Consider the following 121896-nt stretch of genomic DNA (forward strand, 5'->3'; position numbering starts at 1 on the left):
TTGCAGGCAAATGGAAGGCATTAGAGGAAATGATCCTGAGTGAGGTAACCCAGACACAAAAGACAAACATGGCATGTACTCACTCATATATGGATTTTAGATATGGATCAGGGGAGTGTCAGCCTACAATCCCAGTGCCAGTGAGTCTGGGAAACAAGGAGGTTCCCAAAAGAGATGCATGATACCCCAGAGAAGTGGAATGAGGCAAGATCTCCTGAGCAGATTGGGAACATCGGAAGAGGAGAGAGGGAACCAGGAAAAAGAGAGAGGGATAAGAGGAGTGGAGAAGAAGGCATGGGGGAGCAGGAAGGTTGAGTCGAGTAAGAATAGAGGAGAGCAGAATGAGAGATACCACAATAGATGGAGTCATAATAGGCTCGGGGAGAGAGCTGACACTAGTGAGATCTCCAGAGATCTACAAGGATAACACCAACTGGCAAACTAAGCAATAGTGGAGAGACTACACTAATAGGCCCTCCTTGATGATAAGGTTGGTGACTACTCTATATGCCATCCTAGAACCTTCATTTAGTGACTGATGGAAGCAGAGACAGATACCCACAGCTACACACTGAACTGAACTACTGGAACCTAGTGACAGAGATGGAGGAGTGATGAATGAAGGGGTCAAGACCCACAAAGACAGCTGACCAGATAAGGGGGAGCTCTTGAATCCCAGATTGATGGCTGAGAGGCCAACAGGGGACTGATCTAGACTCCATGAATGTAGTCTCAGTGAAGAGGCCACAGAAATCACTGGGGCCTTGGATAGTAGATCAGTGTTCACCATGGTTTATGAATGATCTTTGGGAGCCCATTCCAAATAGAGGGATGCTCTCTCAGCCTGGACACATGGGGAAGGGCTCTGAATGAAATGATAGACTCTGAAGATCCCCCCAAGGAGGGCTTCACCCTCCCTGGGAAATGATGTAGGGATGGGATGGGGGGCTGGGGGACTGGTAGAGGGACAAGGGAGGAGAGGTGGGAGAGGGAGCTGGGATTGACATGTGAAGCATTCATGTTTCTAATTTAAATAGAAACGTATATTGAGGAAAAATTTCCTTGAAGTTTCTTTGTAGACATAAATTCTTTGGCAGCGGAGTCACTTGGATTTTTTTATCTGGATGTATTTTTCAGCTTTTGTTTTTCAGAATTTTTTAAAAGATTTTATTTATTTATCATGTGTATAGTATTCTGCCTGCATGTATGTCTGCAGGCCAGAAGAGGGCACCAGATCTCATTATAGATGGTTGTGACCCACCATGTAGGCGCTGGGAATTGAACTCACGACCTCTGGAAGAGCAGCCAGTGCTCTTAACCTCTGAGCCATCTCTCCAGCTCTTGAATTTTCTTATACCAAGATTTGCTTGTAATTTGGGTTTGGGGGTCTGAAGTGGTTGGTTCCAGGATCTTTGGGTCTGCTGACCAAGGGTCACTACCCTTTTTCTACCCCAATGGGCAAAAGTAACTGGGACTCTTAGTGGCTCTGGAGGTGACAGATTTGAAAGAGCTAAGGATGGAGGGATGGGTGTTCTGGCTTTAATGCAGGTTCTACATGTAATATAACTGTTTAGTTGTATTTTTCTATCAGAACAGTGCTTCTTAAACCCTTGGGATTTCCTGACAGGACATCCTTTGGAACACATCAGGTTATGCTAGTGGAATGACTTTGGGGGTGGGGGTGGTTGCCAGAGGAACCAATCAGGTAATTAGAAGGTTGGAACTTTCAGCAAACGTCTACCTCTGGGGAAGTAGGAAGGACGTGACATTTAGTTAAGTGATCAAAGGCTAATGATTTAATTAAATTTGCCTACATAATGGAACTCCACAAATTCTTCTAAACAACAGAGTTCAGACATTGGTGTTGAAGGTGCTGGGAGGCAGGTGTGTCTAGAGAAGGCCTGGAGCTTTATGACGTTAACCCATCTGGCAGCTCACCCTTTATCACTGCCAATTCACCCTCCTGAGCTACGTGCCTCTAATAAAGCTGTGATCCTAAGCAAAGTGCTGTCCTGTGTTCTGAGAGACAGCTATTGAACTTGAGGAGCAGCTTAGGGAAGCCCCTGCACAGCTAACCAGTTACAAGGACAGGTGGCGCCGATCTGACCATCTGGGATTGGTACCCAAAGTAAAAGATCATCTTGTAGGACTGAGCCCCTAACTTGTCGGAACGTGACACTAAGTCCATGTAGCTGGTATCAGAATGGAACGGAACTGGAGTTCCTCAGTAGCGCCAAGCCTCCCCAGGTCTGCACAGTTAATGTTTCTCCTTTCCTAAGTAATGCGGTTGAAGTAGATGCCACCTATGAAGGGAGGCAGAGGCTCAAGCCAGCTTGCCAGTGAGGTATGAGTGGCAGCCAGGCTGACAAAACAAGGGCTAGTGTTAAGGCTATTGTGTGTCACGCTGACCCGGGCTAGCCACGTGGGCATAGCCAGCAGCAATTCTTCCTTCCTGCAGAAGCCTCATTCCCACCTGAGATGCTCAGAGAGAGGCCATGAGCTCAGGAAAACACCATATTGTTCTGTGATGTCACCTCTGGAATGTTCTGAGTGTTTTGGTGACCAGCTTATGCATAGGACCTATACCTGGCACCTCACATTGGTATGGCTTTTTACTTGATATAGAAATCATAGTGTAAAACTAGGAAGAGTTGTGATGATTTCTGCTTCAAAGACTTGTAAGAGGGCTTTCTATCAGTCAATTCCTGTCTTGGTTTTTGTTCAGTTATCAGTACCGATCAGTTACCAATCACTGAGCAGTAAGACTTCTGGTCAGGTACCACGTACATATGCCTTGAGACTGAGATTTTTTATAAGGTATATAATTGGTAAGAAGGGCATAAATGTGGAGAAAGAAATGTATTTCAGGTGAGCCACTGAGGCCCTGAGGATGGGTTGAGAAGGAGAAATCTAATTTTTTCTTTTTCACAGCACTCGAGGCCAAATTTTACAAGAAAGAGAGATACCAGATCTGAAATCCTAGAAATTCCAATCAATGTGGTTCTACCTCAGGTAGGGACAATCATGGAAGGCTGTAACTTGCTAGAATAACCCTGTTTCTAAGCTTTACAGAACGCACAGAGGAGTCAGCCACTCAGATTCTTGTCATGGTTTTTTCCTGCTTATGTGCCTTGTGGAGGACACATGGATTTGCTGAACCTTGGGATCCTCTGGCCTTGAGTGAGGGGACTGGGTTGGATGGTCAGGTCCTCCAGTGCTAGCCTTTCAAGATCTGTTGATACTATGATAAAAATCTAACCTTCCCAAAGGAGACCCTTCATTGCTTGGTAGTCTGAGAACTAGAGTCAACCTTGTATCCAGACGCATAAGAATGAACACAGGAGCTGAAACCCTAGAATGGAGCCCATCTGCAGTTGTCAAGAGGATTAAGCCCTGCCATAGGCCAAAGATGGTTTCCTGGGGGTGAATGTCCACTTGTTTCTTTTGAGGCCAGTGAATGGTTAAAACCCTTGCAGCTTGTGGTACCCAGGTCTCTCTCACACAGCAATTTTCTCAGAGGGACTCCCTTTCACTTGGAGTGTTCCTTCTGTTGCTATGTCACAAAGGGGTGGCCTTGCTTTCTCCATAGTCACCCAAGAGCTCATTGGAAGACCAGGGTCATGCAACCAGTGGAAGGGAAATGTAGGATGGAGCGACCCAAGGCACAGGTAATTTCCCTAAAGTTTGGTCTAGGGAGGTATGTACAAAAGAGGATGGATCTCTAGCTGGTGTTCTCTGTTGGTGTAATTATAATCAGCTCAGCAAATATGGTCAGGAGGAGACAGAAACACAGGATGAGGAAATCACCTGTGTATTTGTTTTCCTTACAGCATTATGGTGAACAGCCGCGGTTACATCTCAGCTCATGATAGCTAAGCCAGAATATTAGGCAACTATGTCCTGGGCATCCTATAGAAGAACAAGGACCCTTTCTAGGTCTGATCCCTAACACATAGAATACACATCTGTGTGTGAGGGTGGGCGTGGTTCCTTTGGTACCTTACTAGCCCACATATCAGGGGCAGACAGGAGATGCCAGCCTAGATGTGGGATTGGGAATGGGGTTGGGGATAAGATTTGAAAGTAGTTGTATTACTTGCTGTTCACATTGTGGTGACCAAATACCTGGCAGGAAGCAAGTTAAGGGGGAAAGTCTATTTTAGATCTTGGTTCATGGGGTAAATCCATTGTGCACCGGAAGCTACGGTGGTGGGGTCACTGCCTCACATCGCGGCAGATCAGTGTTTTATTCAGTCCAGGATGCTAGCTCATGAGCACTAACCACATTCAGTATGGGCCTCCCCTCTGTTAGTCCTTCCCCATAAAGTCCCCACAGACACATCCAAGGATGTGTGCCTTGCTAATGCCCTAGGTGTTTCTTAAGCTGACACAAAACCTTACTGCCATGTGATAGAAAGATTAGAAAGATCCATCTACCCTTGGCATGACTTTGTCCCTAGCTCCCAGCACAAGCTTAGCAGTCAAGGAGAAAAGGTGGTTGAGAAGTCTTGGGTTTGTTCCTGTGCTGTAGGGCCTGGTGCCACTACTTGGGTCTTGGAAGGCGGAGGGATATGAAAGGAAGGGGTCACTGCTGTCTGGAGATGTGGCCTCGAGTGTGCCCGCCAGGCTTAGTCAGCAGTCATCTATTGGTCACTTAAGCAAGCAACTGGTGTTGGAAAGCAGGAAGAGTCTATTTCTTCAATGTGGCAACACTGGAAGGAGAAAAGAAGTTATCTAGTGATCCTCTGAGTGCATCTGGGACATGAAGTTTGGGTTTAAGTAGAGGTGCAGAGGTTCACATAGCTAAGCAGTCCTGGTCTGGGCGGGGTCCAGCCCAGCATCATTGTGTCATCCCAGTCTCTTCTGTGGGTGTCTGACAAGTTATTATGATGTGCGAAATCTCTGAGAGACAGTCTTCCCTCTGCTGCCACCAGCATTCTCAGCCTTTACATTTTCCAAACGTAAGGCTCCTGGAGAACTTTCTTGGTGTCCATTGTTTCAATAATCTGATAGCTAGAAGGATGGATGTAAGTATCTCTTTAGGATATCTTCATTCCTGCCAGGATGTTACAGGCACAAGCTAGACAACCTGTCTGGACACCCTAGACTGGTCCTCTTGGGTAGGGAAAGGCCTGTACACTCATGTCCCTCCTCAAATGGGATAGTGGGGGGCAGGATTATCACGAGACGCAAGATGAGGAAGGCTATCGTGTTGGCCACAGTACAAGTATAAGGCAGAGATTTCACAGCTGTTGGAATTGGGAGGCTCAGTAACAAGGGGGGAGCTGAGGTTTAACCCAGGTCAGGGTCCAGCCTGTCATGCTGTTCAGTGGGGTCAGGTGATGTCTTAGCTCTAACTCTTGTCTTGCTTCTAGAAGCTGGTGCATCTTCTCCCCTCATCTAGACTGTGGCTGCTAACCCCCAAGCTGCCTGTACGTTTCCTCTCCAGGTAGCTTCATTCTGAGTTGACTTCCTTCTCTTTGGAAGGGAATTGTAACAGCGCCTCTGGCTCCCAGCTCTTTGGGGTGGCTGGAGTTCTCAATTACACTGCAAATGCTATGATTCACTAGTTACGGCCTTTAGGTCTTTTCAGGTCTTATTGATTTCACATTTTTCTTCCTCACATTGAACACATGCTTTTTTTCTTCTAGAACATTAGCTTGCAAGCCATAGTGTTATTTCCTGTCCAAGCAACTGATGTCCTTCTACACACAGACTCACTTTTCCAGGCATTGAAGCTTCCCCAGTGAGCTCTCTGAGTTTCATTTAGACACTGTTAGTGCTAGACTGTCAGTGGAAGATTAGCGCGAGGTCGTCAATGAGAGAACTGCATCTGGGTCAGAATGCGCGCTGACAGTACTTCCCAGAGCCCACTCCATTTCCCTTTGTCTTTTCCTCCTTCCTCTTTGGCTCACGGCAAGGCCAACTGGAATAGCTTCAGAGCAAGATTTTAGGAGAGTCTATCAATTATCTGAGATGACTACATCGGATATCTTTATTCTCTTTGCTGTTAGCATTAAAAATCTATCAAAACCAATCACATTTACTTCGTGAATTATCTTTCCATTTGTTAGCATTTAGTAAAACACACTATATTTAGCTGTTTAGCATAGGTGAGAGGTTTTTTTTTATGACAGTGGGACTCAGCTGTGAAAGTTAGCACTGTGGTGTTTCCTTCTAGTACTCTGGTGACTTTCAGTTTCCCATGCATTAAAAGAACTTCAGCTGGCTGAGCATTCCCTACTGTTAACCCTCAATAGTGTTGGGGAAGCAGGCACTTTAGAAACTTGGTCAGCCGGCTTGGGCTTTCTGGGAGCATGAGGATGTCCCTTCTGGATGGGGAGAAGACTTCAGTGCTGTTTCCTTCGTTTTCTGTTACTACAACAAATGTCCAAGGACAGACAGTTCACAAAGAATGAAGAGCATGGCTCTATACTAGCACCTGGTCATCCGTGTTGTGTCCTACCGTGGTGGAGGGCATCATTTGGTGACATACAGCAAGCCACAGGGAGCTCACTTTATAACAGATGTTCCTGCGACAGCCCGCCATGATCCAGTCCACTTTGCGAAGGTCTCACTTCTCAAACGCCATTAATATGCGACTTTGGGGTTTAAGCTCCCAGCACATGAATTATAGAGGACACATTCAAATCACAACAGTGCATGTCAGCTAAGCCTGAATGCTCACTGTCTAGTCCCGCTCCCAAACTCTTTAGGGGGGAAGGCCACCAATCCCAGTAACTCCATCTGAGAAGATTTCTCCTTGAGAGTTCTAGTCTTTAGAAATCATACAGCACCCGCAGAGACTCTGGCAGTATCCCCCCCCCCCCTTTCTCCATTGCCTTTTGTTCCCTTTGATCAGTTGGCTGCTCTGCTGTGTTTTCCAGGATCCCTGGAAATAATGTGCTGTGGGGGGGGGGGGCAATGACTCACACTAAGAATGCCGGGTAAAGGTAGTAGGATATTTATTCAGACAGAGAGAAGTAACTTACTGGGAAGCTGGGAAGCTCTCTGAAACGTGGCCAGAATCCAAGAGGAGAGCGTGCCAGGCGGCCCTCTCTATTTATTCCCCTCTCCCTCACGTACTGTAGCCACGCCCGTTGGGGTGGGGCGTGGCTAAAGCTGCAGGTATGTCTCTCCCTACAGTGTGCTATTGGTGATTTAAAGCATCTTCATTAGAAATGAAATACCAGGAGGGGTCGGGCAGGGAACTTAATCCCCAAAGTCACATATTAATGGTATTTGAGAAGTGAGACTTTTGCAAGGTGGACTAGATCATGGCGGGCTGTCGCAGGAACATCTATTATAAAGTGAGCTCTCTGTGGCTTGCTGTGCTCAGGAAGGATTCCAGCCCATAGGTAGAGTTTCAGGCACCCGTGAGGGCCATGTATGTATCCAAGGCTCTCTTCCTGGATCCCCAGCACTATGCATTGTTGGGTCACAGCTATGAGTATACTACCCTGGCTCCTGAAGACAGTCTCTTGGTCATTTAACACCGAATGGGGGAGGTGTGACGAGCCTCAGAGTCACATGTGCGCCCCTTCCACAACTTCATTCCCTATTCTGCCACGAAAGAGCCAACTTTGTTCTTTTTCACCCATCTGCTTTCCATCTCTATGTGAGAACATGTCCCAAAGCCCAAGAAGAGACTTCCTTCATGGAACCTCCCAGGATCAGTAGAACCTTCCATGATGTTCCAAATGCAGACAGACCTCTTGCCAGGACCCAGGTCATCAAACAGATTAGATCACCCAATGGGAGAAATCTGGGACTATCATTGACCTGGCCCAAGACCCCTTTGGAGAAGGACAGGGATCTGAATGCCAGTTGAAGGAGACTGGGGTCTTGAATCTACGTGTATTTGCTCAGCCTTGTTACTTACATTTTGGCAGAGCCTTTTGTAAAGCAATGCTTTCAGTATTTCACGGTGGTTTAGAACAGGAATTTGTAAATATTACCAGCAGGATTCTTTGGTCTTTGTGACACTTTGTCTACCACCTGTTCTCTTACAAACCCAAGAAGCAGGCACAGCAGCCACATGCTCATTTTCAGAGGTGATGGAGAAACAAGGACGTCTCAATGGGACTCAGTCTTGGGAGTTTTGAGATTAAGGCTCTTGGGGCTTTGGATTCTAGGTTCAAGATGATGAACATGGTTGCTGTCCTGGCTTCATTTCTGTTGTAGTGATGAACTGTCCCCAGTATGAACTGCTTAGGGGAGCAAGGGTTTATCTTTTTTACAATTACAAGTTACAGCCCATCACTGTAAGGAAGGCAAGACAGGAAGGGGAGACACCTAACCACATCCACATCAAGAGCAGAGGGAGGCTAATTACATGTGCTCTTCTGGTATTTAGCTTACTTTCTCCACTCTTACATAGTCCAGGACCCAAACCCAGGGTATGTCGCTACACATTGTGGGCTGGATCTTCCCATATCAAGTAACCCAATTTAGAAAAAAAAAACAAAATAAAAAGAAAACCCTTCACTGGTGTTCCACAGGACATCCCAATTGAGAATCCCCCCTCCCTTCCAGGTGATTCTAGATTGTGTTGATGATTAAAACCACCCATCATGGATGTCCATCCAGTCAGTATGCTGTGTGCAGGAGGAAGCCTTTACAGGGGTTGCTTTTAGATTTTGAAATATTTGAATATGTAGATGGAGACAGAAGGGAGGGAGGTTTCTCAGGGAATGGAGCCCAAGCACAAACATTAAATACGTATCTACATAGCGTATACAACTCATAATAATTTTATGCACTATTTTAGTGCACCTGTGTCTTTTCATGAAGACAGGTGTAGAATTTCTTACTTGTGGCATCCCGTGGGTGATCACAAAGATTTAGATTTTGGAACTGAGATTCTCCAGGTTAGGGATGTTCAAGCTAAGCTAAAATAATATTTCATTTGCCAGTGTTGTGAGGATTAAGTGAATTATGTAGGTCAAATGCAACCTCGTAACCAGCTGGGCAGCCTGCAGATGTCTGCAACTCCAGCTCTGAGGGACCTTGCCCAAATTCTTATAACTGATACCTGGCAAGGACTGAAGCTGAAGAGAAAAAAAAAAAACACTATTGATTCTGAAATCCATGCCTTTAGTTTCTAGCATATGATTGGATCTTATTATCTTTGGATTTCATTTTTTGAGACAGGGTCATTCTCTATGCAGCCCTGGTTTGTCTGGGACTTGCTATGTCGAGCAGGATGGCTACATCCTGGTTACATTCCTATATGCACTGCCTCCACGTAGCCGGGGTTACAGGCTGTGCAAGGCATAGCTCATCATTCATGGACTTTATAGTTATGGATTTATAGACCTTTGGGTATTCCAGCATCAGAGCTCATAGAATACTTGGGGTCATTCTTGGATCCATAGAGAATCTGCGTGGGAGTATATGGCCAAGCACTGGTCTCCAGGCACCCCAAGTTTGAACTCTCATCCTGGAAAATAGTGTCCTGTTTGCAGTTCATATACCACTGTGTTTCTGAAACTTGTGCTTCCTGTTGGTGGTTTCCTCGCATAAAGTGGCATCTACACACCCTGTTAAAGACTGTTGCTAATTACAGTGTGTCTACGCTGTGCCTCCCAGAGCAAACTTGTTAGATAAGCTCTGCTCAGGCCCGGTGCATACACTGTCGATCTACAGATTCGCGAGGGCGCCTTTATACAGAAGCAATGATCAATGACCAGAGCCTTATCGGAATCTAACCCAGCATCTCCCCTAGGGACCATGATTCAGTGTTCATTAATTCAAGAAGAAAGGTACCCAGAATAACAAAGGCTGACTGGATTTCCTTGGGAGGATCCTGGAGGCCCACTAGTATCCTCAGTCACTTTCTCCTTTAACAGTTTCCTTGCTCTCTCCCACAGAGGGGCACCGCTGAGCCCTTCCTGAGGTTGCACAACCTGTACAGCACTCCTCGCTGCTCCAGGCAGGCTGGGTTGCCCCGGATGAGCCGCAGGGTAGTCAGCCAGCATTCCTACCCACTCAACCGCTTCTCCTCGGTGCCCTTTGACCCCATGGACCGCCCCACCTCCCAGGCTGACCTGGAACTGGACTACAACCCTCCCAGGGTGCAGCTCAGCGATGAGATGTTTGTCTTCCAGGACGGGCGGTGGGTGAACGAGAACTGCCGCCTGCAGTCCCCTTACTTCTCCCCCTCCTCCTCCTTCCACCACAAGCTGCACCACAAGAGGCTGGCCAAGGAGCATCTGCTGCAGGAGGAAAACAAGTCCCTACGGGATGAGAACCGGGCCCTGAGGGATGAGAACAAGGCCCTCCGCAAGGAGAACAAGATACTGCAGGTCTTTTGGGAAGAGCACAAGGTTACCCTGGGCCACGAGGAGAGTTCGTCCTCCTCGCCCCTGCTGCACAAGGAAACGGCCTCCCAGGAAGTGGTGAAGAAGGACAATGGCACCTTGCCTGCCCAGCGGAGCAAGGAGAACACCCTACAGCTCATTCGAGAGGAGAACCGGGCCCTCCAGCAGCTGCTGGAGCAGAGGCAGGCCTACTGGTCCCAGGCAGAAGACAACGCAACTTCTGCCGAGGAGGGCAAGCCGACCCCCTCACCCAAGGAGGAGCCCCATAATCCTGGGCTTCTGCCGGACCAGAGCCCAGGCCTCTCCTCCCCATTTGAGGAGCACAAGGGGCCGCCTGCAACACAGGAGGACTCTAAGACACTGCGCGCCCTGAGGGAGATGGTTAACAACTTATCTGGACCATCTGGGGAAGAGGAGGGCAAAGTAGGCCCCAACCTGGCTGACAGCACTCAGCCTCTGCAGCTGCTGAGAGAGATGAGCCAGGCGCTGCAGGCCCTGAGGGAGGAGAACCGGCTGCTGCAGGAGGAGAACCGGGCTCTGCACGTCCTGCGTGAGGAGCATCGAGTCTTTCAGGAGGAGAACAAGGCCCTGTGGGAGAACAACAAGCTGAAACTCCAGCAACGGCTGGTCATCGACACGGTGACTGAGGTCACAGCCCGGATGGAGATGCTCATTGAAGAGCTGTATGCCTTCATGCCAGCCAAGAACAGTAAAGATCCCAAGAAGCCCAGCAGGGTCTGAGGCCTTGGCAGCTGATGTAGACACAGATCAAGCACAGCGCAGGAGACCAGAGAGAATCCCCAGCCTCCCTTTGTCCTCCTCACCTTTGCAGCCCCCAGCGCATGTCTGTGGAACAGCAGAGAAAGGGCCGTCCTACACCCAGAGACACAATAAAGGCGGAGGAGGCTGGGGCAGCCAACACCAATGTAGAGTTTTGGCTTCTTCTTGTCCTCTGTTGTCATTACTCTTTTAACACCCCACTTCCTCTTCTGCTTCCTGTCCCCCTCTCCCCTCCCCCTCCTCACCCACCTTCTTATTATCCAATCCCCCTTCCTCTTTTCAACCCCTATGCTTTTCCTCCCCTTTTCTAGACTTAGCTGGCTATGGTGGTACATTTCTGCATTCTTAGGTTCAGAAAGCAGGAGGAGTGTGAATTTCAGACCCTACCTAGACTAGTATAGTAAAAGAGGAAGGGGCTGAGGTCGGCACGTGACATGGCATGATAAACAATGACTTTAGTCTTTAAAGCAAAATTGAGCTGAAAGTCAAAGTCCCTATAGACCTCTGCCCATACTCATCAGTGTCCCCTGCTAAGATTTATAAAAACAGACGAATCTACAATGACTCATCCAGAGTACATAGTTTGTTAGGATTCTCCTTAGACCTTGAGCCAGGAACCGTAACTCACCCTTCTCCTGGAGGTCTTGGCATGTTGGGACCCTCGGTATCCTTAGAACCCTGTGTGTGTGTGTGTGTGGTGGGCACTCTCATCTCTAATAGACATGGGAGCCAGAGTTCTAAGACAGTCACCGACTCACAGGTAAGAAAAGCTGTGTGGGGACTCATACTACAGGTCAGGTCAGGCTTCTTCATGACACTGTCAGTTTCCTAGTCCCTAAAAATTAAAGGTGCTTTTGGTGTCTGTTTTCCAGATTTAAGAACTTGACAAGTCTCATCCCCAAAGCTACATCAGAAATCCCAGAGGAGGGGGGACAATATGAGGTTTTCTTCTCACTAGTCAGTTGCATGTTTGCTCTGTACCCAGGGTGGACATTGACAGATGTACAGGAGAAGGCTAGTCATTTATTCTTTCATGTCACCTGAATCTGAAAAATGGGAACTGGTTGTTGATGGGCCTCTGGGCCTTAGAAGTTTTTCCTCCTCTGTTTGTTCAATTAATTCATCATTCAGGGTATCATAAATATCACACCTATTTAAGTCAGGTTACTAACCCCAGGGTGTGTGTGTGTGTGTATGTGTGAGGGGGGTTACTTTTGTCTTTTGATGAAACCAAATCGATTCTGTTATGCTGTACAACGGGAAGACAAAAGACACACTGCTCAGGTTTGTGTTCCCAATATTTAACTTGGATTAATCTACATAACAGCAGTTAAATGTTGTCTCATGAGCTGAGAGTACTCAGGGAACTTAATACTATTTAGCCACGTCAACTTTCTCTGTCGGGAAGAGTCTAAATGGATAAAAAAAAAAAAGCCAGACAAGCCATAAGATGCCATTTTTATGGTGTGGGGGAGATTTATTTCATAACATTGCTTCCTTGTACAGCACAGTGCAATCTGTCAGACTGCCAGCACTCTAGTGGAATCTAATTTACAGTGGAACAGTAAGAAAGTTTACTGTTTTTTTTAAAAATTTTACTTTTTTAATGTGTATTGTTTTTATTGCATGTAGGTCTATGTGAGGGTGTCAGATCTTGGAGTTATAGACAGGGGTATTTCAGATACCCTCAGTGAGCTTTCTTAACTTTCTGGATTAGGAAGTCTTTTTTTTTTAAATCTAGTTCAATGGTCTGGTGAATGGGGAAAGATTTTAATCTTTAGACAGGGTAGATTTCTGTATTAATTCAATCTGAGCCTGAAGCAGGCAGTTGCCCTGAACTCCACTCCTTCCCTTATTTCCTGTGAGTATGAAATCATCCGATCTGGCCAATCCTACCTCCTCTATCTCTTTTGTGTTTGTAAGAGACTGGGTCCCTGTAGACCAGGTTATCCTCAAAATTGCTATGTAGCCGAGGATGTTCTTGAACTCCGTGTCATCCTGCCTTCCCTTTCTTCCTCTTCCTCCTGAGTGCTGGGACCGTTGGAGGGAATGAATACAGATATGTGCCACCATGCCTAGTTGATACAGTTGCTGCAGACAGACACAGCTTCATTCATGCTATGTGTCCTGGTTTTGTCAACTCAACAACCAACTAGAGTCATCTGGGAAGACGAAGCTCAGAGGAAGGAATGCCTCCATCACATGGGCCTATAGGGAAGTCTGTGGGTAGTTTTTGGTTAATGATCCACGTGGGGGGACCCAGCCCACTGAGGCAGTGCTGGGTAGTAGAGGGAGCCCAGGGTAGTAGAGGAGAGCAGGTTGAGCAAGCCCTGGGGAGCGATTCAGTAAGTTGAAGTCCTCCATGGTTTCTGCATCAGTTCCTGCCTTGACTTCCCTTAGTGATACAGTGTTGCCTGGAAGATGAAATAAGCCCTCTCCTCCCCAAGTTGCTGTTGGTCATGGTTTTTATCCCAGCAGTAGAAAGCCCTAACTAAGACTCTAGGCAGGTACTCTACAAACTGAGCCCCCTTCCTTACTCCCTCCTTTTTCCTGAACATGTCGTTTTCTCTCTTTTTCAGATCACTGACCCAGTTATCTTCTCTTGCCTGAATGATAATGGTCAAATCCTAAGTTAATCTATTTTTTTAACCTCGTTTCAGACGAGCAATTTAAAATATAGTCCTGGATATGCCACACCCTTTCTTCGGTGCTTTTAATAGCTCATTATTTCTCTTAGTGCTTTCTTACTAGTACACTGGGTTCAATTACAGCCGTGCAGGCATATTGATTCCTTTAGCTCGGAGACTGTCCACTCTGTGACAGCCTCACTGACTCACTCTCCACCTCACCTCCCATTCCATGTGGGCATCATTTGTTACAGGTGCCATATGTGGGAAAGATATATAGCAGAGCCAAGAAGCTTGGACCACTCCCCTGGCGCCAGGAATATTATCGGCTATGTTGCCCTGTGCAGTACTAACACAGCCCCCTAGGAATCACTGTTTACCCTTGTAGTTCTGTGCATCTAAGCTAGTCTTTGAGTTTGTTTATGTGTTTGGATTCATAATTATCCTCCAAGACTCAATTGGGAATCATTTATTTCAGGAATCCTTCCTAGAAGTTCAAGGTTAGGCTAAGAATGACTCATTTATTTGCTCTTTCTTTTCATCTTTTCTGGGGTTAGAGCTAGGGGTTAGGTGTAAGGTGTGGGGTTAGGCTTATAGGTTAGGGGTTAGAGGTTAATGTTAAGGTTAGGATTAGGAGTTAGGATTAAAGTTAGAGATTAAGGGATATATTTAGGGATAGGTCTTCTGTTCCCTTAGCCCTGAGTGTATTACCAAGAAGCAGTTTCTATGTGTCTGTCTCTCCTTCCAGCCTTAGAGTTCCTTGAAGACAAATTAGCTATCCTCCACCCAGCATCATGCCAAGCACAGGCTAGTACTCAGTAAATTAGGAGCTTGGGAGCATTTGGAGGTTAGGTACGATGCTCACTTGTGTGCTGGTAGAGCTAAAGACTCAAGGCTTGCTCCTAGCATCCTATTTCCATGTCATCAGCATTACTTGCTAAAAATTTAAGTCCCATGCATCAAAATGCTGAAGTGAGTATCATGAAGGATAGGGAGAGTGAAGATTCTCTCATTCTCAGCTGTTTCCGATGTTTTGCACAGCGGCAGATGTGAAGAGGCATGACACACCAGACAGACAGGGCAGTGAGGGTTGCTGCGTTAGCACTGGTACTATATGATGCTGGTATGCTCCTCCACAGCAACAAGGACTTAATACTATTTTAGCTGTTGCAGTCTGTAGACTATTAGTTGGTAGCAAATAACCATTTCCAAGATCATACGTGTACAACTAGACTGACACGGAACCAATATTAGAAAACAACAAAGCCACCAGTTGTAACAACCAATTGTCAGTTTATGAAAAACCTCACGGTTTGTTCTTGGATACCTCACCCCTGCCCATCACTCCCACACATAGGAAGTTAGAGAACAGGGCACTTTTAGAAACGTAATTTGTTGGAGTTCAATGGCTGCAGAAGCTTTTACCCAGGGCGCTGTGCTCAGAGAGCTCTCCAGAGATACCCTACAGTGGTGTCCTAAACCACACAACATGGGTAGATCCAGAGTTGTCTTCACTGATCATCCCTGGTGGGCCCGTTGTGAGGAAGGAAGGTGGGTGCATCTCAGGTATTAGAGTGAAAAGAGGGTGGGAGATCTGGTGGTGATTTTCCGACCAAGTGGTTCCTGGTAGAGGAGAAGGAGCTCCTACATGATGTATGTAACACAGCATGGGGAGGCAAAGTGTCTGTCTACTATCTGCCAGATGGACGCTGAGAATCTGCCATCTACATGCTGGAGAAACAACAAGCTGGCTGTGTGTCTTAGCATTTCTAGTGTTGTGAAGAGACACCATGACCACGGCAGCTCTTATACAGGAAAGCATTTAATGGGGGCTGGCTTACAGTTCAGAGGTTTAGTTCATTATCATCATGGCAGAGAGTGAGCCAGTGCACAGGCAGGCATGGTACTGGAGAAGGAGCTGAGAATTCTACCTCTGGATTAGCAGGCAGCAGGAAGAGAGAGACAGACACTTGGCCTGGTTTGAGCTTCTGAAGCCTCAAAGCTGCCCCCGTCTCCAGGGACAGACTTCCTCCAACAAGGCCATGTGTCCTAATACTTTCAAATAGTGCTACTCTCTGTGAGCCCATGGGGGCCATTTTCATTTAAAACACCACACTGTATAACTACTTTCCATTTGAAGACCTGAGAAGCGGCCAAGAGGTAGAGAGAGACAGGCAAAGATGACGCGTGTCCAAGATCAGACAGAAGACACTCAGCCTCCTCCACCCCCAGGTTCAGCCTCCTCCACCCCCGGGTTCTGCTGTGTCGGGCCTTTGTAGACTGGATGTCACTTGCCTGCACTGATCTTATTTCCTTATGCTAATCTCTTGTAGACACACCAAAAATAATGTTTTACTAGCTACCTGGGTATCCCATGACCCAGTCAATTTCACATATAAAATTAACAGTCACAGCATGTAGTAGAGAATGACAGGATCATTACAGTTTAGCTCGTTTGTCTGATTTCAGGGACTCCAGGGATTTGCTGATATTCCAACTAATTATTCTCCATCATTAATGAATGTTCATACCTGAAATGGATCAAAAACCTGATATATTACAATGAAACAGGAAGGGGAGGAACTGTAAAATAATGTTGGATGAGGCACTGTGATAAAGACAAAAAATTATGTGAAGAATCACTTCAAATCTTACTGCAACTCTAAATATTACCTAATGTATCAAATTTGTTTTTCTCTATGAATGTATGCCTGGAGGAGACTGCGCAGTGATCTTTGCTGACATCTTTAAGTACAGAAATGATTTTGTTGGTGTGTACTTATCTATCTCATCATTCCTTAATATAAAGCTGGAGTACAATTGAACTATCTACCCACCCATTTATATGTACTATTACCTACTCATAGTTTATATACATACAGAGTACATAAATACACACATACCCAAGAAAAATGAAAATATTGTCTTTGAACTATTCAAAAAAGAGAAAACAACCCAGCTTAAGTTACACTTCATGAGAAAGGCATGCAAATGAGACACATAGCAGTGAGTTTGCTTTTATTTAGCTAGTCAGTTTTTTACCATGCATTTACCATGGTCCAGCCTTCATTATGTGCATTGAAGGACAAAGCAGATAAGGAATCTACATTCTAATGGGGCAGACAAGTAACAGACAGGTAGATGCATAAGCAAAGTAATCTCAGGAAAGTCATGGGAAGAGGGGCTGCTGTGAGTGCTGGAGACAATTTCATACAGCATCATCAGGAGAGGAGGCTTCGAGGCTTCTTAATTAACATATGATATGCTGTCATAACCTGTGCAGACTAGGTAGCTTGTAAATAACACAAACTTTTGCTCCAAGTTCTGGAGGCTGGGAAGCCTGCTAGGCACTAGCAGATTCATTATCTGGGGAAACTTAGCTTTCTGCTTTGAAGATAATACCTTCCTATTACATCGTCATGTGCTGGGAGGGACAAGGCAGCTGCTTTCAACCTCTTCTAAAAGGGAACAAATCCCTTAATCATGAGTAATTGCTTTTCTAGAGGCTCAAGTGTATGCATGTGTGTGTGTGTGTGTGTGTGTGTGTGAGAGAGAGAGAGAGAGAGAGAGAGAGAGAGAGAGAGAGAGAGAGAGAGAGAGAGAGGAGAGGAAGAGAGAGAGACAGAGAGAGAGAGAGGAGAGAGAAGAGAGGAATAAAGGGAAGAAAGCCACAACTGAGATCAACTTCTTCTAATCTTGCATCATAAAAATGTGTGCCCACTCTCTTGGACACTGTTAGAACTTGACTCTTGAAGAGTCCCCTATCAGCTCCTGTTTCAAACTTTGTCCCCCAAACGCTGGTTCTATGTGCAAGCTGTAGGACCTTTAGGAGGTTGGGGCCTGCCTGGTGGCAGCCATCACAGGAAGTGGATCATTTGGCCATCTTAGTAGGGAGGTGTGGCAGCAGGCAGGTTTGCTTTCCGGAGCAGGAAGCGGAGTGCTCACATCTTCAAGGGCAAGCGCTAAGCAGAGAGTCAAGGAGAAGTGGGATGAGGCTAAGAGATCTCACAGTTTGCTCCCAGTGATGTACTTCCTCTTGAAAGGCTGCTCTTCCTAAAACCCCTTAAACAGCTCCATCTTGGGACCATCTTGGGACCAAGGGTTTAAAGCATGAGCCCACAGAGGACTTTCCTCATTTAAGTCACCATAATGTGACCAGTTTCCTCATGCGCCTGCCAACATAAATTGAGCTGCTCCCGCTGTCATGCCTTCCCATCCTCCATGCAATGCGCCACCCTGAAGCCAAAAGTCTTTCCTCTCAAATTTGCTGCTTCTAGGTGTTCTGCCACAGGGACAGTTAAGTCGTGACATCACACAGTCTCACCCTTGAGCATTTGTTTGTGGATCTTCCCAGAGCAAGAGTGTGATACCTTTTAGGTACAAACAGGACACAGTCTTCTAGATCATCAGGAAATGCCTAGGAGACAAAGATCACAGGCTTAGTGGATAGTAGAAGCCTTAGGTGACTGAGTCCCACTAGACTACTCCCCCACTGCGTTTCTAATGGACCCAGCGGAAGTTAGGAATAGGTTTCATGTATGCAAAGCCCTCTTTTAGGATTGGGATAAATTTTGACAACCAATTGTCAAAGTCTCAAGTTTTCTGAGATCCAATTGAACAATGCTTACTCTCGAGGGGAAATGGATTTGATCTCTCTATTGGGTTTTAACCACTGAGTACTTTAGAGTGAACCATTTGTGATGAATAAATGACTGACAGGGGGGATAAATAATTCAGATCAGTTTTCTTTTTAAGGACTCCGAGTGTTTGCCTAATGCTCACGGTTAGTAATTATAGCTCTAAGGGATGAGATCTCATTTTAAAAATCCTTTATTTCTATTAATAAAGGGGCCTCTCTCTGCTAATAGAACTGCCTAGAGTGTTTGTCATGTGAGATTTCATGTGGCCTGGTGCACAAGTGCTTTGTATTTTGGGACTAGACAGACCGGGTTCTGGGTCTGGTGATCACATTTATTAGTTAGGAGTTTGGGGGTAATTATTTTATTTCTCTAGCACTCAATTTTCTGGTCTGCAAAAGCCAGGAGAGCAATCGTAGTTATCTTAGAGGTACAGGAAACCCTGGACAAAGTGTGCTTAGAGAATTTGAATTTTCAGCAAGTGTCTGTTGTTAGGATTTTTCTCAGAAGATAATGCTACCCTTCATAGAATTGGCTGGCACTAAATGGATTTGGAAGGATGCACAGAATGAGGTCATTTAGTGTCTTCTGCACCAGTATAGAGCTGCAAAGGTAACAGTTTAACACAGCTTGTTGATGCAGGATCCAGTTTTGCCAACTCAGCTGTACCCTAGGTTATATGCTCCTTCCAGATCCCCAGGTCTGCTTTCCCTGAACCAGAACCATGTGCACAAGGCACTACAGTGAAATTCATTCTCCAGGCTCACCAAACTCCCAGTATGGCATGCCAGTAAACCTGAGTGTTATGGGGGGGCAGTGAAAGGCATTATAAATCCATCTCACAGAAGTGAGGGTGAGCGTGGAGACTACCTATGTGCCTAACCGTTTCCCATGGCAAATTGAGCATCTTTCCTTTGATCCCATATAATGTCAAGAAACTAGCATGAATCTTTGATCCCATGCCAGTATCTAGAGAAATTACGAGGTCTCCGGGATGGGATAATAGAGTGCCATCAAGACTTCTAGCTTTAGGAAATTACTTAATCTCCATTCTCAGTGGCTGCTGCTTTGAGACAGCTGTGACAGAAAGGTCCCAAGTGCTATTGAAAATAGCTCATCAGTTCAGAACAAAGCTGATTATGTAAATTGGGCATTAAGATGCAGCTCCAATTTAATTTTACTCTGTAAATAAATATCCCATTAGCATCCATCTGTTGCCAGTCAGGTAAGGCCTTCTCTAAAAGGATATGGTCAAGACCCCGGTGGCTTCTTTTGAAAATGCTGATGGGGTGTCGGAGGGTGAGGGTTAAGACACCCAAATTCTCTGTATAGAACTTAATTTTGTTCTGTAAATGGCAAGCCAGCTATAAAAATCAATTGGGGGCAAGAAGAAACTGTGATTGGCCCAAAACAACAGGACACCTCATCTATTTCTGGCCCTGCTCGTCAGGGACACATGGAAAGCTTTCTCTGATTGTTGTCATGGAGATCAATAATAATTACAGCTAGCAGATTCCCTCCAAAAATAAAAACATTTCATCTGATGAGGGGTGAGCACTAAATTAGCACCCACTCTTTGGGCTGCAAGACAACTTGTCAGGCAGAGAGTCCCACGTGAGTGTAGTCTTTGCTGAACCTGAGGATATAGCCCCTCCTCCAACAGTGAGTTTTGGTCAAGGCCACTGGCAGACTGCCAGAACCAGGAGGAGGGTGGCAGGGAGACAGAGCCTTTTCTTCAGGGCTGTGCTGTCTAGGTTTCAGGAGGCTGAGTTCTGGAATCTTCTGATATCTCCATAGTAGTCCATCAACACAAGGAGCAGAAGCTTGGCATTATCTGCACAGTTGTGTGTTTGGATGGTGCTGCTGGCGGCGATGAAGGAAGAGGGATCAGCGAGGATCTGGGTACAGACCCAGGAGACTCATTGTGGCCTGTGCACTCTAACACTTGAGGCATTGTCTTCCACACTGTCAATAACCACGGCAGCTGGCTAGACATCCCGGGAGGAATAGGAAGCAGAGCTCTTCAGCCAAGGCCGCTAGACACAATGCTACTGGCATAAACAAGGTTTTTTCAGCATATTAAAAGGAGGAAAAAGTAATTCCTTCCTCCAAACCAATGATGCCTGAACCAAGGCCCGTGGATTTTGAGGAAGATCCACCTCTCCTCATAGTCTTTTCTCCACTGTAGGCTAAGTTTGGGGCCAGAACATCTGCCCCAGTATTCCTGAGGCAGTGAGGGGCCTAAGTTAGCTCCTCCCTCTTCTCTTCTTTTTCCTGTCTTGAAGTTGACTAGGATGGCTGGGTCCTGACATCAGTATCTTAAGAGCATGAGGTGAAGCTCTAAAGGAAGGAGCTGACCCCTGATAGCAATGGTGAATGCTTCATACAGCCACGTTGGAAATCAGTATGGAGATTCCTCAGGAAAATGGGACTCAGTCTACCACAAGACCCAGCAATTCCACTCTTAGGCATATACCCAAGAGATGCCCATTCATACAACAAGGACATCTGTTCCACTATGTTCATAGCAGCATTATTTGTAATAGCTAGAACCTGGAAGCAACCTAGGTGCCCCTCAACTGAAGAGTGGATAGAGAAAATGTGGTACATTTACACAATGGAGTACTACTCAGCAGGAAAAAAAAACAATGGAATCTTGAAATTTGTAGGCATCCTGATAGTGGTAACCCAGTCACAAAAAAACAAACATGGTATGTATTCACTCATATGGATTTTAGACAGGGACCAGGGGAGTGCCAGCCTACAATCCCACTGCCAGAGAGTATGGGAAACAGGAAGGACCCTAAGAGAGACATGCATTCCCAGAGAAGAGGAATGAGACAAGACTTCCTGAGCAGATTGGGAACATGGGGGGGGGAGGGAAGAGGGAGTCAGAAAAAGAGAAGGGGAGAAGAGGAGGGGAGAGGAGGACATGGGGGAGCAGGAAGGTTGAGTCAGGGGAGAATAGAGGAGAGCAGGATGAGAGATACCATAATATATCAAATCATTATAGGCTTAAGGAGAGATCTGGCACTAGTGAGAACTCCAGAGATATACAAGGATGACACCAACTGGCAAAATAAACAATAGTAGAGAGAGTACATTAATAGCCCCTCCTTGATGGTAAGGTTGATGACTACCTTATATGCCATCCTAGAACCTTCATCCAGTGACTGATGGAAGCAGAGGCAGACACCCAGAGCTAAACGCTGAACTGAACTCCTGGAACCCAGTGACAGAGAGGGAGGAGTCATGAGCAAAGGGGTCAAGACTGGGCTGGTGTAACCCACAGAAACAGCTGACCTGAACAAGGGGGAACTCTTGGACCCAGACTGATGACCAGGAGTCCAACATGGGACTGATCCACAGCCCCTGAATGTGGGTGTCAATGAGGAGGCCTAGGCAATCTATTGGGCCTTGGGTAGTAGATCAGTATTTCTCCCTGGCATACAAATGGACTTTGGGTGCCCATCCCACAATGAGGTATGCTTTCTCAGCCTGAACTCCTGGGGGAGGGCCTAGGCCCTGCTCTGAATGAAATGACAGACTCTGGAGATCCCCCATGGAGGGCCTCACCCTCCCTGGGGAACGGAGTGGGGATTGGGTGGGGGACTGGGGGAACCTGAGGGGAGCCAGGGGAGGAGGGGAGGGAGAGGGAGCTGGGACTGACATGAGAAGCAAGCTTGTTTCTAATTTAAATAAAAAAAATAGTGATTGCTGCACTAGCCTTGGACTGGCTGCCTCAAAACCACTATGTGAGAAAGGTAAATACCAATGTTAAACAACTGTCAAGAGTTCTAATACTTTGAACCACAGTAACCCCAATCAAGACAGACAATGTGTAACAGCACAGCTGTGATAGTGTTGGGTAGAGGGTCCGGCGTGTTTACCTTCAGGGGCAGAGGCATGTGCATGCCCCTCACTGTGCTTCCTGGCCCCTCTCTCAGCCTTCGCTCTGCTCTGCGTCCTTTCCCAAGTTCCCCTAAGTCCTTTGTTCCAAGGATGGCTTCTTCTGTACTATTATCCTGAGTCCTGAGTGAATCTAAGATGTAGACTGGATGAGGCATCACGGGGAGGTCAGTCCTAAAGCGAAGTACCAGAAATGGTTCCGTGTGCTGAACTGAGGTAAAGCATGTCAGTCTGCACATGAGATGCACAGCCCTCCCAGAGCCTGCTGGCTCCAACATGCCGGCTGCACGCTCACGAGACATAGGTAGGAGTGCTTCTGGAGGAGACGGAACATTTTAGGTTTGGGTCTCTCTCGATATAAAGACTGAAGTGTGTGTGTGTGTGTGTGTGTGTGTGTGTGTGTGTGTGTGTGGTGTGGCATGTGTGTGGTGTGTGTGCATATGTGGTGTATGTGTGTGGTGTGTATGTGTGTGTGTGTGGTGTGGTATATGTGTGTGTGGTGTGGTATATGTGTGTTTGTGTGTGTGTGTGTGTGTGTGTGTGTGTGTGTGTGCTGTGTCCTGGAACCACTATAAGAAAAATCATGATATAGTTGAGATCTATTCCTTTGAGCTCCCCTTTTTGCTAAGCATCTCGTACTGCTTCCGTCTGACTGGCTCCTGGCCATTTAAGAGAGACTGAGGAGTGAACTAACTCAGAGACTGAGACGAATGTGCTTTGCCTCTAGCTTGTGCTGTATGTCCTGTGAGGGTAGCTGGGGCGCGGTGATCTGTGCCATTACCTCCACCCAGCATTCACCTCTGACACATTTCTAAAGCATGTAGCAGAGGAGACAGACCTTCTAGGGTAGTTGTGTGCAGCAGAAATATAATGTGAGCCACAAACTCAAATCACAGACCCAAGTGCACACTTTCTAGTCACTTTAGAAAGGCAAAATGAGCTGGGCAGTGCTGGCACAGGCCTTTAATACCAGCGCTCTAGGAGACAGAGGTATGCAGCTCTCTGAGTTCCAGGCCAGCCTGATTTACAGAGAAACCCTGTCTTGAAAATGAAACAAGCAAACAAAAAAAGAAGGAAAGAATTAAGATGGAAATGATGAGACCAAGTTTAATAGGGTATTTTACTTTACCTAATATAATTTTAACATACTATTAATTCTTAACCAATAATGAGTTATATTTATTCACAAGTACTAAACCTTCATAATTCAGTGTATTTTTACATTTAAAAGAATCTCAATTTGGATTATCCACATATCAAGCTCTCCCAGTCACATGTGGCTAATGGGTGCTGTTGTAAGCAGTATGAGAGAGAAAGACGCCATGAAACATTGATTTCAAGCAAAAGGGTTTTTATTAGGGGAAAAGGTTCATAAAAAGGGGGAAGGTGATGGGAGAGACAGGCCTCTTGGGAGAGGAGTAGCAAGGGGTGGAGAGAGAGAGAGAGAGAGAGAGAGAGAGAGAGAGAGAGAGAGAGAGAGAGAGAGAGAGAGAGAGAGAGAGAGAGAGAGAGAGAGAGAGAGAGGACCCAGATAGACAGAGAGCGGAGGGAGAGAAAGAAAGAGAGAAGGATGGGAAGTAGACAGGGCCCTTTTAAAAGGGAACACAGTGAATGTGCACAGGTGGTGCTCTTAGAGGCTGCAGCTGAGGGCGTGTCCCGTCAGAACCCCAGGGACAGGCCAGGACAGATGCCTGAATACCAACAGGTTCTTCATCTCTGCAGTGCTCTATCCAAATATACGCTCAGCCTGCAAGTAGCATCCACATTCCTCTGCTCTGTGACTTATTGAATAGAACATTTTTGAGTGTTCGTCCAACTACAAGGAACCATGAGGTGTGCTTCTCCCTTCCATGTTTAACACAAGTTGTGAAGAGCTGGAGAGACGCAAGCATGACCAGCATGCTTTCCTTGCTCAACCCATCCTTTACTGGGGCATCCCACCAGGCAATCCCTTCTTGGACCTGGAAGTCTTCCAGGCCAGTAACCTATTTTGCTTGATTCTGTCCTTGCTGGGTCAGGAATATTCTGTATCTCATTATCCAGAAGGGGCCAGTGCCTGGTCTAAAAACAAATCTGGCGTATGAGGTAAATGCTAACAAATGGAAGTGACTGCGTAGGTGAAGGAAACAGGAGGCAAGGGGAGAAGTTGTGGAGAGGAAGGCATTTCAACCCATCCTTTAGGCTTGCTAATGTGGTAGTGTTAATGTAATTGACCCCCATAATCTCATAGGGAGTGGTGCTATCAGAGTGTGGGTGTCAATGTGTGGGTGGGCTTTGAAGTTTCCTGTGCTCAGGATACTGCCCACTGTCTCAGTCAGCTTCCTGTTCCCTGGGAAATGTAGGGCTCTCAACTACTGCTACCTTGTCTGCGCGTATTGTCACCATGTTCCCTGACATTGTGATGATAATGGACTAAATAAACCTCTGAAACTGTAAGCAAGCCACCCCAAGGAAACATTTTCCTTATGTGGTCATGGTATTTTTTCACAGCGATAGTAACCCTAAGACAGCTAATGTCGTTTGCTTTCTCTCTGGCTGTGCACTGCTGGAGTCCTCTGATCTCCCTTCCCCCACCACTCGTGACCCCATAACCACTCAGTGACTACTGTTTCACTTCAGGAACCACTGTCTCTCGGTACTAGACGATCTTGGTGGTCTCAGCTATGATTTAGTGTCCAGTAGCCATGAATCTGGTCCATACCAGACACATAGTAAAGATCAGCATGGATTCATTAATATTAACTTTCACAAAAATGGTGCCATGATTGAAAGCCAGAATTGGCCCATCTGCTAGCCGCATGGCTATTACCAAAGTCCATCGAGACAGTCACTAAAGCCACCCAAGGAGTTGTTTGGACTTGTGCTCTATAAAATGTTTATAACACATACATGTCCAGTTTGAAACTGTGCGTGTGGCAAAGTCAATAGGTAGAAGAAGATGGCTACCGCTGAAAAAGTCGTTGCCAATGGACCCCAAGAGGAGGGCCCATGCCATGCTGTGCACAGCCTCCTGGGGAGGGACAGGGTCAGTCAGGACACAGAGAGTGTGAGACGAGAGCATGGGCTTGGGTCTTGACTGTGTTTTCCACAAAGCAGGCAAGGCAAGGCATGGTAAGTGAGCTTAGACTAGCTAACTTCACTGATTTCAGGGCCTATCTCCTGTTATCTGATATTTGGTCTAAAATATAGAGGGGTGCCATGTGCTGACTCATGGTATGAACCTCTGCTGGGACCCAGGCATTGCAGAGTCTCCAGACAATGCAAGAATCAGAAAATCCCCATATACGGGAGCATCAGAACTACAAAAAATAAACGGCAGGGCTGATCTATGAGGATATGATTCTGCTGTGGTGAAAAGGGGGCATCTTGGCCTGTTGGGATTCATAGAGAACTGAGGCTTCCATGGCCCTGTAAGTGTTTGAAGTGGTGTTATCACATGTCTGGAGAGCAGGTGGAAGTTGAGAATGCAGCCTGAGTTGTATTTGGAACCCTCAGCAGTTTTCGTGACTTCTTCTTGAAGACCCCATAAGGAGTTTCTGAATCATTAGATGCAAATGACACAGCCTTGGTGGTACATAACTATGTAGTCTGCCAAAAGATTACGGAACTACGTTTCTACAAAGGATACGTGTTATCCTATGTGCATTTGACTTCAAAAAATAAGTAACACAGACCTGTCAGCAGGGACGAAATGGGGGCAATTTCTTTTCTTCTGCTTTCACTGTCACCTGTAAAGTAGCTCACATCGGAGCAAATCTGGGGGAGCTGGGTGAGATGAGGATGTGGGATGATGGCCTGCCATATGTCCCCATGCAGACTGGACTGTGGTGCTGGCATGCTAAGTGCTGTGAAATGGTTCCTAGCACGTTGGAGGGGAGCTGGTGGGTCATTGGCCAAGCTTGGTGCTCTTGAAGTGGGTATCGAGCACACCAGGCTTGGTTGTAGTAGATGCATTGGTGACTTATCTGCTAAAAGCCAGTTCAGAGAGACCTCGTGCTGCCTGAGAGATGTGGGGGCATCAGCTGGTTGTCCCCTGAGCTTTTCTAGAACTATTTATCCCAGGGGTCACTTAAAGAAACTGAGGACTGAGCTTAATCAAAAGGCAAAAATAAAGCCTGTCTCAATATGTCCCACAGAACTGAGGATCTGTAAGACACAAGATCTAAAATGCTGGTGTCCAAAAGGTCTTTGCATGCATTTTTCTAAATTTATGTTTTTTGTTTGTTTTTTTTATTCCTGAGAATTTCATATAGACATACTACTAAATATTATATAGGTCTCCCATTCCACCTCTCCACCTTCCTCCTTCCATATTTCCCTGAACACGTCTCCCTCCCAACTTCATGTCTTTTTTTTTTTTTAATAACCCACTAGGTCCAGTTAGTGACGTTAATATGTGTGTGGTTATGTGGCCATACACCAACTCAAATTTATTAAACTATAAATCTTCAAAAGATTCCAATGAGCCCTAGATTGAATAATCACAATAAAACCATGCAAAATCAGTCACTATATTGTTTAGGAATAGGTACATACATGGTGATGATGATGATGATGACAATAATAATATAATAAAAGCAAAGGCAATATTTATGAGAGTTCGGGAGAATGGCTGTTTCTTGGAAGCACAAGAAACTTTCAAGTGTGTTAGCAAATTCCTTGACTCACCTGACCTGACGGTCACATACGTGTTAAAGGTAGCCCTCTGGTCTTGCCCTGTCTGCGTACCACTGATGGAAGCACCGCGCTTTACAGGCAAGATTACCAAGCCACCTGAACATCTAACTTTGGGACTGATAAAATAATATTCAGAATCTATTTTTGCTTCACAATGTTTTGGTTGTAAAACTGCTTTATACACGTACTCAGACTTACCAGTCTTATAAGGTTGTTTATTCAACGACAGAAATAAGTATAAGGTAATACTGTTGAGGCCGAACCTAGGCTTTCTCAGAGTCGCCGGTGAAAGGACAAAGGGAACCCAGTTGTTTCTTACCCAGGAGCAGACTTGGAGGGTTCAGTCTGGAGCATGGGCTGTGGCCTCAAAGGAGTTAAGGTTTCAGTTCCTGGGAACTTGACTTTTCCTGGTTCAGAGACTTGGAGTTAAGACGCTCCATGGCTGCTTTGTGCTCAGTCTTTATACCCTAGAGAAATCCTGTGTTCCCCTTGTGCAACATTGTTTGATTCACTTTCTACTGACGTCCTCTCATTGTATGATAGTTTTCTGCTGATTCTGTTCCATTCCCCACCCCCAAACAGAACATAAGATGCTGCACTTCTTAATAAGGTTGCTTGACATAGACGTAGTTTATCCAAAACCTTCTGACACCAGATTTCTATCTTCTTTATCTTCTTGTCTCCTAGCCTAGGACGCTGTTGCTGAAGGCTGATCTGGTCCAGATCAACCAACAATAAGTTAACTTGAATAATTGCCATTTAGATGATGCTCAATGTGAGGGTTTCAGAAAACAGTCAATGTACTAATCATTATGAAAAAAAAAAAAACAGTTCTTGTGGCTTGAGGAGGCATCCGGTGACAGGGAACAAGTGGAGAAACCAGGCCTGAACCCTGACTGTGGTTTCCAGGAGCAGCTGAGGAGAGCAAGGCAGCCCCCAGCCCAGGGGTCTTAGAAAGCCAACAAGGACCGGTGCCAGCCAGCCTTCATAGCATCTGACTTACATGCATTAAATTAGGAGGCACTCAACGTAGCCGATTGTTTTCCTGATGTCTTTGACTCCTCCGTCCATTTTTTTTTTCTCTGCATCTCTCCTCTCCTCCCCCGTCTACTGAGGTTCCGGGACTGTTAACAGTGAGGCTGTTACGTTGGCAGGAGACCGGTCACAGGAAAGCATTTATTTCCTGTGATTTAAAAGGTTGAATGAATCCATGACGACAAAGGAAGAGGAGAAAAGATGTGTCTGCAAACATTTGTGTACATCCGCCGATGATGTTTTTGTAAAAGGGGGCTACCTGGGGGCTCCTTTCCCACCTCTCTGCCATAGTGTTTAACCTTTGTCTGTACAGTTTCTGGTGTGTGGGGGATGGAGCTCTTCACCAGGGACTTTCTGTCAAATGTGATTCTAAAGTGACCAAGACTAGCAGCAGAGATAAAGAGAGCTGCCACTTCTCCTCAGTGTGACTGATTGTGGGGAGACGCCTGTGATGACTAATGCTATCAACTTGATGGCATTTAGGATAAACCTCTGGACATGTCTCTGGGAGAGTTGCCAGACCCCTTCTCATTATGATTAGCACCATCCTATGGGCCAAGATCCACGACAGACCATGCAGCCTCAAGCTTGTCCACCATGATGGGCTGTACTCAGGGACTGTGTGCCAAGACAAACCTTTCTTCCTTAAGTTGTTTTGTTGGATATTTTGTCACAGCAGTGAGGAAAGTAGCTAATACAATGCCGAGCTGAAAATGCGGTTGATCTCGGTATGCTTTCTACAAGGAAGAAGAGGGGAGGAGCTGATTTTAGAGCCACAGATATGGGGTCAAATCCTACGATGCTGAACGGATGCGTTTCTCCTTCATGAACTTATGGTCAGCAAGTGCTCAGGAAGTTGGTCCCTTTAAGCATACATGAAATAAAGCAGAGGCCTCCACAGCCTTGTCTGTCATTCTGCTGTGTTAAGAATAATAGTAAGGCATAGTAACTCTGTTTGGGACACATTGCGTACATGACAACCTCCCTCCCTTCAAGGAACCATAATTAACATTTCAACATATGGCATGAATTTAGAGCTCAATAAATAGACCAGAATAAAGGACTGTTAATAAAAAATAGGTCACAGTAGCCCACAGTGGGTGTCATTGTTGTAACAACTGGATCATATAAACTACAACTCACTGGTGGGGAAGTGGCTCAGTGGGTTACTGTAATTGGCAAGGCCTGGCAACCTGAGGTTGGTCCCTGGGACCTCCATAATAGGAGTGAAGCCAATACTGAGGGATGTCCTGTGACCTAAACACACCTACTGTGGCACTTATACAGCCCCCCACATAGATAAATGGTGTGATTTTTTTAAAAAAGACTTTTAAAAACTATGACATACATAGGCATTAAAAACAGGAAGGGCAGAGAGTCCAACCCAAGTAAAAACTTTCATCCCATTGTTGTTGAAGAAAAACACACACACACAGACACATACACACAGACACAGATACAGACATACACACACACACAGACACACTCACACAGAGACACATACACACATACACACACACAGAAACATATACACACAGACACACACACACACAGACATACACACACAGACATACACACACGCGCTGTGAATACACTCACTGCATTTTCTAGAAAAAGGATTTAAGTCATTTCTTGTTTGATATGTATTAGAATGAAAGGTGTAACAATGATATTCAATTGAAGCAGATACACACACTCTCAGCACACCAGCAAATTGCCAAGTGAAGGCCACTTGAGCTCTGTTGGCCCTACAAAGAGCAAAATTCAGTGTCCTGGTTGTCCTTCTCTTTATAGCTGTAGATGGGCAACCCTCCCCTGGAGGCTTGCTTTCCATGGAGAACAAAGTCTTCCCTATGGAGATTCTGTCTGTTTGTCTGTCTGTCTATCTATCATCTATCTGCTATCTATCATCTTTCTATCTATTATCTTTCTATCATCTATCATCTCCTATCTATCTATCCATCCATCCATCCATCCATCCATCCATCCATCCATCCATCTATCTATCTATCTATCTATCTATCTATCTATCTATCTATCCATCCATGGTCATGGTAGTGATTGCTCAGATGGCTAGATCTGCCTAGGATTTCCTGACTGAAAAATCACCAGGTGAATCTAAGTCCCTAGAGATGTCACCAGGAAGCTAAATTTTTACAAATTTCAAAAGATGTTTGGAAACCAACAACTTAGTGTTTGAAATAGTTTCTGAAGGCCATTGCTGTCAGAGAATAGCCTCACACCCTGGAGGGCTTATGAATCAGGGGTGGGTTCATAGGACTTCTGGAAACCTAACTAGGTGCCTAATCCCCTCTGTTTTCTACTCAATTTCCCAATACACCTCTCAAACAAGGACACTTGCGGAAGAATCTCCTACTTCTCTTTTTCTAGCTTCTATGTACTTTTTTGTTTTGTTTTGTTTTGTTTTTCATGACAGGGTTTCTCTGTAGCTTTGGAGCCTGTCCTGGAACTCGCTCTGTGGACCAGACTGGCCTTGAACTCACAGAGATCTGCCTGCCTCTGCCTCCCGAGTGCTGGGATTAAAGGCGTGCACCACCAACGCCTGGCGCTTCCTTGTACCTTCTGTGGGTTAACTTTAAGAGCTCACAGGCTGATACTTTTCCTCTAACTAATGGTAACTCTTGACTGTGTCTGTCCTTCCTTGTGTTCAGCTATCAGAGGCTCGAGTGTGTGTTACTCCACTGGCTCCCACAGACCCTTGGAGGAGATAACCTTGGTCAGAGTCTCTGGATCATGCTTTGCAGGTCTACTGCCAAAGGGGAGGGGTCCTATGTCTCAAACTGAGAGATGTCCTTTTACTTAACTTCATTTGCTAAAGGTTTCCCATCTTTGGACTTAACATGTCTCACTAGAACTCCTTGTCTTCCCACATCTCTTCCAGAGCATTCCAAACCTTTGCGGTACCCCTTAATGCCTTTCCTCTCAAATACTACATATCTAATCCACACGTTCTCACAACCTATCTTTGAGGCCTGTCTTGAGGCTGGCCACATTTCCGAATCTGTGTGACTGGTTCCCTGTCCTGGTCACTATTTTCTCTGCCCTGCCCCTCTGTGATGGCCTTGTAATTGGTCTCCTTCATTCTCCCCTCCCACCACTCTAGTATGTTCCAATTAGGCAGATAAGGTAGTTTTGAGACTCTGTTAGATTCTGTAGTGACTTAGCAATAACTTCATCTCCCCCTCATTTTCCCAGAAGCAACATAAACCCTGGGCCCATGTATGCACGTTTTTTCCATCTGTCCTGAAACACTGGTGTCTCTGTTATCCATCCATAAAGCCAGGGACCTGTCCCAGGATGCAGCTGTGCTAAGTCTGACACACATCTTTCCTTCAATGGTTCTCTGGAAAACTCCTTTCCTTTACTTCTTCATTTATCCATTAACGTTTATTTCAAAACTTTACCATCGCACTGGTGTTTGCAATCTTCTTGCCAGCCCAATTTTCCCACAGTCTTTCTATGTTTTGCTATTGAATATCACTTACTTTTTTTTTTTTGCTGATAGGCAGAATCAAATTGTCTTGTTTTGTTCACTTTTTCTTCCCTAGTGCCCATATAGCTTGTGACCCTTGGGCTGCATGTATCCCAGAATAGCTATGAATGTGTCCCAACATATTTATGTATGACAATGTCACATCACAAAGTCCAAAGTTGAGACACCTGTGATTCAAATAAATCCTGGAGAGAAGGGAAAGGAAGGGAGGGTGGAGGGGAGTGGGGTAGAGAGGAGAGGGAGGGGTGTTGTAAGTCTTAAATATTAAAATAAATGATATTGGAGCTGGAGGCAGCATGTGTGATAGGAACTGAACTCTGTGCTGTTAACAGGTCTAGGGATTCCAATACCATCTTCTAGCTTCTCCCACACCAGTCATGCATGTAGAGTACATACATACATGCAGACAAAGTATCCATACATAAAAATAAATACAAAATAACTGAAAAGTCGAAGTTTCTAGACTTAAATCAGCACAAAGCCACACTGAGAAGAGGGGAAAAGAGCAAATGTTTGAAAACCAGTATGAGAGGTGTCTCAGTACACGGCTGGCAACAGTCAGCTCATGAGTGGTTTGCAGAGCCTGCTTACGTTGACTGGTGGTTCCTGGCCTAATCAATCCCTCATCAGTTCCTATCTGTGTTCTCACCTGTAGGACATATTGAATGGTGAATAGCTTCCTTGCTGCTGTGAGGCTCTCAGAGTTAGGGGGCTTTAGCCACAGAATTCTGGAAAGGGTACAGGGAGACAGTCACCTAAATGTAGGTCACACAGCACCTGGAAGATGCTGGACACGGAAAGCCAAGTGTTCCCAGTATAAAGGGGTGCTCTGGAAACCAAAGTCGTTTTATGAGTACTGAGGTTTATACTGAGCCTGATATGGAGACTGGAATTCATTCATTCCAATCTAGGAGCAGTTACTGCCTATAGTATGGAGTTAGGTACAAGAGCTATATAGGTAAGAGCTGGCAGTGTAGCCTAGTGGTAGAGCGTGCACTTAGCATGCATAGAGGCCTGAGTTCAAACCCCATTATTGCAAAAAACCTAAAAGAAAAAAGATGCATATCTGCAGATTAGTTAAAACAAGTTTCTGATTATTATCAACAGGCCTGCATGAGCATCCCACAGTGGGCTGAGTGTTACTGGTGTTGAGGTTGACTGTACTCAGTCCTCCTGCTGGGTGTATAGAGATGGACTCCTTTGTTGATAACTTCCAGTCTCCCAGACAGACCCATAGTACACTGTTTAGTGCCCTCATTACCTTGGGCTGAGTTGTGAAAAGATTTCTGTTTGGTTTCAAGATCCCAGGGTTACAAATGAGCATGACTCTTGGGTGACACATGTGACAACCTTAACACAAAGTTGCAAGTCCTTTGTCACATGCTTACCTATCAGAAGTTAGCCTTTATGGCTTGCTGTGAATCTGAGTGTGATTTGGGATTAATATAGTGATTCTTCCTGACTTCCCACTCCCACTTCCTTCGTGTGAAGACTCACTCTTGGACCCCTGAGTCATTGTACATTCTGTCTTTGACAGACCTAGTGGAACAAATTCATTCTTAAGTCTTCCCAACCCGAGCACCAGACTGAGCGGAAACTCCTTTGGAGGCATCTCCTCCAGCCTCAGCTGTCAACAAATCCACCCCTGCCCAAGTGCTCTTCCCACCTTTGAATCACCCCTGCAGAGACCCCAGGTATCATGAACAAAGTGCAGCCTCCACTCTGGCCTTTGAAAAATTTCTTACCTAAGAACCTGTGGACATAAATCTTTGTTTTATGTTTCCAAGTTTCTTGTCAATAGTTTTAGAACATTGTAAGGTGACAAAGATAAATATCAGTTTTCTAAAACAAAAAAAAAACTACATAAGGTTTAACAAAATGGTGTGGCCTTGGCATGGCAACAGATGACAGACAGTATCAAGTCTACCACACATGTCCAGAAGCATCCTCTTCTTATTTCCTATTGAACTCTGACTTTCCGTGTACGCTCCCTGGAATTTCCAGGCTTGCAAGCACATTGCTCATGACTCCTGGGTTTCGAGACCTGTATTCCCCAGCTCAAGTGTCGTTCTGAGTAAAGAGAAAGCAGTGCATCCTTGGTGTTTTGGGTTGAGCCTCAGAAAGTGGCTCTGTGCATACCACAGACATCTCCTTTTGTCACTTGTAATTTTTTTCCCAAACTAGGAACCCATTAAGAAAAAAAAAATCCCTTTTATAAAGCCTTAGACAGGTTTCACAACTAGCACTCTGCCATGCCTGTGAAAAAATAACCATCTTTGCCTACTTGTGGGCTGATTTTCTTAGTTACACATGTGTTATGTATATGTTAGCTATGTGCTAACTATGTGTGTCTCCCCCGTTGCTAGTTATTTGGACAGTTTTGCAGGGGAGAGAATCGTCAGTTTGAAATGACTGCAGGCTCACGTCTCATTAAAGTTTCATTAATGCCTTTCCTGGGTGTATTAAATGTGGTGCTTTCAAAGCATCATTCTACTGCATTTCTACCAATGATGTCCACTATTTTGATTGCCTGGGTTTGTTTTATTATCTCGTAAGTTAAGGCAGGAGAAAGTATGGAAAGACTGAACTAAGAGAAAACCTGATGTGCCCTACCCATCCCACACATCACCTGCTCTGCAGAAATCGCACAAAGCAGGAGAGGCTCACGGGAGGTTCTGGGGTACCAATTAGGCAATCGATAGATTCGGGGTTAGCAGTCTTTGGGTTCCAATGTTGTCACTGATTGGTAATGGGCACCTAGGACTAGGGGTGTGTGAAATGGCTTTTCCTTCTTTAGTGGAGTCCTATGGGTGGCTGGTCTTGTAAACAGGCTGACTGGCCAACTGATCTCTGGGCCCGGTGGCCTGTTTGAACATCAGGGAGGCAATACCTGTGGTAATGACATAGTCAGGCTCCAATTGTGAATTCTGCATAGAGGAACTTCAAGTCCTACTTCTCCTGTGGACTCTACAAGGCCTCTCCTGCCACACACGGCTATAGCATCCTGAGACCCTGCAAACGTCAGGTAAGAAGTAGCACAGGACCCAGGAGCAAAGGCACATGGTCTCATCTATGCTCATACTGCCTCCTCCTACTGCTGTAGCTTAAACCTACAGTGGGCAAATAAATCGGGTGACTTTTTGTTCCCAAAGAGAGTCATTTAAACTTTTAAAGCCTCCATTCCAGCTCACGGGAGTACAAAAGATTTCTGGACAAGTGACCTTCCTCAATGAAGACATTGCTGCTTTGATATAATAAAAATTTTGGTGACATCAAGGCTATGCAGTAGGCCCCATTGTCCCTCCTTTCAAGTCACACAAGCATATTTCGTAAAGGAATAGAGGAACGAGGGAATAATGTGCTTCATTATTCAAGTTCTTACGGAATCGGCAATGTTTACTTATGTAGTTTTCCAATTAGTGGAAAATAAATGGCAATTGGCTACCCTACGGTCTCCAGGGATGCAGGAAAATTTACATGCAACTTAGAGAGATAGAAGGAGTTATTGGTACTGAGGCCCTAGCTAATCTTCCCCTTGTCAAAGAGAGCTGTGGTAGAGAGCTGTGGATCTGGGTGTTAATCAAAGGAACCCTGGAACTCATATATCACACCTTCTAAGTTATATCCGTCGCTCCTTCTGTCCCATCATGGAGTAGGCACTGGACCATCTCACATGAATCAGGGCTATCGGGGACTTCTGGAACCTCCCACAGTGCTGTGCTTTTAGAACAAGAGCATTTCCTTTGCTCCTGGGCTCCTCTGCCCTCCCCTGGGCTCCAGCACACCAGGAAGCTTCATGTCAGTCACATGATATTAATATATATTAATATATCCTACATGATATTGAGAGGAGTGTCATATAACTTCAGCAGCCTGATCAGATTAAGAAAGAAAAAAGATTCCAACATTTTCTAAGCTGTCACTATGTGAAGTAAGTACGTTTCACTCCCACATATTTATTTAGTTTTAAGAAGTCTTTCCTCCTGGAACATAAAATTATTGATAGGGATCCTATTCACCATAGCCAAGGTTGTTTCTCCCACCCTTTGGGAACAAGGTTTGTCATGTGTAAGACAGTCAATGCTATTTGCAGACCAACCTCGTCAGGCTTCTCCTTTCAATTCATCAAACAACCATCGATTTTCCGTTGTGGGCCCATCGCTGTGTTTGGTTCTGGACACAGCACAGTGGGCAGACACAGATCTGGGATGAGAGACCCCCAAACAAGTTACCATAGGAGTTTTCTGCATGGTGGGCACATCAGGTCCTGTGAAGATGATGGACACAGAGAGGGTCCTGGGTTGCCCTCACACCCTGCTCCGCGCACCTTGCGTTTGATGGTTGCTGAGCTCTCCACAAAAGAAACTCATGCTGAGCTTATTATTGGTGTCACTGTTTTAATTATATTTAACTAGGACTTTTTTTTTTCCAGCCATTGATTTCTTTCCAGGGACTGATTTCTTTCCAAATAAATTACCTTGTTTTGTATTACACATGAAAAGTTTATGTATGCTTAAGATCAAGACTACTAAGATGATTTTTAAAGTTGCTGGAGGACTGGGGAAGATACTTTAGTCTATAAAATGCTTGATGTGCAAGAATAAGGACCCAAGTTCAATCGCCAGAACCCAAGCACAAAGCCGAGTGTGGTAGGACCTGCTTGTTCCCCCAGGTCTGAGGAGGAGAGGGCAGGCAGATTCCTGGGTCTCACTGGCCAGCCCATCTAGCCTAATCCCTGGTAGGCAAGCTCCAGGTCTCTGTGAGAGGCTTTGTCTTAAAAAATGAAGTGCGGGGGGGAATGAAGTTCGTGGCTGTCCTAAGGAACACCATCTGAGACAGACCTCACTCTCGCTTCCACATGCAAATGTGCACGTATATACCTCCTTGCACACACATGAACACGCACACATACACACAGATGTTGAAGACAGAGGAAATAACTAGGGAATTTTCACTGACCTCACTGGATTTTTTCATGGCAATTAAAGTGATTATACAAAAACTATCTGTAAATATATTTTTATGTTTTTTTATTCCATTTTATTTGGATGTCAACTAAAGGCAATTTAAATTTTATCGGTGCTTTGGAATTCAATGCAGTAGTAATTTATATTGAAAACGCAGTGCTAAATATAAGGTAAACTTTCTGTTGTAAACAAAATGAAGGGAAGTTACTAAAATCAAATGTGGCGGTTTGAATGAGAATGCCCGCTGTCCCACAGGTTCACGTGTTTGTATGCCTCGTTCCAAACCCGTGAACTGTTAGGAAAAGACTAGGAGATGTGGCCTTGTTGGAGGAGGTGCATCCCTGGGAGTGGACTCTGAAACTTCAAAAGCCCATGCCAGACTGTGGTGGCTTGAAAGAAAATGGCCCCCAAAGGGAGCGGCACTATTAGGAGGTGTGACTTCGTTGGAGTGTATGTGGCCTTGTTGGAGGAAGTGTGTCACATCAGGGATGAACTTTGATGTCTCATATATGCTCAAGTCACACCCAGTGTCTCAGTTCACTTCCTGTTGCCTTTGGATCAAGATGTAGAATTCTCCAGCACCATGTCTGCCTGCAGGCCGCCATGCTCCCTGCCATGATGATAATGGACTAACCCTCTGACACCTCAATGAAATGTTTCCTTTTATAGGAGTTGCCATGGTCATGGTGCCTGCTCACAGCAATGGAAACTCTAAGACACAGACCTGGTGTATCTCTCTATTTACTGTCTGTGGATCAGGACGTACAGCTCTCAGCTACTGCTCCAGCTCTATGCCTGCTTCCCACCATTATGACCATGGACTAACCCTCTGAAATTGTGAGCAAGCCTCTATAATTAAATGCTTTCTTTTATAAAATTTGCCTTGGTTATAGTGTCTCTTCATTGCAATAGAACGGTAATTAAGACATCAAGTCACATAATACAACTGACAAGGACATGTTCAACATGGTTTATAAGAATGGGACACAGAATAGAACTATGAATAAGAACTGATTAGGCCTTCTGTGCTGTGGATGGATTGGAATGTTATAGGTCCAGAGGCTAATTACCTTATCTTGGACTATTGTTAAGCTCAGACAACCATTCCTTGCCCACCCCTGTGTCAGAACTAACATCTTGTAACTATTAGGTAAAAAACAAGCAAACAAACAAAACAGCAACAACAATAACAAAAAAACAGCTTTGGAGTCATTAGCTTAGCAGACCCACCAGCTTCCACCAACCCAAACGCTAAGAAGAATGTCATCAGATAACACCTGGGGTCTGTAGAAAAGCCTTCCTCCTCTCGCTGTACCTGCCTCTCTGGTATATCCATCGATGTACTTTAGCCTTGCCTTGATTTACGACTTTCTTCATTCTGTAAAACTGTGAAAACTTCATGACACTACCACAATGACAGGATGGAGTTCAGAGTAACCTAAATCTGCAGTCCTGGGCCATGGTCACTCAAAATGATTCTAGGACAAACAGTTTCTTATTCCCTTTCAGATGAGAGCCAAGTTTTGTGTTGACAGAACTCATTTGTACGTTCATCATAGTAAGAAATTCACAAGCTGCACCCTAGAGCTTGAAGTTACATTTACTCATTTTTAAAATAGTGGCTTTTACTCTGTGCTACCACAACACAGAAAGGAAACAAGTTTAGGGCCAGAGAGACAGTTAAGCTGGTAAAGTATTTACTGATCAAACACAAGGACCTGAGTTTGAGCCCCAGGATCCACATTTTGAAAAGCCAAATAATGTGAAGGGTGCCTGTACTCCCAGCTATGAAGAGGTGGAGACAGGAGGATCCCTGCAACTTGCTGTCCAGTCAGTGTACCTGAATTGACAAACTCCAGGCTTATTGAGAGACTGTGTCAGATAAATAAGGTGGAGAGAAATCAAGGAAGACAGCAGACCTCAGCCTCTGACTTCCACGCATACAAGCATACATGTGCACACACACAGCAAATAAGTAAACAAACAAAGAGCTTTTAAAAGATTTGTGTTCTGATACTTGCAGGCTCCCAGCAGTGCAGTGCAGGAACCCTGGCACGGGTCTCTATAGTGGGGGAAGAAAAGGAACAGATGCAGCCAGTCCAGAAGAGGTTAACCAAATGGGATGGACTTGATTCATACCAACTAGTACTGAGGGAACTAACTCATTCAGAGAGCCCAGCGATACTCCCTTCCTAGGATGGTGACAGTGACCTACCAGGCCCCACTTCTTAAAGGTTCAAATCACAGCATCAGATAAACCTCCAATGATGTCCTAGTGTATTTAAGCAGGCCAAAAATAAATACCAAGACTCAAGCTGTCATGAGTATGACCAGTGCTATAGAATGACAGGACACTGATATCTCAGAAGAGGGACTAAATATGAACCTTAACCTCAGAAGCGTCAAGGAAGGCCTCCCTGAGGGGTGAAGGAGTGGGAGTGATCCAGATAGAAGTATGGAGATGGTCAAAAGGAATAGAGTTGCAGGCAGAAGAAGCAGCATAGGAAGTGGCACTATTAAGAGGTGTGGCCTTGTTGGAGCAGGCGTGGCCTTGTTGAAGCAAGTGCATCACTGTGGGAATGGACTTTGAGGTTTTCTATGCTCAAGCTGCACCTAGGCCTTGTTCAGTTCACTTCCTGTTGCCTGCAGATCAAAGACGTAGAATTCTCAGCTCCTTTTCCAGCACTATGTCTGCTTGTGTAATGCCATATTGCCCCATGATGATAAAGGACTAAACCTTTGAAACTGTAAGCCACCCCAATGAAATGTTTTCATTTATAAGAGTTGCCATTGTCATGATGTCTCTTGACAGCTATAGAAACCCTAACTAAGACACAGCTGGAGAGCAGCAGGAACTCCAAGTGCTACACACCACCTGCAACACTGAGAGCTGAATTATTGGACAATAAGAAACCATTGAAGACTTTGTAGGAAGGCAGTGTGTGAAGACACAGGTAGGGACATAGTGTGTGTGTGTGTGTATGCACACACTTGTTCTTGCACCTATGTCTGTGTGTGAAGACATAAGACATAGAGTTGAGATAGATGCATTTGACATGAATTCCACATACAAAGTTCATTGATTAAAAAAGCAAAACAACAACAAACTCTGAAGGAGAGTTGACAGCAGTGACACGACTTTGTGACCAGGATGCCTTATTGTTCTGCAGTGACTGCTCTGGGAACTTCTTGACAGGCCAAGAGAAAGATAATTTGCTGAGAAGGCAGATTGTACAACTTAACTCTGCTAGAGCAAGGATGTGGATGACTAGGCTAGGTTCTGCCAACAAGTGGTAGAGACAAAATTGTCTGGTCACTATGTAGCCCTAGATGGCCTAAAAGGGCTAAGTAGACCAGGCTGGCCTTGAACTTCCGGAACTCTGCCTTCCTCTGCACCCTGATTACTGTGACTAAAGGCATGCACTACCATGTTGGTATCTAGTCATTATTCTTGACACATAGACTACTTCACACACTTTAACTGTCTCCTTGTGACCTTAAGAAAAGGCCCCAGATTTCTCCCTAAAGAGGCTTAGTGTGGTTTCTACTGGAATCTGTGATCTGTGCATTTACAATTCTAAGATCTCAAATAAAAAGCTTTATAAAAAAATCACATCCTCTCAATTTCTTTCAATAACTTAAAAAAATGTGTTTCTTAAGAAACATAAAAGGCACTTATCCTAGCTAGGGTCCCTGGTGCTTTGTCATTGTCTCTTGAATCAAGGCATTAGTTGACCTTACAGGAAGCTGGGAAGTTTCTTAGAGAAGTAAATGCAGTAGAGTCTTCATCCAGTGGCTGATGGAATCAGAGGCAGACGCCCAGAGCTAAACACTGAACTGGACTCCTGGAACCCAGTTGCAGAGAGGGAGGAGTAATGAGCAAAGGGGTCAAGACTGGGAGGGTGAAACCCACAGAAACAGCTGACCCAAACAAGGGGGGAGCTCATGGAACCCAGACTGATAGCTGAGAGGCCAGCATGGGCTTGATCCAGACCCCCTTAACATGGTGTCCTTGAGGAGGCCTCAGCAATCTTTGGGGCCTTGGGTACTAGATCAGTATTTATCCCTGGCATCCAAATGAACTTTGGGAGTCAATTCCACGTGGGGGGATGCTCTCTCAGCCTGAACACATGGGGGAGGTCCTAGGCCCTGCCCCGGATGATATGACAGACTTTGGAGATCCCCCATGGAGGGCCTCACCCTCCCTGGAGAGTCGAATGGGCATTGGTTGGGGGGGGTTGAGGGGGCTGATGGGGGGGAGGGGAGTGAGAGGGAGCTGGGATTGACACGTGAAGCAAGCTTGTTTCTAATTTCAATTTAAAAAAATAAAAGGAAAAAAATGCAGCTGCATACTCCAGGAGCCAGATCAGAGAGCCTGTAGTGGCCGGAGACTTCTCTCAGGCCCAGTCTTTGGGGAGGCCATGGGCAAATCCCAGGTTGTCACCCTTCCCCTGAGTATGGGCAAAGGAATGTGGGTTTTATTTTTAAAGTCCCCTAAGTAGCATCAGGATATAACCCCTCCAGGCTTGAGCTGGGAGATCAGAATGTAGACCTTCCCGGTTGTTGTCAGAACTCCCTGCAAGGCGGCACAGCTGGCTGCTGGCTCAGCCTGCTGCGGGGAAAAATTCAGCTGATGCCACTTGACCTGCCCAACCTGCTGTGCTTATTGGTGTCCCTCTCTCCCACGCACCCACTTGTTCAGGACAACTGAATCAAGCTGACACTTTGATAATAAACTCCAGGCTGAGCCGAGTTTTCAAATTTGGTCTCTCTTTCTGTAATGCTATTTTCATTGATTCTAGAGTCCCTGGAACACCGGTGGCTCTTTTACAAGCCCTGGGCAAGAATGCAGACTCCACCTGGGTGTGTGTGTCTGTGAAAGACCACATTGACTCTGTGCAGAGAAGGCTCGGCTGGCCCCTGTTTTCTCTTCTTTGTCCACCCAGGGAGCTGAAAGAGGGCTGCAGGATGGGGCTGTGTCAAATGGAAATGTTTGCTAATTTCAAAGCTACCAAACCAAAACCTATTTTCTGTGACCACATAGTCCTCGGTGTAATATTTCCTCTTTTTTCCTTAGCTTGCGTCTGCAGCCTTTTACATTACTTCCACACTAGCAGAAAATAGGATTTCTCACCCACAGATGGAGAAGAGAAAAGAGGCCCGCCTAAACATTAGGTAGAAATTGCTTGTCAAGTTTGATCAATTCAGAGAAAATCCAAAGCCCCTTTGAAGAGACACAGTTGATGCTGGGAGATTAGATGGGCTGTCCTTACGCAGTCATTGTGTGGCTAAATTGTCTGCATATGCAACCTGTTTGCTAAATGTCCAATACATTTGCATCTAAATGGCCCATAAATAATTTGATTCTGCCTCTGAACGTGCAACCCAGAAGCCCCCTCCTCCTCTTGGGCGTGGAGATGTGTCAGTTGGCCTCTTCTCTGTTATTGCTTCTATGGTGCTATTATCTGACAAGACACCGGGGAAAGAGTACAGGAATCTATTAGTGAGAACCCATCTCCATTATGAGCTGAGATTTGAGTGAGCAGGCAGAGAAATCTTTCATTATGTACAGTGCTTGGCCTCCAGGTCTCAGGGCCAAACTGATAAAAGTAATAAGAAAAAAGTTGAAGCCGGTACAGGGAACCCATCCCCCACTCCACACAGCCACCACTGTCTCAGCAGTTTTGCTTTGCAGTGTGAGGTGTCAATCGCCATGTCCTAGCTGCCTTCTGTGAGGACACCAACCCCCCCTCCAACACTAGGATGGGTAGTTACAGTGCACACATTCCTGCTGGGGTGATGGGACACCCCCCAAAGGGCTTTTAGCTGCTCATTGGGCATGGTCAGGTGTTAGGATCACACGGTTCACTTCCTTTATTTCTGTTTTAGATGTTTGGAAGTAAGTTTCTAGCAAAAAAGACACTTCTGCATTAAATACTCTGCAAGACCGACTGATTTAACACTTCAGCGAGGGGCTGGAGAAACAGCTTAGTGGTTAAGAGAGCACCTGTGGTGCATGTATGCATGTGTGTGTGTGTGCGCGCGTGTGTGTGCATGCACACACATGCACTCATGCACACACATTCACTCACTCACATTCACTCATTCACATACACATTCAATCACTCACACACACACACACACACACACACACAAATAAAATCAGTGTAAAAACGAAAAACAGCTTTACTGATAGCAGAAAGCTAGTATGTTATAGGCTGGGAGCAAAAATAATCCTGAGATCTTTAGCCCTCAAACAGCCATTATGGGTGCACTTCTGTGCGTGACCTGATATCCTGGAGACTAGTAGGTGAAACTTGTGTAAACAGGTCACTAGCTGCCTCTGACCCAAGGTGCAGTGATGGCGTTGCCCATGCTTCCCTGTTATCTGCACAGTTCTTGTATCCCTTACTGCAAAGCTGGGACTTTTTTTATGGTTTCCTTTCATGAAATTTGTGATGTTCCATTCTTTTAAAAGGTTCCAGGGGAATGGCATGTCTTGATTTAAGGAAGTTCAATATATTAAATCCAGTTTCACACAGGAGAAATATGGGAGGGTGGTTATTCACTTTGCGAAAGGATTCACAGCGGGATGCAGAGGGTGATAAATATTATATGTGGTACTTAATGTGTGATTTAGTTCACTGTTTCAGGAATCTGTCTGTGGGCAAAATGCTGTGTTCCTACTTAAAGGGTCTTGGTGCTTTTGTCCTTGGATTACTCAGTCTTTGCTCCCCAACTCATGGGTGTTTATCTCCGTGGCAGTTGCTTCTAATCTGGTTTTTCCCCCCTAGAACTCTGGAGTCTCATTCCTTACTGTAGCTCCCTATTGGTTGCTTTACTTGTCATTGCAAACAACACACCCAACGGAAGCATTTAAGGGAGGAAAGCCTGATTTGGGCTCATGGGCTCACGGTCAGAGGATGTAGTTACCATGGTGTGAAGGTATGGCCTCTGGAAAGTTTGCATCCATAGGAGAGAGAGGGTGAGGAGGGGCCTCCTCACATCTGGCACATCAGGAAGCAGAGAGCACAGGTAGCAGTTGAAGTGGACAAAACTGACCTCCAATGACCCACTTGTGCTAACTAGGACACATATCTTAAAGGTTCTGTAACTTCCCATAACAGTATACCAGCTAGAGACAGCGGTGTCACATTGTTTTCATTCAGCCGTGCATATGCTTCTGGTGACCCTCAAGATGTACCTCAAAGTGCAGCTGAGAAACTTGTCTTTTTCTGGTCTCTTTCTTTTTGATAAGTGAGACTGTAGGGTGGCCACAGAGGTGCCTTGGGTGAAGGTGTCTGATCAACGCTGGGGCCACTGCACCTGGGCAAGGGATGTAGGGCATGTTTTTTACTATAAATGAGGTTTCTGGTGTGTGCGATTCCTGGAAAATTGAGGGTTTACAGTTGGGAAGGGAGAAAGGGCTTAACCAAATGTTCTCATTTGGAAATATATTCATGCAAAAGGGATGTTGCCTCTGTGTAGGCAGTTGCTAAAATTGGTACAGCAAACACGAACTGTTTTACCCTAGTTCTTGCCTCTCAGCAGGTGAAAGACTTCAACTATAATCCAGTTTTGTTTTTCTCCTCTTATATCCCCATAATTTTACCGTCTTTCTTTCTATCCTGCCTTACCAACCATCATGATATCTAGCAGAGAAAGCAACAGCCATGGTATTTCTGTTATACGAGTTATATGCTGTAGCTGGGTGGGATTTTGTTTTTAAATGTTTTAAATCTGCGTAGTCCCTGGCAGTAACTTTCTAGTCCTGTAGATATTCTCTGTGCTGACTCCTTCTTCTCTTCCTCCTCCTCTTTCTTCTGCTTTGAGACAGGGTCTTTGTAGACAGAGGTTTCGGTCCCACCTGGTCCCGCAGTCATTTAGTCCCAAATAAACACACAGAGGCTTATATTAACTTTAAACCATTTGGCCTATGGATCAGGCTTCTTATTGGTGAACTCTCTCTTAATTATTAACCCACTTCTATTAATCGGTGTATCTCCACATGGTCTTCGCTTACTGGTGATGCCGGAGACTCTTGCTTTCTCGGAAGTCTCTCTCATGACTCATTCTCTGTCTTCCTCTTCCCAGAATTCTCCTAGTCTGGTAGCCCCACCTATACTTCCTGCCTAGCTACATCCTGCCAATCCATTGACTGAAACAGCTTTATTCATCAACCAATAAGTGAAACATGTATTCACAGCATACAAAAGGACATCCCCCATCAGGCCTTCCTATGTAGCCCAGGCTGGCCTTGAACTATCTTGAAATCTTAACCCCTCAGTCTCTTTTGTGCTAGAATTGCAGGCACCTGGCCTTAATGTTATGTTTTGATTCAACTAGCTGAAATGGGTTTTGTTGTTTGTAACCAGGATCCTTAACTAGCACACCTTTTTTTCTCTTGCCTGGTCTTAGACACACCCTCAGTATGACAGTCTTCTTATGGATCTCTATGTTTATGATATGCTGCCACCCCTCTCTAAGCTCTCCCTACTATCTCTAAGCTGTTCCCTACTGTCCTGGTTTGGGCCTCACCACAGTTGACTAGCCAAGTGTGAAGGGAGAATTTTCCACAAAGATCACAATTCCTTCTGCCCTTAGGACCTTTCTATAAGAGATGAAAGCTTTTAGATTATAGTTTCATTTGTCCAGCAAATTGAGATTTTACAGGGAAAGGGTTGGTTTAGTTATGTTTTATCCTTTTCTATATATTTTGATATGTTGACACCTGGGTCTTACAGGCTTAGGGGATGTACTGTCCTTCCAGGATTAGCTAATGACTACCCAGAGCCCATCTCTGCCCTAAATCATCCCAAACCCTATAGCCCAGGATTGACTTCCCTCCCACTCTATTCAAGCCAGACAACGGCATGCTCACTCAGACACCTCCTCTACCTCCCCCATTCCTCCAGTGAAAGCAACATGAAGGCTCTGCCCAGGTTTCCTTCCATTCTTCTGTCTCCTGATTGACTCTGGTCTCTGTGTGCCTTGGGAGGGAAGGTCCTCCCCCAATCTGAAGTAATACACTTTTCCCAGAAAAGCCATTGGTTGTCTCTGTCTGGTTATCTTATAATTCCCACTGAAGACAAACCCTGGGTACATCTTACAACACAGAAGCAAAGTTGTTTGAGCATGCAGTACCATTTTCCAAAGACCCTATCTCTTGCTGTAAGCTGGGTTTCCCATCACAGAGCCTGCCAATCTTCTGCCTCGGGGGGATTCACTCACAGGACTTCTCATCCCCGGATACCCCTCACTATTGTGACAAAGACTTGCAGTGTTAGGGATACAGGTTACCAGTTAATAGATCCAAGGTTCCCTTAATCAACTTTGAGCTCTTTCTTAGTGATGGAACGTTCAACTATCAAGTTCCTCTTCAAGCCTTACCAGTTTAATGGGCCGTCTACTCTTCATCATTGGGTAAAGCTGTGTGATAGTGTTGGGTGGGAATTGTCCACAAATCTTTCATATTTCTATGTGTTTCAGTATGAATGGCTAATTGTTCCAGAACTACCTTTACTTTTTTGAAAGGAGGTTGTTTATTTATTGTTATATATGTGCTGTATGTAAGTGTGTGCTACATTCATGTGTGTGCACATGTATGTGCAGATGTGTGCACCCTTATGTGCAACATGTGGAAGCCTGAAGTAGACATGGTGTATCTTTCTCTGTTACTCTTGACCTTATGTTTCTGAGGTGGGGTTTTTCACTGGAGCTCGGATTTTAACTGGTTTTCCTGGCTAGCAAGCACCCAGGATTCACCTGTCTCTGTACCAGAGCACTGAGGTCATAGGTACATATTGCCATGACTGGCCTTTATGTGAATACTGGGGACTCAAACTTAGGTCCTTGTATTTTACCTAGCCCCTCTGGAACTACATTTCAGTAATGTGTATTTAAGCCAGTGACAATGACTCTGGACCAAATTAAGTTACAAAGGCAGTTGGCTCCTCGGAGGGATTTGCTTACTTTCCAGGATACTAACATTTCTTCTCTCTCTTCCTCCAGAAGAGAGGATGGGCATGTTTGCTTGTAGCCAATATAGAAATAAGAGTTCTAATCTCTGGGTGCTTTTTCATTAATGCACATGCTTTATGTGTGCACAAAGCAACATTCAGACCCTGATGCATTGTCCTACGGAACTGGGAGCTCAGGGACCCTGTACCAAAATGTTCACGTGGCTGTAAATTGTTGGGGAAGTCCTGTTATTTGCCTGTGCATTTGTCAATAAAGTACTGTCTGGCCAATAGAAAACCTAGATAGGAGGGACTAGGAGTCGAGGAGGATTCTGGGAAGGGGAAACACAAGAGAGTCGACATGTGACGCCATAGGGGTAGGAAGCCGGGAACTATTCTCCGGTAAGAGACATACTTAGATTAACAATTATGGGGTAATTACTTAAGGCAGAGCTAGCCAGTAAGAGACAAGCAAGGCCAACAGCTTCATAATTAATATAGCCTCCTGTGTGTTTATTTGGGACTAATGCGGCTCTAGAACCAGGCTGGCGCGGCAGAGCCCAGGCGACTGGCGGGGGATAAACCAAAGCGGCTAGCAAGGAAAAAGCTTCTCTTAACAGTAAATAATAAATCATTACATGTGGGTGCATTTTCAGCTTGTTTGTCAGTCTACAGAGGCATGCCAAACAGTCCTGCTGTGGCAATTGTGAATTGGGAGCTGCTGACGGCTTGTGTATGTACTGTGTGCTATGATCAACCTTGATGGTTGCTTGATTAGAGAAGGGCATTTGGTTGCCTCAAGTACACTGAGAAATTCCTGAAGGCAGGGACCACATCTTCTCTTCCAGTTTGGTCCTCCTCTTTGCTACAATAGACTCTCAGCAATGTTTTGTTGCTCAAGCATTCCTCCTGCCCCCAAATACTCTTCTTAATGGATCAGGAACATTGGGGATCACTTTCTACATTGCTATCTTCCCTCTGCTTGAATGTTTCTGTGTCCACATCCACAAACACGTACATTCACATATCTTACATGCTCGTGCATTCATGCACAAGTGTGAACGCGCGCACACGCAAACAAACAGATAAAGATGCATATTAAGATACGGAGACAAGCAGCACCCAATAGTATTTAACTCTCTAATTGGAATATGTCTGTGACCTTGCAGTCTTCTTGCCAGAGAAAAGGAGTCACACCCTGGGGACCCCAGATAAAAGTGGAGTTAGCAAGAAGGCTACAGCTAGAAATCTACCCTCCTAACAAAATGACTTGTCCTTTCAGCATTGAGAGACAGACCCAGGGCCTTGCTGAGCATGCTAGGTGAGTGCTCTACCCATTAACTATCCCGAGCCTTAAAAAAGGGCTCTCATTAGACTTTTTTTTGCCAGATTCAAGATATAAAAAAACATAAGGCCGGGTGGTGGTGGTGCATGCCTTTCATCCCAGCACTCAGGAGGCAGAGGCAGGCAGATCTCTGTGAGTTCGAGGCCGGGCTGGTCCGACATCTTCCAAAACAATACAAAGAAACCCTGTCTCGTAAAACCAAAAAAAGCAAGCAAACAAACAAACAAAAAAAACCATAAGACACTCAGTTAAAGTAGAATTTCAGGTAAACACTGAAGTGGAACTACATCTTAAATATTGCATGAATTACACTAAATTTGTTGTTATTTTTCTGAAATTCAGATTTAGATGGTTTCCTATATGTTGTTGAGCAATCAAAGTCCCTGCCTTCTCCTAAAGCCCTTTCCCCAACTCAGCAACACCCTCAGGCCTTCTTACCCTCCAGTGGGTGATGCTTTGTTTATTCTTTTCTGTTGAGCCCCTTTTCTGCGTTCGGGAAGTTACATGCTGCTCAGGGAATATGGACAACCTCCCCATGACCTTTCTTGTATTTTCACTTAGATTTTGTCACTGTTCAAAGGTGATGAATTGGGTTGTGGCTTTGCCTATGGCTGAGAAGCATTTTGAGGTCTTTGGTTTCTGATTTGATTGTGTATCATTTTTAAAATCTGTTATTCTTAAAATTATTTGGTGTGAAAGAGGATGAAATTACTGAGGCAAAATCTTCCTAAAGTGGGCTTGGAAGAGCACAGGAGCACAGCACTTATGGCTGCTTCCTCGGAATGAGGCAGCATAGAAAGACAATGACAATTGTGAGCCTGTGGCTCACCCCTACATACTCCCTGCCAGCCCCTCTCCCCAAACTCCACCCACTCAGAGAGTCTCTAAACAAAGGAAAGCCACCCAAAAGCCCAGTTCTGCATTCTTGGTGGTTGCTGCAGCCTCCTCCCCTGAAGTTGCCAGCAGCCCAAGTCCCCACCTAAAGCGCGCTCAGTTTATGACTATTTGTGGCCACAAACCCAGCTTGTGGTAGACATGTCATCACCTCTTGCCTACAGTCTATAAAACTTTCCTGCCCTGACTTGGGAAGAACTTCTCTGGTCTTGATCTCTGGGACCAGAGAACCTGCCTGGGAGTTACTTTGCTCAATATACCTGTTGTTACACTTTTTCAATTTGGTTTGATCTGACTTACTGTGTCCATGGAGAAACTTAACATTGGGGGCAGAAAACCTATTCATGGGGACTTGAAAAGAGAAAGGAGTCTCTAGCCCTTGAGTCTGCTTGAAGTCTCTGGAGAATCAAGAATCCTAGGAAAATTAACAACATTTGTTGTATGGTTGCCTACATAGTGGCAATGCTCTTTTTATGTAAATATATTTTCTGGACTGGAGAGATGGCTCAGCTCTTAAAGGCTAGGCTCACAACCAAAAATATAAGAGTTCGGTTCCCAGCACCCACAACTGTCTGTCTCTCCAGTCACACACACACACAAAAAGATATTTTCACATAATGTTAAGATAGCAGTAGGCTTCAGAGTTTATGATCTTCAACAGGGTTTTTCACAGTGATTGGAGGGCAAGGAATGCCACAAAGTGACACCATGCAACAGACCTCATGCGAGAGATGTATTGGGCATGAGGGGCTACAAAAGGCTGCCTTTGTGTGAGCATGGAAAGGCCATTAAGGCACAGGCTGTGTGAAGGAGATAGTGCATGAACCCTGGGAAAACATGACGCGTGGTGACACTGGAAATGTGTAGCATGTGGTGGCTGCTGCTGCTGCTGCTGCGGCTGTTGGCGCTGAGTCACTCCAGGCAGGTGGGGGAAGGGGGGAGTGCCTGGTTCTGGAATGTGTGTGGTTCTCGGTTTTCCAACACTTACTCCTAGTGAGAGCAAGAAAAAGACACCAGCCAGTTTAGGTGCAGAGAGACGCGAAAACCAGCAGATCTGCGTCTTGTCTGTGACAACAACTTCTATCATGTCTAGAAACTGGAAACGTCTTTGGTTCTATCGGCAGCGCTGTCCAGAGTAAAGCCCAGAAATGCAAAGTGTCAAAGGGTGCTGGTTTTTGTCTTTCTTCCTTTTTCAAACAGCGATTTTAATGAGCACAGACACCGAAAAGCTGTGGGAGACCAGATACGCTGGAACCTGAGTCCAAAACTCCAGTCCAGGTAACCCTTGTGGGCGGGACAACTAGACGGATCAATAGGGTTTTATTAACTCAGAATCAGCTCCTCAGCTGCAGCCCCTTCTAGGAGCCCTCCTGGTCTAAAGACACACTGTTTGTGTCCTTTCTCTTGAGCTCTCACCTGTAACAAGATTCCTTTCTGAAACTCACCCTTTCTTTGTTCACAAATTCATTCTGTGTCTTCAAGACAAAGGATCCAAAAGTCTCTAGCCTGGTGTGGCTTTGGTGGCCGTTGTACTCAAGGACCTCTGCTCACTCTCCTCCCATCCCTCCTTTCCAGATGTCAACCTGGTATTCTTCGGGAAATCTTACAGACAAAGCTATGAACTTTCATTACACCAAGAGTACCCCACCTTCCCTTCCAAGTCTGGTCGTCTAGGATTTTACCTTGTCTGCTGTGAGCCTCTCCCATGCACCTGGTGGCCCTTCTATGTTTACATTTAACCTTCTTGACAACCCCTTAAAGATAATAACTTCCAACCCCACTAGCATCCTTTATATGGCTATTAGAAAGCCATTACACACACACACACACACACACACACACACACACACACACTTGAGTATGTCTTAGACTCTCACGGAATGCCTCTCTTTCCATTGATTCCCATGCTTGAGTCTACGTTAAAATTTCTTTTAATAAAGTCCAACTCTGGTGACTGGGGAGATGCTCAGTAAATAACTTTCCATCAAACACGACAAGTCAAGTTTGGGTCTGTAGCACCTATGTTGAAAGCTCACTAGTAAATGTCTATAATCCCAGCATTGGGCAGGAAGGGAGACAGCAGTAGGGGTGGAGACAAGAGGATCCTTGAGTTCCTGAAGTTCCTTTAAGCAGTGAAGGGTTTGCCTTCATGGGTGGGAAATTCTGAGGACACCTTAAGTTACTGCCAATGAGTCATGATCTATATGTGTTAGTCTTGAGAAATCCACAATTTTGAGCCAAATTTGAAGCAAGTTTTAATTAAACACTGGCCAGGAACATGGACTCTAGTCAGGTCCATTCTGAGTTCCCAGGAAATGGCTGCAAATCACTTCTTGCAAAGGCTTAAAATGGCAAAACTACCAGGCCACTGTATTTCCCAACAGGTCCAATCAGGGGCCAGCATACATTCTGGCATATTTCCTGCCTACATACCTCTGACCAACATCCAATCAGGGGCCAGCATACACTCTGACGTATTTCCTACCCATGTACCTCCCACCTGCATCAGACCAAGCACTTCCAGTGCATTTGGATCAGCTTATTTAGGGGAGTGCAAACTCAAATAAATAGCCCCCAGCATTTAACTTTGCTTCTCCCATATGCTACTATGTATGGCCTTCTATGGCTGATTAAAAACTACAAAGAGCCTGGCGTTGGTGGTGCTCGCCTTTAATCCCAGCACTCGGGAGGCAGAGGCAGGCGGATCTCTGAGTTCAAGGTTAGCTTGGTCTACAAAGAAGTTCCAGGACAGCCTCCAAAACAATACAGAGAAACCCTGTCTCAAAAAACAAAACAAAAAAAAACCTACAAAGAAAGAATTAGATGAAATAGTGAAATCCATCCTCAAGGATGGGCCTTCCATGCCTCTCATCAAATGTACTCACTGACTAACCAGTCAGAATGGGTTTGTGCTGTGGGATGTCTGTCCAGTCAGTCAGTTGCCTCCCAAAACAGCTTTGGTGGGAGCCTATCAAAATGAGATATCCTCATCATCCAGCTGATTTTCTGGAACATTCTCTGTGGCACCCTGATGCTGTAAAGTAGATTTACAATCCCTATTCTTCCAACTGAGTGCCATTTCCTTTGACCTCAGTGTCAGATCTAAAAATGGGGACATGTCCACCTCCTGTGTGTTAATGGAAGCTGAACTAGTATCTGAGAAGAGGCAGAGAGAATGGAAGAGTCAATTTCCTTCTAAGTGGGTGGTGGTCAAAGCCCCCAACTTAGAAACTTAAAGGATGCTTTTGCCACCGGCCCCCTTGCTGAGCAAATGCCAGTATCCCTTCTACCTCTAGGCTAATGGGAAGTGGCATGGTGATTTCCTTCTCTGCTGCCTCTAGGCAAAGCTTATGTGGGGTTTAGTTCTGAGCTGTTGGAGGAAGGAGGCTGATAATTCATACCACCCAGGGTAGGCCCCGAATGGCAGTCCTGCTCATGCAGCCTGGGATTTTCAGGGCAAATAACTGCATCCCTGGGGATTTGCTGGGAAACTTCTGGTCTGGGGATGGGACAGAGATTTAAACATGAATTTCTATCTCTGCCTCCCCCGGGCAGGGATTTAAAGGATAAACCCCTTCAGCTCCGAGGAAGATTTACACAGTTGCAGTCACTTCACTGGGGACTGTTTCTGTGTGACACTTGGCACTGGGGACTGCTCTGCACCGGTTCCTCCATCCATCCTGACTGGTAAGCTACGGCAGCCCCATCAGTCTGTGCAGACTTTTCCACTCCTCCGTCTGTTCCACCCTCTGCTGTCGCCCTCCCCCAGTGTCGCCAGCAGAGACCTGTACAACACTGGATGACAGACCCCTTAGGACAGGTTGGAGCCCTGGTTATGTCGTGCTTCACTGTCCAGATGCAGCCTGAGCCATCTCCCGTCACCTCTTCCCAGCCTTCCGTCTTTTAGAGTCACCAGCTGCTCTCTCCAGGGCACTTTACCTACTTTCTGTGTTCCCTGAGCTCCATTGTTCTCACTGAACCCTGGCTTTGGATTTCAGAACTTGTAGGGGAAAGCATTAACGGTGCGTTCTGGGCTGCTCTCTGGCCCCCTTGAAACAGAACTGCAGGCTCTGGGGTTTGGAAATTGAGGTCTTCAGGTAATTAACAGCTCAGTAACCCCTGGATCCCAGGGCGCAGTGGAGATGGGTCTCCCTTGTGTGGCTGATTTGGGGAATGCTCCCTTTCCACCCTCATTTAGGGGACACTCTCTGACCAGTATTGAACGACTTTAGTGTATGTTTTTGAGAGCATGTCATTGACAAAACAAGGTGCAAAGTCATCAATTACATGACCTGAAAGGTGTCCCAGCTCATGAATATTCATGTCAGTCTTCTGGCCACTTTTGATCATTGAAATCAATTCAAGGCTCTTTGTCTCTGTCTGTCTGTCTGTCTGTCTGTCTGTCTGTCTGTCTGTCTGTCTATCTGTCTATCTGTCTCTCTCTCAGCTTTTGTGAGAGCCGGAAACAGGTTCTGGGAATAAGGAGGTAGGAAGATTGAGGTTAAAATGAATTGACAGGCAATAGGATTAGAACCATGCTCAATTCTGATCTTGGGAGTAACTAACAGTGGCCTGGAATTAAAGAATTAAACCATGAAGGCTTCTTTGACAAGTGATCTGATAGACCCAGAAGTAAATTTCAGGGACGGTGTTGTCAGGCAGAGGCAGGGGACAGCTGAGATAATCAGTTCTTGGAGGTCAGGGCCAGGGGCTGAAACCCTTTTCTTTCTTTAGAATGCAGGGAGAGAGGCAGTGGTCCCGTTTCTCAGGGCAGCTTGCGGGGCTGCAATAGTACCGGTGACATGGGAGTTATCACAGTTTCAATTTGCCACTGGTAGCATTTTCTTCCTTCCGTTCAATTATGACTTTAAATGGAGGCACACATAAAAAGGGAGGGAGATAATACGGCAAGCATGACAGCCAGTGAATCTCTGTGTATTGCACTCTGCCTGGTAGCTTTACACTGTTATCCCTCATGTTGCAGAGAACAAACTACCAATAAGAATGATCAGATTCCAAAGGGCTCAAAGGAATGATACTGAATGCAGTTTAGTGACTTTTCCATGGAGGAAGGGGTGGCGAGGAAGTAACTGTGCAGTTCGCTACTGCTTCTTGTCTGTGGTGTCGTAAGAAAATCTAGAAAATTCTATACATGCCAATTGGAGTGAAATGTCTTTGGATGTCCATCCTCTTCCTTATTTCCATTCTCCAAACAAGTTTTTAAAAGGGCAGGGGATGTTGCTGTTAAAATGAATTATTTTCACATAATGTTGGAAAGAAGAACTACAGCTTATGCAGGTAACTGCTGTGTTCTGCTAATCATATGTACAACACATCTTCTGGATCTGTTTTCAATGGCTTTTTTTTTTCTTCAGTTGGCTATTGAAGGAACTCTTCAAAACAAATAATTGGAAATTTGATAATCTGACTTGGAAGCATCACTGTTGATTAGAGTCTGATTTAAATGAAAGCCACATTTTATGTTCAGCCTGTGACATGCCCCCCCTTCTTATTATGTCCAATTTGCAGCCTTGGAAAGCCTCATTTCTTTCATATCCCTTACAAGGAAACCAATGGACTCAGAGACACTAGTTCGTGTGTGTGTGTGTGTGTGTGTGTGTGTGTGTGTTTGTACATGTTTGTGTGTATGCATGTGTATGGTGGAAGTGGGGGTGTACATGTGTGTGACTGTGTGTAGGGGACAAAGGTTGATGGCAGGTAAGTGTCTCTGCTCTAAGTTTTGATTCAAGGTCTCTCACTGAACTTGGATCTCACTGATTGGGGTAGACTATGTGGCCAGCAAGCCCCGGGGATCCTCCCCTTCCTGTCTCCCCATTGCCAGGGTTATAGACACACACTGCATCACCTGCTTTTATGTGAGTACTGGGGACCCGGAATCTAGTCTTCACACATGTTTAGCAAGCACCTTACTGACCGAGTCTTCTCCCCAGCCCCCTGATCCACTCTTCACCTCAGAGAATCTGTTTCTAGGCAAAGACTTCCAAGGTCTTGTGACTTTTGTGACGGTGGGAGCCATGCCCTCCCTGGCAGTCTCCTTGTTGGGTTGCATCAAGTAAAGTAGTCAGAGCAGGAAGGAAGGTGCTGGGCTCTGTTTTTCCCAGGACATCCTCTCACCTGTTGCCTTCTTTGCCCCTTGATGTCCTACCTAACACTTCAGGGTTTCACTTTCCTCCCTTGGCAACACATTTTATGTGATGTTTGGAACCACTACTTCTTATGCCCTTTTCAAATGTTGCCTGTTTCTTTAGAGAACATTTGGCCTACAGGTAAGGAAGAAGGAGGGAGAGAGGGAAACCTGTGAGAGAAATGATGGAGGGGACTCCAGTTCTATAGAACTTGGATTTGCTTTTAGGCTGGGATTGCCAATAAGCTGCTTTTCATGGCTATCCATGAAAGCCATCAGACAGAATTTTGCACAGCAGTATAGGTCAGGGTAGGTTGGAGGGCAGTTTTGAAGGGTACTATGGGCAAGAAATACTCTTGGAAGCTACTCGGAAGTCTCGGGGTGTCTTCCCCAGTAGAGTTGCATTTCCTGAGCAACTTGCTATCTGGCAGCCATCTGTTTACTCACCACGAACTCCTCCTTGTAAAGTCCTTCACCCCCCCCCCCGTGTGCTTCAGCAACATTTACACTGATATGATGGGAAAGCTGAAGAGTCAACTCTCTGGGCCTACGTTGGCTTGTAGTATTCTCCAGTGGCGGCAGCGTCAATCCTTCCATCCTAGCTAATTGCAAATATCCCGGTAGAGCCGCCCACGCTGAGTTGGGAGGCAGGCAGTGGTGCATCATTGTAAGCATGCTCCTTGAAGATGTGGGACAAACGGCATCAGGAGCACAGAAAATAAAAGGTGGTGAAAGAATCAGGAAGCAATGAAGCCTGAGTATTGTCCTTGTTTTAAATAGAATTTATTTCATTGCAAGATTATATATAAGTTAATTTTCAGCAATGGTTGTAATAACTGACCTACAAAATTCTAAAAATGTAACAATGTGAATACAAGTCAGCTATTGGGCTGGAAGAAAAAGAGACAAAAAGAAGAGAAAGGGTACATTTAGTTCTGAAACACTAAAGCAGGGTTTCCATGCCCTTCAGACTTTATGACTGGGTCCTTCTGAGACTCCGGAACAGAGGTTCGTAGAAATGACAGGGATGGAGTTGGTTAGAAGCCTGGCTGTAGAGACAGCTTTACTATTTTCTAACTGAAGTTTCTCATCTATCACGACACATAGTAGCAGCTTCATGTGTTTGCTTTGAGGATTACATGGGATAATATGTTCCAAGTATTTATCCCCCCTGGGTCATATAGAAACTTTTAGTCTGTGGCAGCCACAGGGTCTACTGTGACAATTGTCCTCATCCATTTCTAAATGTCCCCGCACTGCGGGAATGTTAGATCTATGCCAGGTACAGGTTCATAAGCACACTCACTGTTAGGGACAATCTACATTGTATTGCTACACCTCCACCAATCATTCATTTAGGCTCAGACTCGAGGAGAGGCCGGCATGTCTCTAAACACCTTCTGAACAAGCTGCTCACAGCTGCCAACTCAAATGAAGACAACCGTGTTTTTCTTAAGTGCTACTGTCTGTCTACGCCCTCTATTAAAACACAAACATTCCTCAGAGGCTATCACTAAGTGTCTTGGCATGCGTGAGGCAACCGGGTTCCAGAATCTATGAACAAGAGGCCTGAGGGAGGGCAAAGGAGGCAAAAGGACTCGGGGCCACGGTGACCTCCATGTGCCTCTCCCTTTCTGCCTCCCTGGGACCAGCTTGCTTCCACAATGCTGAGGTCACTAAAAGCAGATTTCCCTCCAGTCTTTCCCTCTGGATTCTCCTCATCCTTCCAGGGTGAAGACCCATTCAGTTTTCAATTCTCCAATCCACTGCTGAAGCAAGACCCTGCTGAACATTGGGGGTGGGGCATCTTCCTATTCAGAACACTAACCTTGAACTGGTAGGGCTGAGTTTCACTTGTGGTCTGACGTGCGACCTTGGAAAGTCATGGCATGTCTCTGAAACTGTTGATTGGCAGAGTGATGATTTACTCAAGACTAGAGTAGAGAGCCTTTCGGTAGCAGTAACACTCAAACCCTGTTTATCATTCCTCTCCTCTGTCATCAGTTCACCAGGGTTGGCTTGTTCCTCTGTCTTCTGTTCTTCACATGTTAGTGTGGAGAGAAAAGCCATCTTGGGAGCACCATAGTTGGAGGAAAAGAACACATTTCCTAACCTTTATTCTGAAGATTTCTAGGAACCACCATCCAAGTCTATGCCCACTATCACTTACTCATAATGGCCTGCAGTTGTTCCTAGTTTGGCTCAGTAACAAGACAAAGGCAACACGGCAGGAGCCCCAAGGCCTGTAAGCGCTAAGTGTATTCTTCTTGAGGTGTTGTGTGTTTGTTTAGTTGGGGCACCTATGATGTTACCAGTGACCATCAGAAGCCAGGAGAGGAACTGTGGCTTCTGCCTTTAGACAGCTAGGGAGGTCCTGGGCAGCAGGAGAGGGACCATACCATCGGTCTCTCCCAGGGTTGACACACCAGCTTTGGGTCTGGGCCCTCCATGGTTGGAGGCTGATGGACCACAGTCACAAGCTGCCTGACACCTCACAGCGTCGTCTCCATGCTCCTCAGAGTCCCAGCCACTTCAGAGTCCCAGCCATGACTGGGTGGCTGGAAAGAACTATTTTCATAGTTCTATAAACGTATGCTTTGAGTGTGGGCTACAACCAAAGTGACTGGAAAACCAATCAGTTTGGGGGACGCGTAGTACATTTCGAGATGAATTACTTTTGGTGGAGTAAAGATTGCGGATAGGCAGCCAGGACAGTCTGCCCGAAACTGTTCACTGGGAGGCAAGCCAGGCCCAGCTGCTGTGCCTGAGGTAAGGGGATGAGCCGGAGAAAGGCCCACACAGCCCTCTGGAGAGCTGTGCTGGTTTTGGGTGCCATGTTTTCTCCTAGCACCTGACAGTGACAGAAAAAGGGCATTGCGGACGTGTGGCCCCACTGGGAAGGCTTTAAACAGAAAGAGAGCAGAGCGAAGACCCTCCCCCCCTCTCCCAGTGCAGGAAGGCCATTCCCCAAAGGCTGACGCACTGTTCTGACAAGACAAGAGAGAGCAGCCTCTGTGGAGTGGGGCTTGAGGGGGAGGGGAGGGTAGGGGTGGGTGAGGGAAGAGACTGGAGGTGGGTAGGGGTGGGCTGGTGGGGTGGGGGGGGTAGGGAGGGAGTGTAGGGTGAGATGAGGCGGGTTCCTGAGGGCTCCTTCTGCACACGCTGAGCTTCTAAGCAGCCATGTTTATGTGCTCTAACAGAGCGTGTTTGAGAGCAAGGAGAGGGAAGGGGAGGCCCAAAGTGTGCCAGCCTCAGCTCATCAGGCTGGAGGTCCTAGTAGCTTTTCTCTGGGGCCCCCACGTTTGATGGCAGGTCTTATGTATAAACCATCAAGGACAGAGTAGCTCTCTGTCTGATACAAAAATGTGTTACTTTAGTGGGGGGGTGATGGATTTATAATTTATGCATTTAAAACGTCTTGCGGAGGCAGGCGCGCCCTCCCAGAGGTTGGAGGTTAATTTGGTATTTTCTTTTTTCTTCCAGCTCTTTCCCTGCATCACGCCTATCGCGCTTCTCACCAGAGGCAAAAGCGATTTTCAGAAAAGCACCAAGAACATCTGGGCTTAGATTGCAAAGCAAAAGGGTTGCAAAGCATGGCCAGGAGAACCTGGAAAATACAGGGGTTTTGTATCTGACGGCTGTCCCAGGCCTGGATCAGGTGGCTGCTTCTGTTTGTGGAGGAGACTGCTGTCTCTCGTGCCCATGCAGTTTAGCTTTGACCCCAGGGCTCCTGGAAGGTGTCAGCCATGGCTGCCTGGGTCGTCTTCCCAGACTGGCTGCCTCCACCGTGACAAGTTAGGCTCTACCTGAAACAACCTGAAAAGACAAGGAAGGGCCTTTTGGAAGCCAACCCCTCTTTTAACTCCCGTGCTCTGTGTCTTGGTATTTTTTCTCCCTGTGGGAGCAGTAGAGAAAGAGACTAGTGGCAGCAGGAAGTAACTATTCCGGTAAGAATCTTCCAAATGTTCTACAAAACTTTACCAACAACACAGGACAGATTTCACAAAAAGATCTTGAATCACAGATGTTTACAGAACATAATGCCCATGGCAGATGAATGCTAACACCACAAATTACCTGAGACGAAAAAGAAAGAAAAGAAGGAAGGGAGAGGAATAAAAAGGTCCAGACACCCGGGGCTCCAAGGTACACAGGCAGCGTGAATACCCAGGGCTCCTGGTCTCACATCTCCGCATCCCTGGCGCCCACCTCCGTAGCAGTGATGGCGATGCCAATGGCGAGGCTCCCGTTGTCAGAGAAGAGCTGGGCCAGTGAGGTGTTGAGAACCAGGCAGTCCCCATCAGTGATGACTGAGTCCACACACTCCAGGACGGATCTCGGGGTGGCCTCCCATTTGAGACGCCTGTGGTTTCTGTTGAGCTCCAGGCGATAGGTGAAGCAGTCGGCCTGGGTGGGGGTCCCGATGAGCATCATGGTAGCAAAGAATTGAGGGTGCCCTTCGTGTCGTTCCTGTTTCCTGAGCACCAGCAGAAAGTGGTGGCCCAGGCAGGAGTGCATGATGATCCAGTCGGCTGGTGCTGGGAGGTGCATGTCCGTGGCCAGGAAGACTATCTCTGCCCCTTGCAGGATGTCGATCCTGTGGGTCTGTCGCAGGTGAGGCACCACTACTTCCAGGTGGCCTTCCCACTGGCAGGAGAAGAGTGGGCACAGGCAGGGTGTCACCTGAGCGCTGTGCAGCCCTGCCTCCTGGTGGTGGAGGTGGCCGGGACGGGCATGGTGGCACCGGTGACTGTGGTGGCAGTGGTGGCGATGGTGGTGGGGAAGATGGTGCGGGTGGAAGCTGCCTTGCTCTGTGGCGCTCTGAGTGATGGCCCGTCTACTGGACACATACTGGAAGGAAAGAGTAGAGTTTTAGTGGGGCGTGAGACTTGTCTCTGGCGCCAAATACGGCTCTCCCGATATTAGAAGCGTTAAAGGCAGACTGTACAGTGGAGGCATGGAAAATCTCTCTCTCTCTCTCTCTCTCTCTCTCTCTCTCTCTCTCTCTCTCTCTCTCTCTCTCTCTCTCTCTCTCTCTCTCTCTCTCTCTCTCTCTCTATCTCTCTCCTCTCTCTCTCTCTCTAATAGCATGCACCAGGTCACGATTCATACCCTTTTTGCTTTCTCGATGTTTGTCGATTTTTATGTAGACAATGGAGATGTGTAAATGCTTTTCCTTTTGAATCATGGTTACTGTTTATAGAAAAAGAACCTTTTCTGTCACAGCCATTTGTCTTTCCACTGTCCCCAGGGGTCACTCTGTTTCAGTCACTCTTCTGAGTCCTAAGTCAACATGTGGGAGGCAAAGGTGACTGTGTGTACTCACAGTCCCCAGGAAACGAACCCCAGCTGGGGCCTCTAACTGCCCTGCCAGACACCTTTATACCCTGGTCCTAGCTCCTGCACGCAGCTTCCGCCAAATCAGTCTCCTACTTTCTCTTCTTCATGTGCCTGTAAATACTCTCAGCCCCAGACCCATGGTGGCGTGCCCTGATCCGACATCCATAAACATTTATTAAGCACTGATATAGGCAGACACTATAGGCATCAGGTATGTAACTGTGAGTAAAAAGGATGTGGTATCCCTGTGTGTGTGATACAGACATGGACTCGGTTCTAATTAACTATAGTTTTACAAGGATCCCACATGTGACATAGGGACTGCGATTCTTATTTTTCATTGGAAGAAATGGGCCTTGCTAGTAACATGCCTGAGGGTACAGAACTGTTAAACCTAGGGTTCAGTTTTACATCTCCTGAGTCTGCACACAAGAGTACATACTCTGCCCAGTTGTATTCCTTTTCTCCTCTGTGCTCAAGTTCTTGTATTGACTAGTTTGTAGGATCTGACACATGATGATACTCCATAGTGAACCAGGCCTAGGGCCTTCACTGGGATCAGTCTCCTAGGTTATCCTCAAGTGAGAGAAGTCCCTTTGTGACCTGTTCCCTCAGCTTGCTCCACTTCACTCAGGACAGAGGACAGGGTGAGTCTGTCCTCACACTTGCCATTGTACAGTCAGAGGAACTCTCGTCCAGCTCACTGTGGCTAACTACAGTCTTCCAGGCTTCCCTTTCTTTAGGGCATACATGAATATATACATACAGATGGGCACACATGGGCGTACATGTACATGTCTATGCAAGTACTTATAGGTGATGCACACGCCGCACATATATGAACACACATACACAATACACTGAGAAAGCCTCTTGGCAGTGGCCATCACCAACAGGGATGTATGTGTCAGAAGTGCTCTGCTTTCAACTTCTAAATTCCAGCAGCTGGTGTCTGTACTCTGTGTGGGATTGTGAGCTCTAAGGGTACTGCCTATAGTTCTTGCATGGTAAACTATTGATGGTCTACTGTACTGTGGAATAATCCTTTTGTACACTGTAAAGACTTGTCACTCAAATTTGTTTAACAAAATGCTGATTGGCTGATAGCTAGACCTCCCTCCAAAATATAGGCATGGTGATCAAACTGAGGATTCTAGGAAGAAGAAGAGCAGTGTCAGAGGAGTCACCAACCAGATGCAGAGGGAGCAGAGTGAGATGAACATGCCATGCTAATAAAGGTACCACCATGTGGCAAAGTGTAAATAAGTATTACAAGTTAACTGAAATTGTAAGAGCTAGTTAGTAATAAGCCTGAGCTATTGGCCAGACGCTTGTAATTAGTATAAGTCCCAGTGTGTTTATTTGAGAGCAGCTGCAGGACAGGAAAACTCTGCCTACACTACTGTTATGTGGTGTATGTACCACTCCAAGGGGAAAAGTTGTCTTCAGCAGTGAAGCAACAGATGGGGTTCCAGAATCCTGCTAGTGATGGGTCTGATTTACTCCTCAGTGTTCATATGGGGAGGGGAATAATTAACTAATATTCAGCCTCTAAAATGTGTTAGGCACTATGAGAAGTAAGTATGGTTTTAAATGATTATTTCATCTATTTTTCCACAATAGAAAACAATTTCCTTCATGGATGCATGCAGATCTGGCAGGTAACTCAGCTCTTCTTCTGCACTCTGGGGCTTTGGGTTTTCATGGAAAACCCTAGAAGCTGTTCTGTCTCTGAGAAGTCAATTCTCCTACCTGGTTTTTACAACCACCATAACAGGAACACAGTGGCCATATATATGGAGAAATTGAGTCACTTGCCCAAGACCACAGAGCTCATAGGGCTGAGGTTGGGAATGGGGATGAAGAAACTGGGAACATGCTTGAACCATTACAGGCTGAGTATTCAGACTCTTGTTGGCTTTTGGATATATTGGTCCAATAGCATTGATTAAATCAATTTTCTTTCTGAGAAAATATTTGCCTCAAAGGATTGTCAGGAGACCACATGATGATGGCATTTAAAAGTGTAATAAGTATAAAATGGCATTAAAAACTAAGTTAAAGAGTGTGTGGGGGAGGGTGGTGATTCATGCTTGTAATCCCAGCACTTGGGAGGTGGAGGCATAAATCAGGAGTTCAAAGTTATCCTCAACTAGATAATGAGTTCCAGGCCAGCTTGGGCTATATGAGACCTTATCTCAAAACAAAAGCAAAACCAATAAACCAACCAACCAAACAAACAACAAGAAAAATCAGCCAACCAACTAAATAAATACACACCATGCTCCCCTGTCTGCCCAAGAAAAACTGTACGTTGTTATATCTCTAGTTAGATATGGTTTAGAGTGAAGACTTTGGCAACCTTGAACCTTGGCCCTCACTTACTACTTTATCTTGCTAGACTGGCTTTCACACTGGGCAGCAACTTGACAGAACACAGTCCACCATGAAATCCTGTAGTTCTCAGTCTTGCTGTTGGCCTAGGCCTCCTGTCCCAGTGCCGACTCAGGACAGTAGAGTGACCAAGTATACCATCCCTGAGCATATTCTCATCTGTATGTCTCCCCCCAGTCAATGTCCTATCAATTCCTTTCTGAACTGTGCAGCTAGTGTCAGGTACAAATGTATAGTCTTTGTGTTCTATTAGCGACTGTAATGTAGAGATGGTTCTCAACCTTCCTAATGCTGCGAGCCTTTAATACAGTTCCTCATGTCATGGTGACCATAACACTGCTTTCATTTTGCCACTTCATAACTATAATTTTTCTACTGTTTGAGTCCTAATGTAAATAACACTGTTCTCTGATGGTCTTAGGTAACCCCTATAAAGGAGTCTAGATCCACAGGTTGAGAACCACTGCTTTAAAATATTTGGGAGGAGGTTCCTGGGTTATATGAAAATACTAGGCTCTTTTATATAAGGAATTCGAGCATCCAAGGATTTTAGTATGTGGAGGGGGAGGGAGTTTTGGAACCAAGCCCTGTGGGTACTGACAGACAGCCATATGCAATGGGGCTCTGGAAGTTCTCACTGGAGGGGTAATTATTCTAGCTGGTGTGGGATGATGTTACACCAACTGAAGATAAAGATGACTTCTCTAGGTACAACAAAAGATTTCCCAGCAAGGTCAGAAAAAAAACAGAAAGAGCAAAGGGTACATTAGGAGTGTTGAGAACTTTCCTAGAAGCCAACCACTCTGGTGCAGATGGAGAGGAGTGGGGTCATATTGCCAACGTCTTATAGGTCAAGCTATGCCTGAAATGACCTCCATGCCCATCAGGGAGTAGCAGGAGGCTCAAGATACTCGGTTGCTAGCTTCAAGAGACCCCTGTGGGTAACCTGGCGTTCGGAATGCGGCCCGCAGATGGTCCCCACCCTGTCCCACCTATTGGACCCTTCCACCTAGATGGTCGCCACCCTGTCCCACCTATTGGACCCTTCCACCTAGATGGTCCCCACCCTGTCCCACCTATTGGACCCTTCCACCTAGATGGTCCCTACCCTGTCCCACCTATTGGACCCCTCCACCTAGATGGTCCCCACCCTGTCCCACCTATTGGACCCCTCCACCTAGATGGTCCCCACCCTGTCCCACCTATTGGACCCCTCCACCTAGGCTTTCTGGTTGCTTCCTTTTGGTTTTATCTTCCACCAACACTAGCCGGTTTTGTGTTTTAATTGCTGTGGCACTACATGATAGATAGGGGCATAATCAGAGGAGACTGAAGCAAATGACTATGCAAATGGAGTCTGGCATTATGAACTCATGAAGACCCATGCATGCACTCTCTGCACTCTGAGAAAGGACTAAAAATAAATGCAGCCTTAATTCTTCATTTCTCCCAGTTCCGTCTTTTGATGCAAAATATGTTTCGTTTAAATGATCCTGGGTGAGGGAGGTCATGGGGCTTCTGGCAAGGAGAAGGGATTTGTTTAATTGGCAAAATGCTAATCATTTTTGGAAAAATGAATTCTAATCTTCCCATCTAATACAGTAGATGTGTGAGTAATTACTTTCCTTCACTAAACTGTTAATGCAACATTAGTGATTACACTAATTAAAACTAATGAACTCTTACCACTGATAAACCCTCAGTCAGGAAATGGATGGTGTTCCTCCATTGGCTGTGTTTAACTTCCCATTTGGAAGAGAGGTTTTGAATTAACCTTTAGAGCAACGCACAAAATTGGGTTTAGAAATGTTAGGCTTTATAGACTGGGTATAATTCTATCCCTAACCATTAGTGAGACTATTTCCACCGAGGGTATAATTGAATTTTAAAACACATTTCTTAATTTGATCAGCCACACTCCTCTGCTTAGTAATGGCTGTCCTTCTGAATCCTGGCTTCAGGAGGGGAAAATTGTCCTTGGATTACCTGGGACCCTTCCTTCAGCTTCTGCTCCCTCTGGGTGGAAGGCTTACCCAGAGGGTTGCTTTTCCTTTCCACTCGCCCTGAGGAATTGGACCTTGCTACTTGAGCAGAAAGAGGTTTCTGAGGCCCTCTTTAAATGATGCTTGCTTGTTCGTGCTAGTTACCTGAGGATTAAATGAGGGACAGATTCGATGTTGCCAAGGCCTTTTATCTAGAGAGTGAAAGAACAAACAGGCTGAGTGGTGGAACATTTGGGCCCAAGATTAGAATATGGGGCTGAAGTCAAGACCTGAGTCCAAGTAAACAGTCAGGTTGGACCAGCAATGAGGATAAATATGACTTAGAGCTTTTCTGCTTCTGGGAAAGATAGTCAGAGGGAAAAACTACATGTTGTTAATTTGGTTTTCCAGACTTTCCACATCTTTCCCTCAAAGCATGCAGTGACTATGACATCACAAGCCTGGGAAAACACTGGAACGCTCCACCAATGGTTAAGAAGTGAGGTAAGGCCAGGCGTGGTGGTGCATGCCTTTAATTCCAGAACTTGCGAAGCAGAGGCAGGCAGATCTGTGAGTTTGAGACCAGCCTGGTCTACAGGTGAGTTCCAGGATAGGCAGGACTGTTACAAAGAGAAACCGTGTCTCAAAAGACAAAACGAAACAAAAACCAATCCTCAGGGGTTAGGGTTAGGGTAAGGGTAAGGGTTAGAGTTAAGAAGCCACAGTGAAGCTTCAGCACCGAGACAGGGTACCCTTCCTAATGTCACAGTGCTCCCCCCACCCCCTCCGCATCCTCGGATTCAGTTCTCAGCTGACATCCGGGGCATGGCTGGGTGATGTATTCCTGTGGGCCTTGTGGTCATGCCTGCATTCTTCTTTAGAATACTTTCACATGGCGAATGGGATCTAAATGCATACATTTTAACACCACATTCCGGTGGGGCTGCCAATGCCTGCTTCGGGAACTCACACCTCAGCATGATCACCTAACGTTTTATTGGAAAAGGCCATACACCAGAGATAATGAGCACAATTGCCTCAATTGGTATCTGTATTTCTGATTCACACCAGATGCTGCTAATTAACACTTATGCGTGGGCTCTCATTGGGGAAATTAGTGGCTTGTCAGTCATTGCAGCAGATGCTCAGAATGGACTCTCTGTGATGCATGAGAGTCAGTTATGAGAAGTCAGACAAATTCCTCATTTGGCGAATGGGTCCTGAATGTTTCTTCTCTAAATACTTGGTACTCAGTCTCTGATATGGAACAAAAGTTCGCTGGATACCCTCCCTTAAGAGTTCCCGTTTTACTTCATTGAATTCTGTAATTCTGGAATTTGGGATGCTGAGGCAGGAGGGTTGCCATGAGTTTGAGGTCAGCCTGGGCTGTTTTAAAATGAATTGCCAAGCTGCTTTGCAAACACATATATTAGTGTGTGTTCAGAGGGGCTCCTTAGAGCAGGGCGGGGCAGCTAATGTAGAGACTCATAGCCACTCAGAGTGCAAGGGGAAAGGATGTGGAGTGCTTGGCCCTAAATGGTGCATCTGTATTTGTCCCTCTGAGGCTCAGAGAACATTGCTGAGGATAGGGTAGAAAGAATGTAAGCATCAGAGGCCGGGGATATGCGCAGAAATGCATCCTTTGGACATGGCATGACCACTGCACTCATGAACTCACCAAAGCCGTGGCTGCTTGTACAAGACCTCTACAAGAATGGTCCAGCCAACATTTCATCATGGGGGGGCATGAGGCCCTACCCCTAATGGTGTGTCTGTGGGAGTACTGGAAGTTAATGGTTGCTTCAGGAGAAGGTGTCATTTTCCTCAATGGTGTAGCCACTGAGCAGACTCCCCTGTGACCCAAAAACAAAAGCAAGACCCCACCCATGCTCGTGGAAGAAGCTCTGAGGGGGTGGATCACATACAAAAAGAAGAAGACCTGGGGATGGAAGGGAGCTTGTAGGGAAGAGAAGGTTCCAGAAGAAGATGAATGAGGAAGGCCAATGAAAATGGCCCAAATTCATTATACACATGTATGAAACTGTCAGAGAGAGAGAGAGAGCCTGCCCCCTGCCCCCTGCCCCCGATAAACAAAAAGGACTATTTTTGTATGCAGTTTCATTCCTGGTGACTAAAACCCCTGAAGCTGGATGTGGGTGTTTTTGAGTCAGGATTTATCTATGCCATCAACTCACTCAGTAAGAGGGAAACAGGATGCTACTGCAAATAAGAAGAAAACAACCTTGGTGGATGAATACTATTTTAAGTCAAAACCCCCAAGTGACAAATAGCATAAGGAATCCATCGAGGTGGCCACATTGACACTAGTCTGTCATCTCAAAGCCTCCCAAGAGGCTGGTCCTCTTTTAAATGTGATCCCTGGTTATGTGAGGGGTAGGCAAGAAAAGGGGGTGACGCTGTGAGAACAACAGCAACCTTCACCCTTGAGTCGCTAGGCTTGAGATCATGGGGCCCTTAGCTTCTGGTCCACTCCCTTGCCTGAGCAGGACCAGTTGGCTTATCCACGTTATTTTCTCACTAGACTCATTGCTGATGTGGGTACAGTGCCCGGCATACACAGATGCTTGGCACACATATGCAGCTCAGATGTGTTGGTAATAGCCTCCTCCAGGACACACTGGTTCAAGCCTAATCTGGATACTGCCTTGCCTCCTGACCAGCGATGTGGTCAGAAAGCACCAGACAGCTCACTTCTTTATTGGACCTGCACTGAAAGTCACTAATTGGTGACCTTCTCTCCTTGGTTAGGATGGAGTCATTGATGGCAGGGGTCATATTAATTTATCCAGTGCTGCGTCCTGGGGTGGGCAAGCCCAGCACTCAGAAGCGCCAGGTGGCTAACAGATTCTCAGTGAGTACACACTATTGGAATGAAAGAATGAGCACATGGCTCATCAACTGAATCCCCTTCTTGTCCATGGCGCTGGCGACTCTCTCCCCCACCCCCGCTCCACTCCGCTCCTCAGCTGCTGGAGAAACATATCTATGTGTATATGTGGTTCCATGAGCTCACAGCTGGAGGCGTTTCAACCTAACCTGACAGGAACGGGACACAGAGGCTACTAAATTCAAGTTTGACAAGGAGGCAGCCTCTGACCCATTTCTAGCTGTCAGGATGGGGGAAATGCCACATGCCAGAGAGGCATTTATTTTGTTTTTACTTTTTAGGATTTATTGGAAAGCATCAATCATTTGCTTCTCCATTGTAAGGGGCGAACAGATTCGGAAGTGCAGTCTGCTGGATTAACAGAGGAAATCTGTCCATCTCCTGGATAGATCTAGATTGATTTTCTCTCAGGACCTCAGCAGGATCACTGACCTAACAAATGACTGAGGAACCCATGCTCACCTGTTAACCACACAAAGGTAGCTTCAGCCCTGGCAAAGATTATTGCTGCTCTCTAGGTCTGTCTTCCCATAAAATGAGTAGCTGTGGTGGCTTGAACAGAATGGCCCCATAGGCTCATATTTGAAAGCTTAGTTACCAGAGAGTGGCACTATTTGAAAGGATCAAGAGGTGTGGCCTTGTGGAGGAAGAGCGTCACTAGGGGTGGATCTTGAAGTTTCCAAAGCCCATGCCAAGCCCAGAGTCTCTCTCTGCCTGCAGATCAGAGGAATCTCGATCTCTCTCTCTGCATGCATCACAGGATGTAGCTCTCAATACTCCTCTAGCTATGCTTCCTGCTATGATGATAATGGTTAAACCCCTGAAACTGTAAACGATCCCCCAAATAAATGCTTTCTCATATAAGTTGCCTTGGCCATGGTGTCTCTTCACAGCAAATAGAATAGTGACAAAGACAGTAGCTAACAGGTTGTGTCTGCCCAGAGCCCTATGATCTACCACATTACATCTGTATTTCTATATTCCACCAATTACTAGGATCCTGGAATTCCCTCCTAATGGCTGAGACAGTTCCCTATGTCTATGCTATTCAGGGATCCATCAACCAGGAGGCAAATCCTTGGGCTCAAAGAGTAGCCAATAAATGGGTATCTGGGAGAAGGTGAGAAGAATTTGGATGTTTGAGCTGTAGTGTCCACCTGGTTTTATGGGAGGCTCCTAACAGTGTGGAATGAACCAGATTTGGAAGAAAGGAACACAGACTGTTGTCTGAGGCTCTGTACATGGTTTATTGTAAAGGTACTAGTTATTAAGTTAGAAAAATGAAATGTATTTGTAGAGTCTCATACCCGAAGTTTTTACTTAGAGAAAGTGTGTGTGTGTGTGTGTGTGTGTGTGTGTGTGTGTGTGTGTGTCCCTCTCTGGATCTCTCTCTCTCTCTCTCTCTCTGAGTGTCTCTTTCTCTGTGTGTGTCTCTGTGTCTGTGTGTGTCTTTCTGTGTGTGTGTGTGTCTGTGTCTGTGTGTATGTATATATGTATGTGTGTGTGTCTGTATGTGTGTGTGTGTCTCTGTCTCTGTCTCTGTGTGTGTGTGTGTGTGTGTGTGTGTGTGTGTGTGTGTGTGTGTGTGTGTGTGTGCCGTGAGCCCTGCAGGCATTCAGGGCAGACCTGCAGTCAGCACACATGACTGGAGGGAAGTTGCTTTCTTTCCATTTATGTCTGGCTCTGATATTTTTATCTGTGAAACTTGGAGCATGCTAATGAGTCTTGTAGATAAAAAGATTTTTCTTAGAAGTCACTTTTTGCCGAGTTCAACTTTTATATTGCAGCTGTAAGTAGAACCGGGGCCTACGTGAGCAGTTTAAAGGTTAAAATTTAATTACCTGGAACCCCATTAATTGGAAGCACCCATGTATGATGGCATCCGGACCACAGCAGGATGACTGAGAGGTGCTGGGCCTCACTGGAAGAGCACGCTCAGCTGAACTGGACAACCCAGACTGTGGACGGTAGTGTTGATCAACAGAGGCCCCTACAGTGACTGAGTGCCCTAACCTTAGGGAGAAGGCAGGCTTCTAGAATCTGCATGTCTAAACGTGGAAAGCGAGTAGGCTTACAAATTTTGAGTGGGCAGAAGTATGTCCTGGGTGGCATGAGACAATCTAATGGCCTGATTGTCCCAGATATGCTTGTGTCTCAGTTCTTCAAAGACATCATGACTGAGAGCTCTATGGATTCAACTTGTCCCATCAAGTCCCCAGATTTTCCCATCCTTTGCACCCTTGGATCAGCTACATTGTATCCACCTGCTAGGGCCCCTTCCTCTAGCAAGGCCTAGTTTGTCTGTTGCATGTTCCTTCTGACACGCACAGCACATTTATCCAGAGTCTTTCTTGTCAGTGACCTGAGCTCCAGAAAGTGAGCCATGTGTCTACTTGAAAGTGGTAGCTGCCAGATAAATATATGTAAAGGAGAAAGACTCCTCTTGTGACCCCCCCCCCCCCACGATCCAATCACAGTTTACTCTCTGAGATTATCTGTGTTAACTCTCAGGACTACTACAGTAGCTTCCTTACTAGATAGAATGTGCTGGAAGGAGACCCTTAAAATTGCATGCCTACATGCTAACACCCTGGAACATGTTACTGTGCTGTCTCCATTTGGGAAAACTGGTCTTTGAAGGTATGGCTTAATTGAGTCTTGGGATATAATTGTTCTGGTTATCCAAAAGATTCCCAAATCCAATGGCAATTCCTCTTAGAAGAGACAAGAGCAGGAGACAAGGATGATGGTGGGGTCTCTGCAGGTAACACATCCTTCAGGGAAATGAACCACGGAAAAACTAAACCTCAAAACTCAGTACAGCTAGACTTGGTCTGTTGGGGTGAGGCTCCAAATGACGCTGTAATGATAAGTGACACACTTACTGAAAGTAAAACTAAGTATTTATTGTAGAAATTACTCACAAGATACCAAACAAGTAACCCAGATGAGCCGAGTAGTTTTCCGTTGCCGAACCGGAAGCCAAACTCCGGGAAAAGAGACCAAGACTTCCTATGTGCTGTCTTTTATGCCTTCCCCCGTAACGCCCCCCTAGCCATGCCCAAAAGTGGGCCTGGCTAGTGATGCAGTTCGCCGCCTACGTACGTATACATCTTTAGTCATGCCTAAAGTAGGTGTGGTTAGTGGTGTGGTAAACCGCCCTTTTATTACCTCATCTGTTTGCGCCTCTAGTAAGTCACATGGTTAATGGCGGCATACAGGCTTTCTCCTACAATGGGGTAAGTCCTTCTGTGTATATGCTTGTCTTATTGGTTGATAAATAAAGCACTGTTGGCCAATAGGGAAGAAAGATAGGTGGGACTTGGAGAGGTGGAGGATTCTGGGAAACAGAGGCACAGTGAGTCACCATGTAGGACGTGAGAGGAGTAAGAGGTCCGGACCCTTTCTCTGGTAAGAGAAGACCATGAGGAAATACTCAGATTAGCAGTTATGGGTTAATAATTAAGTCAGAGCTAGCCAATAAGAAATCATAGCAAATGGCCAACAGCTTCATAATTAATATAGCATCCTGCGTGTTCATTTGGGACTGATAAAGCTCTGGGATCAGGCTGGTAGGAAGAATGTTTGTTACATTGGTCAGTCAGACTGAAGAAAAGCTTCTAGAGAGTCTGAGCCTGTGGTTTAATTTTCTTACACATTTAAACATTCAACTCAACTTTGGGGGTAATGTCTTCACAGGACGATTTTTCACAAAACACTTCCATGATGGCTACATAGAAATTCCCTTGCAAAATATGACCCTTATAGTAAGAAAGAGAAGGCTAGGATTTGTAATAAGCATAATGATGGGTTCTATTGACAGAAAATTAAGGATGGAAGATGGAGGATGGAGGATGGTGCCTCTTTCATAAGGATGAATTCTATTTCCTGAGAGACAAAGCCCAAGATTAGGGCCTAAACAATTCTCAGGATTTGGGGAAATTTAGGTTGAGGCTGGCTTCTAATATGATAGCAAAGGAAAGAACATTTCTCATTAAACAGTCCCATCATTTACAGTGAAACCTAAACTTCCTCTCACAGTCATGAGGAACTGACATACTGTGGCCCCCTGTGAGCTTTCTAGTACCATATTCTTTTCTGCTACGCCTCACATGTTCTGCTCTGTACACTGGCCTGTGCTGTCTGTTGACCGTGCTGACCATACTCCTGCACAGGGTCTTTCACTGTCTATGTCTTTTCACACGGCTTTGGATTCTCCATGGTTCCTTTGAAAATCGACCCCAGCTGCAAAGATCACATTGCAGCAGTGACTGATGCTGAGATTATGGTATCTGCTTCAGGAAGCCTTTCTCCAGGAACAACCACTTCAGGCAACTTGTACTATTTTGGAAGATTCCACTCCAGGCAAAGCAATTTTTGGCAGACTTTAGAAGACCGTACACTTGCTACAGCTATTCTCACTCTGGCTGAGAGAGGGGGGACTCGTGAGCCATTCAGCAAGAAGCCTGGAGACTGGTGTAATGTGAGGTTTGTGATTGGTTTGTAAGTGAGGTAAGAAATCAGAATTATGAGCAGAGATCCCAGGCAGGCAGGAGAAGGAACCCTCGTTTTCCCCTTAGTCTTGCTGTTGGAGCCTAGAAGGCTTTGGCAAATATGCGTTTGGAAGCATGAGTTCATTCAGGGTGGGAGATTTGGAGACAAAGCAGGAGTCAGGATGGGTCAGGCCTAATATACTTGAGTGAACTATCTGTCACCTGAAGTGCAGGACCAGCTTTGAAATCTGTGTGAAACTGCTGCAGCCTCACTTTACTCTGGTCCTACAAACCAGCAGTCTGAAGACAAGAGCAAGAACACATGTGACTAAATAAATAAATGCACCGGGCTTCAGTGCCCCCCAGAATGTGACATACTCAAAACCCCAGGATTTCTGTGGCCATCTCATGGGAGGAAGCCACTGGATCAGAGGTGGACAGAGCTTTGTTTTTGTCTTTACAGGGAAGAGATGAGGACAGCAAGTTCAAGCTATTATGAACAATCGCTGTGGGTCCTTTTGCTCAGCCAAGAAAGAATTCAGAGATAGTCAGAGGGAAAGCAGCCCCAGTGCTGACAGCCCCGAGTTCCAGGAATTCTCAAGCTGAAGCTCCATGTCCAAAGGCCTATAGCTTTAAGTCTTAAGAATCAGAAGCTGTGACTCCAAGTTTTCTAAGTTCTAGGTGCTCATGGCAGAGATTTGCTGCTCTGGGCCCAGAGAACCAATACCCACTGATTAGAGTTACAGTCCCCAAGATTTGGACATTGGGACCCTTAGCCCTTTAATATCTGGGGCCTGTGGCTCCTCTGCCTCCTCACAGCCACTCATCTTTGGTGGCTTCAATGTCTCTGCCATGTCTTGCTTTCTCAATACTCATGTTGCCCTTCCTAGTTGTAGCCCCTCTACAGGGGCTGTAGAATACACTTCTGTTCTCCGGTGCTTTTAAAACTCCCCAGTCTCTTTCTAGTGTTAAGACTCTGAGCTTTGGTTTTCTTGACTCTGGCCCCAATAAGTGAAACTGGAGATGATGTCACACAGGCATGAATGTAGCTAATAGGGCTCTTCCGAGGATACATGTCACTCCACACCCCACATGTATCTGGATCAAAGGGCCATGTTATTACACACACACACCATGTTCCCCAATGCAGGCTTAAGTTCAAATAACCCCTCTTGGAAAATTGGGCTTTCGTAAGAGTCTATCCTTAAAGTGGAATATATATCATTTTTATCAAGAGTAGATGGGAAATCAGGGGTGCAGAAAGAAAGAAAATTGATTTTGAAGTCACACTAACATGGGTATGAATCCTGGACTCTTTAATTAACCTCTTCATGCTTCAGTTTCCCAATTTATACAGCGGGCTTATAGGATCTCCCAGAGTGTAGGTAAGGACTGAATGAGATACATACAGAGAATGTTTATAATAGTAGAGCCCAAAGTAAGAAAGATATAGGTGGTAGATGTAACCATCATCAACAAACAGCTTAAGACCCACACTGTACATAATATTTAGAATTATACCTAAAGTAGGTGAGATTATAAATCCTGAATGCCCTTCCAAATATTGCAAGGGTTTTGCAAGGAAAGAGTATCTTGGAGATTGGAGCCAAGAGATATCACAAAAATCGCACCAGGCAGCAGACCTCATACAAGAGATTTATAGAGGGGGAGCATGGAGCATAGAATGACTACCTCTGAGCAGGGAATGGAATTGGTGAACCAGGTTGGGTTAGTGGGCTATATAGGAGCATGCGCATAGTCAAAATATGCACAGTGTAAACATGTCATGATCCTGGAATGTGGGTGGTTCTAGTTAACTAACAAATAACCTCTTTTTTTTTTTTTTTGGTTTTATGAGACAGGGTTTCTCTGTATTGTTTTAGAGGCTGTCGGTCCAGCCTGGCCTCGAACTCACAGAGATCCGCCTGCCTTTGCCTCCGAGTGCTGGGATTAAAGGCGTGCGCCACCACCACCCAGCAACAAATAACCTCTTAAGACTCCTGACAATTTCAGTTGGGATTAATATTTTCGTCAGTTAAACTTGTTCACTGAGTATTTCCACCTGGTCACTAGACAATGAATACTGGTTACAATGCATAGAGTAAGCCTAGCCGAGTGCATGGAATGTAATTTGTAATCCACAAATGATTGCTACAGCCACCACCACCATTATCATCATCATCATCACCATAATAATCCTCACCACCACCACCATTATCATCATCATCACCATAATAATAATCCTCACCACCACCACCATTATCATCATCATCACCATAATAATAATCCTCACCACCACCACCATTATCATCATCATCACCATAATAATAATCCTCACCACCACCACCATTATCATCATCATCATCATCATCATAATAGTCCTCACCACCACCACCATTGTTATCATCATTATCGTCAAGCATTTGGTTAAGGTAATCATCCTTGTGAGTTTAGATAACCCTATGAACACATCGAGTTGTATCCCACAATCCTTATCAATGACTTCTCTTCCTTGAGTGTCTTTCCTTCAGGGCTCTTGAACAGAAGGAAAGGGGAGAGTGGAAGGGATGTGTATGTCTTGTCTCTAGATCACTGATAAAGAGACTGTCTCACAGGATTAGGAATTTAGGAGGTCCTGCCTTGCACCTTTCTATCTGTTGGAGTTTGTATCTGTTGCCTGTGATGCTAATAGCTAGCTGGGGGATGGGAAGAAGGGCCAAGAGAGTCACACTTAGATCAGAAGGATGGAGCTTTGTGGGTGAGTTCTAGAGAGCCACAGGGCCTGGGAAACCAAGACTGGCACTGAAGAAGTTCATAGCTCTGCCTGCAGGAGTACAGAACTCGTCCTGTGGTCCTAGAGCCAGAAAGCTTCTTTATGAGACCAGACCAAAGGTTCGGCTCTGAAACAAGGAAGGGTCTCATTGTTTATGTGGCTCCCCTCACCCCAACCTGAGGACGGTGCAGCCTCAAACAGCTACTGATAGCACTGAGTACCCTCCTAAGTGAGGTGGGGTAGCTGTTTTATTAAGTCTAGATCCTTGACACATGCTAGGTGCATATTTAATAAAAACCAGGCTTGGGGGAGGTATGAAGGAAGAAGGGAAAATTGCTGCCCTCTGGGCTCAGGAGCTTAGCTCTCCATCCAGTCCCAAATAATTCATTCATCTACTGTTCATCCTTGAGTTATTAAAGCCTCCGAATGTCTCTAAGGAACAAGTTTATTAGTGTTCCACGATAATTAGTTGGTGCTACTTCAAGGCAATTCACATTGCCCCCATGTAGGTATTTCTTCCCAGAATTCACCATGGCCCCATTTCTACCTTGGTTTCTTTGTTCACATTTCTCCCTACTGAAGAGGCACTCACCTTCTATGAAGCTTCTAGACTCTCCAGAAGGCCTGGTCTCTCAATGAGAGATTAAGTCCCCAGGCTCCAGCTCAGCCTTCCGTGGACTAAAGCTCTTTATCTTGTGTCACACTTGCAGCTGGGCTCCCTGTGGCCACCCCATTCCTTGGGGATCAGTGGAGGGGAGGACGCATGTGGAGTTCGCCCTGTCCCAAACCCCACACGTGTATAAATCACATATACATTCCTAGCAGTTCCATAAACACCAGAGCCAACCTTCTTTTACTACTCTGCCTAGTAGACTAGACCTTACCAGTCCTCAACCCTGCATAGTGAGCACATAAATCACCTCTGCAACTTGTTAAAACACAAGCTTGGCTGCATGACTCTGGACCAGTTCCCAGGGAAGCTGGAGCTTCAGTCATTGTACCTTGAATCGTGGGAGGTTCACTTCCTCTCCCTTGACTACTTGCATCAGACCTGGGATTTCCTCCCCACAGCCACAAAAGCACCTGGAATCCCAGTGGAAATCAAGGAGAAGTTTCTAAATGACCTTAGCCGTCACCCTCTGTGTCTTTGCTCTCAGTACCACTGGGCTCCATTGTCACCTTCACAATGGAGGTAATGGGGCTGGACCCTGATCTGCGTAGATGCCTGAGTTAGTCAAGCAGATCCCTGGGGACAGCTGGCAAAGGGGAGCCTCATATGGGAACTGGGGAGGCAGAGCCTTGAGGGAATTCTTACCTGCAGAATGGAAGTTCCTTAATCTTCTTTCTTTTCATGGTATTTAAATTCGTACTTTAGCAAAGAACTTAGCTTTAATTAATAAATTATCCATTTTTATAGCTGCCCATAATTTTCTACTGTTTAGCTTAATGGGGTTTTCATGTGCAGAGTTCCAAAGCAGCTTTTCTCTCTCTGTCTCTTAGTAATAGGACATAAACAAATGTGCTTTTCTCTAAGACCTTCTGATTTCCATACCCCTCTATGTAATAAATCCATCCATCTACCCATCCACCCATCTATCCATCAATCCACCCATCCATCCATCCATCCATCCATCCATCCATCCATCCATCTATCCACCCACCCACCCATCCATCCATCTATCCATCCATCCACCCACCCACCCATCCATCCATCCATCCATCCCTATGTATTTTATGTTACAATTTTTGGGGTGCTGGGGATAAGACAGTGAACAAAACAAGTGTGACCCCTCTCCTTTGAGAGGTCACTTTTCTCAAGGGGAGGGAAACTATTTCACCTGTAGGAGAAAGGTCAGAGGGTATCTTGATCGGGTTCTGGTGGAGGTTGCTTGAATACTTTAGTAGAAGGATGCGGTAGTTGGTTCTAAGGTCAACTTGCCATAGATTAGAATGAGTAGGAAGCCTCAGCTGAAAACTTGTCCTGCCTGCCTTAATCATTGCAGGAGGATCCAAATATGGGTGGCTCCTTCTGGTAGCAGCTAAGATACAAAAGGGCCTGGCTGCAGGAAGATTGTCTGGCTTTGTCTGGCTCTGCTCTCTCCCTTGTTGTTGAGCGTTGAGTTGATTTACCCTGTTGCTGTTGCTTCATTCACTGAAGTTAGAGCCAGTGCTTCCAGACTTCTACTGTCGACTGAGACTGCAGAAACCCTCCAGGGTTTTGGCACCAGGTTGGGACTGCTGAGGTGCACCCAGCCTTGTGGTCTGGGCAACTGCAGGGTTGTTGGGCTCTCCAGGGAGAGAGTGATTATCAGACTGCCTCCACTGCTGAGGCACCAGCCTCAAGGACAGAGCACCTGCTGGGTTCTCAGACTCTCAGGTATGAGATAGCTGTTGTTTCTGTTTCAGCATAAGTCGATTTAATAACTTACTAAAATATGTATTTATTCTATTAGTTCTGTTCTACAGAACGCTGACTAATACAAAGGACTGTTAGTCAAAGTGGTTCTAACACATTGGATTCCTGTACTATCAAATAAAATTCAAGTTCAGTCAATCTTCAGGCAGTCAACTGGACCTTGGTTACATTGTCTCGACCTCTTTACCTAGAATGTCCAAACAAGGCCATTTCTCATATTTTAAACAATCAAATAATTTATTGTCTCCATATCCATTTTACAATTTCCCAGCAACTGCTTCTACCCACTTTGATTTGGAGATTCCTTTTTTTTTTTTTACTATCTACTCAAAACAACCCTTTCAAAGTTTTAATACTTCAAAGAATATGTTTTAACCTATCTTGAGTGCAAATTGTCCCAACCATTCTCTTCTCTTAATTCTCAACCAGTGGGGGAAGAAACTCAGAAGGAGAGAAGACAGAACCTTGCTCAATGGATAAGAAAGGGTCTGGGATTCCTTTAAGGAGTCCTGAAAAACAATTCATACACACATAAATTATATCCCAAATTATATCCTTTCTCAGATCCCTGCCCCCACTCCATGGCTACCTCCTAAATACTTCCATGATGCTAATACTGAGATTATTTCTGACAAAAGACAAGCTGATAATGATACACAAGTCTTTGAGGCCAGCTCTGTCACTGTCCGGGCCTTTTGGCAAATGTTCAGAATGAACCCAAGCCTCCTCAGTTCTCGCCATTGCTAGAACTCTTCTTGTCTATGGCACTTGATCTCCACCGCCCACTGCACATTAATCCCCACCAAAATGTCACAAGTCCTTATGGGTGTGTCCCAGAATTAAGCTTATATTTCCCTGTGTGGGATAAGAAATGGAAATACGGTAGCACAAGCAGACTCAGTGATGACTGATGAGGTAGACAGAGCCTCTGTGAGACAGACAAGAGGAGACACATAGACCCAGTTTCTTCTCTGCTTGGATGGGCAAGGGGAAACCCCCCTTTTTCTTTCAAACCTCAGTTTCTATGACTACCAAGTGGATGTGATACTTACCTCTCTCCTGGACAGTATGAGAAATGATGTTTTAAAGACAAAATCCACTTGTGAGGGAAGTCTTAGGTGAATGGAGACATGGAAGGCTGTGTCTGAATCACGCACTGTCTGTCCTAAGAACATCATGTGGATTGTCTCAACCTTACATCTAGGAGGCGGAGACCATTTCTACCAGTGGCCAATGTACAGGAACAGAGAATGGAGAATGTAGGATATATCTGCATGGGGGCATTTCCCATCCCTCCCTGTCAGTCTGCCACACTCAATCATCCTCATGTAGATAGTATACAGCTCACATACTTCATTTCACTCCAAGCTGAGCTTTCCTTCCTAACCTGCTTAGCTCTTTAGTTGGCAGAGGAGCCAGGGACCTGGATCTAATCCCGATGTTAAATAAAGAGCAAATGTAACGAGGGAGATAAATCTTCTGCAGAGAAATGATGTGTATAACATCCTGAAGTCAAGCCCGGGTGAGTCCCTTCTCCTCTAGATGGGTCAAATCAACAGTCTCCTTTTCTACTTCAGATAATGGTGGGCTGGTAGGGAATTGGTTTCAAGCTTGCTTTTTTCTGATTAGGAGATTATGTATTCCCATCTCAAAAATTTTAGAAAATCATGCATTGTACAAAGACAAGAATAGCACACCCTCACAATGCCACCATTCTAACAGGAGTATTGGTAATGTTTTGGTGGGTACTCCTCCTGCCATGTTCTTTAATATAAATGCCTAAATATTTTTCCAATATGATCATTGTGAAATAATATGAGTCAAAAATATAAATGAAAAGTGTCATTTTAGGGGCATCCTTGGCCTTGGAGAACCCAAGGAGAACTCACAAGAGTATAATGTATATAGTTTTATTTGGACCTTGCTGAAAGAGATTGCTCCATTTAGTCCATCATTTATTTGTTCATTTGTTTGGCAACCCCAGCCGCATATTTAGGATAAAAATGAAGCTAGGATTTCATTCAGGTCCTCAAAGAGGACAAGGTCTCGTCCCAGAGTCACTGTGTGAATCTCTGTTTGGCTCATTCACACTGACCTCTCTAGCTCCAGCCTCCCTTGTCCACATGGTCTCCAAAGTGGCTTTGTTGTCGGAAGCAGCCAGGCTTTACATGTTGACCCTCCCCCACCTTCAATCCTGTCTCATTTGCCTCTGGGTTTAACAGTGGCATAAAGCTAATTTATAGCTCTTGCCAGTAAGAACACAAATTTTCATCTTAGCCTGTCGGGCAGAAGGAAGCTGTAATTCAAATGAGTGATCGTTGACCCATGCTACTTGTTAGCGATTGTACTGGGGTCACCCCGTTTGTTGTTTTAACACAAGAAATTAAAGGTCCTGGTGAGGGCTTCCATTGGAACTGAGTTGGTAATGAGACGGAACATCTTTGTCTTTGTGGGTGACCTCTCCTGGTGCTGTGTTCACAGCAGACAGTGGGTGAAGCCTTACTTCCACAACCATCCCATGGGAAAGGCAGATGCCAGGGTCTACTTCTGATCTTTAGGTTCCCACAAGACCCGAGGGGAATAATGACTATTACCCTAAAGGCAGGCATAATTCCTCTATACCTGTGGAGTACCGAGAATATACTGGAAGTACTGAGGAGGATATGGTCATAGATGTTGCTGTTTTAGCCTTCAGAAGCCCACCAGCACCTAGCATACATGCAGCCATGCACTGCTATACTGTCAGATGCATGGTGTGAAGCAAGGTACGTTCCCTTCAGAATCAAATGGCTTGATGTTCAGGGAAGGATTGTGTAAGAGGTGACAATAAAGACAGCCAGGAATAACAGGTGAGTCTGGGTTGAGGATAGGGAGCAACCTCCAAAGGACAGTGTCTTAGTTAGGGTTTCTATTGCTGTGAAGAGACATAATGACCATGGCAGCCTTATAAAGGAAGACATATAAGTAGGGCTGGCTTACAGGTTCATCAATTTAGTCCACTGTTATCATGGCAGAAAGCATGGTGACATGCAGGCAGACATGGTGTTGAAGAAGGATCTGAGAGCTCTGCATCTGGATCAGCAGGCAGCAGGAGGGGAGAGGGAAAGAGAGACAGAGAGAGAGACAGAGAGACAGAGAGAGACAGACAGAGAGAGAGACACAGAGAGAGACAGAGAGACAGAGACAGAGACGCGTGCGCACGCGCGCACACACACACACACACACACACACACACACACAGAGAGAGAGAGCATTTTAAACCTCAAAGGCCTCCCCCAGTGACACACTTCCTCCATCAAGGCCACACCTAATCCAACAAGGCCATACCTCCCAACCCTTTCTAATAATGCCACTCCCCATGAGCCTATATGGGGGGTCATTTTAATTCAAACTACCACAGATTGGGAACATCTTGGGAACACTCTGGGAGGACTTGGTCTTTTCAGGGACTGATTCTAGCAGAACAAGGAGAAACAAGGTTGTGTTGAAAGGTGTAAGCAGATTTAAAGATGCTCCGCAATTTACCATGTAATCACATCCAAGAGTCCTATCACTAGGCAGAACTTGCCTGAATCTGAAGGGCATCATCATGATACAGCTCACCTACTGAGCATTCTAGCCTAAGCCTTCATCTGAAGTGAGGTGTCATTTCCCTGCATAGTCAGGGCTGACTGGGAGCTACAGTTTGCTGCTGCCACCCAAGAGTATCTGTCATACCATGTAGCTAACCCCAAAAGACCAAGTTACAAACTCAAAGCAAGAGTTCTACCTGAGGTGTTACTCTTGACGCAATAGTGAAGTTGAAAGAACCATCTGTACAGAGCATTTTGAAAGTCAGAGGAGAGTGGGGAGGATGGAGGGTAGGAAGAGGTCTCTTCACACTTTTAGTTGGTTCAAATGATGGATAAATGAGTGGATGTACACCTTTCTCCTCCTCCTCCTCCTCCTCTTCCTCTTCTTTCTAAGATTCTTATATTTTATGTGTGTGGGTATTTTGCCTGCATGCATAAATATGTACACCATGTACATGCCTGCTGTCATGCATCCCCTGGAACTGGAGCTACAGACACAGCTGTGAGCTGCCATGTGGGTGCTGGGAATTGAACCCAGGTCTTCTAGAAGAACAGCTAGTGCTCTTACCCACTGAGCCATTTCTTCAACCCCAACATGTGCCTGTCTAATGTTGGTAACTAAAAACTACAATGAAAATATATGTATACAGCCTTTCACAGAGCTGTGTACATCTCTCTAATAAAGAACTATTACCTTGAGACACCATTTCTGCATTATAAAGTGTTTTTATACTTGGTACCTCCTGTAATCTCTCAGACAAGGTCAAGGGCATTGGTTTCTATGGCTTCATGTCAAGTCGACAGGCTTTAAAGTCACTGTGGAAACACATCTCTGGATGATTTTATTCCCCGAAAGGATGAACCAAAGCGGGAAAACCTACTCTGAAAATGAGTGGCATCATCCCTGGACTAGGGTCTCTGAACGAAAAGGAGAAAGCAAGTAGAATATGCCACATGCATCTCTTTCTGTTTCCTCGGTGCGGATAAAATGTGGGCAGCTGCTGCCTTCCTGTTGCCATGACTTCCTCATCACGATGCACTGTGAACTCTCAAACTGTGAAGCACAATAAACCCTTCCTTGCTTCTTGATGCCGCTCTTGTCGGTGTTTTGTGACAGCAACAAGAAAAGTTCCTAACACAGTTGCTCAGGTGACAGCCATGGCTAACTGATAGGCTTGTGCCCCAGACACTGGTCTAGGCCAGTGGTGAGTGAGGTGAGTTTTTTGTGGAGATGCGGTCTGCTCATGCTGCTTCATGATACAGGCAGTAGGAGAAGAAACCCTTTTTCCTAGGAATGTGACATTTCTCAGGAGAATTATTACAATGTAATACTGTATTCTGAACCACAGGTCAGAAGCCCTGGTGTGGTTTACAAGAGTCTCCAGCATATGCAGTATGCAATAGGAACTTCAAGACAGCAGAGCAAGAGCCTGTATTGAAGCAGCCATGGACAAAGAGGCCCACTTGGCTATTGGTTGCTCTCCACAAACTGATGTGAGTCCCTATTGATGAAGAGAACACATATATAATTCACAGAACATGGAGAAGTTGAACTGGTACCTACCTAGAGCTTTTACCCCTATGGTCTAATGTCCACAGTACTGGAAGGTACTCTGCACACTGCCAAGGAGAAAGGTAAACACCAACCCAGCTACAAACCTTTAATCTAAAGATGACCTGCCTGCCTGATGTGCTAGTGCAATAACAACACAAAGCCTTTGGGAGTAGCCAACCAAAATCTGATGGATTTAAGGCCCATTCCATGAGGTGGGACCCATATCTGACACCGCTTGTGTCACCAACAAGCTGAGACAAGATAGGTCAGGGACCCAGGGGAAAAGCACACACTGTGGATCCGCTAAAGGAACACAGCCATGAAATGCCTTCTAGTGGCATTGTGCTGTACTCATAGATCATCAGAGAAGCTTCCTCCTGCAGCAGATGGGAGCAAATGCAAGCCCACAGCTGGACAGTGTGCATACAGGGAGAGACTCTGAAACACTCAGTCCTAAATGGGATGTCTCCATCAAATCCCCCCACTCAGGACGCAGCAAACTCTGGGGATAGATGGGAGAATGATAGTAAGAGCCGGAGAAAGTGGAGGAAACAAGGCCTTCTAAACACAACAGTACGATAGCACATATGAACTCACAGAGACTGCAGCACACTCAGGATCTGCACAGATCTGTGCCAGATGGGGCCCCAGTGCTGAGAGAAGAAGTGGACACAGAAGCCATCTCCAGCTGATGAGCACTCACAAATGAAAAATTAGTTTTCTCTAACGGACGTTCATTGGGTATACAAACCACGCTTAAGGGCAGGCCCCATGGCCAGCAGTGGATGACCAACACAAACCAAACTCATTGGCATCGAGGTTCTTTGTCTCATAATGTCTTTTTAACTTTATAGTTCTTTTGCATATATATATTATGATTTTGCATTTCGTGTTTTTATGGGATTCCTATGTGTGCAAACACATGTGTATCTGTGTCTATATGTGTTTTTCATGATTTTTCTTTGGGTCTTTCTCTTCTGTTTGTTTGTTTTGTCCTGTTCCAGTTTGTTTTTACTTTTATCTTATCATTCTTCTTTAGAAGCCTATTTGTTTTCTAGCAACAGAAAGGAGTGTGGATTCAGGTGAGGGGGGAGGAAATGGGAAAACTCCGGGAGGATATGGGGGAGGGGAAGCTATAACTAAAATATATTGTGTGAAAATATCTATTTTCAGTAAAAGAAGAGATAAATACATTTATTTTCAAAGAAACAAAAAAGAAAAGGAGAAAGAAAGGGTGTGGTGTTGGGTGGGTGCAGAGTAGAGACTATCTGGGAGAAGCTGGGGGAAGGGAAATTGTGATTAGAATATATTAAAAGAAAAAATACTTTAATAAAAAGAAAAAGTTGCAGTATTTTACACTTGGGAGAATGTGTACAACTGATTTCTTGTGTTTTTTAGCAGCTGTAAAATTTTTTTTATAATTCTTTTTGCAAAAAGTTAATTTAGCATTGTGTGAAGAACAAATACTTTTTATAACCTTAAAAAAAGACACCGTCTTGTTAGGTTTTAGATAGGACTGACTTAATCTCCTAGTTTGAAAGAAGGCCTCTATTTTGAGTATTCTGTCTCTCTCCAGTCACTGGTGGATACGCAGCAAGTAGTTGAGCATATCTCGCTATGCCTGAGGCCAGAATGAATGGATTTACTTTCATTTATAAATTCATTTATTCAGTTAGCCATCAGGCTTCATTGATCAACTTCCATGTGTCAGAAATGGTGATGGAACTCGGTGATAGAATGATTAATAAGACCCAGTGTCTATTCCCTAAAGACAGCATATTATAATGGCTGAAATGACACACATGATCAGGGTTATGATGGACATAAGCCCTCCCTGGTTTAGTGTTCCAGAGGAGAGACAGTGAGAATTAGACCCAAGGAAGCCTCTTAGGGGAGCGGAGCAAAGCCCTGGAGGATGGATGGGGACTGTCTGCACAGCACAGATTTGGAACAGGAGGCATGGTCATTCAGGTAGACAAAAAAGCCAGGGCGTCTCCAGCTCAGCACATTATGGTTAACTCAGCCATTCTGGGAGGTGAGAGTGCTTGAAGTCAAGGTTGGCAATGAAGAGGTCCAGATAATGAGTTGAGAGCTTGTGTTGTAAGGAGGATAGAAAGGAGCATGTCATAAACAAGTTTCTCTTGAAAACATTGCCAGATGGGTGGGGTAGGATGAGAAGGATGTAAGGTAATGGTGACAAGATGCATGTGTTTATCCAGTTATTAATATGTGTAGTCCTTTACAGAGACGTGTGTAGTTGTACCCAAAGATACATTGATTCATAAGAAGCAAACTGTGCTTAGCATTTTGGCAAATTGAATGTTTTCTTTATTATATTTTAAAAATAGAATCACTTTATATTTTATGTGAGTTCATTATTATTTGTAAGTTAATATTTATATGTCAATATCATCATCACCATTATTGCCCACTATAACATGGCTAAACTTTGGAACCTTCATGTTGCACGGAAGAAGCCAGTTACAAAGGCCTACATATTGCATGATCCCTATTTGGATAAATGAGAAGAACAGAAGAGGATGTCTATCAGATCCATCCACATTTGTCTAACAATGCATCAGCCTATGTGCACTGATTATTAACATTTCAGGAGTTTTGTGAGCTGATCATTAGGCATAGCCATTATTAAAATTAAACTATATAAACTTATAATTTCCCCAAGTGTATTAAAAACACAGTGACAAAGTACATCAAACATGTCTTACAAATGTGTGTCACATCTGTATCTTGTGGAAGCAATACTACATAAAGTTAAGCATGCCCCCTAACTTCATGCCCCACGATGTGACATTGGCAGTTTGAGATTAGCCATGGTAGGAATACTTGAATAGGAATCTGGGATTAGCTGTGGCAGGAATACTTGCTGCATGTTCAGATGAAACTTTGTGTTGAATAGCCCCGACAATGGAGGAGATGTTCTTTCCATGACTAGATTGGTCGCCTGATTTAGCTCAGAAGTTCTTGTCATTTGGGAGTGAGTGATCTTAGCTGCTTCACTTTTATCTCGTTAACATACAGGAAAATGTCAGTCAACATTCACCGTAAGTTACACACAGTGACATGGTGACTTCCTTCCTGTACTGGAGAATCTTTACAGTCTGAGTCTGTCACATGACGATTGGATCATAGCTGCACATTGGTTATGAACTCAGAATCTGATAAAAAAAAAAACCAATGAAGGTACTGGTGTGGTTTTACAGAAGTTCAGGAAGTAAGATGCTTGCAATGCAAGCATGGGGACCTGGGTTCCAATCCCCAGGACCCACATAAAAAGTCTGGTACAATAGGATATGCCTATAATTGCATCTCTGGGGAGGGGATTCGGTAGGCTCCTTGGGGATGAATGTGACAGCAGTTTAGCCAAACCGGTGAGTTCTAGGTTCAGTGCGTACCCTCTCTCAAAACTAAGGTGGAGAGTGGTTAAAGAAGACATGAATTATCAACCTCTGACCTCCACATGCATGTACACACACACACACACACACACACACACACACACCACACACATAAAAGTAAAGTAAAATAAAAATTATGCGTTTCATTATTATTTACAGACTATATCTTTATAGCCTCAAATTTTATAATAAATGTGTACATGCATACACAGAGATACATACAAGTACAGAGATTTACATTCTCATGCAAAGACAGACACACTCACAGATCCATACAAATACACAGATTCACATTCTCATGTAAAGATGGACAGACAGACAGACAGACAAACACACACACATTTTCTTTCAGAAGAGTCAATTATTTTTTTTTTTTAACGAGACAGGGTTTCTCTGTATTGTTTCGGAGGCTATCGGTCCAGCCTGGCCTCGAACTCACAGAGATCCGCCTGCCTCTGCCTCCCGAGTGCTGGGATTAAAGGCGTGCGCCACCACCGCCCGGCCAGAAGAGCCAATTATTAAACCTGCCAAAGTGTCACTTCACAGGTCTAAAACTTGGTCCGTGTTCTGAGCCAAGTCATGTGATCCCCAACTTGGTTAAGCAAATGAAACTCAGCTACACAGGAAAGAATGTACCCTTTACTGCAGAGCTCCAATTCTGAGAGTTTGCTCCCATTTTGCATCTGAAGGCTGAGCTGAGCAAGCACACTTCGAGGCTGAAACCACTGGTGGTGTGTCCCACTGGGGAGGGAATGTACTTCCAACCCTGTTGTAACAATATTGACGATTCCTGCCTGTTCCTGACTCATAAAAGAAGCTGATGTGGGTCAATGCATCCTGAGGTAGACATAAATCCCAAGGCGGTCCCATCTGACCTCTGACCTTTCAGCAGCTGCTGCCTTCAGGTAATTGGCCGAGCTGCTGAAGGGAGATGGGGCCGTTGGGGGCTCCACAGAACCGAGACCTTTAAAAATAGACTGCGTAATTTTTGTTTCACACTGCAGGGTACACTGGGAATTGGTAGGTTGGGAGTTGGAAATCATTACAATCATGTTTTGTTATGTCACCAGACCCACGGACTCAGATCTCTGGATATTGTAACAGAGGCCTCAGATAAATCATACGTGCCCACTAGAGGTTGTATGCCATGGGGAAATTGTCAGGCATGCCCCTGCTCATGCCCAGAGTCCTTTTTTTTTTTTTTTTTTTTTTTTTTGCTTCTTGGAATAAGAGGATCAATGGTTTAGGTCATCTACCTCTAGACTGGACAGGACTTAAGGAACAGGGAGCTGACTGGATTAGCCCTGACCCATGGTCCGGCATCCTGCGGCAGCAAGCTGAAGGAACAGACCATCAAGGTGAGTGGAGCTCAGAGGACAGACAGACACTGCTAGCATTTTAGATCTACCCTCGCACAAGAGACACTGGGATCCCCTGATGCTCAACCACCTCCAGCTGCCAAAGGAAATGAGAGATGCTGTGTTGGCGCCATCCCTCATTCGCTGACTCTGGCTGGTGGGTGAAGGGATTGATGGACTGTTAGCTAGCACGGGTACCTGAGTGAGGAACTGCACACACCAGGTGCTTACATATATCATCCGTGGCTCTCGTGTGTGTTAGGGACTGATATAGCACCGCTGCAAACCACTCTGGACGCTTAAAACTTGAGAGGTGTTTTTCAAACTCTGCCACCGGCAGCTGGTGTTTAGCAGCCCAGACAGGGGCTAGTGGCATAGTCTGGAATAAAAGCAAATTGTCCTCTGGGAATAGACAAATTCTGTTACAGGGGCAAGCAAGAACTAAAAATTTAGGCCAGTACATTTGCCTCAAACTGTCTGGTTTCTCTATGCTGGGGTAGAGTTGAGAGCAGAGCCTAAGAGAAACAACATATCGCTGCATGGGTGGGCTTCCAGTAATCTAACAAATGATAAATTTGACTGCTAAAGATTGTCTCTATATTGTTGCTGCTAATTGGTTAGACATCCCTGGAGCTGAGCAAATTTCCCTTAGTTGATGGTCACCACGAACCTTTTAGTTACAGAGAAAATTGGCATGCACACTGCCTTCAAGGGCCTCAGATGAATGTTCTGGAAATCAAGCACAGAGTCCAAGCAAACCCAAGCACGCGCAGCTTGAACACTACTCATATCTAGTAGTTGGTTTCTGAGGGCATATGGCAGAAGGGTTGTTCTGATGTGCCCAAGAGAGGCAAAACAAGTTAGAAGCTTAGAGAATGGGCTTGGAAACCCCGAGTCCCAAGTGCAGTCATTCATGTGCTGTGTGGTCCAGGGATACTTATTTAACCTCTCTGAGTTTTATCTGTGAAGTATGAACAAAAACCAGAACTTCTGTCGCAGGTTAATTCAGTAACTGAAAGAATTCCATGTAAAAATATAAGCACACTTCCAGGGACATAGTGGAAGTTGGGGCTGTTGCTGGTGATAATGGTGATGATGGTGATGGTGGTGATGGTGATGGTGATGATGGTGGTGGTGATGGTGATGATGGTGGTGGTGGTGGTGATGGCCATTGTCACTATTCCTCTGAGAACTCAGAGAGGCAGCCCGAATGGGAAGAGAAGAGATGAGATGCAGTGACAGTGTTCTGGCCATGGTGGGAGCACAGTGAACATTTCTCAAGGGAAATGGATGCTTTCAGGCAGACTAGATTTTAACCACTCTAGAAGTGGGCTTTGTTGGTAAAGAATGTGATGGCCTGCACTTTCAATGACCCCTGCATGAAACTCATTGGGTGGCACTTTGCAACCCAAGAAGCCGTTTTTTGATACCAGTGCTCTGAGGTGGCAGTATAGGAAGGTGTGACTTCTTACCTCGTCACTGTCTAGTTCTTTCCCTGAATGTCCTGGCTAGTCTGCTGGAGTCTATTGCTCTGGGCTTTTGCTTATTCTCTTGAGCATTCCCCTCTGCTGACCTAGGGATCCAAGGTCATTTGGGGCTGGGTTCTTGGGGGGAAGGAAGCCCCATCTTTAGTCAGCCAGAGAATCTGTGCTCTGGCCTCATGATCAGAGGGTTCAAGTCTGAGAATGTGAATCAGACTCAGGGAGTAACTGAGTAAACAGTCAGTGAACCCCAAGCTGTGTGAACCAGGATGACCTGAGGATAAACAGGGCAGGACCAGGCTTGGTACTATGTCCCTGGCTTTGCAGTCTTCATGGGACATTCACTCACAGCCTCTTATTTCACCCTTCCCAAACCCCTTGAGCTGGTTTGACAGATGAGAAATTACATGACTGGCTTAAGGTCCCTTAACTAGGACATCATACGCAATGGACAGATGTGACCCAGTGCATTTTTAAACATTTTCAAAAGAAATTAAAAATAATGCTTACTTAAGAGCTTTCTCCAAAGGACTTGAAGCACTATTAAAGACCTCTTGTTAACCTTCACATGTATATAGGAGCAGCATATGACTAATATTAAAGGTTGTAATGATCACTGCCATCACCCAGTCACTAAGCCTGGGTTGCAGCTTCCATAATGCCACATTTTCCTGTGATACATGGATGCATGTATACCCACGAGGAGGCCCCTGTGTGTGTATGTGTAGTGCAGATATGTGTGTGCATAGTGCAGATGTGTGTGTAGTGCAGATGTGTGTGTACAGATGTGTGTGTAGTGCAGATGTATATGTAGTGTAGATGTGTGTAGTGCAAATGTGCATGTATACAGATGTGTGTATGTAGTGCAGATGTGTGTGTATACAGATGTATGTAGTACAGATGTGTGTGTGCAGATATGTGTGTAGTGCAGATGTGTGTGTATACAGATGTGTGTAGTGCGGATGTGTGTGTAGTGCGGATGTGTGTGTGTGTGTGTGTGTGTGTGTGTTAGACACTCTTGTTTCAAGATACCTTTAACAAGCATAAGGTATGATCTGCCACCCCAGTATAGAAGTTCTCTTAAGATTTTTCCGGTACCCCAGTGATGTGAAAGTCTGTGCAGGGGTGGGGGCAGGAGGTAGCACTTCCAGAGAAAGTTTGGGGTGTCTTCACAGCTCACACGCAGGCAGCACATCTGCCTGTGGAAATGGGAGGCCACATCTCTTCCCAGAAATGGGAAGGAAGCTGGTGGTACTGAAGTCTACTAGACCGTCTGGGTTCCCAGCAGGACGGAGGGCAGGAAGGGGGTACCTTCTCAAGCTACCCACACACAGAAGGAGACAGTGGCAAGAGCAGAGGAGCATGTGACCCCACCTCAGGACTGAGTCCCAGCGGCTGCTGTCCGCATCTCCCTCACTGTGATTCCTGCCTGGTAGCTTCAGTGGTGCAGAAAGAAAGAGGAGAGAAACCTATGGTTGGGTGCCAAGCGACCTAGGGAATGTTATTTCTAGGGTCATAAGTGTTGTTCCCAGTCCAGTTGCTCAGGTTACCTGTGACCACAGCCTTCCCACCTGGTCACATACTACTATTCATTCTTTCCTTTATCCTCTGTCTCAGCTAATCCAGGCTACTCCAACAGAGCATCACAGTCTAGACGGCTTACATCACAGCCAGTGATCCTGCTCTGTTCTGGTGGCCAGAGTGCAAGATCAAGACATGGACAAACGGGCGTCCAGGGACAACCCACTTCCTGGTCTGCAGCTGGTTCGTTCCCACTCTTCTCCCCGAGAGAAGAGAAATGGGGAAGGCTGGGGGTGAGAAGAGAGATATAGAAGGGGACAGGAAGCTGTCTGCACTTTTTCTCTACTTATAGGGAAATACGATCAGGAGGACTCCATCTTCATATCCTCACCAAAATCTAATTATTTCTGCCTGCAAAGTCCCATATCAGCACAGGCTAGCATTTCGGTAGACGACTTCGAAAGACTACAGCTCCATAACACTCATGCAACTGCTCAAGGATGTTTTACACATATTCCACAAAAAATACTACCATTCACTGTACTGTCCAGTAAGCAGACAGTTACGTAGAAGTGTATGAGATAGGCTGGGGGTCAGGGGTGTTCAGCAGGAGAAACAGCACCTCCCTAGGGTATCAAGACGGTAACTGGGAGGATGAGTAAGGCCCACGGGGATAAAGATGAACAAGGGAGGCAGCTTGCAGAACTGGATGCAGAACAAAGGGTAGCTTCCCTTGTAGGCTTGGTTCTCACTATCCCTGATTCCTATCATTTTCTCATAGCACAACACTGCTCAGATCTTTCTACTTGGGAAGTCGTAAGTTTACAGCCTTCAGAGATCCAGTATAAACAAACAAAATCATGGAGTGTTCGTGTGGTGAGGACTGTTTTGTATTTCCAGGAAAAGTAATGAGTAGTAATTTTTATGTGTCTGCTTAGTGAGGTCACAGTAGCAGATGTTTTGGTAAAACACAAGTCTGATTGGTTCTGTGGATGTAGTGCTTAGGTGAGGTGTCCACCTGAGCCGGTGAACTTAGAGGAAGGGGACAGAGGTGGCCTTCTTCCAATCAGCTGAGGGCTTCAAAAGGAAACAGGCTGAGATGCTGCAAAGAGGAGGAAATTTTGCCTTCACATTATCTCTTGACTCAAACTCTGACCTCATGTGTAGCTGCCCACCCTGAGTATTTGAGCTTGCCAGTCCTCACAAGCGCATGGCCTAATGCTTTAAGTCAATCTCTCTCTACTTGTGTGTGTCTGTAGTGTATGTGTATGCAACCATGTGACTTAGTCCATTCCAGCCGCTACAACAAAATACCTCCAACTACTTTATAAACAGCAGGCACCCTTTCTCACAGTTCTGCAGCTGGCAAGCCCAAGACCAAGTCTTAAGCAGAGCATGGCAAGGTAGCATCCTTTGTTGTTTTATTTATTCTTTGAAATTTTTATATATCCGCGCAATGCATTTTGATCATATCCATCTACCACAGCCCCCTCTGGCACCCCTAGAGACTCCCCATCTCCTCAATTTCAAGTTTTTGGTTAACAACCTCTTGACTCAATTGATACTGCTCATATATGCATGGGTATAGAGCCATCCACTGGGGTGTCTACTTCATAACATTACCATGGTGTGGAGTTGGTCTCAATCTATGAATCAGGAGATGACATCAACTTTATGTGTATGTGACTACACTATATCCATATGTCATACAGCAGCTCTGCATCTTCAAATTTAACTGCCTACAAGTGGAGCTTGTATGTAGGCCTGTGGTGGTGGGTCTGGCATGAACATGATTGTGGGGTTTCCTACCATTATTCAATACAAAAGTAGCAACCATTTAAAAGACTTTAACATTGTTAACATTGCTTGCTACAAATAATTCAGAGATCACAAATATTGAGGAGAATGTGAGATATATATATATATCATATTCTTTTATTCTTTTTTTTCTTGGTTTTTCGAGACAGGGTTTCTCTGTATTGTTTTGGAGGTTGGCCTGGAACTAGCTCTGTAGACAAGGCTGGCCTTGAACTCACAGAGATCCGCCTGCCTCTGCCTCCCAAGTGCTGGGATTAAAGGCGTGCACCACCAATGCCCGGCTATATCATATTCTTGTATGACAGACTTGAGGACCTGTAGACTTGGCACAGTGTCTGGACTTAATGCCCTGTACTGAGGGATGTCTGTCTGTCTATGCTTTCTCACTGTCTGTTTCCAGGGGAACCCTTACTGTCCCTGTGTCAGTCCAAGCACTTCAGGCTTTTAACATTTGGAATTGTTACATCTTAACCCCAAGGAAAAACTAGGCTCCTTGGCATTTCCTGAAGATTCCAGGTGTCCACAGCATGATCTGAATTCATGGTAGGACAGCCCTGAATCCTAATCTTGGCCCCAACCTGCCTAGACAAGTTGATGAACTTCCCGAGATTGTCGTCTTTATATGTGACACAGTTGACAAAGGCTAGGGTGACATGGCAGTAGGCGGGATCATACAGTAGGATGATAACAGTTACGACTTGTGTTTTCCAGGATCCAAGCCCCACATGAAACACATTGCATGTATCTGTTCATTTGTTCTCACAGCAGAGGCAGGAATTAGGAATCACCTTCAATGCCATTAAAGAGACAAGGAAACTGAGGTCCAGAGAGACTCAGCTGCCTAGCCTGGGTTCCCAGAGGCAGCTAGATAGAAGACTGAGCCTCCTGGTCCAGCTGGACCCCTCTGCTCCACAGATCTGCTGGACCTAGACGAACAACAGAAGGAACTCACATCTCTGTCTAATTGATGTTTCTGTTCTGTGCCACCATGTCACCCAGCCTCAAGGGACATCCATCTATTCCCACAGAGTACAGTACTCTTGCCTTGAGCAACTGGGAGGTCTTGTTTCTGCCAGGCTTTCCACCTTAGATGCCAATGCCTGGACCACAAGTCAAGACATCGATGCGAGATTACCCAGCTAAGAAGAACAGGTGTGGCAGCCACTTATTCCCACTAAGAGCTGCACGGGGAAATGATGTGCATCTATTTTATATTCATAAATCAAGGCAGCTGTGTCATAAAAGGCTGAGGAAGGGCGTTCACACGAATGTAAATGTCAGCATGACCCTGGCAACAACAGCCGTCAGGAATCCTGTAATTAGGCATCCTCCAGCCTCTGCCTCGCTCTGCTCACTTTGACCTGCTTCCCCTGCTGGCTGGGGAATGCGCACTGAAGCTGCTCAGGCGCTTGTGGAGCTTGTAACTGCTTCTCAGTTATTCTGGGACAGCCAGACCAGAGCGATGCTCAGAGCTTGACAATCACCAGGAGGTAGAATGCTTAACAAACATTGCCTACAAGTAGCAGCAATTAGCAGTGACAATGACAATTCACAGTGATGTTGGAGTCCCTCTTAGCATCCAGGTAATTATTTCATTGAAAAGAGGCAGAACTCCACCGCAAACTGGAATTTGCACTAAGCTACCAGATCTGCCAGCACCTTGGTTTCTGAATGCTAGCTTCCAGGACTATAAGACAATAAAGCTTTGCTGTTCAAGTGACCTGAGTTACAGTCACTTTGAAGTTTAATGCAATGACATTCCAGCCACCCTCCCCCCATGTATTCAACAGTGGTCTTGCAAGACTGTGGTAGATCTGGAAAGTCCCTCTTGCCTAGTGCCACAGTAACTGTGGTGAGACCATAGTACACTGTATTACTCACATGCTTGTGGCAATGTTGCTGTGAATACATCTACTATGCCACTAGTTGTACAAAAATATAGCACATGAAAATTGTGGGCAGCATGCAATGCTTGGCAATAATAATAAATGACTATAGAACTGTTTTTACTAATTTTTTCACTATTTTGTGTAGAAGCAGATTTTTTTTGTAAATAACATTGGGTTCCATTGACAATGGCCTCATATACATTATTACTTGCAGAGTCTCTTGAATACATCAGGAGGCCACATTACACGCCTTTCCTAGTCTGCCTACATCTGAGCAAGTGCATGCTATGATGTGCAAGGGAAGGGGCGGAATGCCGAAGGATGCATCTATCAGAACATATCTCTGTTGCTAAGCACACTTGGCTGTCCCAGTATCCCACTCTCAGTATGTGGTTGATACCTTGCATGGTGGTTTGAATGAGACTGGCCCCTGTAGGCTCATATATGTGGACTCTTTGGTCCCTAGTTAGTGGATCTGCTTGGGAAGGAGTAGGAGGTGTGGCCTTGTTGGAGGAGGTGTATTCCTGAAGGTGAGCTTTGAGGTTTCAAAAGCCCATGCCAGGCCCAGTGTCCCTCTGTTTACAACAGATCAGGTGTGAGCACTCAGCTGTGGCTTCAGTACCATGCTTTTCTACTTCCTTAAAAGCTTTCTTCAATAAGTTGCCTTCAACAAGTTGTTTCCTCACAGCAATGAACAGAACCTTTCCACTACAGCATCAGCTCTTAAGGGTTTGGACCATATTGCTTTCAGACCCAGTGCAGTGCCTGTCACGTGGTATGCCATCAATAAATGCTGATGCCATAGGAAGACCCGTCTTCACAGTGAACAACCTGGGCTAGGGAGATTGCTCAGTCAGTACAGTGTTTGTCTTACAAGCACCAGGAACCGACTTAGATCCCTTGGATCCATGTGAAAAGCTGCACTGATGTGCTGGTACCTACTTATAATCCCAGAACTGGGGAGGCAGAGACAGGCGGATCTCTGTGGCTCGCTGGACAGCTAGCCTAGCTGACTTGGCCATGTCCAGGCTGCTGAGAAGAAACCCTTTCTCAAAAAAAGGATGGGGGGAGATGTGATTGAGGAAAGACAGCAGGGCCTCTGCACACACACATACATCTCTACCACAGAGAATCACAACCATTGTCCTAATTAACTGCAACACAGATTCTAATTATAAGAGAGTGTTATGCAAATGACTCTGTGGTCCTCTTAATTATAGCATCAGTGAGATGTGCCCTACCCCCAGGAAATAACTGTTCTCAGTCATTGGGTTGCTGATCAATGAGGCTGGGATAGAACAGCGCTCATGAGCTTCCGTGCTGAGCGGTAGGGCAGGGAGGGAATTTGGGCCATCTGACCATTTTCTCCAGGTGCTAAGCTGATTTCTGGAGACTGGTCTTTCAGCACCACACTTCATGGACCAGGGATGAGGGACTGGGTGTCATGAGTGACTTGACAGGGCCAGCTGCGGCTGTCACAAGGATAGCCACACCTGTGTGCTCCTAGCTTACATTACCTGCTAATGCTCTTATGGCATGTGTCCCTGCTGTCGGTGACAAATGTAGCCCTTGGTGTTTCAGAGGGATATGGCCCATATGCCCCAGGACCTGCTCAGAGAGGCCTTGGCTCAGGCCTGTTCAGTATCCCGCTGCCTTAACTCAGAGAGGGGGACTATCCCAGAGTGATCTGGGGACGTGTTCCTCAGTTCCAGTATAGATTTCCCAGGCATCTCTCCCTCGATCAGTCAGCAGTTTCGTCTCCTGCTGCATGCGGCGTGCTGCTGTTTGAGAAGAGACTAAGATAAGAAGACCTGATTTGTAGCTAAACAAACTGCATTTGAATTTGAGAGCTTTCGTATGAATCATGACTTGAGAGTCCTCAAACCATGGAAATGTGAACTGAACTTTACTGAATACAATAGGGGAAGATTAGGGAGAAAAGCAACAATAACAAAAATGGTATTAATCACGATCGCCTCTGGGAAACAGGATTGTGGGTGGCTTTGATTTTTTTTATATTTTATTTCCCAATTTTTAAAAATAAACACACATGTATATTCATATGAATATGTAATTTATGTAAATATATATTTAATCAGGAAAAATGTCTCTCAAGATGTATTCCTTTAGCGTGGCGACAGGTGTTTGAAGCTGCCATCTTCTTGTACCCTATGAGCTAGGACACTCTCCCCCCTCCTGGCTTTATACATCACTTCTGTAAGGGTCTCTTGGTTTCTTTTACTAAGGAGCAAGTGAAGTTCAGAGGCTGTGAAAATGTCCACTGAGGTCTATTATAATGGTTCACCCTAGAGCAGTAATTCTCAGCCTTCCTAATGCTGCAACTCTTTAATACAGTTCCTTGTGTTATGGTGACCCCAAGCATAAAATCATTTTCATTGCTACTTCATAACTGTAATTTTGCTACTGTTATGAATCGTAATGTAAATATCTGATATATCTGATAGTCGATATTTAACCCCTGTGGGGTCTCGACCCACAAGTTGAGAATCACTGCCCCAGCTAGAGTCAAACAGATTGTTTAACCTTCCTTCAACACGAATCTCTTCCTTCAATTAAGCCCATCCCTGCAGTGATAGATTAAAGCTGCTAGGTGTTATGTGAGCCTCAGGGGTACAGAAGGGGGTATCCTATTCTATAGCGGTCTGGACTTGCTTGAATGATGAAATAATTACAATTCATATTTGTACAATGCTTGAGCGTAGTGGAGCCTCAGCTCCAACTGTACAGATGTCCGAGGGCTTGTAGCAAAGCTGTTGCCTGGTCCGTGCCACCAGATTGGCTCCATTAGTCTGGGCTGGGGATCCTGCCTCAGCGGTTTCCCAAGGCAGCCAGTACAGAGAACTGACTTGTCCACTGGCTCAGCTAATCCCCAGACTTGGAACAGGGAAGGCGCGTCTGCCCTATTTTCCCAGCCAGGCAGGTCTTTTTATAGCGACTACTTTAAAACCTTAAACCTCATTCTGCCTCTGGAGTTTCTCCAATTTTCCTTTTCTTTCATGAAATCTACAATTGATAGACCTTTCGGCTTGAAAACTCTAAATAGAAACTCTCAGACCTTGAGAGCCCGATCTACTCTCCTTCCCTGAGCGTTTGGAACATTTTGGTCTCAGCATTTTTCTTTTTCAAAGACACCAGAAGAGCCTCCTTGCCTCTCTGGTACTGGTGTTACCTTGTCCTCTTTTTAATGCAGCAGGGGTTGGGAAAATATTTTTCTGGTGGTTTAGTCCAGTAGGCGGTACGGCGTGGGGGAGTGGCACTGCGGCGTGGGGGCGTGGCACTGCTGCAGCCTGGCCTGGGGACTGTGACCTTGGGCCGCTGGCCCAGCAGCCCTGGCCTCTCCAGCAGCACTGGGGATGTATCTTTAATAGTCTCCACAGTGGGCCTTACAAAGCTCAAGAATACACTTCCTTCCCGAGTTCTCGTAAGTTCACGAGACTGTACCTTAGGGCCAATTTTTATATCTCATTACACATACTAGGCAATTCCGACTTCTAGTCAATAAATGTCAGCGTGGGCTTTAAACTCACGGAGTGGAAATGGACACAACTTGCTTTTGAAGTTAATTCCGCTTACTTCCTTTATTTCTGTAAGCCTTCTGCTTGGTCAGTGTACCAGGTCCAGGTCTCGAAAGGTGCCCTGTGTCACAAAGTTGGTGGCTGGATGGAGTGTGTTGAGGCCGGGCACTCAGCTACCTGCTGTTGCTGTCCAGAAATCATTGCCACTAATAAAAGGAGGCACAGAGAGTGACCAGCATGGCGTGGGACAAGCTCCCCTCACCTGGCACCAGTCTCCCCTTGCTCCCCCATTCTCTAGAAGCTTGATGGCTCTGGAACCAGACGCACATGGTAGAAGCAGGGGTGGGGCCCCAGATTCAGAGCTTCACGTCTGCTTGTAGCTTCCGACATGAAGGTAACATTCCGGCAGGTTGAAAACCACTGTTGGAAAGAGCACCCTGCACTAGATGTCTTCGGATCCCCAGACACACGCCACCGGGCGTACAAAGCCCTGGAGTATACTTAGAAAACAGTACACCAGAATTGCAAAAACCTAGCTTGAAATCCAACTCTACATTTAGCAGAGAAAGGAACCTATTCTCTTTGGACCTTAGGTTCTTCAGCTAGCAAAACATAAAGTAAATAACAAGCAGTCCATCCTCTACTCTCTCCAGGGCTGTGCTGAGAAGCCAGAGAGCTATGTGATATGCTAATGCACTCACGCTAAAGAATGCTGACACTATGCCGGGGGATGGCGGCATGACAGCATTATGGGGCTTAATACATATTTATTGATCCTCACGAGGTCTTACCTACCCATCTTTTCTTCACCCTTAAATATGAAACCAGGGGAAATAAATAAGAAATATAATTGTACCTCACACCTCAGGACTCCCCAGGCAGCTCACATTAATAGGCCTCTTCAGCTTTTCTCTAAGTGCTAATAATTCCTGGGTGTGGTGATGGTACCACTTTCTCCCCGAGATGAATTGGCCCCGGCTAAGAGCCGGGCTCCTTCCCAAATCTCATTACAATCAGCCTTGATGGCAGCCAGGCTTCGGAATGTAACACAATTAGAGCTTTTAAATCATTATCTCAACTCTGGGAGCATGAGGCTAATGAAAGGGAATGTGAATGATGGAGGCAGGGATGGCTGTGTGGCCCTGACGCCAGTGCCGTGCCCCACAGGCCTCACGACAGAGGGAGGATATTGATTGACCTCACACCACAAGAGCAGAGCTCTGGCCCAGCCTGGCAGCACGCTCGGTGTTACCGTGCAGGGTACAGTATCGAGCTGTATTTCTTTTGACGGTCATCCTCCGGAACCGCCCTCCCCCAGTCCCCTCTCTGCTAAAGGAGTAGAACATTGGTGTCTTTACCCGGCATCTTCGTGAGCAAGGAGTTATGTGGGGACAGCGTGTCCTGTTCTGCAGTCCTTTCCTCTCTTGCTGTCCCCTTAGTGTCTGGAAGGGCTTCTCATCCATTTATCCACTGAGCAGCATTTGGGCACACATGTAATAGGTAAGGCATCAGGAGAACAGGTCTAAAGATGGCAGCCTTGTTACACTCCTACTTCCTGCTTAGCTACGGCACTAGTAGTGTTTTCCATCTTTTTTTATGGCCCAGGTCCTTGCCATATACCTTCTGGGTATTGTGGGAGTCTACAGCTACTTTACCTCCAGACCCTCCTAACACAGTGTTCTGCCATTGGAGCTCCCAAGGTACAGATCAGGGTCCCTTCTCAAAGACGTTGGTGTCTTTGCTCACCCAACGGCTCTCCCTACTGCTCACAAGCCAGTTGGCTGTGCCATCTTGCTTTCCTTCAAACGCAGGTCCTACAACCCTTGGAAAATCCTCTCTTCTTCCTTCTGGTGCCCATCTCTCTGGTTCCTTCTTGGCAGAAGGCCCAGCCCTAGGCACTATATGGCTAGTTCCAGGAATATTCTTTTAATTCCAACATGAGCTCACATAATTTTTTCTTATCTTTTCCATATGTAGGAAAATGCACACGTGTGTGTGTGTGTGTGTGTGTGTGTGTGTGCTTCACAAGTGACAGTCACACTTCCTTGGTGGCTCTTTCACTACTTTTTCTTTGAGGCAGGGTTTCTCAGTCAAACCCTGGACTTGTGACTCAGCTACTGTTATGTCTTTTCTAAAGATAACTTTCCTGGGATGATCCAGTCTGTAGAAGTTTGCCTTAATTCTTTGTAAAGCACTTACCCAATAGACTTGTCTGTTAACTTGTTTTTTTTTAATTTCTTTCTGAATTGGACTGTAAACACACTACATGAGTTTGTTTATCTCACCCACTACCATACCCCCAAAGCTTAGGAGAGAGCTGGGCACATAGTGAGTGCCTGGGCTCATAGAGGGTGGCAAACAATTATTTGGATGGGTGAATGAATGGATAGATGGATGGGTGGGTAGGTGGATGGGTAAGTGATGAATGGACTGAACAGATGGATAAGTGGGTGGATATATAGATCAGCGGATAATGGGGGCTGGGATCCAAACTCATGCTTGCAGAGTAAGCATTCTTACACTCGAAACCATCACCTCTGCAACCCCACACAGTTTTGCAAGAAAATAATTCTTTTGTTTGGTTAAGAGACTATTTCCTGTCTTGTTCTTTACAAATGGCCTTATTCTTAAGTGACATAGGACTATACAGACATGTCCAATCTAGACCCCGAGGTTGTCGAGAAGTTCACAGTTCTCGGAGAGTTCTGGACAGAAGGGATGGACCTAGCCACCTTCAGTCTGAGTGGCTGGCTTCAGGGCAGACTCATGAGCCTCATAGGCTTTCAGAGACCCTTAAGCTCATGCCTACATATTGTTCTGATTTTTAAGAAGCCATCAGGGAGGCGTTGTGTCGGACTTCTCCCATCAGTACAGCTTTTTGCTTTACCAGTATTCCCGGCCAGTGTTGGTTCTTTATGCTTCCGCAATTGTTCATAGCTCCTGTGCACTGGGCAGGCCCTGTGGACGTCCAACTGGTGCCATTCCCAAGGCACTTGGCTTACAACCATCCTCCCCTGACTTATGTGTTGTTGTCACTTTGTGAGAGTCTTCACTTTAACCAAGAAGCCCCTGCTTTGCCTCTCTCTGAGCTGCATCCCACCGATGACACAGACAATCCAGTTTCCACTCAGAGACACTGGGCCATGTCTTAGCTTGAAGCCCGGCGTCCTCACACATAAAACGAGAAGGATACTTTGCTGGGTTGCTGGGAGAACCAGATGAGGTGCCATAAGCATGGCCTGGCATAGACTCTAAACTACTTTTTCCTCCCTTGCTCCCTGCCAAACTCACACAGTGGTTAGGGGAGGCACATGTCCATCTCTGTGGCCGAAGTTGGTGATCCAAAGCCTCTTCTAGAGAAATGCCACCCAAACTCTTGGAGAACTGAGGCTATCCCCTTTTCTCCCAGTGATGCCTGAGATGAACCCTTATCCTTAGACAGCATGAGACAGGGGTTCTGTGAGGTTAGAAATGCTATTCTGAATGCTTCTAGGAGTCTGCACAAAAGCCAACCTCTCCTTTTGAAGTTGCACCTAAGGAACAGCTGAATTTTACAACAGTGTAATAAAGAATCCATAGTCAGGACTTTGTGAGACTCAAGAGTCAATGCCATCCCAGCTGGCCTAATAGAACAACCAAAGTCTCCTTTCTTCTAAGAGGAACTAGAATCCAGACATCGATGTAAGGGATCAAACGCCAGCATCAGCACCAAGCTCCTTCCAGGGGCCCAGGGTGAGGCCCAAGACAAGAGCAGGAAAAGCCTGTTCCAATCAGCCTACCTTAGCAGCCCTTGCTGCAGCTTCCTTGGGGCTGACGTCACGCTGAGATGCTGATGGTGACCAGGCAAAAAGGCAGCATCTAGACCTAGTGGCTTAAGCTGAATTGCTCAGAGAGAAGACGGTGGCATTGGCTAACAGAATTGTGGACAGAAAGAACTACTTTATTTTTCATTTAGAAAAGCTGTGCCTTAAAGAAAAAAGAACAACCTGCCTGTGTCCACAGGGCCCACGCACCAAATTCAAAGGCAGCAAACGTGAAGCTGCCACCACTCAAGCACCAACTCCTGTCACCTCTGCAGTGCCACGAGGGAGATGAGCTGGCCTAACCCACTTCCTAATCAAGTAAATGGAGGTTTCTGAGGATCTGCCGCTTGCTCAAGGGCAGCTTGCTGGCAAGCCCAAGCTGAGTGACTCCAAAAACAGCCTGTGCATGAAGTGCATGAATTTCAAGTGTGTAGCTCAGAGAACTGCATCATCTGCATGTGCCAGAAGCTGCTACTCAGATCCTGAGGTTCAACACTGGCTATGCTCTAGAAGCTTCTGTCATGTTGCATCTTACTTAATTAGACCAGCCCCCCCCCATGCATTTCTCCATCCCCAGCAATTAGTTTCAGGTAACTTTGGCTTCCTTGTTGCTCTGTTTGCACAATTGTCACTCATGGAAGACCAACAGGGGCTTCCTCTGGAGCTGGCTAACAACTCTCAGATGAAATGAGGACATGAGAGCTACACCCAGGAGTGGACCTAGGCTGTGACTCTGTACCTTTGGCTACCTCTAACATCTGCAAGACCCACGCAACATTAACCTAAATGCTTTGGTGCTAGCAAACTAGCCCAGCAGACCGTTAAAGTAAACCTTATGGATGATGGGTGGTGGAAGAGAGTGGACTGGGAGACTTGTCAAGACAATGGAGAAGCTCACTGGTTCGTGTGTGTTTGTATTTATGGCATGTATTTACGGAGGGCCTGCCTTGGGAAGGGGTTCTATCATGGAGAGATGAAACAGACTTGATGGCATTTATGTCTCACAGCAGACTCACTGTTTAAATACAGTCACACACCACATTGGAAGATAACCATCAATAATACATATTTAAGGCACTGATCCTGCTAGACTATAATGGAAATGAAAGATGCCTATGGCCTAGTATTCTTACTGTACCTTTTCTGGGTATAGATGGCTCTAAATATGCAAGCACTTACCAGTGTGGTATAGGCCAAGAACATTCAATACAACAGCATGCTCTATAGATTTGTACCCTAAGAGCAATATGCTGTACCAGATGTGTAAACCTAGGCTATCCTATGTAAGTTTGTTGAACATACTCTGTGATATCTGCTTGACTGGGGGTTGCCTATTCGTGCACTTCTCAGACTGTATCCCCATCATTAAGTGATGCATACATCACTAAAATGCATCTTACAAAGAAAGGTCCTCGGTAGATTACAGCCTAGGAGCCTGACCTAGATTGGTGTCTTGCAAAGGCTGCTTTTGGAGGGTTAAAGAGAATTTCCAGGCCCATAGTGGGAGAAAGCAAGGAGAATTAACCATCCCAAGTGACCGGAGGGTAAAGGGCAGTGAGCTGTTGACTGAAGTCCCACAAACAAGGGTCCTGCCATGCCCAGTTTTGCTCAGAGAGCATGTTTTTGTTGTTTCTTTTCTTTTATCATTCATTCTTCATGCTCTCCCCCAACCCCTGTGTGTGTGATGTGCTTTCCATGTGTGTGGGCACACGTGTATTCGTGTGTGTCTGTGTACTGTGTGCAAATACATGGGGAAGCCAGAGGTTGATGGAAGGAATTAGTTGGGGTAGGGTCCCTTAAACCTGGAGCTTGCCACTATGACTAGTCTTGCTAGCCAGCTTGCTCTGAGGGTTCTCTGCCACCACGCCCTTCTGGTACTCACATAGGTTCTGGGGATCTGAACTCCCTTCCTCACATTTGTATGGCAAGCACATCAATCTCTGAGTTGTCTCTCAGGTCATTCCATGTGGTCATCTCTGAAGTAGAGTGCATGTCTTCATTGTGGTAAATCTATCTGACATAACACCACCTTGTCTGCTTTTGAGCATATAATTCAGTGGGATTAAGCATGTACACAAAGTGCAGTCATCATCACTGTTCCCAAAGGATGCTCATTACCCTAGACAGGAGCTGTGGCCACCCAGCAGTAACACCTACTTCTTCCTCCCTTCACCCTGGTTACTTATTACCTGCCTTATATCTCTATGGATTGGATTATTTTATATAATCATACAATTGGAAATAGGTGTTGTTTGTTATTTTGTTTCTAGCTTATTTCACAAAGCATAGGTTTTTAATCTTTCAGGTGTAGGGTACATCAAAATTCCATTTTATGGCTAAGTAATGTTTCACTGTATATATTATTACATTTTATTGATAGGCATATATGTTGTTCCCCCCTCTTAGCCATTGTGGGTAATGCTGTGCTTAATATTAATGCATAAGTATCTGTTTCAGTTTCTATTTTTAATTCTTTGAGGTATATAGCTGGAAGCAAAATTCTGGGTCATATGGTAATTCTGTGTTAATTTTTTGGGAAGGAAACTCCATCTGACTTTTTATAGCATCTGGGCCATTTTACATTCCTTCCAGCAATACACCACTGTTCCAAGTTCTCCAGCTTATTGGCTGCACTTGTTATTTTCTGTATCCTGAGAGCTCTATGTCCTCTCAGAACCTCTGGCACCCAAGTGTGCAGTCTCTGAAAGTCCTCCGTGTCCTCTGGTCCGTGGGAAGAATTAAAGGGACTCCTTGTGAAGTCCAATCACTAGTGATGGAAAGAAAAATAAGAAACAGGAGGGCACTGGATAGAAAACTCAGCTTCTGTCATTGTGACAAAAATATCTGAGTTCAAGGACAAGCAACTTATTTTGGCTCACGGGTCCGGCGGCTTCAGCCTGTGTTACTCGTAGGCTATGGTAAGGCATGAGGTCACATGGGACCACAGAGTGATGGAGAGCCATTTATCTCATGGTGGACAAGGAAAAGGGAGAAGGGCCAAGGACAAAAGAGATTCCTCAAGATCCTGCCTGCCGTGACCTACTTTCTCAACTGGGCCCCATTTCCCAAGAGATTAATTCAGTGACAAAGCCAGAATCCCACTCAATGACCCCACATTTGAACTTCGCTGCCCTGAGGACCAAGCATTCAAATATTGGTCTTTCAAGAACATTTCCTATCCAAAGTGCTGTAGAACTGGAAGATTGGTAAAGAACTTGGGATCTCTCCCATTAGATGACTGTTACAGGGACCATCTTCCAAGGACTCAATCTTCTCATTATAGCTCTATTCCTCGTAAAAGAATAAATAAAAATATGTTCAAGGCAACAATGGGATGTAGAACAAATAAGCTGCTCCATCGTCTTCTCTCCACCTCTCCTCCATCATTTGTCATCTGTGGTACTTTTAGGTCTCCAAAGCCTGGCAAGACAGAACCTAATCTCGGTCCTCCCCGGCTCCCTTACAGCAGGTCAAGTCCCTCCCAGGCTCTCAGTATATGGTCCAGCTGGACCTAGCAAACTATCCCAGGTCTGCCGCTGTCTGTCTGTCTGTCTGTGTGCATGAACGTGTGTGTGCACGTGCGTGCATGTGTGTTCATGTGTGTGTGTGTGCACGTGTGTGTGTGTGTGTGTGTGTGTGTGTGTGTGCGCGCGCTGATGCCAAGTCTCTTCACCTTATTTTTTGAGACAGTCTCTTCACTGAACTGTGCTCAGTACTTTGCTAGACTAACTGGCCAGCAAGCTCTGCACCCGCTACCCCTGCCCTGGGATTCTCCGAGCTCCTGCCTCCCCTCCCAGTGCTGGAATTACAGGTACATGTTGCTGTCCTCAGTTCCTCATGGAAGCCCACCAAGCCATCTCCCCAGCCCCTATTGCAGGTCTGTTTGATTTCGAATCTCTGTTCGATATTCTAATCATTCTGCATGGTGCTCAGAGTTCTGGAAGGAGTTACAACAACACACGCAGGCGGGTTGGAGTCCTGTTTGGAGCGAAGCAGGGCAAACACATGAAAGGACCGGAAAGGGGTGATGCATTTATATCACCCTCCTCACACGGCTAGTGATCTGAAGATTGCTGAGCCGTGTGCCAGCCAGGCATGAGCCGTGTGCCAGGCGTGAGCCGTGTGCCAGGCGTGTTCTCATGTCCTACCCACAACCCACCACCGGGGTTGGCAAAGTGAGTGCTGCCATCCAGCTGGATTTTGCAGGATGGGGAGGGGACTGCTGAAGGTCAGTGCTTAGGAGAGCACGGAGGGTCTGACCCCAGGCCCTGAGTGGGCTCCTGTCCCAGCAAGTAGATGACTCATTTTGGCCTTGTTGGCCTGAAGCTTCCAGTAAGGAGTCAGCCAGGCTTTCAACAATCAATCAAGACTTTTCCTGAGGCAGCATGAGCTGTTCACTAGTCTTCTCAGGCTGTTCTTTCAAAAAGCAAAAGCAAAAAAAAAAAAAAAAGCTTTCTCATTTTTTTTTTGACCAATCAATGCTGAGGTCAACCACGCCCCCCACCTCCCCCAAAACCTTCCCATTCAGCCTGGCAAAGCCCATTTCCCTCCTGATATTCAAATTGGAAACCTCTTTCTGTTCTCATTAGTTTGGGCTGCAGCAGTCATTACAGCCTAAACAATTAATCCCCGAATGCCAATTTCTTACTAGAATTATCCTGGACCCAACAGCTTATTTTCTTAGCAGTGAGACTGAACAATCATTCCAGGCTTTTGTAAGCACACCTGCTGTGCTTGGCACTTTGCATGTGTTCATCGTTACTGGGCCCTCGTCTCTGCGCTGTGCGACTGGGCATCGCCGAGCGGAAGCTGCCTCACTGCTCATCTGCCCCCGGCCTCGAAACCCACTATTTCCTAACTCCATGTTCCCACTTCATAGCATACTCCAGGAGACAAACTCGCCTTGAGCAGCTGTCGCGATTGCCTGGATAGTGTGAATTTTTTTTTACCCTGAATAATGTGAATTTTTAACCCCTTCTTTCTTTTCTTTTTTTTGGGGGGGAGGGAGAAGGGGTTTACAGTGGTGGATGGGTCAGCTGAGGATGATCTTGAGCTTGGGATCCCTGTCTCCACCTCCAAAGCACTGGGATTACAGGTCTATACCAGGCTATACCCTGCTTTATATATGGGGCTATACCTCACTTTATATATGGGGCTATACCTCGCTTTATGTGGTGCCAGGAACTGAACCCAGAAATTTGCACATAGTAGGCCAGCACTCTACCAGCTGAGCCACGTCCCTAGCCCCTCTGTAATCTGCTCATGTCTGCCATGCCTCGCCTTCTTCTTGAAGTTCTTGGCTTGTTTATGAATTAGACCTCTGTTTGAACTACTCATTTTATTTACACTACAGCCTTGGGCTATGGCCCTTGGGGAATTCATCATCCCGTAACGATGCAGCCACAGGAATGAAAGCAGAGTGAAGTTTGAACACTGTGCTTCGAAGCTCTCCAGGGACCTGAGATGCAGACCCAGGATTCTCCCTGGGGAAGGGATATCCAGGAGAGCCTTTGCTGAAGAGGCAGCATGTTCTGGGTCTTAGAAAGTCCGGTCTTAGTGGCTAATCTTTGGCTACGGTCCTCTTTTCTGCCACAGGGTGTCCCCAGTTGCTTGGGATACTTGCCAATGCCCACCCTGCAGACACCATACTCTGTCTATTTGGATGCACCTGCAAGACCTCCGGCGGTGAGGTGCCACGCCTGCCATTTTGAGTCTGGGATAGTTTAGTGGTAACTATGCAGACACCTGCTATCTGCTCCAGATGTGGGGGAGAGCATGTTCTAGATCCGCCGGGGTGTGCTGACTTGCTTGGGCTCGGCTACTCATATGCACCCTACTCTAGGACACCTTGCCTAGAGAAAGATGCCACCTATCGTGGGCTGGGTCTTCTCACATCAGTTATTATAATTCAGACAATGCCCACAGCATGCCCATAGGCCAAATCAATGTAGACAATTCCTCACTGAGACTCTCTTCCCGGGTGTTCTAGATTGCATCCAGTTGATAGTTTAGGCTGACTGTCACCGTATTTGATCTTTCCAATACAGATGTGGATTTGTATTTTCCTACTAAATCCCTACCATCTCCAATAAAATGGGTTAAGCTATATAACCATGCCCTTTCCATTTATTCTCATTTCATTTATCTTACCACTCTACCATCTGGTGTACATCACCTCAAACTTCAAACTTTGGGGTTGGGTTTTTGAGACAGGCTCTCCTGTGGCCCTCAGGCTGGTTGCCAACTCACTGTGTAAGTTCCTGGCACTGAGTTCCTGATCTTCCTGTCTCTGCCCCATGAGTGGGACTAAAGGTGTGTGCCACCACATCTAGCTTTCAAGGTCTTTTAAACAGAGTCAGTATCTAAAGTCAGTCCAACTGCAAATCCCTAGCTCTGTACATCAAGGTTACCTTGGAGGGAGGCAATGAGCAAGGGGTCATCCCTGTCATTTGGCAGATGGAGACATCAAGGTTGATTGCTCAGACCCCTCTGAGAAGCAAGGAGGAGGGCCAGAGAAGCTGCATGCCTGTGCTCTAAGCTGACCCCCTTTGCTAGGTATGCTCAGGAGCTGAGGGTAAGGCCTGCGCACCAACCAGTCTGTTCCTCGTTTCTCCTGGATTATTGGAAAGCAGCATGCTGCTGGCTTGTGTGTCAGTGAGAATGCGGAGCAGGGTCCAAGCGGCATTTATTTCATTGTCAGAAGCAGGTGGATCACTTTGGCTTCAATAAGGCAACCCTTTGATGCGCTCATCAGCCCTCCTGGTTACCAGGAGACCTGGGCATGGTATGGGGCAGGGGAGGGCAGTCTGGTGTTTACCAGGTCAGTGCCAAGCTGCTTGCCTCCACATTCCCACCCTGAGGGGTGCTGTGACAAGCAGGCATCCTGGGGAGTGCAAGTATCTGGCCCAGGATGGTGTGTGCTGTGTGCCTTCTGCAGCTGCTGGAAACTTCTGCCGTGCCCTGCCTTCCTGGAGTGACTTCCCTAACTTTGTTGCCTGAAGCTTGCCCTTCTCTGGGGTGAGGGTCCTTGAGGACAGTGGCCTCCAGGCTCATTTTGTGTCTCCCCCAGGCTCCCTTCACATTAGTGACCTTTCTATCCAAACCTCCCCACAACTGCCTTGTAAAGGAATAAACCAAAGGAGCATAGGGCCTTAGGGGAGGGGGTTTGCCCTACTGACGCCTAGGAGGAAGCTGAGCTGAATTAGGTAGGAGGTGGTCATTAGAACTTCCTTCCTCTTTGATTTCAGGGAAATAGATAACTTGTGGTGCAGACACTAATGAGAAAGATGTTTCAAAGGCCCATTGTTCTCAGGGAACAGGTGCTGCATGAGAGCTAGTTCTCTCAAGGGGCCTTTTCCTTTTGTGTAAAAAGACTTTTTTTCTTCTCTATCTCTCTCTGTCTCTCTTTCTGTCTACACACCCCCACACACACACAATACAAACACTCTAGAGGAAAATCAGCCTAGAGAAAATTTGCATTCCTCTTCTGAGGTGGCTCCCACTGTCAAGGCAAGGCCAGCTGGACACTGAGCAGACAGCCGCATCAGTCTCAGACTGGGGTCCGTCCACGTTTCAAATGTTTTGTCTGACAGGTAAACCATTTAAACACAAGTCTGATACACAAACTCCTTTTCTATGAGACAATTGTTTGTTGGGCATTTTAGTGAAGCTGTGTCAACAGCTTCTCTCAAGTATTTTATGGAAGTTGGGCATTTTTATACAGCTCGAGTTGAGGGAGCTGTACTCTTTATAGAAGCTTCCAAACAATCTATTCTAAATGCAGAGAAGAGAAAGACATCTTAAAACAAGATTAAAAGTATGAACCAGCAAGGTGATAGTGATCAATGGCTTTAATCTCACCACTCGGGAGGCAGAGGCAGGTGGAGCTCTGTGAGTTCGAGACCAGCCTGGTCTACAGCGATAGTTCTAGGACAGCTAGAGTTGTTACACAGAGAAACCCTGTCTCAAAAAAAATCCCCAAAACAAACAAATAAAAACAAGCAAAAAAAAAAAAAAGTATGAACCATACCCTTTGCTTTGACAAGTTGTCGTGTCTCTGACTTCTCCTGTATAGATGAGGTATGATGTCTAGTTTTTGGTTTTATGTCAGCACAAACTAGAGTTATGAAAAGGAAAACTTAATTGAGAAAATGCCCTTATTAGATTGGTCTGTGGGCAAGGCTGTGGGGCATTTTCCTCATTAATGATTGAGGCGGGAGGGCTCAGTCCATGTTTGTGGTGCTACCCATGGGCCGGCGGTTCTGGGTTGGTATAAGAAAGCAGGGTGATTAAGTCAGTAGGCGGCATCCCTCCTCGACCTCTGCATCACTTCCTGCCTCCAGGCTCCTGTGTTGGGAATAAAGCATTAGGACCACAAGTGGGCAGGTCCCCGGTCCTGCGGTCCTGCAGTGCAGTGGGTGATGGATGCAGGCAGATGGGACCTGAAGACATGAGTCATATTGGAAGCTTTATGGGGGAGAGGGGGAAGAAAACAAGGGAAGGAAAGAGAAAAGAGGTAAAGAGACACAGAGACAAAGGGGGACAGAGGGCAGATGAGAAAGGGAGAGAGAGAGCCAGGAAAAGTCCTGTCTGCCCCAGGGAACAGCAGGAAAGAGAGAGGGAAGAGATCAGAAGTGGGTGGAGCCTTTCTTTTAAAGAGCCAGGGTATATACACCAGCGTTCCACTACAAGTTGCACAATGAAATAAAACGTTTTCTCCCCAAGTTGCTTTTGGTCATGGTGTTTTATCATGGCAATAGAAACCTTACCTAAGACATGAGGTATAGAGTTGAGGCTTTATTATAGGAATGATTTTTTTCTATATGAAACTATTTCATAGCAAATTTGAATTGTTCCACTGATCCTTTCACCTAAAAGCATTTCATCCTTAGACACCGTGCTTTAGACAGTCGCAACAGTTGTACCTGAAATGCTTTAATAAGGTAACTAAATAGTCAATAAACACTAAACCAAATGCATAACACCACATTATACACCAAACATCGTGAAGTGTACCGAATGACAGTTAATAAGAATTTTTCACCTAGAAAAACATTTTAAAATTTATTATTATTATTATTATCATCATTTGTGTGTGTGTGTGTGTGTGTGTGTGTGTGTGTGTGTGTGTGTGTGTAGGCATGTGCATGCCACAGCCCAAGTGTGCATCAGATGACAACTCTTCAAGAGCCAGCTCTCTTCCTTTATTCTGTCGAGGCAGGGTCCCTCTCCTTGTAGCTACCTTTCTGTTCTCCAGGCTAGCTGGAAGGTGAGCTTCTGGATTATTCTCCTGTCTCTGCCTCCCATATGACCACAGGCGTGCTGGGACTACAGATGCTCACCACTGCATTTGGCTTTTTGAGGGTTCTCAGGATCGAACTCAGGTGGTCAATCTTGTGTAGCAAATGCCTTTACCTGCTGATCCATCTCACCAGCCTGATAACATGCAATTTAACCAGTGAATCAGAATCTGGAAGGCTACATCCTCACTTGTATATGATCATCCTAATGCCTGCAAGAAACAGATTGGTGGCAGTTTTGAAGCAATAGCATGGGTTATCTTCCTCTCCTAAGATGCCCATTCAAGTGACAGTCCTTCCCTTGATGTTGTCCGCTTTCCAATGTCAGCTTATGCTAAGTAGCCTATACATTAACAGCTTTACAGCTTCTGGACCTTCAAATAAAAAGCTTTATCAGATAATGGGTTCCTTTGAGAAAACCGTATTACTCGTTATTCACATTAATGAAAGATCTCTGTTATAAGAAACAATGGAGGCTGTGGTTGGTAGCAGTTCTGTACTGGATCCTCTGACATGTGTGTTTTACATGTGTGTACATGAAACCTTCATGTGTCTTCCAGTCAATTAATTATAAACTGGGAACCATAAAGGGAACTTTTCTGTAGGCACATAAGAGAGTTCCCTCGTATAAGCAAAATATTGCTTATAATTCTGCAAATAAACATGCTTCATGATAGGCCTATGTGATACAGATTTTTCAAACATATCAATAGTCGCCATAAGTTATTTTCTGTGTCTTAAAGGTAAAATTCATTGATTTTTGCCATTAAAAAAAAACTTTGGGTGAGAAAGTCATTATTTCTGTTTGACTAGAGCTAACTCTGACATGGCTGTGTAAACACTGCCAACAGTAAGCATTTATTTCCTCTCATATACCCTCTCATTACTTAAGCAGAATGGAAAGGTACTCCCTATCTCCCTCTCCTCTCAATACAAAGACCTCTGTTATGTGACAGGCTGGGAACCAGGCAAAGAGGCATACTAACGTAGACTTCCAAAGGAAGGGGTAGTCAGGACAGCCAGCACTACTCTCTTCTATCATTCTCGGGTGTTACTTTCTTTGGAAGACGCTATTGCAGAGCTCTCTGTAAAACAGTATTTCTACCACAGCCCTAAGGATCATCCAGGAATCCAAATGCAGTATTATGGCCCCCGCCTCCCATACAGTGCCTCAAATGTTGGTAGCAGGAGGAGTCACCAGCATTTTGAAACGATCCACAAGTGACTGTCACCCTAAGGCTCATGCTCCATCAACAACAGCACTGATTCTGGGTCCTGAATCCATTCAGGAGTCTGCAATGTCAAAACTTCTTTTATAATTACACATGCCATGCATTTCTTTTTCAGTCACTCATGAGTGTGTAATGGTGTTTTAGTTACCTTTCTATTGCTATGCAAAGATACTATGGCTTATAGAAGAAAGGAACAGTTTGTTGTGGGTCTACAGTTTCAGAGGGTGAGTTCATGCCCATTATGGCTGAAAGCACAGCAGTAGGCAGGCATGGTTCCGGAGCAAGTAGGTGAGAGCTTACATTATGATTTGTAAACATGAGAGAGAGAGAGAGAGAGAGAGAGAGAGAGAGAGAGAGAGAGAGAGAGAGAGAGAGAGAGAGAGAGAGAGAGCTTGAAATGGCATGGACTTTTTGAAACCTCAAAGCTCACCCTTCAATAACACACCTCCTCCAAGACCATACTTCCTACTTTTTCCCAAATAGTTCCACCAACTGGGAACTACGTGTGCAAACACATAAGCCTGTGGGAGTCACTCTCATTCAAACTACAAGTAGTCTCTTCTAAAGGCTGCATGATGTGTGATATTAACAAATTGATTGTTAATGTGTGTTATTTCCACATTAACATTATAAGTAAATCTGCTTCTTTGTATATTTCTACGAGGAATTCAGAAATGGTTTGCTTGTACTGAGCATCATTTCTCCATTTTTATGTAGTTCAAGAACCCCTGCCTAGGGAATGGTGTTGCCCACAACTGACTTGATCTACCAACACCAAAGAATTTAAGACAGTCCCCCATAGATATGCTAACCAAATATAGACATTTCCTAGTGGAGGCTCATCTCAGGTCATGCTAGGTTGAGTCAAATTGACAATTAAAGCTCATTATCACAGATAAAACAAAGGCCTTTGATCTTCAAAGCTATTCCCAAATCCAAAGTGCTCCCCATTTTCACTCTGTATGGCGATTAGGTTCAAATATTAATGTGACAACAGTATCTAAGATGATGCGTAAAAATAGAGAAATTGTGCTCAGCACAAGTAAACAAGTGAGTAGCCGAGAGGATTGTAGACACTAATTCTCTCTCTATTCTTAGATGAGATGTGACAAGTTCCTGCTTTAACTTCCCTACAATGATGGGCTATAACCTGGAATCATAAGCCAGACTCTTTCAACCTTAAGTCGCTCTTTGTCAAGGTTTTATCACAGCAACATGAATGAAGTTAAAACCATTCCCCAATTATAAAAGAATACCATTGATGCTTTTGACCTTTCTTAATGAATTGGTATTTGAAAACTGATACAACTAATATTTTATACAAATATATATTATTTGACAGCAATTTTGCAACAACTAACGCCAAGAACACTTTTCCTAATTTAAAACATAGTAGGACTCTAATATAACTCTTTAAGATGTCATATGCAAATCCACTATCTGGTTGTTTTTCTTATGCTTTTATTTGTCTCCTGAGCTAGGATCTTGCTCTGTAGGCCAGTGTCTTAGTTAGGGTTTCTATTGCTGTGAAGAGACGCCATGACCATGGCAACTCTTACAAAGGAAAACATTTAACTGAGAGACTTGCTTACAGTCCATTAGCATCATGGCAGGGAGCGTGGAAGCATGCAGGCAGACCAGGTGCTGGCTACATCTTGGCTTGCAGGCAACCGGAAGTTGACTGAGACATTGGGCGGTACGCTGAGTATAGGAAACCTCAAAGCCTGCCCCCACAGTGACACACTTCCTCCAGCAAGGCCATCCCCACTCCAACAAAGACACACCTCCAAATAGTGCCATTGCCTATGAAATTATGGGGGGGGCACTTATTTTCAAACTACCACAGTCAGGCTGGCCTGAAAACTTACTATGTAGTTCACTTTGTCTTCAAACTTGTGGTAATTCTCCTATTTCAACTTCCTAAATGTTGGCATTACAGGCATGAGCCATCATGCCTAGCAACTAACTGGTATTTGAGAAAATATGTATTTTTCTCTAAGTGGTCTTTTGGAAGAGGTGCACCAAATGTCGCTTCTAGCCATAGTTATGTTCAGAACATGTGATTATTTTTAAATTGTCTTGTAAGGGGGCTTAAATCGCACTCAAGCCAAAAGCCCAATCATTGGCTGCTTCTTTTTCAACTTGTGCATGTTCATTCCTATCATTTCTCTACAAAATTTCCACGGTGTCTCTCAAAAATCAATACCATGTAAGCTTTCTGAAAGGCCCTGCAATTTACTTGAGTCTTCCGATTACAGAGTGATTACAGCACTCTGCAGAACTGCACCTGTCAGAGTGAGGGCCTCGCCTAGCAGCCTGGGGAAAGGAGCTGTTGTCAGGGGAAGCAGAGGACATCTGAGACCCTCGCTGTTTTTCAATGAAGTCCTCCATACGGTTCACCCTATGAGAGGTGTTATTTCTGGACAAGCCTTTTCCCATTGGCTAACCAGACCTGTGTGTTAGTGAGAGGTTCCAAGTGTGCAATAGAGATGGTTCGGTTTTCCTTTTAACCTCAATATTCGTTTGTTATAGAAACAGCTTGTGGTGTGAACCCATGGGGAGAAGAGCTGGAATACAGGTAACTTAGACATGCATGCTAATTTTAACACTCACTTTCATGTATCAAACATTTGGTGGAATCTTCCCTTTTTAACTGAGTTCAGAAACTGCAGACCTGCATCACCTACAATCATCATTGTGAATCTACGTTTCTGTAATTTTACACATACATCTACTTGTTCTTTCTGTTTGGTGGGAGGACAAGAATTTGATACCAGTTTTTGAGTTTTCTTTAAAAAGCTGTCAACAAAATATTCACAACTCCTTTGACTGATGTCTTTAGGGGTTTATAAGGCCCCAACTCTTCTTTTCAAAGCAATTCAAGGAAACTAAGGTGCTTGGTACTTAGTATGTGCTCAGTAAATGTAAGGTGATTAAACAAACAAAACCACAAACTAAAAACTATGTGCATAGTCTTCACTTGAGTTCACCCCACAACAGAACCCAAGATAATGACTCTGAGGCAATAGTTGACTTGGGAATTGTCCCAGCAAGCAGAGGAAGGGATCAAAGTCAATACAAGCTGCAGCTGTCCAGCTCTACCAGCAGCCTTGAGAAATACAGAGAAAGCCTCCTAGGATTACTCAGCAGGGGCTGGGGCACCATACAGGTGTTTATATACAGGAGGATGAATGAAACATGCAAGCTCTTAGCTCAATATTCTACAGTGACATAGAGTACATTTAATATTAGTCCTCAGCAAGTTGCCTGAGTTGTGCTTTGTGAAGACTAAGTGTGAAGGGACACCATCTCAAGAAATGCCAAAAGTTACAGGATTTTAAGTTTCATCCGGGGCAGGGTTTAGGCCCTCCACCATGTGTCCAGGCTGAGAGAGCATCTCTCCATGGGAAATGGGCTCCTCAAGTCCATTCGTACACCAGGGAAAAATACTGATCTACTACCCCGGGTTCCATAGATTGCCCAGGCCTCCTCACTGACACTTAGTTACTTTTCTTTGCTGTGATAGAACACCATGACCAAGGAAGTGTAGCAGGGAGGGTTTATTTGGGTCTTACTGTTCTAGAATCCATAATGGTGGAATCAGAAGTGGCAGGTGACAGGTGGTAAGAGCAGAAGCTGAGAGCTCACAGCTGGAGCCACAAACAGGAGACCCCAGGGAGCACTCAAAATGGCTCAAGTCTTTAGAAACCTCATAGCCTACCCCAGTGACACACCTCTTCCAGCAAGGTCCTAATCCTCTCCAAACAGCCAACAACTGAGGACTAAGTGTTCAAAGGCCTGAGAATTATGGAGGAACATGTCATCCAAACCACATCTTTGTAACATCTAGTGTGAGGAGTTCGTTCACCCATTCAAGTTAGACACAAGAACTGGGTCATATTTACAATATGCCAAAGGTTTCAGAATGTGTACCCCAGCCAGCCTAGGATAAACCATGGTGTACCCTTAATCTGTGGGAAAGGTATTTCTGATGAACTCATAGCAATGCCAACAGGCTTGATTACCACAGACCAGGTGCTGGGCCAAAGCGGTGGTGTTGTTCCCCACACCCCTTTTTATAAATGAAAAGAAATGAAGTTCACGAAGGTCAAAGACATCACTTAGTTCCGAAGTTTCCTAAAACCAAAATAATCAATGCTGGAGGAGATGGAAATGATAATTACCACAATTTGTTCATGGCACATTGTATGACACGTTGAATTATCATCCTGGACCCCAGGAATGTGTAGGAACATTGCATTTCCATAAGAACTAGGAAGAGACATGCTCCAGGAAAGCAGGATTGAACTCCATCCCACTCTGGCCCCAAATCCCATAAACGGCACTTCCTTCTCAGCTCTACCATGGATGGCACACGGCACGCCCCCTTCTGTGGTCTTCACACTCCCCTGGCTGCATACAAGCTCTAACTTCCCTGCTTTGACAAGCCCTCCATCATTCCTGGAGCTGCAAAAGCCATGCAGAGGTGAGTCTCCCATTCTCCAGAGAGACCTCTTGTCCATGACGTTACACTTCACTGCTGGGGGAAAGATGACTTCTTAAGTATAAAACACCGTCTCAGACAGTTGCTCCCTGCCCTGCCTCTGTTGCAAACTGCCAGAAAAAATAGTCTGTCTAAACTGGGGGCCGTGGGGGCGGGGGGGCTGTCTGGATATCTGTGGCCTCTCTGTGGGTTTCAGGGAAGTTAGGCTAGCTGTTCCCTCATTTCCCCGGACAGTCCTTGTCGGTAGACAGAGGCTGCCGGGTAAGTGCAGAGCAGAGGTAATCAGTTCACCTCCTCCCAGCTCCCAGCTCCAGCCTGATCTGCAACTCAATCACTAGCACACAGCTAACCAAATCACCGCCTGGAGCTCGGGGTCTCCCGTAATGTGGCTCAGGGGCCTCATTTGCAATCACCATTAACCAGAGAGGCTGCACGGCTATTTGGGACCCATAGTGTCATAGAATATTTGCAGAAACCAAGGGGCTGAAAGAGGTTTTAGAGACTTTGGTATCAAAGCGGAAGAGGATAGACCTTAGGCCTCCTGCTCCCCGCCCCCTCTCGGCCCACACCCTGCCCCTAACTTCTCAGCTGCTAAGAAGCAGTGAGGAGACTCCAAACTGAGAGAGAACCTGGGGAAAACGTTGAAGAGACCGAGAACAGGGCCCTCTGACATGGGTTAAGAACTGGGTAACCCCACATACCAGCTCTTCAACAATCTTGCTGCAAAGCTTTGAACCGCTTTCAAGTGGGCATTCACGCTGAACACTCCAAAGGCTGACTCTCAGTCTCCAGTCTTCCGGTCTCATTCCAGCCCCCCGCTGGGCAGAGTTAGCAAAGCCCGGGGCAATTCAGGGTTTCCAAGGTCGGCTCACACAGCACAGGCAGAAGCCTTGTTTGACTCTGCCGGTCTCACATCTCCCCTTCCTCGTCTCTCCTCAGAGGACTTCCCCTGTCCTCTCCCTTTTCCCCAGCCCCATCTTCTCCTCCCCTCTCAACTTCTCCCCCCCCCCATTGCCTTCCCTCCTCCTTTTCCCAACTCTTCCTCCATACTACACCCTCTTCCCCACCACCACAGCACAAACGTTCATCCACACAAGCTGCTCTACGGATGAAGGACGCTTAGATGCCGTAAGGAACGGACCTGGAATACCCCCAGTTTCAGATTTCGCATCTGCCAGGCACTTGAAGCAAAACTACCGTTGTCCAGTTTGTCACTCCTCATGGTGTGTGTGTGTGTGTGTGTGTGTGTGTGTGTGTGTGTGTGTGTGTGCTCTATTTGTAAATCCAAGATTAACGAGTTATAAGAAAGAATGGCAGGGCCCCCGCTGAATGCAGGCAGGGAGGTGGGGTACTAATGTTCTTAGGCCCCATGCATAGGAGGGCACTGGGTGGCAGCATCAGGCAGAGCCTTTCAAAAGTTTGCCAGAAAACACCTTGCTAGCATTTCTTTTTAAGAACTCAGCTTATCAAAGCTGTGGTTAAAGAGGAGGAAGCCACCAGCCGTTCCCACTCACCGTGGACTGGGAAAGGCTGAGGACTGAGATGAGGGGGGGCTCTGGGGGGCCTGCAGACCCCTCCCTGGAAAAGCCTGGCTGCAGGAACTGACTGTGACACCCTACAGACAGGGCAGACGGCAGGGCTGCCTTGGTGGCTAGGCCAATGGGAGAGGAGCCAGGAGAGAAAAACGACCAACCTGGAAGGGGCAGCACCTGGAGACCTCTAGCTCAAATGCCGGCTCCTGGAGGAGTACTTTTCAGGGGGTGCAAAGGAAAACTGGGGGGGCACCATTTGGAATTCTGCTCTAGGCACAGTGTTACAAGGACAAGCACGGGGGTTGGGGGGAGTGAGTCTCTCTCACCCATTTCCAGGCAGGTACTTAAAACCCAGTGTTCCATGTCAGCTGGTCACTCTAAAGGATCCTTTTCATTAGAGTGGGCTTATGGCTATGACAGCTTAAACCAGAGTATCTTCAGTCCCTGGAAGGCCCTGCCTTCCACTTAGAAGGAAAGGCACTGGTTTGAAGGAACTCCAGGTCAGTGAGGCTGCTAATGAAGGTGACCTGTGGAAGCGTAGTAGATACACTAGTGAATTATAACTCAGCACTTCCTTGAAGTCTTTAAATGTTACTAGATTCTCAAGAAAGCCTGAGACTGTTCCCACACAGTCTTCACAGCTCCCCTTATAGCTCCAGGCAGCCCAGCAGAAGGAACGCAGTGGCCTTGGTCACCATGTCACGTCCCAGTCTTACAAGGTGCGGGGGAAGCACCACAGATCAATAGTTATTCTTGGTTAACATTGCCATAGCTTTTGCCCTCAAAAGAAAGGAAGCCCCTCCCCCCCATAGATCACAGCTAATTATAGCAAAGGCATATTTTATGTGGTCTATTTCTGGACTTGACGTTTAGGAAAAGAACTCTTTTGAGTTTTTATGCAATCCTTAGTCTAACCAGCAGCCGGTGGTACTTATAGATAGCTGTTCTTATAAATTAATTAATTCACTAGCTAGTGAATTAATTGAAATATTTAAAAAGCCTGTAGCTATCTGCTAGCTTTGTGTTGAGAGGGGGCTCTGCTGGCCTTCTGTCACCCGGGCCCTGGATAAGCACAAGCGGTTGGAGACCCCACAGAGCAGTTTGCCTGCTAACTGGGTCCCTCTGCCCACCGTGGCCCTCCTAGTTCTGTGTGCGGGGACCCAAGCTCTATGACACACAGTGCACTCTGTTTACTTGCAGTGAGCTCTAATGAGCAGAGTCCCCGAGGGGATATTAATGGGAAATGAAAAGCCAAACGAGCATTGATAGGAAAAACTGAGCCATGAAAAATCACTCCTCAAAAGCACATGGCAGCTATTTTTCTGTTCCTGCTTACACGATCTTAAGCTACCTTAAAGCTCTAAGTGACACTCTTTGGAGGGCCTATAAATTACATGCAAGAATGTGTGCGTGCTTTGTGTGTGTGTGTGTGTGTGTGAGCATATGTGTGTATGTGTGCATGTGTGTGTGTGTGTTTAGAGAGGAGGCTTTTGTAAACACATTCATCATCTACCCCCTGCCCATATACACACACTATCTCTTAGCAGCTTCAGAAAGCTGTGGAGGAGCCAGGACAGTTATCTCTATGTTTGCCTTGAAGATGAGAAAGGGAAGGCTCAGAAAGGTTGAGTCAACTACAAAAAAAATCACACAGCTGTCCAAAGCTGACTCAAAGCCCTGTACCCCGACTCTGGGCCCATGGATTGGGGGCAGCAAGACTGTTGCAGTCAACAAGCCATTATCATGGAAAAAACATGCATGGATGATTCCCCTTGCCACCCAGCAAGCTCTAAGCACCCCTTCTCCATCATTGGGTGCAGTCAGTGAACCACGTAAACTCAAGCTTTGGAACTGCTGCGTCGCATGATTTAAAAGGTATTAAAATGCAAAACAGGAGTAAACAATATTTCTTGCCATAGGGGAAGTAACTAATTTAAGTTGACAAAATAATGGGATTGGAGTAAGGTCTCCAAAGTGGCCATGAAATGGAATTCAAGAGTATTTTTAATATGGACACTATGTAGTTGCTCTGCCAAGGATGACTGGAAAAGAATTCTCATTTATAAAAACAAGCCATAAAGGGGGGGGGGCACTGAAAGGGGGGAAAGAGATGACTGAGCAGGGGTGATGGAGAGAACACAGGAATGCTTCAGGGAGATTCATGGATCCCTCACAGCCTGGGTACCACAGACAACCCGCTGCAGTCTCTGTATGGTCCAGGTCCCCTCCATCACATCGCCCCCAGGAATAAGGCCTGAGAGGCTCCAGACAGCTGTCAGTCTAAAGACTTCCGGGAATGGAGGCGGGGGGGGGGGGCACTTGTAAGCACTGATCTGCAGCAAGAGGGCTGAGGACTGTCTGCTCATGAGAGTTCATCGTCACACGATCACTCAACACTGCCCGACCACAGTGATCAGAGTAGCAGACTTGGTCTCCTGGAGACAGTCCCAGACTCTGCTGCAGACACAGCCCCTCCCCCTGTCCCTCCAGGCCCCAGTAGAGTGAAGACAGGTAAGCAACTCCCTAAGGAGTCCTGAATTTCATTTTATTTTCTGACCACTTCACCTTTGGGGGGATTTAGCTGAGTTCCCCCCCCAGCATGCCCCTTACCCCATTCCCAGTCTTTCCCACATCCTTAGGCAGTTGGCTCTTCATTCATTTCCCCAAATGGACCGTGACATGTAGAGGTCCGTCTAGTCCTGCATCTTGGCTTACAACATTGGCATGAAGGGATGAACACAGAGGAAGCAGAACTCAGCGAGCAGGGAGGCAGCCACCAGCAACTCAGCAGCCAGCCGCCTGCAGGCTCCAGGCAGCCTCTGCAGCTCTGAGCTGGTTTCATTATTACACAATTGATGCGAAGCCCTCCTCCCGCCCCGCTGTCCTCAGGGAAGGCTCACATCTAGCTGGCAGGAGGGAAAGGAGCTAAACTCCTCCCAGCAACACACACACACACACACACACACACACACACACACACACACACACACACACACACACACACACACACACTTTGCACAGTTTGAGGACAAGGGCAAACTCTTGCAGAAACGGCCCCTTGCCAACTCCCAGGTCCTGTCTAAGCTCCCCAGTTCTGTAGCTACTTTTCTATGGCCAAATCCTTGTACGACCGGCAGGGCAGATGGCAATTTGCATAACTTTTCAGATCTCCTCTCAGGGGCACTGGCCCACAAATGTTTGGGAGGGAGGTAAGGACACCTCTACCGGACTCTTCCAATCACCCTCCCTTCTGCTGCCCCCACACCCTGCTCGGAGGACAGAGTCGGGGAGACACTACATGCCCACTCCACTGTTGCTTGCCAGTCCAGGCAGCACCACACTGTCACTGTGAAAGCACCATGCCACCCAGAGAGCGAGAATGAGTGAGCCTCGGCAAGCAAGCGGCTCCAGAGCGTCGTGATCCTAGCTCCAGCAAACTGTTTGCACGAGCTCCCTGATATGTCTCCTGAGAAAAAAAGGCTAGATCCCCCACGGAGATGGCTAGAAAGCGTAAGAGGAAGTGACTCACCTTTAGGTTGTGCGTGGGGTTGACCACACAGACAAGTTGCCCAGCAGCAGAGAAAACCCGTTTAGCCTTGTAGTGCTGAAACCGGAGGTGAATGAGATCCAACACAGCCCCAAAGCACTGGGTAAAGAAAAGCATCACAACTTTTGGGGGGTTGTTGGTGCACAGAAAGGCAGCGGAGGAAGCTGTAAGTCCTTGGGCTCTGAATGGGAGCACAGCCCGAGACACTGCTCCAGCCCGGCTTAGCGCGCCTTCATATTCATCATCAAAATAAGACGGTTAGAATCTTGCAGCAGCGAGGCAGCCAATCAAAAGGACAGAAATGTTATCCTTGAGGTGCAGAGACAGCCAATAACAAATACCTCCCCTACTGAAACTCCCTGATGAATTGAGCCTGGCGGAGAATGTATTATTGAACATTACCATAGATCAGCACATTGCATTTATCTTGTGATTACAGCCAACCATACATAATGCTGGGGAGATAGGCTGACAAAATTGATTGCTTAATGTGTCTCCATTTATTAATTGACTTAATTTAACATGAGAGCCTTTCTTAGTGCCCTGAACAACACTCCCCCCAAAAGAAAAAAATGTAAAACATTTAAACCTCCAAAGAGGAGAGCATTGTGCTCCAATAGGCAGATGGGTTAGGCAGCTTGTGGCTCTACTCACCAGAGCTGCTGGGAGAAAATCAAATACTACAAGACACTGATTCTAGATACGGATTTGGCAGC

General features: G+C 45.7%; 2 protein-coding genes across 4 annotated transcripts; one reads left to right on the plus strand and one right to left on the minus strand.

Annotated features, from left to right (window-relative positions):
- The first annotated feature begins 2442 nt into the window (after positions 1-2442).
- Positions 2443-11247, plus strand: Cby2 (chibby family member 2). 3 transcript variants are annotated; one of them, XM_040729973.1, is made up of 4 exons: positions 2511-2602; positions 2932-3012; positions 3590-3668; positions 9873-11247. In XM_040729973.1, exons 2-4 carry the CDS (start codon positions 2996-2998, stop codon positions 11061-11063), a joined length of 1287 nt encoding a protein of 428 aa, XP_040585907.1. In that variant the 5' UTR covers positions 2511-2602; positions 2932-2995; the 3' UTR covers positions 11064-11247. The 3 variants fall into 3 exon arrangements, with proteins under 3 accessions (XP_005071014.1, XP_040585956.1, XP_040585907.1); XM_005070957.4 differs by lacking the exon at positions 3590-3668 and having other exon boundaries at positions 2443-2602; XM_040730022.1 differs by lacking the exons at positions 2932-3012; positions 3590-3668 and having other exon boundaries at positions 2444-2602.
- Positions 11248-58753: 47506 nt separating this feature from the next.
- Siah3 (siah E3 ubiquitin protein ligase family member 3) lies at positions 58754-121534 on the minus strand. Its single transcript, XM_005070960.4, has 2 exons — positions 121163-121534; positions 58754-59662 (listed from the first exon to the last, which is right to left on the minus strand). Exons 1-2 carry the CDS (start codon positions 121295-121297, stop codon positions 58994-58996), a joined length of 804 nt encoding a protein of 267 aa, XP_005071017.1. The 5' UTR covers positions 121298-121534; the 3' UTR covers positions 58754-58993.
- Positions 121535-121896: the final 362 nt, after the last annotated feature.

The sequence above is a fragment of the Mesocricetus auratus genome, unplaced genomic scaffold, assembly GCF_017639785.1.
Source record: "Mesocricetus auratus isolate SY011 unplaced genomic scaffold, BCM_Maur_2.0 Super-Scaffold_2245, whole genome shotgun sequence".
Taxonomy (NCBI): Eukaryota; Metazoa; Chordata; class Mammalia; order Rodentia; family Cricetidae; genus Mesocricetus; species Mesocricetus auratus.

What these genes read in the sequence shown, in the direction of transcription:
- Cby2 (XM_005070957.4), top strand. Translation starts at nt 2,528, where the DNA reads ATGTCACCTCTGGAATGTTCTGAGTGTTTTGGTGACCAGCTTATGCAT. An exon ending in ATACCTGGCACCTCACATTG is followed by an intron (nt 2,603 to 2,931) that starts GTATGGCTTTTT and finishes TCTTTTTCACAG; the next exon opens with CACTCGAGGCCAAATTTTAC. An exon ending in TCAATGTGGTTCTACCTCAG is followed by an intron (nt 3,013 to 9,872) that starts GTAGGGACAATC and finishes TCTCTCCCACAG; the next exon opens with AGGGGCACCGCTGAGCCCTT.
- Siah3 (XM_005070960.4), bottom strand. Translation starts at nt 121,297, where the DNA reads ATGCTTTTCTTTACCCAGTGCTTTGGGGCTGTGTTGGATCTCATTCAC. An exon ending in ACCCCACGCACAACCTAAAG is followed by an intron (nt 59,663 to 121,162) that starts GTGAGTCACTTC and finishes CTTTCCTTCCAG; the next exon opens with TATGTGTCCAGTAGACGGGC.